General features: G+C 36.0%; 4 protein-coding genes and 1 long non-coding RNA gene across 6 annotated transcripts; 3 read left to right on the top strand and 2 right to left on the bottom strand.

Annotated features, from left to right (window-relative positions):
- The first annotated feature begins 28,812 nt into the window (after window positions 1–28,812).
- LOC122040996 (splicing factor 3B subunit 4-like) lies at window positions 28,813–42,448 on the top strand. The gene is made up of 9 exons (XM_042600512.1): window positions 28,813–29,099; window positions 29,324–29,372; window positions 29,483–29,571; window positions 29,686–29,742; window positions 31,022–31,084; window positions 31,156–31,221; window positions 34,250–34,336; window positions 34,434–34,527; window positions 41,757–42,448. The coding sequence occupies exons 1-9, from the start codon at window positions 28,995–28,997 to the stop codon at window positions 42,233–42,235; spliced, it is 1,089 nt and encodes a 362-aa protein (XP_042456446.1). The 5' UTR covers window positions 28,813–28,994; the 3' UTR covers window positions 42,236–42,448.
- A 7,901-nt stretch (window positions 42,449–50,349) lies between these two features.
- On the bottom strand, window positions 50,350–51,828 carry LOC122043615 (zinc finger MYM-type protein 1-like). Its single transcript, XM_042604226.1, has one exon. The coding sequence runs from the start codon at window positions 51,826–51,828 to the stop codon at window positions 50,350–50,352; it is 1,479 nt and encodes a 492-aa protein (XP_042460160.1).
- A 2,526-nt stretch (window positions 51,829–54,354) lies between these two features.
- LOC122039567 lies at window positions 54,355–55,665 on the top strand. Of its 2 annotated transcripts, none has more exons than XR_006128240.1 (3): window positions 54,355–55,026; window positions 55,117–55,288; window positions 55,585–55,665. It is a non-coding gene; the product is annotated as an uncharacterized LOC122039567 (long non-coding RNA). The 2 variants fall into 2 exon arrangements; XR_006128239.1 differs by having other exon boundaries at window positions 54,355–55,011; window positions 55,585–55,645.
- A 3,720-nt stretch (window positions 55,666–59,385) lies between these two features.
- Window positions 59,386–95,543, bottom strand: LOC122040995 (fumarate hydratase 1, mitochondrial). The gene is made up of 17 exons (XM_042600511.1): window positions 95,133–95,543; window positions 94,893–95,010; window positions 92,060–92,209; window positions 77,626–77,736; window positions 77,287–77,370; window positions 76,649–76,747; window positions 76,500–76,550; window positions 76,377–76,426; window positions 75,106–75,187; window positions 71,952–72,046; window positions 71,797–71,863; window positions 71,612–71,662; window positions 62,709–62,804; window positions 62,413–62,511; window positions 62,293–62,322; window positions 62,140–62,205; window positions 59,386–59,804 (listed from the first exon to the last, which is right to left on the bottom strand). The coding sequence occupies exons 1-17, from the start codon at window positions 95,291–95,293 to the stop codon at window positions 59,718–59,720; spliced, it is 1,497 nt and encodes a 498-aa protein (XP_042456445.1). The 5' UTR covers window positions 95,294–95,543; the 3' UTR covers window positions 59,386–59,717.
- A 21,680-nt stretch (window positions 95,544–117,223) lies between these two features.
- LOC122043614 (phospholipase D beta 1-like) lies at window positions 117,224–143,617 on the top strand. Its single transcript, XM_042604225.1, has 8 exons — window positions 117,224–119,071; window positions 120,295–120,411; window positions 120,873–121,067; window positions 129,947–130,192; window positions 130,274–130,342; window positions 130,436–130,583; window positions 142,883–143,031; window positions 143,582–143,617. The coding sequence occupies exons 1-8, from the start codon at window positions 117,386–117,388 to the stop codon at window positions 143,615–143,617; spliced, it is 2,646 nt and encodes an 881-aa protein (XP_042460159.1). The 5' UTR covers window positions 117,224–117,385.
- The last annotated feature ends 562 nt before the right edge of the window (window positions 143,618–144,179 follow it).

The following is a 144,179-nucleotide window of genomic DNA, read 5'->3' as shown; positions in this document are numbered from 1 at the left end:
TAATCATATTAATTTGATGTATTGACAATACAATTTAAGTTAATTTTTCCTTTATGTCTTTGATATGTCAATCGAGTTTGCAAATACATGTATCTGATGATAGTTGAGATAAATATGATGGTAAAAAGTGAATACGCTCGTCTTCAGTACCCTCGTCAATCCGTCTCAGGGTCAATACGGAAGAGGTAAATCACAGGCGACTACTAGCCTTTGGAATAGTGACTAGTACATAAGGGAGAGATTTATCTCGGTTTTGCTGAGATTCGAATCCCAGATCTCATGATGATAATACCTCATGTACTAATTGTTAGAGTGTATACTGAAAGCCTAAGCTTTTGTAAACATTTATTTTGAATAAAGAATCACATTTGGTCAAATTATCTATATTTGTTCAATTAATTTATATTTTAGATAACATAGTATGTGGTGTCACATACAGAAGATGATGCTATCAGTACCTTATAAATTATAAACAGTAGCTCACGACCAAAATGGAAAGGAACAAACCATTGGAAGGTCGTAGTGTAATTAGGAATTAGTTTATCTTAACTATATAATTACACTAGTACACTTAGAGTGTATTGAGTAGGACCATTAGAGGTCGTTTTTTTTATACTGACTTTATAAAGGAACAAAGACCTCAGTTATTATGGAAGTGTGTGCTCTTAATCCTAATATAATAACAAGCACATATATTTGATATTTATTTCTTTAATTTATCAATGGGTGAGATTTAGTTCGATAAATCAATAAGCCCGATAAGTTGGGAAATGATATCACTTATAGTGTGTGTTGTTGATTATAGAAGGAAACTGTGTCCTAGTAATCTAGGTTGATAATGTCCCCAAGAAGAGCTCATAAGGATTGTCATGTTAAACCCTGCAGGTGGATTCAGTCCGACATGACGATAAGGTTGAGTGGTACTATTCTTGGACTAAGATATTAATTAAATGAGTTGTCAGTAACTCACTTAATTAGTGGACATTCGACATCTTAAACACAGGGAGACTAACACACTCATAATAAGGAGCCCAAAAATGTAATTTGGGATTGATGCGGTAGTTCAATAATAGTTCTCTAGTGGAATGAATTATTATTGATAAAATTAAGTTGTGTGTTCGGGGCGAACACAGGATGCTTAATTTTTTCCGGAGACCAAAACCAATTCCTCCTCTCGGTCCCTATCGTAGCCTTTTATTTATAGAGTACTATACACACCTATATCCACCTTCATACCCATGGTGTAGGGCCCGGCCAAGCTAGCTTGTGGATCAAGCTAGGGCTGGCCAAACCATTGGTTCATGGGTGGTCGGCCCTAGCTTGAACCCAAGCTTAAGTGGCCGGCCCTATTTAATTAAAAAAGAATTTTAATTTTAAAATTTTCTTATGTGAAAGATATAATTTATTGGAGAGATTAAAAATTAAAACATCTCTTTTATAAGGTTCTACAAAAGATTAAAGAAAGAGATTAAATCTCTTTCTTTATTTGTAGATTGGAAAGATATTTTATTTTTCTTCTTTATAAATTATTCACATGTTGAAAAATTAAAATTATAGAAATTTCTTTTTATCAACCATGAAGAGATTTTAAAGGGAAATTTTATTTTTTAAAATTTCCGAAGACAAATAAGGAATTTTTAATTGTTGATTGAAAATTGTCTTGTTTGCTCTTCATGAGGTGGTCGGCCATGACATGAAGGATTAGGAAATTTTGTTTAATTTTTCTTAATTAATTCATGTCAAGGAAAGTTAAGGAAATTTTATTGTAATTAAATTTCCTTATTTGCCAAAGCTAAGGATTATAAAAGAGGGGGTTTTGGGAGCCTTCAAGGTGAACAACTTCTATTTATTTTCTCCCTCTTTTCTTCCTTGGTGTGGCCGGCCACTTCCCTTTCTCTTCTCTCCATCCTTTGTGGCCGAAACTTTCTTCCCTCTTGGAGATCAAGTGGTGGCCGGATTCTAGCTTAGAGAAGAAGGAGAGAAAGCTTGCATCCCTTGGAGCATTGGTGGTGTTTTCTCTTCATCCTTGGAGGTGCTCTTGTTGTGGCCGAACCTTGCAAGGAGGAGAAGAAGGTGCTTTGTTGGTTTCTCATCTCGGAAGATCGTTGCCCACACAACGTCCGTGGTTAGAAGAGGAATACAGTAGAAGACCTAGAGGTTTTTGCTTGCAAAAGGAAAAGGTATACTAGTATTTAATTTCCGCATCATACTAGTTTTACTTCTTTGTAAAAATACCAAATACAAGAGGCATGCGATTCTAGTATTTCAAATTTGTTTTCGATGTTGTGTTCTTTTGTTTTTCTTTTTCTTGTGATTTGATTGTTCTTTTCGGTTGACCTAAAGTTATTTAAGGAAATTAAATATTAGCTTTCATTAAAAGACTTTGTCTAGGCGGTGGTGGTTGTTCCCATATCCAAGAAGGCCATGTGCGCCATGCAGTCCTGGAAGCCAATTTTGGAAATTAATATTTAATGGAATTAATAACCTAGGTGATTTGGATTAAACGTGTTAAGTTCCGCAGGAGATCCAAGTCTAAACCTAAAAGAACAAATAGATTAAACCTTGGATCAAACGTATTAAGTTCCGCAGGCGATCCAAGTTTAATTTAAAAGAACACATGGTAGCTAGGAAAAGGTTCAGACCTTTGTACAAAATTTTTATACAGTGAAACTATTAGGTTTTCCGAGTAGCAACTAACACTAGTTACTAGACCCATCCGAGGAGACGATAGTTGAGATAAATATGATCTAAGGAAATGGAAGTCTAGATAACGTGGAGCATAGAAATTGATCTAAACCTTAAATTCTAAAAAGTTGGATCAAGTTTTGGGTGTGTAACTCATGGAGCTGGAATCAAGTTGGTGCACTAGAGATTAGTGAGAAGCTTAATGGATGGATAAGATGTGTCTTCGATCAAGGTGTTTCTCTAGATTGAATTGTCACATCGAATTGGATGGGAAGATCGATCGATTTGATGAAGACAGACCTAATAGGCATGAAAAACTATAAGAGATTTACAAAGTAACTATAATGTTTTAGTTTTTTTTTTACATATAATACTATCTTGAAGGATGTTGTGATGCACAGGTGGTAACACTTACTTCAGACACCTTCATTATTAGTGTTAGGTCCTTATGGAAAAGAGATAAATCACATTAGTAAGTGACTTCCTAAGTGGGAGGAACTTAGTCCATAAGGAAATGAATCCTAGGGATTCAAAATCTTGAAGGATGTTGTGATCCTATTGGTAGTGGGTGAGCCACCTAGGGTTTTGTAGTTGTAAAGCCATCGATTTTGAAGGTTTTTCCTCATGTCTCTGACTTTGCTGAATACTAGTTCATCGTGGAATTCTTTCGAGGGCTCTAATATCTTGATCTAAGTGACCAACTTCCATATAGATTCTTTACTTGAGAAGGCTCAGCTCCCCATCTATGGAAAGAGAAGTAATGACCAAGGATTGTCTAAGAATTGTCCTATAACACATACTTTCAATCATATTCACGATCAAATCTAAAATGTAATAGTTAAGCCCTATGTTCACGAGGGGTACCAATCTTTTATTTAGGCTTTCACAATATAATTAGTCAATTTCACCATTCATTGAATAGTTCATAATCTGATCTCAGATCAAGGGATGGGCTGACTCTTTGATGGATCCATGGTCGAGCTCTTTTAGGAGGTTGGATGCACATCTGGACGGTTCTTTGTGTTGGACCGTGAATTTCGATAGAAGAGGAGGGGGGGGTGAATATCAAATACAAACTTTCGTCGAAAAGAGTTAAGCGCAGCGGAAAATATAAGCGAAAAGAAACAAGACTAACACAAGTTCTTTTTACTTGATTCGGAGCCTGTGTCGACTCCTACTCCAAGACCCAACCAACGAGCTCCACATGTCGACGTTACGTCAAGAGATAAAACTTGCCTCCGGGCGCCCGGATCCCCTTTGGGCGCCCGGACCACCTTTCTTCAGAAACTCCTTCTCCTGCAAGACAAGGTTAGTCCGAGACAATGTATATCCTGCAAAACAAATTGTTAGCACAACTTATAATTTGACAAAGAGAGTATTAATTAGATTCTGTCTCTCCGAGACCGGAATCTAGTCAAGATCTTGACTTAGAGTTCTGAAATGGTTCTAAGTCGGATCGGCGCCTAAGTTCCCTTCCCGGGAACGCGTCCTCACAGTCACTCCCTTCCAGTGATTTACCTTTACTTACCTGCCAGACGTCCGGTCAGCCCTTTGACCCATCTGGACTTCGTGCCAGCTATCCGGTCAGCCCGTTGACCTAGCTGGACTTCGTGCCAAATGTCCGGTCAACCCTTCGACCCATTTGGACTTCGTGCCAACTATCCGGTCGGTCTGTCGACCTAGCTGGGCCTCGTGCCAGACATCCGGTCAGCCCGTCGACCTGTCTGGACTTCGCCTGCACACTCGATAGAGTGTTAGACAATGACAAACCTAACTTAACCTAATTTGTCATTCATCAAAACCTGAGTTAGACCGTTAGTACTAACCGCACCAATAATCTCTCTCTTTTTGATGGAATGACAACCTGGTTAAATTAGTGAAAAAATATGCAAGTAAAAACAAGCATGTATAGGGTTTTTTTAAGTTAGATTTTAAATTTGATATTTTGTTGCACTAACTTAACCACCTATCCCTCCCCCTTTGGCATTCATCAAACATGAACATAGATCAAAAGTGCAAATAAAAGAATACAGCCAATGTAAACATTGCATGAAATAAGGTCAAGTTGACTTGGGGAGTTTAAATTTTAAAACATAGTCAATTTAGATTTTATTTCTTAACTTTTGTAAAATGACTAAGTTTTGAAAGATAGCTAATTTAGCAACATAACTTAGTATTAAGTTTGCCGATTAATTTTCAAAAGATAATTTTTGCAATATAACAGTTAATTTTTCAAGTATAAGTTTAAAGTTAACCAAGTTTTAAAATTTCAAACTTTCAAAACATAAGTGTATAAGTTCCAAATTTCAAGATCAAGTTTTAAATTTTCAAAATAAGTTTCAACTTTGAGACACTTTTCAAACATAAGTTTTCAAAACCAAAATTTCAAAACTAAGTTTGAAAAATCTACTTTTCAAAACTAATTAAAGTATATTTTTCAAATCTAAGTTTGTAAAAGTTTCTATTTTCAAAACCTTAGTTTATAAAATCCAATTTAAAAGCTTAGTTTTATAAAAGCTAGTTTTTAAAAAATAGATTTTATCAAATTAGATTTCCAAAGATCAGATTTTAAATTTTTTTTTAAGAGAAGACATTACTTTTAAAGCGGAAAAAATAGTTTTGGTACTAAGTATGAAAACAAGTTGATTTAATCCTCCCCCTGAACCTGATATACAAAATCTGTCTAACCAATTAGTTACTTACTAACTATTCAGAGGATAGCAGCTTTCACTTGGTTAGTCAAGTTAAGGCTAAGTATCAGTTAGTGTTTGACTACACTGAATGACTTAATTTGATTAATATTTGTGTAATACCCTGGTTCTGAGATTCTGGTTATGTATGCCTTAAAAGGTTAGATGATACTATCCATATCACCAAGGTGCACCTTCCTTTTCGGAAGCCCAAACTTAAGAACTCCAAAGTTAAGCGTGCTTGGCTTGGAGAAATCTGAGGATGGGTGACCTCCTGGGAAGTTTTCCAGGGTGCGTGCGAGTGAGGACAAAGCACGCTGAAAGGACCTTCGGTGGTTTGTGGAGCTAGTCATCAACCCAATGGTCAATTCTAGTGGCGTTCCCGGTTCGGTGCGGGTGGGGCCCGCTCGGGCCGGGGCGTTACAGATGGTATCAGAGCGACCTTGCGACCGTGAGTGCGCCTGTGGTAGGAGCACCCAGGGCACCACCTAGCGAGGGAGATTCTGGGATTTGTTTGTGGTGTGATTTGTGGTTACACAACGAGGACGTTGTGTCTTTAAGTGGGGGTGATTGTAATACCCCGGTTCTGAGATTCTGGTTAAATATGACTTAAAAGGTTAGATGGTACTATCCATATCACCAAGGTACACCTTCCTTTTCGGAAGCCCAAACTTAAGAACTCCAAAGTTAAGCGTGCTTGGCTTAGAGAAATCTGAGGATGGGTGACCTCCTGGGAAGTTTTCCAGGGTGCGTGCGAGTGAGGACAAAGCACGCTGAAAGGACCTCCGGTGGTCTGTGGAGCTAGTCATCAAACCGATGGACAATTATGGGTAGCGTTCCCGGTTCGGTCTGGGTGGGGCCGCCCGGGCTGGGGCGTTACAGGCCATGAAGAGATTAAAAACCCTAGGAAAGCTCAACCTCAAAACTAACATGCTTATGATCTTTCTCATGATATGTTATGAATGTTTCTTGAGGTTTCATGCTTGTATGTTGTTTGGAATTAGGTAAACCTTACCTTAAGAGTTTTGGCCATGAAAGGAATAAGAACCCTAGAGAAGCTTAAAACTCAAACTAACATGCTTATGATCTTTCTCATGATATGTTATGAATGTTTCTTGAGGTTTCATGCTTGTATGTTGTTTGGAACTAGGTAAACCTTACCTTGAGAGTTTCGGCCATGGAAGGAATAAGAACCCTAGAGAAGCTTAATACTCAAACTAACATGCTTATGACCTTCCTCTTGATATGTTATGAATGTTTCCTTGATGTTGCATGTTTGTATGTTGTTTAGAACTAGGTGAACCTTACCTTAGGGTTTCGGCCATGAAAGGATTAAAAACCCTAATGAGGCTCAAACTCAAATCTAACTTGCTTATGATCTTCCTCATGATATGGTATGAAGATAACTTGATGTACTTAAGATTTCGCGTTGTTTAGAACTAGGTTTCCACCTTGAAAACTTTCGGCCAAGTTAGAATTTAAGGCTTAGACAAGCTTAAACTCAACTCTAACATGCTCATGTTTTTCCCTATGATATGATATAAAATTAACATGATATGCTCATGCTTGTATTTGGTTGAGAACCTAGCTCCACACCTTATAACATTCGGCCACTTATAGTTTGTAGACCTAGGAAGCTTGAAACCTAAACTCAATATGCTCATGTTGTTGCTTAGAATAAATGTTATGAAAATTGTTTAGGGTTCACATGTTTATATGCTATTTGTAACCTAGATCTAGGCCTTGTATGTTTCGGCCACATTGTGAAGTTTAGACCTAGGAAGCTTAGAACCAAAATTTAATATGCCTATGATGTTCCTTAGGATAAATGTTATGAAATTGATTTAGGGTTATATGCTATTATGATTGCTTGCAACCTAGGTGGACCCTTGCATGTTTCGGCCACCCTTAGTAGGTTGATGTTGAGACCCAATTATGACTCTCTATGTGCTTCACCTTGCCATGATATGAATTAGGAGATTCTAACTTATGTTCCATGCATGCTTATGTTTTCCATGATATGTTAAATGTTCATTTATGTATGCTTATGAATCATGCATGAAAATGTCTCCTATGATATGTAAAATGCTCAAGTATGTATGCTTTATGAAATGAAAAGAAAAGACCTAAGAGATGCTTCCCTATTGTTGGGACTAAGAACACTCTTTATGACAAGCTAAGTGAAAGGCCTAAGAGTTACTTCCCTATCAAGTGGGACTAAGAGCACTCTCTATGTTATGAAAAGTTATAAATGACATATACATGATATGCTATGAATGACATGAATATGATATGCTATGAATGACATGTACATGATATGCTATGAATGACATGAATATGATATGCTATGAATGACATGTACATGATATGCTATGAATGACATGAATATGATATGCTATGAATGACATGTATATGATATGTATATGACATAATATTTTACTTTGTATGGCTTGTACCAAAAGGGTGGGCTCCTTATGCGCCCCTAGGTCGATGGACTAAGAAACGGGCCTAGTAAAGGGTGGGCTCCTTACGTTCCCCTAGGTCGAGCTACGGGCCTAGTTTCCTAGTAGATTCAAGACTAGCTACCTTGGGTCTACTTAGGATGCGCGTATTTATGTATGTATGTGGTACTAAGCCGGGCCCCCTCATGTTGAGATTATTTTTAAGTACTATATGATATTGTTTTTAAGACATTTTGCACATGACATGAAGCATGTTTTGAAAAGCATCTTGCACATGACATCATCCATGATTTAAAGGACATCTTGCATATATGTTTATGATATGGAATGATATGATATGATGCTTTCTTATATGCTATGATAGGATGTTCTTTATACTATGATATGATATGTCATGATACTTATTTTTACGATATGACATGATGTGTGATGATGCTTACTCTACATTATGATATGAATGTCATTTATGCCATGATAAGTTTATGTCATGATATGATGTTTATTTTATGCTATGATATGATAAGTTCATGCCAAGATATGATGCTCACTTTATGCTATGATATGACTTTTATTTATATCATGATATGATTTCCATTTATGCCATGATATGAGTTTCATTCATGCTATGATATGTGATATGATTACTCTTATATGATATGTACGGTTTTTGTGAGTAGGAAAGGATCTTACTGAGCCTTGTGTGCTCATAGCTTACTTTCCTTGTACCACAGATAAATGTAAAGGATGGATAAACTAAGGGAGCAGCAGGAGGGGCAAAAGATGTGTGTGGTAGTGGCTTAGCTAAAGAAAATAAATGACCTGCTTATGTTTATTTTATGTTGATGACTTGCATGACTATTTTATTCTTACTTACGCTTATGTTAGGAATGGATGATTATAATTCCTTAAGTTTATAACATGCTGAGCATATTGGTATGATTAGTTATGTTTTAAATGAACAATTACTTGCGCTGTTTTGATTAGAAAAAATAAAAAAGAAAACTATTTGTATGTACGCTATGTAAAGTAGAAGAAAGTAACCCCGTCCTCACTAGGTAGGAGTGGAGGGTGGGCGTTACAAGTTGAGCTCAATGTCACCCTTAGTAACATGATCCCTGATAAAGTGGTGTTTGATTTCAATGTGTTTGGTTCTTGAATGATGCACTGGATTTTTTGTTAAATTGATTGAGCTAATATTGTCAATTAAAACTTTTACATTTGTGATTTTAAAGTTGAAATTTTTTAAGGTGTGCATCATCCATAATAATTGGGCTACACATTCTCCTATGGCTATGTATTCTGACTCAGTTGTAGATAGTGCAACACAGTGTTGCTTTCTACTAAACCAGCTAATAAGTGATGGGCCTAGTAGTTGGCATCCACCACTTGTGCTTTTGCGGTCTAATTTGCACCTAGCATAATCTGAGTCAGAATATCCTATTAATTCAAAGTTATTGGTCCTAGGATACCAAATTCCTACATTTGTTGTTCCCTTAAGATATCTAAAAATTCTTTTGACTTGAGTCAAATGGGATTCTTTAGCACAGGTTTGGTATCTAGCACACATACTAACTGCAAATAAAATATCAGGTCGGCTTGTAGTTAAGTAAAGTAGACTACCTATTGCACTTCTATAATACCTTAGATTCACTGGTTTTCCATTTGGGTCATTGTCTAAGATTGTGTTTACTGCCATAGGTGTTTTTATTTCTTTTGTATTTTCCATTCCAAATTTTTTAAGTAATTCTTTGGTGTATTTGTATTGATAAATGTAATTTCCTTCATTTGTTTGTTTGATTTGTAATCCTAGAAAATAGGTCAATTTTCCTACTAAGCTCATTTCAAATTCTTGTTCCATTAGGTTAATAAATTCTTCTAAGAAGTCTGAGTTAGTTGAACCAAATTTTATATCATCTACATATATTTGTGCTATAAATATATCGTTATTTAGTAATTTAACAAACAAAGTTGGGTCAATTTGACCTTGGTTGAATCCTTTGGATGTTAAGTAAGATGTTAGTCTTTCATACCATGCCCTGGGTGCTTGTTTAAGTTCATATAATGCTTTCTTTAACTTAAAGACATAATCAGGGTGTTCTAGATTTTCAAACCCAGGAGACTGACCTACATAAACTTCTTCTTTTATTAGTCCATTGAGAAAAGCTGACTTAACATCCATTTGATATAGTTTGAATCCCTTATGGGCTGCATAACTTAGTAACATTCTAATGGATTCTAATCTGGCTACTGGGGCATAGGTTTCATCGTAGTCAAGTCCTTCAACTTGACTAAACCCTTTGGCGACTAGCCTAGCCTTATTCCTAGTAATTTCCCCAGTTTCACTTAATTTGTTTCTAAATACCCATTTTGTTTCTATTATTTTCTTATCTTTAGGTGGTGGTACTAGATCCTAAACTTCATTACGCTCAAATTGAGCTAGTTCTTCTTGCATAGCGATGATCCAATCTAGATCAAGTAGGGATTCAGCTACAGTTTTGGGTTCAATTTTTGAAATCAGGGAAATTTGACTTAGGTTCCTAAAGGATGATCTGGTCTGAACCCTTAGGTCTGGGTCACCAATTATTTGATCAGTTGGATGGTTAGGATTGACTCTTATAGTTCTAGGGGGTTGATTTTCTTGAGTGTGTTCATCTTCTTCATAGTCTAGGGATTGATTGGTTTCTTCAAAATTATTATTTTTAATAGGTTAAAGTTGAGTTTGTCCTTGGGTTTCTTCAAATTTTACATTTGTGGTTTCCTCGATTTTTAACGTAATTTTGTTATATATTCTGTAACCCCTACTGTTTAGAGAGTATCCTACAAAAATTCCATTTTCTACTTTAGAGGTAAATTTTCCTAAGTGTTTTCTAGTATTTAAGATGAAGGCTGGACACCCAAATACTTTAAAATATTTTATGTTGGGTTGTTTGTTATAAAATATTTCAAAGAAGGTTTTATTATGTCTTTTATTTAATGTTGTTCTATTTTGCACATAGCAGGCTGTACTAACAGCTTCTGCCCAAAAATATTTAGGTAAGCTATATTCATTTAACATAGTTCTAGAGACTTCCAGTAAGGTTCTATTTTTTCTTTCTACAATTTCATTTTGTTGGGGGGTTTTAGGACACGAAAATTCGTGATGGTAGCCATTTTCAAGACAGAATTTGTTAAAATTATGATTTTTAAATTCTCCCCCGTTGTCACTCCTAATTCTTTTAATTTTAAGATCTTTTTCGTTTTCGATTTGTTTGCAGAAGTTTGTAAAGATTTCAAAAGTTTTGTCTTTATGTTTTAAGAATTTTACCCAAGTAAACCTAGAATAATCATCTATTATTACTAAACAATATAAGTTTTCATTTATGGATTTGACTCCATGGGAGTCAAAAAGGTCTAAATGAAGAAGTTCTAATATTGAGTTGGTTTGTGGCTGATTGGTTGGTTTGTGAGTGAATTTTGTTTGTTTACCTTGTTGACAAGCATTACATATGGTTGAATCTAGATTAGGTAATTTTGGTAAGCCTCTCACTAGTCCATTTAATTTGCTTATATTTCTAAAGTTGGTGTGAGACATCCTCCTATGTCATAACCAAGTTTCTTCTTTTTGTGTTAAATAGCACTTAATTGAAGAAGTGGTTAGGTTGATAGCATAGATGTTGTCTTTTCTAAAACCTTTTAGGCTTATAGTAGGATTATCTAGATGTTTGATTAAACACTCTGTGGATAGAAATTTAACCTTATACCTAGTATCACACAATTGACTTATACTCAGGAGATTGTATTTAAAATTCTCGATAAGTAGAACATTTGTAATTATGAAATCTATTTTTAATTAAATATTACCTATACCAATTACCTTGAGTTTGCCGTTGTTTCCAAAGGCAACTGTTCCTAAGCTTTTGTAAGTGAGTTGAGCGAACTTGATGTGATCTCCAGTCATGTGTTTGGAGCAACCACTGTCCAAAATCCACCTGGTTTCCTACAATGAGTAGGAATTAAGGTTAGTCTTTTAAAGTTAAATTTTTTAAATGATTTTTAAAGTTAATTTAAAACAATTTTTTTTAAAGTTAATTTAATTTTCAAAAATAATTTTTAAAGTTAATTTATTTACCAAAATAATTTTTTTAAAAGTTAATTTAATTTTCAAAAATAATTTTTAAAGTTAATTTAGTTTTTAAAATAATTTTTAAAGTTAATTTAATTTTCAAAAATAATTTTTAAAGTTAATTTAATTTTCAAAATAATTTTTTAAAGTTACTTTAGTTTTTAAAATAATTTTTTAAAGTTAATTTAGTTTTTAAAATAATTTTTAAAGTTAATTTAATTTTCAAAAATAATTTTTAAAGTTAATTTAATTTTTAAAATACTTTTTAAAATTAATTTAATTTTCAAAATAATTTTTGAAGTTAATTTAATTTTCAAAAATAATTTTTAAAGTTAATTTAATTTTCAAAAATAATTTTTAACGTTAATTTAATTTTCAAAAATAATTTTTAAAGTTAATTTAATTTTTAAAATTAATTTAATTTTCAAAGAAAAAATTTAAAGTTAATTTAATTTTCAAAAATAATTTTTAAAGTTAATTTAATTTTTAAAATAATTTTTTTTTAAAGTTAATTTAATTTTCAAAATAATTTTTAAAGTTAATTTAGTTTTTAAAATAATTTTTAAAGTTAATTTAATTTTCAAAAATAATTTTTAAAGTTAATTTAATTTTCAAAATAATTTTTAAAGTTAATTTAGTTTTTAAAATAATTTTTAAAGTTAATTTAATTTTCAAAAATAATTTTTAACGTTAATTTAATTTTTAAAGTTAATTTAATGTTTAAAAATAATTTTTAAAGTTAATTTAATTTTCAAAAATAATTTTTTAAAGTTAATTTAATTTTCAAAAATAATTTTTTAAAGTTAATTTAATTTTTAAAATACTTTTTAAAGTTAATTTAATTTTCAAAATAATTTTTAAAGTTAATTTAATTTTCAAAAATAATTTTTAACGTTAATTTAATTTTTAAAGTTAATTTAATTTTTTTAAGTTAATTTAATTTTCAAAAATAATTTTTAAAGTTAATTTAATTTTTAAAATACTTTTTAAAGTTAATTTAATTTTCAAAAATAATTTTTTAAAGTTAATTTAATTTTCAAAAATAATTTTTTAAGTTAATTTAATTTTTAAAATACTTTTTAAAGTTAATTTAATTTTTAAAAATAATTTAATTTTTAAAAATAATTTTTAAAGTTATGTTAATAAATTAATTGTAATTCAATTTAATTCTTAATTAGAAAGTTAATTTTGATTCTTAGTCATCTCACCCGATCTAAGTTTTTAATCAGGGAATCCTATAATTTTGTGAGATGAATTATATTTAATTATAGAGTTTGGTTTAACTTGTGTTAGATTCAGATTTAGCTTTGGTCTCAACAAATAGGCATTCTTCGGATAAACTTCTAAGCTTGGTGAGTCACTTGGACGTCATTAGAAGTAACCAACCTTTCGAGGTTTTCCGAATAGTCCTATCCACGGAGCTTAGTACTAAACCTTGGTCTAACTAGTTAGGATCCATTTAAAGGTAGCTTCGGTCGGTTCCACTTGGCCAAATGCACCAGATTGAAGCCATATCTTTCTAGACATACGATGTCCAAGCTTCCCCAACGTACTATCATCAAAAAACTTCACCAGTACCATGATTCAAGTTAAACTGGGTCCCTTTTTAACTAATCCTAATTACCCTGCCAGGTTAGTTTATTTGGGTTACCCTGTCGGGTAAGTTAGTTTTGGAGGTGCCAGCTATTCTGGAGCCTCCCCCTGAATTATTGGCTTTTAATTTAACTTTTTGTTTTAGGTTTGTGTCTATTTCTTTTATAGTTATAATTAACTTGGTGATAATTTGTATTTTGTTGAGTTTTAAAATGTTTAAATTTTGAATTTTTTTATTTAGGTTTGTATTTTGGTTTTTGATTTGGTTTATTCGAGTTTATATAATATATTTTTTCTTTAGGTATATAATATTGATTAAGTCCTACTTGCGTGGTCAAACACGCTTTCGGAATCCAAGCTTGATTAGTTAATTTGTATTGAGTTATTAACGATTTAAAAGTTTTATTTGAGTTTGACTTGTATCCAAGTCCGGTTTTATTATAACACGTCTTTTGATTATTCAGGATTAAGTCTAGATTTTTTGATCTAGTTGTGAATTTTTCTAGCATTTCTTTTAACTTATAAATTTCTGATTTTAATGATGAATTCTCCTCAAGTGTTAGATCTTGAGTTGGATTTGAATTTTTTATTTGTTCCTTAAGGTCTTGATTTTCCTCAAGGAGTGATTTGTTTTCATTTTCTATTTTAACCAATTTACTATTTAAGCAGGAAATAATTTTTAAAAAAAATTTGTTTAAATTGGAATATACCTCATCCGGGCCTTCGAAAACGAGTATGGACTCGTGACTTGATTTGGGTTCGGACCCGTCTTCCGATTCATCTCCCGATTCATCTTCCGTTTCAGCTTCGCGGGCCATCAGCGCGAGGTGGCTCTGGTGCTTCTGCTCTTCAACCTCCGATTCGTCCGAGGAGTCGTCCCACGTTGCTTTGAGGGCCTTCTTTTTGGTCGGCTTTGGTTTGTCAAGCTTTAGTCTTGGGCATTCGTTCTTGTAGTGCCCCTTTTTGTTGCATCCGAAGCAAGTCACGTTCTTTTGTTCCGCGGGAGAACTAAACTTTTGAATGTCCTTCTTGCTGAAGCTCGTTTTTCTCCTGGTGAACATTTTTCTTACCAAGTTCACCAGGTATTCTTCGTCTTCGGAATCTTGATCGGAATCTTCTTCAGATTCAGACTTACTCTTCTTTTCTTTGGAGGAGCCTGCAAATAAAGCAACACCTTTCTCGGCTCCAGCATTAGTTTGTTCATGCAATTCTAACTCACAAAAAAGCTCGTCTAACTTTAATTTAGATAAATTTTTTGAACTTTTGTAGGCATCTACGATCGATGCCCACAAACTATTACGTGGAAAAGCATTTAGTGCGTACCTTATTAAGTCTCTGTTTTCCATCTGGTGGCCTATCGCGTGGAGTCCATTGAGGATGTCCTTGATCCTCGCATGCAGTTGACTTGCCGTTTCCCCTTCCTGCATTTTTATATTAAATATTTTATTTAAAAGTAAGTCTCTTTTTGTTACTTTTGCGTCGCTCGTCCCTTCGTGCAACTCGATCAGTTTGTCCCATAATTCTTTAGCGTTCTGATACGGTCCGACCCGGTTCATCTCTTCTCGCGTTAGACCGCAGTGTAGCGTGTTGATTGCTTTGTTTTCTGTCGACGCCTTTTTCCTCATGTCCAGAGTCCACTGTTCCGGGTCTAGTGGATTTCCGGAGTTGTCGACCGGAGCTCGGTAGGCCTTTATGACGCTGAACCATTGATCGTAGTCCGTCTTTAGGTACACCTCCATTCTTTTCTTCCAGTACGAGAAGTCATCCCCGTTGAATAGGGGAGGACGTACTGTGTTGAAGCCTTCTAGTTGAGACATCCTGCACACAAGTAAACAATGACAAAAAAAAAATATCCCAAGACTTGGTCTTGGATTAGCAGTACGGGAAAAAATAATAGAAGTATCTAAATTGGTGTTGCACCAATTTAGATTTAATTGCAACGAAATTTTTTTTTTCCAAAACAGGTAATAATACCGGATTAGAATTAAGCGTAAAACTGAAAACCAAAAAATACAGGTTAATATTTCACCCCCTGTCTGATTGGTGGTTGCACCAAATCAGAGCGGTACCTTCTCTGATACCACTTGTTGGATCGTGAGGTGTCGATAGAGGGGGGTGAATATCGATTTGAAAAAACAATGTTGAAAAGAGTTAAGCGCAGCGGAATTTAAAGGAACAGACACAGTAATTTTACTTCGTTCGGAGCTTGTGACGACTCCTACTCGAAGGCCCGTATTCCGTGAGTACTTTCGTTGGGCAATCACTATCAATTCAAATGATGATTACAAAATAATTAAGTATAAGAATTGACAGAAATAAAATACCGACAAGAGAAGAAGAATTAAATAAGCGCTTTGTCGGAATAGCCTCGCGGCGTCGCAGGAGCGTAGAGCAGCAGAGCAAGCAGTAGATTCTCAGTTCTGAATTGATATGGAAGCTCCACCCCTGGGGCTTCTTTTATATGCTGCTCCGGGCGCCCTGGTGCGACGTGGCAAGTCTAATCAGTGAACTCCACGTGGCAACGACTCGGCTTGGATAAAACTTGCCTCGTGGCGCCCGGATCCCTTCCGGGCGCCCGGATCCCCTCCGGGTGCCCAGACTCCTCTTCTCCAGAAAGTCCTTCTCCTGCAAGAAAAGGTTAGTCCGAGGCAAATATACCCTGCAACACAAATTGTTAGCACAGTTTTATAGATAAGCAAAGTGAGTATGAATTAGCAAAAAGAGTATGACTTAGATTTCGTCTTTCCGAGATCGGAATCTAGTCATGATCTCGACTTAGATATCCGAAATAGATCTAAGCCGGATCGACGCCTAATATTCCCTTCCCGGGAACACGCCCTCGTAGTCACTCCCCTCTAGTGACTTACCTCACTTACCTGCCAGACGACTGGTCAGCCCGTCGACCTAGCTGGACTTCGTGCCTAAGCGTTCGGTCAGCCCGTCGACCCGCTTGGAGTTCGTGCCAGCTATCTGGTTAGCCCGTCGACCTAGTTGGGCTTCGTGCCAGACATCTGGTCAGCCCGTCGACCTGTCTGGACTTCTCCTGTACACTCGATCAAAGTGTTAGACAACAACAAACTAACTTAACCTGATTTGTCATTCATCAAAACCTGAGTTAGACCGTTAGTGCTACCCGCACCAACAGTTGGATCTCAACATTCTTGTAACTTGGGTAGTAATAATGTGTTGCTAGATACCGCTCATTACTTATGCTCCTAAATGGGTTTAGGGGCATTGCCAACGTTACAAGAACCTATAGGGTCACACACTAAGGACAATTAGATGGAGATTAGGTTCATATGATGAATCAAGAGGATTAGATTCATGTGATGAATCAAATTGGATTAAGAGTAATCCTAATTGGGCTAATTGAGTTGGACTCAAGTTGATTCATGTGTTCAATGAGTCTAATTTAGATTATGACTCATTGAATCAATTTAATTAAATGAATTAGATCCATTTTTGGGACAATTTTTGGGACAGCGGGCTAAGGCGCTGTAGGATCGCTTAGGGACACTCGCGATGGTTAGATCGCGGGTAGGGGCGCTGCCCCTGGCCCCGCAAGGGGATTCGTTTCACGATTGCGCCCGAAAACCGCTAAACGGGATGGCCGAGAATTTTTACTCGTAAAAATTGTAAAAAATTGGTATTAAAATTGCAGAAAATTATAGAAAATACATAATTTAGAATTATGTATAATTTTTGATAGTCATGGCCCAAAAAGACCCAATTGGATTGGTATATTTTGTGTTGTAATTCATAATACGGCCTGCGTGCCGTCATGTGATTATGTGTGCTGTATTTTTGATATGCGACCTGCGCGTCGTGCCTTTCTCTATTTATTCTTGTTGTAAATTAGTTTAGACTCGAATGTAACTCGAGTTTCAAAAATTGTAATGTACAAAATTGGAGCCGTGGAAGGTCCACTCGAGACGGAGTTACGAGGAGGCCGCGAGCAACACAAGGTGGTCAAAGGGAGGAGCTTGAGAAGCTGTGGACCCTAGGTTGACCATCCGATCTTCTCATTGGCTTGAGAAGATCATAGTAGGGCCATGACTAATCACAAATAGTATAATTAATTGCTTGTGTGTGTATTTGATGCATGCTAGTAAAGTAGTTAATTAGCACCTTAACGATTCGATTCGATTCGATCAATCGCGTATATGATACATCTCGACGATTAGATTAGATCTAAGTCGCACACATGATGCACCTCCTCTACGATTAGATTAAATCTAAATCGAGTATATGATACACATCGTCGATTAGATTAGATCTAAATCGCGTCAACTCAAATGTCTACCGTGTCGTGATACCTATCACTACCTCGATCACATGTATTGTTGAATCTGCCAAAGCAGAGCAACACATATTATCTTGGTAGGGTACGGAGGGACAATCTTGGTCCCGCTTATCAACGCATGGGTGAGTACAAACTCAATTAGATTGAGTATTCCTAGTTAACTCGGTTGGATCGAGTACAACTATAGGCATTCTTCTAACAGTTGGAAAGATATGACATAAATCACATTTATATTAATTCTTGGGTGTATTAGCCAAAGCTAACTCAAGTTTTAATATAACTGTAGATAATGATCCTATAAACAAGAGTTGCATAGAGATGTAATTGGTAAATTGTTACCTACCGATCATACTAAATCTTGGGCGTATTAGCCAAAGCTAACTCAAGGGTTAGTATGATGTGGATCTTGTCCCACATGAATTATAGAATTCAGTAGGAGCATTATTTAGTTAAAGGTCTAAGTAAATGATTTAAAAGAATATGATATTTATTTTTTTGCATTTTTCTGTTGTAGATAACCATGACGTCGAATACGAACTCCTTCTCTCTGCGTTCTGTCCTTGAGAAGGACAAGCTCAACGAAGCAAATTTCCTGGACTAGTACAGGAACTTGAGAATAGTTCTCACCCAAGAACGTAAACTGTATATTCTGGAGCAGCCCATTCCGGAGGCTCCTCCTGCCAATGCCACGTGAGCAGACAAAGATGCTTACAAGAAGCATCAAGATGACGCATTAGATGTGTCCTGTCTAATGCTCGTGACCATGAACTCTAAGCTTCAGAAGCAACACGAGTTGATGGGCGCTTACGATATGGTTGAACATCTTCGTCAACTGTATCAAGGACAAGCGAGGCATGAGAGATTTGAGATCTCAAGGGCACTATTTCAATGCAAGATGTCAGATGGGGCTCCCGTAGGCCCATATGTACTCAAAATGATTGGGTACATAGAAAACCTACAGAGGTTGGGATTCCTGCTTGGCCAAGAGCTGGCCACTGACCTGATCTTGCAATCCTTGTCGGATAGCTATAGTCAGTTCGTTCTAAACTACAATATGAACGAAATTGACAAGCCACTGCCCGAGCTGCTTAGCATGTTAAGAACTGTTGAGCTGAACCTTAAGAAGGCAAAGCCCCACTCTGTTCTGATGGTTCAGAAATAAAGGCAAGGGCAAGGGCAAGCCCAAAGGAAAAGGAAAGTCCCAAGCCCAGGGCAAAGGCAAGGCACTGAAGCCTAAAGGAGGGGTCGCCAAGGATGCTACCTGCTTCCACTGCGGTCAGACCGGTCACTGGAAGAGGAACTACAAGGTGTACCTAGAAGATCTTAAGAAGAAGCGAAGTGAGACCTCCACTTCAGGTATATATGTTATAAAAGTCAATCTATCTATTTCTTCATCATGGGTATTAGATACCGGATGTGCATCTCACATTTGTACTAATATGCAGGCGCTGAGAAATAGCAGGGCATTGGCGAAGGGCGAGGTGGACCTACGCGTAGGCAATGGAGCACGGGTTGCTGCTGTTGCTGTAGGGACTTATTTTCTATCTCTACCCTTTGGGCTTGTATTAGAGTTGGATGATTGTTGTTATGTGCCTGCATTAACTAAGAACATAATTTCAGTTTCTTGTTTGGACAAGAAAGGTTTCTCTTTTATTATAAAGGACAAATGTTGTTCTGTTTATTTAAAAGATATGTTCCATTGTAGTGCACCTCTAATGAATGGACTCTACATTCTAGACCTTGAAAGCCCTATCTATAACATAAATACCAAGAGGTTCAAGTCAAATGACCTGAACCAAACCTATCTCTGGCACTGTCGCTTAGGTTATATAAATGACAAGTGTTTATCCCAGCTCCATAAGGATGGTTTGCTGGACTCATTTGATTTTGAATCTTATGAAACGTGCGAGTCATGCCTACTAGGCAAGATGATCAAGACTCCCTTTAGTGGACACAACGAAAGAGCGACTGATTTGTTAGGACTCATACATAGTGATGTATGTGGCTCTTTCAATGTCGCTGCTAGAGGCGGTTATAGGTACTTCATCACATTTACTGATGACTTCAGTAGATATGGTTATGTGTACTTGATGACACATAAGTCAGAATCCTTTGAAAAGTTCAAAGAATTCAAGAATGAAGTACAGAACCAGCTTGGCAAGAATATTAAGATACTTCGATCAGATCGAGGTGGTGAATACCTTAGCCATGAGTTTCGTGACTATCTAGCTGAGTGTGGGATCCTATCCCAACTCACTCCTCCTGGAACACCACAGTGGAATGGTGTATCTGAAAGGAGGAATCGTACCCTATTAGATATGGTACGATCTATGATGAGTCACACAGATCTTCTGACATACCTTTGGGGCTATGCTCTAGATACGACAGCTTTTATACTCAATGAGTTCCATCCAAGGCCGTGATAAAGACACCATATAGGATATGGATTGGGAGAGATGCCCAGGTGTCTTTCATAAGGATTTGGGGTTGTGAAACTTACGTTAGATGTTAAGTCTCAGACAAATTATGACCCAAATCCGACAAGTGCTATTTCATTGGATATCCCAAGAAAACTAAGGGATATTACTTCTACATTCTCAGTCAGCACAAGGTAGTTGTGGCAAAGACTGAGTCTTTCTAGAAAAGGACTTTGTTTCTAGAAAGACTAGTGGGAGTACGTTCGATCTTAAAGAAGTTCAAGATGCGAACCATAGCACTAAAGCCTTGATGGAAATTGAACTGGAACCACAAAGTGTTGTGGATGATGTTGTTCCACAAGGAGTTGAGGAACAACAACCAGTTCAAGTAGACATACCTCTTCGCAGGTCTGATAGGGTATGTCGCCAGCCTGAGAGATACTCATTTCTCTTGTCTGACCATGATGACATTGTGTTCATAGAGGATGAGCCTACCACCTATCAGGAAGCTGTGATGAGACCAGATTCCGAGAAATGGCTTGAGGCCATGAGATCCTAGATGGAATCCATGTACACTAACCAAGTATGGACTTTGGTTGATCCACCTAAAGGGGTAAAACTCATTGGGTGTAAGTGGGTCTTTAAGAGAAAGATTGACATGGATGGACTTATCTATAAGGGTCGCTTGGTAGCTAAAGGTTTCAAGCAGATTCATGGTTTTGACTATGATGAAACCTTTTCTCCAGTAGCGATGTTTAAGTCCATTCGGATCATGCTTGCTATTGCAGCTTACCATGACTATGAGATATGGCAGATGGATGTCAAAACCGTGTTTCTGAATGGAAACCTGCTCGAGGATGAGAGGAAAGCCTTAGTGGATAATGGAAGCCAGGCAAAAGCCCAAGTGGGTTGAGAGGATCCAAGACTTGGCAGGGAAGCTCGATAGGTCTGGAGGACCGAAGATCGAGAAGAAGTCCTGGTGAGCTGATTTGATGCTAAGCAGCAAAGTCCAAACAGATATAGATGACCAATGTTTGGCAGGTAGATTGAGGTAAGCACTGGAGAGAGTGATAGTGAGGTCATATTCCATAAAAGAACAAACCCTAAGCCGCTGATCCAACTGAATAAATCAGAAAAGTTTCCAAGTTGAGATCAAGACAATTCTATTGTCAAATACTACTCATACATCTTATTATTCATACATTATACTATCCTAACTTTGTTTTACAGGAATATCTTGTTTAACACTATTTTGTAGGAACTAGCCTGATCAGTCGACTGAACCAAGTCAACGTGGCACAAATCAGATCTATCAGAAGCAAAGTTGGAAGCCAGTCTAATCGGTCTATCGAGCCCAGGGATCGATCAATCGAACATTAAATGTAATTAAAAGTTCATTATGTTAGTATTCATCCTAGTACCAATTACGAGATGATTGGCAATGACACTTTTTATATCATATTTTGCTTATTAATAAAAGGCAAAGTTAGTTATTATATTTACCTCAGTTTAGTGTCAAATGTATAAGTATAACAATGTTCTAGAGTAGAAGGTTCTAGTTTACAATTTATCAATTGGTTGAATTGATAATGGAATATTATGGATATATAGAATGCTACTCTTAACCATTCTTAGTCAAGCATTAATATACAAGGACAATATTAATGCATTGAGACTAACATGTAAGTCAACGGATGACTTAATCTCACAAGTCATGAATATGCGATATAAGGTTGACACATGAATATATATTAGAGAATATGTACTGAATTAACCCACCATGGGATGTTTCATGGATCGTTATATGAGTGTCATAAATATTCTCATAGTGACTATTAATATGAAAACTCCTTAAATTTGAAGTCACTACGGTTTCCTACATAAGAAGTTGTATACTTTAGTATCGACAAACGTCATCTGTAATAAGGTGAACTATAAAGTCGATCACTAGGTATGTAATAAGTTATGCGAAGAGATGTGAGTGATGTAGATGAGATTTATCTCTTCCATATGACAGAAGTGATATCTATGGGCCCCTTGATTAGTAGGACACAAGAATGTATGGTCATGCTCAAATGAGTCAATATACGATATTGAGCTTATTTGATTCAGTATGTCTACTTAGAGATCAAGAAACAAAAAGATTGATAAGAGAATGCCACAATTTATGCCTCATTAATCAATCTAGATATCAAGGATAGAAGGATTGAGTCATACAAGATAATAAACACGAAAAGGTTAAGTCGGATCACAACATTCTTGCCACTTGGGGAGCAATGATACCTTGCTAGATGTCACTCATTGTTTATATATCTAAAATAGTTTTAAGGGTATTACCAATGTTACGAGAACCTATTGGGTCACACACAAAGAACAAGTTATTTGGAGATAGGTTCATATGATGAATCATTCGATTAAGTCTAATTTAAATTGGACTCGTTGAGTTAGACTCACTAAAGATTGAGTCCAATTCTAATTAGACTCATTGAGTCAATTTGGATTGATAATTAATGAGTTAGAATCATTGAGTGATTTGATGAATTTGAATTTATGAAGGAAGAGGAGTGTTCAATTTAGAATTGATCATGCATTAGATGATGAGTGGTCAATTTTGAATTGCTCATGTATTGTATGCATTGAATGAAGATAAATATTAATATCAATTAAGGCAATTGACATTAAGACAATTTTATGAATGAGTACAAAAAAGGTTTTGATTCATTTTCATGAAGAGACTTTTGTGTTCTTGCTCCTTTTCTTCCTTCTTCCTTCTTCCTTCTTCCTTCTTCCTCCTTCCTCTCTTGGTCGAAACTTCCAAAGAGGTTGCTAGCACAACCTTTGGTTGTTTTTCTTCTCCACTTCGTGAGTTCATGAGACAAATAGAAGACTTGTTTGTGTGGATACCAAAAGAGGCGTGAACACTTGATCGCGCCGAGATCCAAGCTATTGGGAGTTCATGTTTACACAACAAAGATAACTCCCTTTAACAAATACTTAGTATATAGTTTCCCTTCACATAGATCTTCTAGAAAGGAACTAATTTTTCCACTGCGCTTTTTGCGTGTTTAGCGCTATAGTTCCTTACACATTAATAAAGAATCTCGACGAACAAGGAAACTACGTCGATCAATCAACTAATCAAGGGGATTAGTCGACTGAACATTAATTGCTCATAAATCCGTGAAGATCAGATATCGACGAAGAAGGAAGGTAAGGATTTTAGTCGACTGATAGAGGGTTCGGTCGACCAAACCGATAAGTCGACCGAAGGGCTTTTCGGTCGACCGAACCTGACTTATAAAAGGACCTCGAGGTTTGAGCCTACGAATAACTTTTGCTATGCAAATTCTTTATTCTACTCTGCTCGTGCTTTTGTCATTCAGCGCCTCAACTTCACGAGTAAGCTACTACGTCGAGAAGTGCCGACGAGCTTTAACATCTATTTCTATTGTCTGTATATTTTAGTCAAGCTTGCATTGTTTACTTTCTAAAAGATAGTAGTGTATTACTATCTTTTCATCTGTACAAATTGCTTCTTTCTAAAGATTTTGGGAAAAAGAATTATATTGAATTTGTCCAACGGTGTAATCAAAGATCGTGGGTCTTGGAGTAGAAGTCGACATAGGCTCTGAACCAAATAACCACCTGAGTCTTCTTTTATTTTTTGCTGCTTTACTTTGATCTATTTATTTCGATAAAATAAAAAATTTTAATGAGTGATATTCACCCCCCCCTTCTCTCCCCTCTATCGCTTCTTCTTGATCCTTCACATTATATACATGGTATAACTTTATCGTCCATCCTCTTAAAGCATGGTTCTTTCATAGGAAAATTCTATTATTCCTTGTAAATAATTCTCCCATCACTTAAGGTTCACTTTTAGATGCGCTAGGACATCTTTTGATAGTAACCTTAAAAGGTACATTTTCTTTAAGTAATATAATGTCTTTTATTGTCATTGCTTGAAGATGATTACGGAGAATTTTTTTATTTCTCTCTGATCGGAGTGGGATCCACAGTGGCCATAACCACGAATGTTGTCTTAAGATTGCTGGGAATTTTTATATGTATATGGATCTTCGGAGTTGGTCCAACAATTGGGGTTAGTCATCTCAACAATGAGTTGATAACTCAAACCGATGGAGCTCGATATAGCGATGTGGACCTTGTCCTATTTTAACTCTCGACACACCCTTTCAATTATTGAGGTATCCCTTTGGGTAATAGATATACCTCTTTTGGTATCGTCATTGCTGACTTACTCTTATCGGTCATCAAGTTATCCCTTCGGATATCGACACACCCCCTTCAGATAACTCTATCCCTATAGATAAGAGTATTAAAGTAGAGGTGAAAGCTAGACATTCTTTCCTTAAGACAATATTGTCTCGCCCAGGTGCTTACGGTTTATCGGCAATTGTGTCTCGAGATACAACAACTTGAGTCTCGAAATAAGAGGACTCTAAATTTCAAGCCCCGTCGAAATTTTCGAAGCCTTGAAACTCTTAAGAGAGAAGAGAGAAGATAACCCGAGAGAAAAATTCATAATTTGATAATTGAGTGAAAATGAATGATTTAAGTGGAAGGAATAATTATTCTTTTATACGGATGAAGAGTTACTCCCAAAAGGTGTAAGGTTTTTCCAATAGGTAAAAAGACACGGAATATGCCTTTTCACTTAAACCATAATCAATTATCATTAATTAATTCAATTTATTAATCTAATTAATTATTTACTTAATCTATTATAAATATTAATTAATCAATTAATTAATATCATAATCATGATTAATATTTTAATCAATCAATGAAATTAATTTTAATTTTACATATCTCAATGATTCCACATGGATTGACATCCATGCATACGAGTTAGCGTTTATGTAATCACACAAGTCAAAACGTCTGTCCAATCATACTAGACTAACCCTTCATTAGATATTAGTTTCTCATTCATTCGAAAAATTGATTTACGACGTTCTATTCATGAAATAACTATCTTATCCCTATTTAATTTATTGATATCAAAATTAATTTTTTAACTGATAAAACCCACCCAATTTTGTAAGAGCTGTCCAATTCTTTTAGTTTTTTTTTTTTAAATTGATGATTAAATTATTTTTTGCTTGTATTTTACAATTCTAATCTATGAACCACACAACACGACTAGCAACTTGGTTATAAGTTTTAAATAGTAAGTTGATTTATAAATGAGTTTGTTCCTTTGCAATTAAAGATTTTGATTATATTAAGCAACTAAATTCTTTAAATTTTTTATTTTATCATTAAAAAATCTAACAATATCTTGCACGCACGTTCTATGAGGAACTTTTTTTTTTAAAGAATAAAGGGTATTTAGTTTTCATCATTTTCAATTAAAAGGGGTGTTTTGACAAATTTGTTGATATAGTATGTAACATAAATTTAATAAATTTGAATTGTTTTAAAATTTTACAGAAATCAAAGGGTGTCGTTAATTTTACAGAAAGTCCTCTTTTAAAATTTATCAAAACAATATTATATTCATAATGCCTTCTGCGCTCTATCTTGGGCAACTTTAATTTACCAAAATTACATCACCTTTGAATAAGAGGATAAACGAGCCAAGTTTTATATCATTCAAGATTATTGGATAAGATTATTGAGCCAGGGATAAAGTCAGGGATGTGTGTTTATATGGAAGGGGATGACCCCCACACCTCTCATTCATCTTTCATTTCTATACTTCTATATCTCTTGCATAAAAATTATATGTGAATCAAATCAAATTACATCAAATCAAAAATAAACTAAACTGTTAATAGTTCAAATTTATCTTAATTTTTTTTATGAGTTTGAACTTGATTTATTTAAATATTACGGATCTCTTAATTCATGTTTATTTAATTGTTTAAAATGTTTATATTTTTAATTTGTGAGTTATTTTATTTATTTATTAATAAAATTTTATTAATTAAAATATTTTATAAATTCTATTTGGGAATATTATTGATTAATATTTTTCTTTTTAAATTTATTTATTTAATTTAATATAATGAGTTCATCTTATATTATCAAGTTGAGCAAACTTATTTATTAATGTTGGATTTATTTACAATTCTATCTTTAAATATTTTTAATAAAAAAATATTGTATTATCACATTAGTGGTCCCCTCACTATTATCCCATATTATTGAGAAGGAGTTCAACAGGAATCTAAATTGATAAACATATGAACAGGATCCGCAAAAGTGATGAAATTTTCTGTCAAATTTTAACCCTTGACTACTAATATACAATCATCAGAGTCGACCTTGACTTTTGAGGGCCTTAGCAAAAAGAGAAAAAAGGACCCTATAGGACTTTTTTTTTTTACTAACATACAATTTAAATAGAGATTAATAGAAAAACTTGAAAAATAATATATTTTAGTTAAAATATAATAAAATTCATACAAAGTATATTTCTCAAGATTCTCCAAAGAGTGTAACACCATATAAAATATATTTCCCAAGATTCTCCAAAAAGTGCAATACCTACAAATAAAAAAAATACAAGTATCAAAAAATCATTGAAAAAATTTAGATTAAATTTTCTAGCATTTTGAGAAGAAAAATCATTAATAAGGTTTTCAAAATCAAGTTTTTCTAACACCTCATTTTCTTTACATAAAATTATCAAGTTATTTAATCTTTCTTGAGACATAGTTGAACGTAAGTGCAATTTTATCAATTTTAGTTTAGAAAAACTTCTTTCTGCTATGCTACAGTAACTTGTATAGTTAACAAAACTCTATAAGCAATGGAAATATTAGGAAACCAATATAAGACTTTTACAAACTCAAGAATTTCAAAAGCTAACTTTGTTTCTATTGATAAATACATTTGTAGCATTTGCAATTAAAAAAATAAATCATCGGTATCAATATCAAACTTGTCATTATATTTTAGAGCAACTTGAAGATTATCACAACACTCATGCAATCTATTGTCATCAATTGAAAGTAACTTTTTAGGATTAAACAGAAAATCAAAAATATTTTTAAAAATTTTCAACGGTTCAAATCTGCTTTTTAAAGATGAAATCGTAATATCAATGACAAAAGAAAAATAATTAATCCTAAATGATTCCTCAGCAAATTGTGAAATCTCTTCACCATAATTTTCATCAAATTGTTTCTTTCCGAGTTGTACATTTTTTAGGAAAAATAGAATCAATTTCTATTTTAAATGCAATCTCTTTCACTAATGTCATAGCATATTAGAAACTTCCTCCTTATATCTTTCAAAATAAGAAATCAATCTTCTCAAAATCTTTATTGAAATGTCAATTTGCATATCTTTGATTGCAACTTTTTGCTAATTAATTCAATTTTTTTTCAAAATGTTATGTCATATAGTCATGTCCAACAAAAATTCAAAACTTTTAAATTCATGTGTTACTAAAGATTCAACCTTAATACATGATATATAAAATGCTATTGGATTTATTTCAAGAAATATCATTTGTACACCTTAATTTTTACTTTTCATATTAAAACTATTATCATAACTTTACCTCCTCACAGTATCAATATCAAATTCAAGGGTTTCTAAAATAGATTATAATTTATTAAAAAGTCTTAACCTAGATATATCATTCTCTTTCAAAAACTTTATAAAATATTTATTTACCTTTATAGAACAAACTAACATATGCACACATCGAATTATCAAAATCATTTGCTCATGGTACCCACAAGTTGAAGAAGCGTTCAGTATTCACTAGGCCTTGGGAAGGAAAAAGGATTGTTCACATTTTTTTTCTTTCCTTAGAATTTTAATAAAAAAATATATTTTTTTAATTTTTATTAAAATAATCTAATAAAATATATTTATTAACTTTTTCAGAACAATCCAAGAAAATATATTTGGTAAGTTTTTATTAAAACAATCTAATTTTATATAATATATATAATATATGTGGGTTAAATTTAGGATTCCTAACCATTAATAGCTATGAGCAATCGTCCTATTGACATATCTCATAGCCCGCCCTGACCGTCATTATCCGATCCACTTATCCATTATAAGACCTTAACCCAAGCTGTTTCGAAGTAATCAGTTTTGATCAAATTTGTTCGTTGTGACAAAAGGCGAAACACTCGTCTCCAGTACCCCCGTCATACCTGACCCAAGACTATCACGAGGGAGGTAAATCGCAGCATCCGAGCGAGCATGTGACGGACAGGATGTAATACGGGGATAGGAGATTTATTCCCCAGCTATCTCGAGGATCGACCTTATGATCTCATTATGATAACACTCGCTACATATCAACTCGAATGACCCGCATAGCCTTGATCAAATTTGTTCGTGCTCTTAGAACATATCTACATTTTGCAACACTTTTAAGTTAAAGTCGTCTCAAAATAATATTATAATATTATTTAAAGTTACTCTAAATAGAACACAAAATGATATTTTGAGTATTAAATTTTAGACGGGTAGCTAGTATTTATGGTTTTTTTTAATAATATGCATTATTATATTTTTTAAAGTAAAATGCTCAATTTGTTTATTAGCCCAGAAGACATCATCATTCATCCCCAGAAGCCCAACCCGGCCCGGTACATTTCATCCTTCAGCCGACTGCAAGCGGAAAAGGCGATCTTCACCGGAGTATCCCCGAAATCTCAGGCGCCGCCGGACCTCCGTTCTTGCCCTCGCCGTTACAACCCTGGTCTCCTTTCTCCTTCTAAGGGGCGCTAAGGTGCGGGGGAGATGACCACTAGAATCACCCCCGGAGTCGGAGCCAACCTCCTCGGCCAGCACGCCGCAGAGAGGAACCAAGAGGCTACCACATATGTTGGCAACCTTGACCCTCAGGTGCTCTACCGTTTTCTTTTCCGTCTTTTTTACCCCCTTTTTCTTTGTTTTTTGATTTCACAGCCTTGATTCCAGTACATGGGTTTTATGACTTCCTGCTTCTGGAACTAGGTTTTTTGGTTGGCTATTTTGATTCAATCACTAATAAACCTTGAGCTTTTCCTATGTATTGGCTTGGTTATCTTTGATCTGTAGTACTCTGATGGCTGCTGTCAACTTTGTAGGTTGGTGAGGAGTTACTGTGGGAATTGTTTGTCCAAGCAGGCCCTGTTGGTATGTTAAAAGCCTAAGCAGTTTTTTTTTTTCCTGTCAGTATGTGGATTCATTGGTTTGCGCAATTTTAACTCGGAAACCTTAAACTGGATTGAGATTTTGTTTTGCAGTTAATGTCTATGTTCCAAAAGATAGAGTTACAAATCTTCATCAAGGATATGGATTTATTGAGTTTCGGAGTGAAGAAGATGCAGATTATGTCAGTTCATTAAGTTTCATTCATGTTTAATTTTCCTTTTGCAATTTTTCTGTGAACCAATTTGGCGTGTGTATTGGTTATTTATTTTATTTCATTCTCTCCTTTTTTTTTCAGGCTATAAAGATTTTGAACATGATTAAACTTTACGGAAAGCCAATACGTGTGAACAAGGTGCACTCTCATTAATCTGTGTTGTATTAGAAAAATTCTGTGTTCTATTTTTGCAACATTGATCTGCATATTAGAATTAATCGATTAATTTTTCCAATACTTGTGCAATTGCATTGTGAAAAAGTTTTGCTTCGGTAGTTCCCTTAACAATGATTTCTTCTTTGCCATGAAGATTATTAAAGCAATCAGTCACTGTGACAACTGAAAGTTAGACTACAGATTGTTGAGGATGATAGTTGAAAGAGCTTACCAGTTGCATTGACTATAATTCATACATTCTAGAATTCAACCAAAGTGCTACAAGCCAAAGAACAAGATAAATATTTGAATTTTCCAATTTACCAAGCTTCCATGAATCTACTTTAGTGTTTATTAATGCAAGTAACAAGCTTGCTTAAATGAATGTCTAAAATGAAGGTGCTAGATTCTGAAGTTCAGTATTTTCTCCTTGGATCAATGAATTTATTCATTACCCACTAACTTATAACATCCATCCATTTCCTTCATTTACCTATTTTTGTGCCAAAATATGAGGTTTTGTCAGTTATGTCAATGATGCTTCTCTCGTCTCTAATACAAGTGCAGACAAATTTATTCTTTCTTTTCCCCAATTAGTAATCTAGTGATTTTATTTAGGTGTGTTATGCAAACAGTAGGATGAAGACATTTCAAAGGTAAGGCTTAATGAGGAGATTTTCTATTGAAAAAAATGTACACAATGAATTTACACAAGGCCTTGAAACAAATTCAATGTTTTCTTTGTGGACGTCTAAAAAATTAGATATCAAAGAGGCAACTTTAAAATATTGCATGTTCCATGTTGATTCTTTTCTACTTCTTTTTAATAAAAATATCAAATATGAGATTCATGTGATGCAAAGTCAACAAATTGTGTTCACTTGTAAAATGTGTAGAAGTTCCATACTCCCAAGTTTAAGGGAAGAGGCCCTTTTTTGTTCATTATTCAAAGGACTAGATTGGAGAATTTGACATAGTACTTATCTCATGCCTTTTCTACTTATTGTATCTAATATTGTGTACTTCCACAATGATATGTAACTCACTGTTCACCTTTTCATAGGTCCATGTATCATCAAAATATTAATGCACTTCTTGCATTTCATATTGTTGGGAAAATTTAGTGGTCATGCTCTATTATCAAGATACATGCTTATTTGTTATTTGTACTGCTTTATCTACTGTTCCTTCTAAAAAGTTAGTTATACTTGAAGACCGCTGATTCTATAATAGTAATCCTTCTATTAATCATCTTTGCCAGGCTTCCCAGGACAAGAAGAGTTTGGATGTAGGGGCAAACCTTTTTGTTGGTAATCTTGATCCGGTAAATTATCTTCCTATGAACACTTTTTGCCAATTGGTAGAAGAACATGTAAATTTTATGTTTTATTACAGGATGTAGATGAGAAGCTTCTCTATGATACATTTAGTGCATTTGGAGTTATTGTAACAAATCCCAAGGTAATGTTTCACATAACTCTTTTGTTTTAGATAACATCAGTCAGAAGTCTATGTTGTCCATGCCTTCAATTATTAATCTTAGGAGTATAAAATTATAAAGTTATTGTATTCTAATTTGTCTATACTATATACGAAAAGGAAATGATAAAGGAATGTGAGAGAATAGTTATTTTATTCTAATTTACAGAGTTTCTATATTTTGGAACTAGTGCTCCATAACAAGGAAAGATTGATACAAAATATTCATAAATGGAAGTTGAGTGGTGAAAATGGAGGAGCTTATATGGTCTTGTGCAATCATCCTAAGCTTCTAGGTTAGTGGTTTTATTTTGATTTGATCATGTTATGACTAATCATGCTTTATCAGTCAAAATACTATATGTTTAGGAATAATATATAGAAATTGACGTGGTGGAGATAAGTAAATTGACATGGTGGAAATAGGAAAGTTGAGTAAACCCTATGAATGTAATATGAGAAAAAAATAGATTACCTGTTTGGATAATACAACAATAAGAAAAAAATAAGATAGCATAGTGTTGACTTGTTATCTAGTTTAAAAATGGTTGATAGATTCTATAGCTAGACAAGTTTTTGATTTGGCTGGAGGTATAATATTTTTGTAGTCAACCTTAGTTAGTGTAGACTCATGGTTTCTTTATTGTTATAACAATACATAGAGTTAATTGGTAGGATATAATCCATGTCCCCAACTTCAAATGTTCAGTCATGGCTGTGTTTGTGTACTCAAAATGAAAGTTGTTGTCATGTTAAGAAGAAGCTTGTCTTATATACTCACACAATTCTTACACATAGGCTTGCTATGTGATATGAAGTTGAATGTTGACTATAAAGCGAACACGTGAGCAAAAAAACTTGGGAGTTGTAGAGATGAGGATGTTAAGGTGGATGTTCAGACATACAAAGATGGATAAGATATGAAACGAGAACATTAGAAAGAAAGTCAGGTTTGCGTCAATTGAGAGAAAACTCCGAGAGATGCATTTAAGATGATATGGATACACACTTAGTTGCCAAATAAATATTCTAATTAGGCGATATGAGATCATAACAAATATGCACATTAATAGAGGAAGGAGAAACAAAAGAAGATTTAATTAACAATGATAAAACAGATTAAAATTCATTTAAATATAGGTGATGATATATTAAGGGATGAAGTTCAATGATGTAGGAGATTCATATAGCTCCTTTAATTGTTCTTAAGGTTCTTTGCTATTTATAGCTGGTAGATTGCTCATCTTGATTTGGTTGGGTAGTACCTTAGCATTATAGGTTGGGGTTTGATGGTAAACTAGTGTAAAGTAGCTCCGATACTTTTTTTTTGTGAGTAGCTCCGATAAATGATATAAGGATAGAAAATGGGTTGAGATTGTATAAACATTCAAAATGTTTAATAAATTCTATAAAATTTAATCTATAAGTGAAAGGTGCAAGGTCTCTGGCCTGCGCTTCCTTCACCACTCTTCTGTCGCTGAAAGTTTCTATCTTTCTGCTTGCTAAGTCACCACCTCTGCATTCCTTCAAGAGCTGAGGCTTATGTCTTGATCGGTACCAGATGAGAAAAGATTGTTACAATGCGATACCAATGGTTTTCACTAGTGTCATGGATCTCTTTGTGCTAAGTTAGTGCTGGTTTTAGTTGAAGGGCAAAACAATCAAAGTTTCACCTTACCGACTGAAATGTTTCAAGCCTTGGTCGGGATAAATACAACTATGATTTAGGACTGAGATGTCGGTGAATTTCATTTATTTGAATGCTTGTATTATTGTTTAGAGTGTGGAAAAAAGCATTATGTTGATGGGTGTGTAGTTTTTAAAACTCCACTGAATATAGAAATGCAGTTTAGTAATAAGAAAATAATCCATGAAATAGCTAAGATGATGAACATTAAATTTCTATAATCAAGAGTTTTAGATATCTAAGGATCTATTATTTAACAAGAAGGGAATATTGATGAAGTTGTTTAATAGGAGAGAGAGAGTGGCTAAAATGGAGAGGAACTTATGTAATTTATGTGATAGCCATGTAAACTTTTGTAATACCGAAAGTATCTGTCTTACTTTGTGGTTCACAGAAGAGAATGCTAAGATGGATGTATGAAATTACTAGATAGAATAAAATAAAATATACTGTTATTAGGTGCTGCTCTAATAGATGATAAAATCATAAACTTGGAGAAAAAAGAATGAGGTGGTGTGGATGTTCATAGGCAACAAATGGATTTTATAGAGGACATGTTCACAAATAGTTGAATCTCTCATCGTGGACAATGCAGTGGGTAGAGGGAGATCAAAGAAGAACCTAATGAGTGCAATACAAATGATATAATTAAATATAGTATTACTAGTGATAGGGCTTTATAGAGAGTTCAATGGAAGGTGTAACGGTTAGAAGGAGAGCAAAGGAAAATTTTTTAGTTAATAAAAGTGATTTAATTAGTATACTAGTGATATAACCTTGAAGGGGAGCCTTGGCGCAAGTAAAGTTGTTGCTTTGTGACTTAAAGGTCATGGATTCGAATCCTGGAAACAACCTCTTACAAAAAATAGGATAAAGTTGCATACAATGGATCCTTCCCCGGGATCCGTATAGCGAGAGCTTCGTGCACTGGGCTGTCCCCACTAGTGATATAACCTTGAATAGACTTCAACAGGAGATGATATTCATGTGACCAATTTCATATAGTTGGGACAAACATGGGTAGTTGCTCAACTTATCTGTACTGTAAATCCAGTGGTTGTCTTGGATAAGATACTTATAATTGCTTTACAAAGAGAGGCTAACATGCAACAAGTAGTCTTTTAGCAATTTTTGAGCAGCTTGTTTTTAAGCATTTTTTGATTGATTAATTCACAGCTCATTGTAATTTTAGATTAGGTGGAAATACATTTGTGCGTTTTACCAGAATACCATTGTCAGTTTTGTATGTTCATATTAATAAATCCTATTTGTAGTTCTCTGTATATCATTTATCCTTTGGCCTTGCAAATTGTGAGTTTTCAGATAATGCGTGACCCTGAGACTGGAAACTCTCGAGGATTTGGTTTTGTTAGCTATGATTCTTTTGAGGCATCTGATGCAGCTATAGAGGTACTACTCCTGGAACATTAAAGTTGTACTTATTCTATAGAAATTTTCTTATTACTCTTCTTATGTGGTTCTTTTTTTGGATGTGTGCTGCAATCAGTCAATGAATGGTCAGTATCTTTGTAATCGTCAAATCACTGTTTCATATGCTTACAAGAAAGATACTAAAGGAGAACGACATGGCACCCCAGCAGGTATCTTTTCTTTCTCAAATAAACATGCTAACTCACTGTGCCTAGTTCCTGCTTCCTAACTTGAGTTAACATACTGTTGCATAAAAGCTTTGCAACGTTAACAAACTTCAAGGTATGCAGTCCAACTCTTTTAGGTTATTTGAGGTCCAACTATTTTGGATCTTTTCTTCTTACAAAGTTCATTAGGTGTACTGAGGAACCTTAAACTCTTTGGTTCTTTCAGTTACTATGGATCTAAATACATCTTATTTTTAAGTTGGATTAACTCAAGCCAAATGATCAGAAGCTCAGCGGTTATAGTAGATTTCCTTTCAACCTATTTTTCTCTCCAACACTGTCTTCAATTTAACTACTTTTTATACTTTGTAATGCAAGCACTTATTCTGCCTCCTTTATTGACCATATATCCATCTAATCAATGACAAATCATCATGTTTCTTGGACTGGGGTAGTAGGACAATCCAGCACAGGTGTGAACTCCTATGTCCCAACATGACTATGTTTTTTAAAAGAAATTACACGTAAGGATTGACAATAATGCTTTCGATTAATACTCATGCCTATCAACTGTTGTCTCCATAAAAAAAACCTATGTTACACAAATATTATGTTTTCTTATTTGCACAATCTAAGGGTTCACAGTAGCCATACAAAAATATTATTTTTCTCACCACCTACATGTTCAGCTTGAGCTTAGTTTGGCTGCCCCCACATGCATAATTGAGTTGGTACTCGGTGGCAGAGTTATTTCATTGGGCGAGGATCGATTCCCGCTAGGTTCATTCTCCTAAGGATTAAATGTCCTCCCACCTAGGAGACCACTTGTGCCGTAATTTACCTCTCTTCATCTTGCTGTGGGGTCGGCGATGAGGGTCACCAAGGGTGAGCAAAATCACTTTTTTTTGCTTCATTGAGCTTAGTTCGGTTAATTTCATGTTATTTATGACTGAATAAGGGGCTGAGCAAATTTTTTTTATCTTGGTTATACCTTTATCCTTTATATGTTTCTAGAGTGGCTCTTCATTAAGTTAGCAATGATTTCTAGCTACTTAATAGTTGTTGCGCAAAGAGAGGGCAACACCTCTCAACCTCTAATGCGAAAAAGAAGAGAGAGAGAAGTCATGCGGAGCAACGAAACAAAGACACACAAGAGGAGCAAACACGAGAAAAGAGAAAGAAGAAGAGTTACCGTGGTTCGACAGCGTGCCTACTCCAAAAAAAAAACGACCGAAGTTTTATTAGAATTCTCTCTACACAATAGAATTACATTCAATGATTCTTGTGATTATACAATAGGTTTACAATGATCCCTATAAATAGTGCATAAACCCTAAACTCGGTAAAATCACAATAGAATTTTGTTATAAAAAATCACAACAGAATTCTATTATAAAAAATCGTAACAGAATTTTGTTATATAAAATCACGAAAAATCTTAACAGATTTTTCTTCCATGACATCCATCGCATTGACATTCATCCAAATATAAGTCATCCGTTAACAATCTCCACCTTGGCGAATATCAACCCCTTCGAAGAACACGAGTGTCTGAACAAAACTCCACCTGGATCTCTAGGTCTGGGCTTCCTTCCTATAGCATCTAGAGATATGGATCAAGTTCAAGCAATGCTTGAACTTCTTTATGGTTATTGGCTTTGTCAGCATGTTTGCAGCATTGTCTGCAGTGTGAACCTTCTCAAGTTGAATTTTTCCGGAAGCAATCAACTCTGAAACTTCACATCAATGTGCTTGGTTCTCGCATGATACACCTAATTCTTCACAAAATAAATAGCACTCTGATTATCGTATAATAACTTGACTCTACCTTGCTGAACGCCCAGTTCTCTGACTAACCCTGTAAGCTATAAAACTTCCTTTGTTACTTCACCTGTTGTCATGTACTCCGACTCCGTAGTAGACAATGTAATAATAGATTGTATCATAGATTTCTAACAGATAGATCCTCTTGCCACAGTGAACATATATCGTGTGGTAGATCTTCTATCATCTAAATCTTTTACATAGTCTGCATTTACGTATCTAGTAATTGAAGGATCTTCTGATTGTTTATTGAATATGATGTCATAATCAGTTGTATTTCTCAAGTGTCTGAAAATCCACTTCATCACATCCCAATGTGGTCGACTAGGATTTGAGAAAAACTTGCTTACCATACTAACAACTTGCGCAAAATCTGGTTTCGTACAAACTATGACACAGACAACCAACTGCACTGAAATAAGGAACCTTTGACACCTCTTAAGTCTCGTCATCCGTCTTTGGACACTGTGTACCGGATAACTTGAAGTGATGCGCCAGGGCGTGCTCACTGACTTTGTATTCTTCATGTTGAACCTATCCGACACCTTCTCCACATATCTACGTTGAGACAATCATAATCTCTCTGCAGCTCTATTCCTGTGAATCTCCATCCCAAGAATTTTTTTAGTCTTTCCCAAATCTTTCATGTCAAATTCCTTGCTTAGTAGCCTCTTCAATTTATCGACCTCTTTCATCTTCTTTGCAACAATGAGCATGTCATCTACGTATAGTAGTAAGAAAACCAGTGATTCATCTTCAAGACTCTTCATATATATATGTAGCAATCACGCTCACATCTCCTATATTCGTTTTGAATCATGTATGAATCAAAACGTTTGTACCATTGCCTAGGAGATTGTTTCAATTCATAGAGCGATTTCTTCAACTTACAAACCAATCGCTTTTGTCCGGGCTGACTAAATCCCTCAGGTTGACATAAAAATCTACTCCTCCAAATTTCCATGGAAAAATATCGTCTTCACATTCATTTACTCCAACTGCAAATCGTGATGTGCCTCCAAAGCCAACACCACTCTAATTGATGTATGTCTTACTATTGAATAGAAAATTTCTTTATAGGCAATCAATCCTCTTTCTCTTTGAATACCCATTTGCTACCAATCGAGCCTTGAATTTCACTTCTCCCTTCTTTTTTCTTGAATATCCACTTGCACCTTATAACTTTCTTTCCTCCAGGAAGTTCCACTAGATCTCACGTTTGGTTCTTATATAACGACTCCATCTCCTCTACCGTAGCACTCGTCTACTTGTCATTCTCAGAGCTGTATATCGCGTCCTGAAAAGATATAGGGTCTCCGCTGCTAGTAATAAGTACATAAGATAATAAGTCTTCGAATACGTATCTAGTGGATGGTTTTATGACTCATCTCATTCTACCACTAGGTATAGTGCGATGTTCCGTGTGCTCTGAGCTAGAATCATCGGAGTCATGAGTCTCTAGCTCCACTTGCACAACATTTTTCTCCATGTTGCTCTGTTGTATTTCCTTTCCTTCTTCTTGAGTATGTTGTAGCATAGCCTTCTCGTCAAGTACTACATCTTTGCTAATCACCACCTGTTTTACTTAGGATCCCAAAATTTGAAGCCTTTAACTCCTTTCTGATACTTTAGAAAAATGTACTGCTTTGACTTCGCATCCAGATTTGATCTTTCCTCACTAGATATGTGCATATATGTTGTACATCCTAAAACTCGAAGATGAGAGTAATCTACTTGATTCTCTGTCCATACTTTCTCTGATACTTTGTCTTCTAGTGTTGTCCTTGGTGATCTATTATTGAGATAACATGTCATGTTAACTGCTTCCGCCTAGAAATTTTTTTGCTAGCCTTGCATTTAGCCTGAGACATCTTGCCTTCTCAATGATTGTCCTATTCAACCTTTCTACTACCCCGTTTTGTTGAGGTGTCATGCGAACCGAGAAATGTCTCATTATCCCATGTCGCTCACAAAATTCTTGAAACTTCGAATCTATGTACTCAGTTCCATTGTCTAACCTAATGCATTTAATCTTTCTTTCGGTCTGGTTTTCCACTTCAGTTTTCCACAGTTTAAACTTTACAAAAGTTTCTGACTTGTGACGCATAAAGTATACCTAGACATTTCGTGAGTAATCATTAGTAAAACTTATAAAATACAAGTGCCCTCCACGTGATGTTACACTGGCTGGTCCAGAGATCCGTATGTACGTAGTCCAGAAATCCTTCCGTCTTGTTTGTTGCCGTCTTAAATTACATTTTGCTATGTTTCCCAAGAACATAGAATTTGCAAAATTCAAGCTTACACGTCTTGACACCCTTCGATAAATCTTTCTTGGAAAGTTCTAGCATCCCACGCTCACCCATATGCCCTAACCGCATATGCCACAAGACAGAACTATCTAATTCAAACTTCACCGAGGAGACTCCACCTACAATTGTAGTCCTTATTAACTTATAGATGTTCTCTGCTAACTTTAATCCTTTCATTACCGTTAGAGCTCTCTTGCTGTCTTTTATCATCCCGTTCACTGATTGTAACTACAACCAATACCATCTAGTGTGTTTTGCGAGATCAAGTTTGTCCTTAACTCTGGTATATATCTAACATCACATAGGGTTCTGATTACACCATCAAATATCTTGATTCTGACGTTCCCTATGCTGATAACTTTGCATAACGTATCGTTTCCTATCAACACTGAACTAGAAACCATTGCGATATAGGTGTCAAATCAATGCTTGTTTGGAGTCATGTCTAAAATCCATACATCTGTCAACTGCTCCGAACTCGACATAACTGATAGTATATCTCCATTATCGATCTTTGAATTTTCCTCTTCAACTATGTTTGCAGACTTTGCCGAACTACCTTTGTTCTCTGCAATATGTTTCTTTATCTTTGGACAATCTATCTTGGTATGACCTTTGCCTTCACATTTGTAGCACGTGATTACCTTCTTCTGTCTCGACTTAGAACGAGTCTTGTTGTTGTTATCCGATCATGTCGAGATTTGCTCCTACTATGCCCTTGGTTGCTATTTACCACAAGTCCTCCTTGAGAAACTTCATTGCTTGTTTTATTTCTTTGGTGAAAATCTAGCAACGCACTTGTGATCTCCTCCAATTTGACAGTTGTTATGTCCCACATCAAAGTAGTAACTAAATTCTCGTACGTAGGAGATGAAGGTAGAGAGTTCAACAAGATCAGCGTGTTGTCTTCATTCGATCTTCACGTTAAGCCGCTTCAGTTCACTCACAATCTGGTTGAATACGTTGATGTGCTGACTCAGATCAGTTCCTTTTGTCATCTTCATCTGAATAATTTCTGCTTGAGATACAGATTGTTTGTTAATGACTTTGACATGTACCGGCTTTCCAGCTTTTGTCAAACGGCCACCGGTGACTCCTCATCCATGACATGGTACACATCACATCGTCCGTAAGACAAAGCCTGATTGTTGCTACTGTCTTCGCTTAAAGTTCTTCCCAATCTAATCTCTCCATGCTTTCCGGTTTCCTTTCTCCTAATGCCTTCACTATGCCTTGTTGCACCAACAAGTCCTTGACCATTCTTTGCCATAATCTGAAATTTTCGGTTCCATCAAACTTCATCCTATCAAACTTCGCAGAAGTTGTCCCCGACATGTTAAAGAAATCCACCAAAAACCTGTAGCTCATACTAATTGTTGCTCAAAGAAACGGCAACACCTCTTAACCTCTAATGCGGAAGAAGATGAAGAGAGAAAGAGATTGCGCGGAGCAACAAGATACAGACACACAAAAGGAGCAAACACGAGGAAGGAGAGGGAGAAGAGAAAAAAGAAGAGTTACTGTAGTTTGACAACGTGCCTACTCCACAAAAACGGCCGAAACTTTATTAAAATTCTCTCTACACAAGAGAATCATATTCAATGATTCTTGTGATTGTACAATAGGTTTACAATAATCCCTATAAATAGTAAATAAACCCCAGACCCGGTAAAATCGTAACAAAATTTTGTTATAAAAAATTACAACAGAAATTTGTTATAAAAAATCGTAATATAATTCTGTTATATAAAATCGTAATAGAATTTTATTACGAAAATTTTTCTATGACAAATATCGCATTGACCTTCATCCAAATATGAGTCACCCATCAAAAATAATTTTGATAAACCCACAAAATTGTGGCCAATAAATGAGAAAACGACCATCAAATTTGAAACGACCATCAAATAATTAATTAAAAGGACAGACCTATGGTCTGTACCACAAAGTTGGTGATAGTGTATTACAAATGGCAATCATGATAAGGGCACGATGCTTGACCTATGAGACATGCATGCCTAATATTTTGCTGTCAAAGGTGACTTTGGTCCTAACTTGTTGCGTTAGCAGCCTCATGCACTAGCAATGCTTCAGATTTCCTTATGAGATATTTGATATAAGGATTCATACCCAGGAGACGATAGCTTGAGGAAAAAAAAAATAAATTAAGTGGCATAGAAGTTTGAGCCATCAAAGACATTAAGATACATATCCCAATTCCCAAGTACATAGGGAGTGCTTGGTTGGAGGGAATGGAAGTGAGGAATGAGAATAAGATTGAAAGTTAGTGTTTGGTTTGGGGTATTGATGGTGGATCCCACGGATTCAAACCCTCAAATATGGGATTGGGCCATTACCAAGTAAAATGGGAGAAATGGGAATGGTGGATCCCACGGATTCAAAATTCCCCATTCTCATTCTTTGCTTTAATGAATCCCATTCCTATTCCCATTCCCTTCCGCAAACCAAGCGCCCCCTTAGGTTGGTATATGGAGGCCATTAAGTGCTTTGTGAGGTTATAATATTCCCGTTTTTCTTAATTGTAGTGTTTGTGAAAATATATATATATATATATATATATATATATATATTCCCTTAATAAGTCTATTACTTTTTGTCTATCAGGTATAATTTTTATCTAACTGGTTGTCTTGATAATAATGAAAATATAAATTTAACTATTTCTTCCTAGACTTTTATAAAAATATATCACATTAATTGTGAACTTTTAAATTTAAGAAATAGCCTGTGTGATGCACTGGCTATGGACTAGTAAATCTCTACAGGAATCATCAAACGGATACATTTAGCATGCTGACTTAACAGATGTCAACTGGAAATTTACAGCGTAATAGATTTATTAGAATTTTATATACATGATTCATTTGTTAATTTTGAAAGTACATTATATATTTATTAAAAGTCAAAAATTTCACATCCTTAAACTGTTAGTATACTAGTTATTGAACTATGCCTGTTCATTTCTGTAGTGTTCTAAGGTTCAAGGTTGTATCCTAATTTGACAGGATAATGATGTGGTTTGTTCACCTTTGTTCAAGCTTTCTCGTGCATAAGCCACTTTCGTTGTGCTTGCAGAGCGAGTTCTGGCAGCTAGCAACCCAGGAACTCAGAGGATCAGGCCACATACCTTGTTTGCCAGCGGGCCACCTACCCTTCCCAATGGGGCTCTGGCGAATGGACCGATTCCTGCAGCAATCCCTCCCAGGCCATTCATGAATGGCTCTATCCCAGCCATTCCAGTCCCAGCAGTACGCCCCCCACCACCACCAGTTGGCCAATTTCCTCCTCCCATGCAGTGGCCTGCGCAACCACAACCTGGTCAAGCCTTTCCTCAACATGTGATGCCGCCGCCACCATTTCAACAATTCAGACCTCCGGCCAACATGCCCCCTCCAATTACAGGTATGATGAGGCCGCTGCCACCACCATTCGGTGCCGGGGTTCCACCTGCTCTATGGAGACCTCCCCCTCCTCAGCAGATGGCTGGAGGGCCTATGCCTCCAATGCCGATGTCCATACCACCACCTCAGCTGCCAAATGGATCTGCTCAATGACACCCGCGAGCTCCTTCGTGTAAAGAGCTTGTTTTGCCTCCGGATAACAATGACCTTATTTACCGTTGATTTTGTAGGAAATCTGTAGAGAATCTTTTTTTTTTTTACTAATTTGTTAGTGTGATTCTAAATTTTGCATTTAGAATTCTCAATCTGACTCATCAACAATATGTTGTAGTAGTAGAGTTACTTTAAATGTCATCTTGATCATCATGGATATCCCTATTATTTCTTTCATTGCCATATCTTATTTATTTAATATGATAGACTAATTGAATATTATGAAGCAATATTTGATTAAAATAAAATGTAAAATGGAGGAGGTAATGAAATAAAAAATTGCTAGATTATGATATATTTGATTGTGATAAAATGATTAAAATAAGATATATATATATATATAAATATATTAAAAAAAAAGAGAGAAATGAAGTATTTTTTTTTAATGTAAAAAGTGATAATATTCACGTCAAATGTCTCTCATCAGACTGAGGGTATTTCTAATAGTTAAATTTTTAAGTAAGATTTTTTTAGCTACTAATATGTCACATCAATATCACATAAAAATAAAAAAAATTACTATTCTCTTTATAATGAAAAAAAATATTTTTATAATTTTTTTTATGAGTCCTACATTACAAATCATATAATTTTCTATTTTACAAATTAGACTACTATATCATTAATTACGAGCTCCATCTTAAAAAAAAAAAAAAAAAAAAAAAAAAAATCATATTTGAGTTTTCAATACCACTCTTAAGTACAAACCTTATCTTTATAATATTTCAAACTTTTTTATTGAGATTTTTAATTTTACAATCCTCTCACAAAATTTACATTGGAGATACTCAAAGTGTAAGTGTTAATATTAGCCGATGAATCAACTCATATATTATATATTATATGGCCACTATATAAATCTAAGGGCATCCGTAATTATAAACCTTTTAAAGAAGTTTATGCTCTGTTACATCATTGTCACATCAAAAGTTAAAAATCTTACTTCTTTTAAAAATCACTCTCTATTATCATAAAACTTCTCTCTTTTAAAAACTCCATTTCTTTTAAAATTCTCTCTCTATCCTCTTTCCACTATTTTTTTTATAAACCCGGTCCCAAGATTTTGATACAGGTTTATAAAAAAAACTATAAACCTCACCTATGTAGTGGGGGAGAGGTTTATATTGAGATATTTATAGTATAAATTACATGCTATAAACCTCTCACTGCAGATGCCCTAACACCACCTTTAACAATATTTTTTATCGTAGTATAATTTTTAAAACTTATTAAACCCAATATAACATATGTAATTATCTAGTATAATATATGTAATTCATGCTTAAAATATATTTTGTATTTGTTCAGTTGCGGTTATAAAGATGATTTTTCTATTGGATCATAACCTCGATAAGATCTATCAAAGTAGTGGATTTGATCCCTGGGGATCCTATATTGATCAAGTTCAACTTGATTAGTCAGGTTAGACTTGGGGATCCATGCTTGGACTAGGTTCTTAGTTGATCGATTCACTAAAGACAAGTAAGATTTGAATTGATGTCTAGCCTTATGCCCAAGTTCGGTTCTGTTGTATACAACTCTTTGTTTTCTAATAATCAGATCAAGGTTCTTGGAACCCAAGGTGAGTTGTTCCAACGTGTCTTTAAGTCCTTTGACTTGAGTTTTCAAATTGAAATTTTCTTCCTCAAGTTGTTGGACTTATGTTGAATTTTTACTTTGAACTGGCTCAATCAAAGGATTTGGGTTAGTCTCCTCCTTAAGGGATTCAATCTCCTTTAGGAGTATCTTGACCTGGATATTGCACTTATCTAATTTTTCTTAATAAGTATGAAATTAAATTATGAAATCTAATTAAAAAATACTTATAGTGGATTTAGAACCTTCTGAACCGGATACGAATCTGTGGCTTCGCTCGGACTCAGCTTCCAATTCTATCTCAGACTCAGATTCAATCTCGGCAACATGGACTTGTATAGGTAGAGCAAGGAAGCTTGCTTGAGTTTATTCTTCTTCATCCGACTCTTCCAATGACTCGGACCATGTTGCCTTCAATGCCTTCCTTCTTCCTTGCTTCTGGTTTAGATATTCAGGCTTATAGGGTCCCTTCCTGTTGCAGCCGTAGTAGGTAACTTCGGACTTAGCCTTCATGTTCGATTGAATCACTTTCTTGATCTCTCGTTTGGTGAAACCCTTCTTCTTCTTGTACAATTTTTGTACCAGTTTCATGAGCTCGGTTGTGATTTCATTATCATCTTCTGAGTCTAATTCATCTTTAGACTTGGATTCAATTTGGCCCTTGTTCCTAGACTCCTTTGTCTTGCTTGTACCTGCAATCAACGCAATACTTTTCTCGATTGGACATGCATTAGTCTGTTCATGAAGTTCAAATTCTAAAAATAGTTCATCTAGTCTAATTAAAGAAAGATCTTTAGATATTTTGTAAGCATCTATCATTGATGCCCACAATGTATTCCTTGGAAAAGCGTTTAGTGCGTACCTGATGATGTTGTGATTCTCCACTTTTTGTTCGATCACGTGGAGGTCGTTTAGAAGATCTTGGATATGAGTGTGTAACTGGCTCACTAACTCACCTTCCTACATTTTAATGCTATATAACTTATTTAATATTAAGTCGTGTTTACTTACCTTTGCATCAGAGGTGCCCTCGTGTAGTTCGATCAATTTCTCCCATAACTCCTTGGCGTTGTTGAAGGGACCAACTCGGTTCAACTCTTCTTTGGTTAGGCCGCATTGGAGGATACCTGTCGCTTTTGCATCCACCTTGATCTTCCTCTTTTTTTGTGCATCCCACTTGTCGTAGGGGATGAGTACTCCATCTTCTGTGGGAAATGTGAATCCGAATTGGATTATGATCCACATTTCCACTTACATCTTGAGATGGTACTCCATCCGGCTTTTTCAGTACCCAAAGTTTTCACTAGAGAAAAGAAGTGAACGAGCAATGTTGTAGCCTTCTTGGTGGGCTATTTAGAAAAATCTTGCACACAATAAAAAAAATGACAAATGTCCCAAGACTTAGTCTTGGATTAGTAATGCTGAAAAAAATAAAATAAGGGTGTTTCACTAATTTCAAGAAAAAATAATAAAATAATAATAATAAATTATGATAAATTTTGTTAAATGTGATATTTCACCAACTCTAACTAATGGTAAAAAAAATAAAAGTAATTTAAAAAAAAACGAGGAAAAAAATATAAGAATAATTTCTAATAAAAAATGATATATAATTTTTCTTTCAGAAAGGAATCCTCTGCTCGATTGGTGGCTTCACCAATTCAGAGAAGTCTCACTCTGATACCAATTATAGGATCGAGACATGCTATAAGGGGATGAAAAGCACTTGTCGCTTTCATGTTCCTTTTTCGCAAAACACAAAATGCGCAGCGGAAATAAAGAAATGGGCAATCGTAAACACACCAAAATTTACTTGGTTCGGAGCTTGCGACGACTCCTATTCCAAGACCCGTGATCATTGATCACTTTTGTTGGACAATCACTATAATATTAGAAAATCTTTACAAGTTTAGATTACAAAGATGAAGCGTACAAGTATTGCATAAAAAGAAACTGTTACCGACAACTTGGAGAAAATTGATCTTCTGGCTTGATCGTCGTCGGAGCAGCATTTAGATGTTTCCGAAGTATGCACAAGAGCTCAAGTTGTTCTGAATAATCTGTGGCCACGAAGTGCTAGTCGAGCCCTTCTTTTATAGTCGAGTTGAGCCTGATCCAGATCCACTAATCTCGAGATTAAGTTTGACTCAACATTGATCGATCGACTGATCCCCCTGATCGGTCGATTGAACCCACCTGAATCTGCCCCGCTTCCCATCCAGGTGCTGCCGCTCCAGATAAGTCTTTGTTCGGTCGACTGATATCGTCGTTTGGTCTACCAAACCCTCGACGCTCCTCGGCTTATCAGGTCTAATCAACCCGGTCTGAAGTTTTTCCACCGTTCGGTCGACTAAACCTCCCTGTTCGGTTGATCGATCCCTCGGTCTACACTTCATCGCAAGCTAAAATATGATCTTCTAGCTTCATGATTCGGTTGATCGAATAAGGCAAAATCTGAACTTGTAAAATTGTTAGTTTCCTGTAAAACAAAGTTAGAATAATAGACAAACAGTATAAAATATAACTTTGATAGTGTCCAAACTGTCCGGTCCTAACTTGAGTTTCATTGAAACTCTAGGTCGGACCGATGCCTATTGATCCATCTTCCAGGAATGTGTCCTCACCTACTCCTCTCGAGAGAGTTTATCTTTTGCAAGACCTGTCCTCCAAACCGTCTAGACTTTTACTCAACGTCCGAGATGTTAGGACTTCATGTTAAATGTCTGATCCCGACCCGTCCAGTCTACCACCTGGTGTCCGTGACCTCCATGATTTTTACCTAAAGTTTTCGACTCTAGGATTTCGCCCAACATCTTTGACCCGCCAAGACTTCACCTAGTCTCCCAGACCAAGACTTTGTTTCCTAATTGCAGCTAGGATTTTCCATTATCTAAGGTTGCCTCTCCCTAAGACCTAGGGTTATCTCCTCCTAGGGTTTTCTACCTACCTAGAATCCATTAGGATTTATGACTAAGAACACTTAGAACTTTCTTGCAAGCTCAGTCACACTTGTTAGATCACAAGGCATCTTAACTTTTATACTCTTTGGCATTATCAAAACTCAGGTTTAATCATCTGGTACTTCATGCACCAACAATTCCCTTTACCGTAGTATAATACATGTCCCATCGATAATTAATACACAGTTAATGTAAAGGAAAGAGCTATTCGACGGTAATATTATAAAAGGCATCCACACTTGTAAACAGAGGCATGCTTGCGTCTTTATTCATACTATTATTTATCTTCTCCATTATTCTCTATATTCTCTGTTGAAATTTACTTGAGCGTCAGAGTGGTAACACCGGAGCACCATTGTCTACCTTTCTAGCCCTCTTCTCTCCCTTTTTCTCCTGCTTAGGCTTAGCGTATTCTCTAGTAGATCTCTCCTCCCTAGCATTCAACGACTCTAGTCAACATCACCTCCAGCTCACTGGTAGCTCATCCTTCGAGGGTCTTAGAGCAAGAACACATGTCTTCCATGCTTGTCCAACCTTTATCACACACTCCGTTCATGTATCCATCCATCGCCCTATTTGTCACTTTAGAATCTCCGATGCCGGCAACTCCAATTCCCACGCCTTTTTCATCAACCCCTTTCATGTTCATTTATTCCGGAGAGCCATTAGATCCCTTTGAGATCATCATTAATAGGGATGAGCATTCAGTTAAAATCGAATCGACCAAATTAAATTTGTTAAAATAGAGCTAAAAATAGAGCTAATCAAAATTTTTTTTTGGCCAATCAAATCGATCGATGTTTATTATTAAAATCGAACCAATTGAATCGGGAAAAATCGATTAATTTTATGGGTAACCTCATTATCTTTATATATATATATATCTAAATTTTTATATTTTAAATTAACACTTTAGTGAAATTTTCTTTTAATAAAAAACTTAATCGGTTTAATCAATCTTTCCAATTTAAAAGTGAAATTGAACCAATTTAATTGAAATAATTAATATTTTTTAAAAATAAAATCTAAACTTTCCAATTAACCGAACTAAATTTTAAAATTAACCCAGTTGTATTAATTATTTAGATTAAATTGAAATTTTACTCACCCTCACTCCTAATCACGGAGAGATGGAAAAGTTCAATTCCCATACAAAGATTAAGCATTTGATGACATAGACCAATCTTGAAATCTACATCTTCAACCAGCAACTTGTCCAGAGAAAGTGTCATGACCTTGAAATCGTCAACACACAAATCTTATGGTAAAAGATGATTCATTCGCTCTTAGCGTCTCTATCAACTCATCCCTAAATAAATACGGAGGAGGTAAATCATGGATGGCTACTAGCCAATAGTGTAGGTGGTAAGACATATGGGAGGTATACTTGGACACGCCGAATTTTGACACCAAAATCTCATATCACAATACCCTATGTCTTAATCATCGCACCGTCCAAAAAAAACGACAACACACAAATCTTGAAGTTAGTCGAGGAGATTGATTAGCTCAAATTCGTTCAAAAAGGTAAGTTGATCATTAGATTACTGAGCTAAAAAAGAAAAGGATAACGCCATTTAGTATAAATTTTAACCAAAAGTACCACGTGAACATAAAATTATCTAAAATTTAAAGGAAATCTTTATTTTTCAAATTTGAGTACTCTTGTGAAATCATTTTATATTCTTAATTTTATTGTTTGAATTCTAAAGGATAATGTAATAGTTTTAACCAAAATTATTATATTATATTAACATAATTTCAAAGATGACTTTTCAATTATGTTTATTGGACCTTTAAAGTTGTTCTATATCCTTAGTTATGCTGTTCGAGTTCTAGGTGACAATATAGCATTTTTTTTTTTTGCAAAAAGTCGACTTAAGTTACACAAATTTAAAATTAACTTATTTGTGTGAGATTGAATATGACACTGGAAGAGAGAGTGAATAGCGCAATAAAAAAATTATAATTTAAAGTACTATGAAATAAATAAGTAATCAAATTAATAGTAGCAAAAATAGACATATGTATTGAAAAACATTAAAAGAACTCAATTTTTTTTACGTGAACTCAAACTGTGTTCCACACCTTTAAACTCATGAGCCGCCACAAACTGATTCTTGACGGGCCCATATGTTTTAGGGGAAAAAATTTTTCACCCCTTAGTCACTTTATAATTAGATATAAATTGATTTAATTTGTAATTTATCACTCTTCACATAATCTGAGAATAGACTGTGAGAAATGTCTGAAATGAGTATAATCATCTTTTTATTATATGAGTTTCCACACACGGACACAATTGGTACTTATATATAGAATGTTACTGAATTAATTATAGGGTCAATTTTCAATGTATACGAAATATATCATAGATTTTCTAACCTCTATACAACAAAACCAAGGATTATCGTCTTAGCGATCAACACTTTCCTATTAGTTAGTAACTTCATTAGCATTTAAATAGCATGCACAAAAGCAAATTAAAACAACAACAATTGAATCTTATCACATTAGGTAAGGTTGACTTTATAAATCCTCTTACGTTATTAAACTTTATCTCTTACTATATCCTTATTTCTATTTAAATATATTTTATCCTATTTTAGTATTGTTAATCAAGTTTTCTTTAATTTTTCTCTTACGCATTTGATGTTGTATTTATCATAATTTTATATTATATCCCGCGAGCACTTAAAATTTTTTTATTTTAATTTTTTTTTTAGCTTGAACACTATAACCCAACCCCTAAACTCTAAAGTTAAAATCTAAATGACTTAACTATGAAGCTAAAAGAAATAAATTTTGAATATATATATTGTTTGTTGCGGAACCAGGGGCGTAGCTAGGATTTTGAAATAGGGGGGGCTGGAAAATTAAATCTTAAACTATAAGTCACTATATCATTTTCAACATAATATAAAAATTTAAGTGCAAAACACGCATTTCTCCATAAAATTATCAAATCTAGATAAATGTTTGCCAAAAGTTCAAGCGTCAATAATAATATAAAATGCATAAACAAAAAAGTACAATTTTTGCCAAAAGAGATGTAACTTCAATAAAATACTATTTTAGTTGCAACCTTCTATTTTTCAAGAGATCAAACCTATCAATTATATACTCTATATCAATTTCATGAGCTATCTCTTTCTCAATATACAAGATCATTGCATTGTTCAAATATTCTTGCTCCATTTTGTTGCGAAGTGGTGTTTTTTGAGAAGTTTCATCCCTGAAAATGCTCATTCTGTTGTAGCCGTTGAAACTGGAAGAGTTAAGACCAGACGAATCAACTTATCAATAACGAAATAAATCCTTGACTTCTTTGTTTCAACCAACAGTCGACATAATTTAGGAAGAGAATCGACATCTTTAAACCTCGGGTCCTCAAATACATCGAGCTTGTAATGATCCAATTGAGTCTTCAAATGTTTCATGTCATCTTTGGAAAAATCACTTGGAAAAAATTTCTCAATTAAGGAATAAATTGCACTTTCAGAGAGAGAATGATTTGAAACCATCACTTGGATTCAAGGCTTCACAAAGAGTAAGAAGCTCTATTGATTCCTCAGTAAATCTTGTATTCAACTCCATCAACTGTTTATTAATAACAACATTAAATACATGAAAATGATAGAATTCCTCCACTGTAAACTGATTTTTCTGCTGACAAAAACGCTTAGTGCCTTCAATATAACGATCAGTCAAATCAGGCACTACAATATCATGAGTATCACAAAAATTATTTACACTCCATAGAAAATCATCCCATTCATCATCTCGCATTTTCTGGAAAAGCAATTTTGTAGTAGTGACTAAACTCATTGCATTCAAAATGTCTTGATTTTTTCGTTGCAATGCTTGGCACAACATATCAGATGTTTCTAAAACTCTATGCATCAACAATAACATAAACACAAAATCAAATGTCATCATCACTTTAAGCAAACCTTTAGCCTCCGCACGAATACCAAAGGTCAACTTCCCTCCTATGAGATCTTCTAGAAGTGTACAAATTGAACCAAATAATTCAATAACTCGAATAATAGAAGTGTAATGTGAACTCCAACGAGTAGATGCGGGTCGTTGCAAAGTACTAGCTTGATTGACTCCGGTACCAGTCCCAAGTTCTCTAGATTTTATCAAATCAATGATTTCATTTCCTCGAATTGATTTCAATTGAGAATGTCGCTTTGAAGAAGAACCAACAAAATTGACAATTGAACTCAATTTGGAAAAAAAAAATAGCCATACATCTGATACTTCTTTAGCTGCTGCAACTAAAGTAAGTTGTAGTCGATGAGCAAAACGATGAATATAATATGCAAACGGACAATCTTTGAGGAATAGTGCTTGTAATCCATTCCATTCTCCCCGCATATTGCTAGCACCATCATATCCTTGACCTCGTATATTTTCAATCAAAAGCTTATGTTGTGTCAAGATGTTACATATATGTGTTTTCAAAGTCAAAGCATTAGTGTCATCAACACCAACAAGTTCAAAAAATCTCTCTCTAACAAACCCATCACAATCTACATACCGCAAAACAATAGCCATTTGTGATCTATGAGATTCATCAACTGCTTCATCAACAAGAATACAAAATTTAGCATCCCCCACTTCATCACGGATTTTAATTCGCATAAGATCAGCAATAATTTTTAGTATCTCCTGTTGAATTGATGGTGATATATACTTGGCATTTTTAGCAGCTCTATCTAATATAATATCACCAATTTCTTTACACAATTCTCCTTGAAATTTGACCAATTCAATAAAATTTCCACGGTTATGAGAATCGACGGTTTCATCATGTCCTCTAAATGCACACCCTTGCAATGCTAGCCACCTCACAGCTCTAATTGATGTCTTTAGAAGCAATCTATTTTGTTTAATAATATTTTCAGATTGTATATTCATCCTTTTATCAATATGTTGAGTTACATTTTTCAAGCCCTCCCATTTTTGCATAGCAGTACTATGTAGTGAATTGCAATCCCCGTCATGTCTTTTCAATGGGCATGTTTTGCAATTCACTCTTTTCCAATTCTTGAATCCTTCAATTGTAAATTTTGTATGATGTGATGAAGGAATATCAAAAAGATAATATGAAAAACAAAATGCACTTTCCTTTACTTTAGAAAACTCGAGCCATGGAAACTTTACGAACCAAGAAGACTGGAAACTGCGCTTTTGATGCTTAAAATCAACAAGTGGATATTCATAAATTGGTTGATACGGTCCCATGCCAACATATTCTCTCCGAACCTCGTCTTGTTTATCACATGGATATTCCCAAAATTGTAATTCGTTTCCCAGGGTCTCTCTCATAATATGTATTAGTTCCTTCTAACGGATCAAGAGCAACTTCATTGTCAAGTTTGAGTTTTTTTGTTTCTAATGTTGATCTTGAACTTGACTGAGGAGGATTATCGGTAGTATTTGAATTTTTTGATAATTGCTCACTGTTTTTTTGAATGAAATAATCCGTGATACTTCTTTTTGACATTTTGATTCACCTATAAATAGACAATTCCTAACTCATCATTTATTTCACATATAAACATAATATTAATGATAAAAAATCAAAAGGATTTAATAAAAGATGCATTTATAAATTCTAAATTATGATTTTGATTTATGAAGCAATATTTACTGCTAGAACAAATTAAAGTTTCAAATCTTACAAACATAAATTGTAAAAAAGTAATATAAATTTTAATCACAAATTCACAACCAAAATATGGAATATTAATTATCAAATACCATAGTTAATAATAAAAATCAGTAAATGAGTGCATTCAAAGAATTAACTCACTGAATGACTCCAATAAATTAGTGTAGGGTTGTAGGTTGCAAAGATGAGTGAGACGATAAGATGAATCAACTCACGGTCAAGGCAGAGAGCACCAACAAATAACAGCGCAACAGCCGCACGGTGGAGTTTCAAAAGAGGAGGTGTTGGTGTATCGCCTTTGCTACTTTGCAGTCTTGCAGATCCTCTTGCTGTTCGGCAGGAGCAAGCGCTGTTGCAGAGGCAAAGCTCGGTGATGAAGGAGGAGGAGGAGGAGGAGGAGGGAGGGAGGGAGGAGGAAAATAAGAAGAAAATTAGTGAACGATTGAATTTTTTTTACCTCTTTGGTTCTTTCTGCTCTTCTCGGCTTCTCGCTTTTTGTCGTCCTTTCTTTTTTCGTTCTCTTGATTTTCTTTGGGAGAAAAGAATGACAATAGGGTTTTAGTAGTGTTGATTTATTTTCAGAGAAGGGAATTGTAATATACTAATATATATACCTATATTATATATAATAATATAAAGCAACCTATGGGTCTTGGCTGGGCTTGAGCCCAGCCAAGCCCCTACTTAAAATACGCCCCTGTGCGGAACAACCCATGAATGTGTTGTCGGGCACATGAAATTGATCCAAGCACCCCAATTGAAATATATGTGTTTTTTTATTTTATTTTTTTTTAGTTCCGAGTTTAAACTAATTAGATTTTGCCTTTAGTATTTATAGGTTAAATTATAATGTTCAAATTAAACAAAATTAGATAATATATATATGTTTAGGATATTTAAGGTTTACGGTTTATGAATTTTTTTAATTTTAAAAAATCAAAAAAAAAAAATCAAGGTGCCTTGATCAATTCCAAGTGCCTCGACCAATCAGGCACGAACGGTCGCATAGCGTTCTATCCGTAGTATATCAAGACGTTATACACACATGGATGTTAGTCTAGACGACATCCATGGGTGACACATGGAATTAGCGAAATACTAATTTTTATTGTTTATTTTTTTTTAGCTCCCACTTATGCAATAAGAGTTTATCTTCTGTGAGTGTAGCAGTTGGATTATAGTATTAAGTATAAAAAAGAAATTAAATTATAAAAAAGTTGGATGCTCAAGAGATGTGCAGTGAGGTATAGGTAGAATATCAAAATTATATTTATATTGTTTTGTTATCATGCACACTCATGTATAGGCAATTCATGATCATTTAGGCTGCATTTGGTAGGGTGTAATCTGTCTTGTAATGTAATCCAGATTATATTGCAAGGCTGATTATTTTGTTTGATTTCATTTTTAACTTATAATGTAATGTAATCTGGATTACAAAATGTAATGAAGTTTTATAATCTGGATTACAAAACAAACACATTGTAATCTGATTACATTACGAGGTCACCTTTTAACAAAAATTTGAATGTCAAATATACCGCTAGTCTGTCGCCGACCATCTTCGCCCACCGCCACTATCACCGCCCACCACCGCCCCTGTGCGGCTGACGACCGGCGTGTAAAATACCGGAAATGAGCATAACACCATAAGGGAATTTTCCGAAATTTTTGGAAATTTTTCGGGAATTTTGCGGAGCTCGTATGGACGAGTTAACGGGGATAAAAACAGGGCCGAGGGAAAGCCTGTTTAGGCTACCCAATTTAAGCGAGGAAAAGTTGAATTTATTTATTTCTTTCTTTTTCTTTTCCCTGTTTTCGCTGAAACCTTTCTCCCCCGCGCGTCCTTCTCTTCTTCCCCGCTGAACCACCTGTGCCCTAACCGCCACAAGACCGTTTCTTCCCCTCTTCTTACCACCGGCCAAGTTTCTCCCTCTCCTTCCCTTCCTCTCAGCGCGATCACCTTTCGGCTCCTCCACCGTCGACGCCGTTCCTCCTCAGCCTAGCGCCGACAGCCGGTTGTTTTTCCTGTGCCGACACTTCACCTCTTCCTGCGTCGCCATCTGATTGTTGTCGCTAGCCGACCGCCACGAGAGCACCGCTAGCTCCTCCTCTTGGCCCATTGTCGGTCGCCAGCGCCTACCGCCTACTGTCGGTGACGCAGCCGAGCACCCACATGTGTTGGGCGTGCCCTAGGTGTCAACCTCTTCTGATCTCTGTGTGCCAACGCCAAAGCCGCCGCAACCCTTTTCTTCTCCCGAACTGATCTTCTGCCCTAGCATCGGCAACGAAGCCTTATTCCTCTATTCTTCTTGCTGCCGACGCCATTGGAGCCCTAGACTTCCACCACTGCATGTGGGAGTTGCTGGAGAGATTATTCGGTTGCTGATCACCAGAGGGGACCGAGCCTCCTCCAAGTCCTAGTCTCATCCTCTGTTAAATCTCTGGCAGAGAGGAAGAGCTTGACATCATTGCAAGTAAAGCATGTTTGGGTATTAGGGATTTGATTTTATGCTATAGTTGAATCCTAAATCTGATCTGTGATCTTCACTTCTTGATTCTTTTCTTTGCTGTTGAGTTAGGTCAAGATTGGAGAGGAATTCAGAGGGAGGTTTGCTGTGGTGTTCTTGTCTAGCTGTTTACCCTAGATTCAAGCAGCCGACAGCCACCTTCCAACAACAAACAACTCTAACATTGCAACCACTCCCATCCAGCTTCCCTTGTTCCAGCATTAACAGGGGCTGTGAGATTGAGGTATGGTATAGTAAATTTTGATACATGATGTAGTAGGTCACATGATCATTTATAGGATTATGGGGTTAGTATCATGATTTGTTATGATGGATTGTTAATCAAATTGACATTCTGATTAATAGAAGAGTTATGACCGATATCAAGGATCATTGGATTGTTTATAAGATGTATAGTGTTTTGGAAAGATTAAAGGATTAAAGGGTTATTTGATTAGGGTTTTCCCTAATTAGGTTGAGTTGAGATTTAGCTAATTGTTGCATATATAACTAGCTAAATTATAATCATGTGATTTGCAGGACGTTGATTCGGGACGAGCACTTCGACATAGATGTTGATTAGCTCGATCTACATTGGAGGCGGGTACCTTGACTTATCTTTTTTATATGTCTTGTTGATATGTCTAGTAGGTTATAACTTTTAGTAATAATTATGTTCGTCCTTGTTTCGGTACGTCACTACCGGATACTCGTTACATGCTTGTTTGCTCACCTGTTATGCATTTTATGCTAGTACCCATATGATTATATATATGTTCAGTGAGGTAGTGACATACCATGCTTGTTATGTTCAGGACCTAGGTTTTTGATATCCTATCTGACCTGTGTACTTTAGTTCTTCGTATTTGACCATCGATATTACGATACTCATTTTATATACATGGATATGGTTATGCTGATCAGTTTATTGCTATGCTTAGTGTCATGCATCATGATTGCATGCTGTGCGATTGTCGGCTCCACTATGGTTGAGCACATCGCCGATTACGTATCGCACACACCACCACTCGGATAGTGGTATATCGACAGTGTGTGGCGGTTCTGTATTTAGCTCCGTTGGTCGAGGACTCGGCGTGGTAGCCGTGACGATTCCGCCTGTTTGCTCACGGCATTTAGTGTAGCGTGGTAGCCAGACGGTGGACTCTGTTGGCTCCGTTGGTCGGTGACTCGGGTAGTGGCGTGAGAGATACCTCCCGTCATCGGGAGATGAGCATTGAGCTCCCCATTTATGATTTGGGGTCGGAGGATAGGTCGACAAGATCCCGTCCACTCGATCACTCTTCAGATGTAGTGATGGTAGAGTGCACGTTGTCTACCCACTCGGTCTCACCATTATGTGTGAGATGGCTGACGTGACCGTGACGCATCATTGGCATCATACGCATTTCATCGCTTGTGTTTTGCACTTATATCGCATTTGGATGGATCGTATGTTTGACGTCATCTGATTTATGACACTTCCGGACGACATGATTATTCGATAGTGGCCTGTGAGTACAGTTCTCTTGACCATTTTCATTACATTACCTTCTTTGTTCGGAGATACTCCATAGTTATTACTATTTGTTATAGTTTACTATACGTGTCAACTAGATATCTGCTAAGTTGTTGAACTCACCCCGTGGACACTATCTTTTGGTACTAGGTTATTTATGGAGACGCTTGGAGTATCCCCGCCGGTCCCCACGTCACATCAGAAGACCTGTCTCTGCCTTTGTTTATTGTTATTTTTGGTATATGTATTTGTGTACTTAGCTTTGTGTTCCGGTTTTGTGTTCGGAGTGTTGTTTTGGTTGTGTGGTGTAAGCCTAGCCGGCTAGCAGTGTTTTATTTGGTTTTGTATGGGCTTGTATTTTATGTTTATCCGCTGTATTGGTTTTGTTTCAGCCGTGTAGGCTGATGATATATATATAACTGCGTGGTTGTGTGTATATTCCAGCCGCCTATGGCTGATGTATCTTATGCCTGTAGAACTGCTTCAGATTGTCACCCGTACAGGGGAGGTGCTGCCGAAATTTCTTTGGACAGAGACTCCTCTGGGGCGTGACAGGCACCGGCGGCCGACGAGCACCGGTAGTCGGCGACAGCTGACGACCGCCGACGGCCAGCACCGGCTGCGGCCGACGACCGACGGCTGCCATCGATGGCCGGCGATCGATGGCGGCCAGCGACCGACGACAGCGGCCACCGCAAGCTCGACAGAGATGTAACGCCCGTCGGTAGAAGTCGTATGATATTTTTATCATTTTATAATAATATGAATTACATTCCTTATAAAAATAATGGACACCAAACAAAAGAATGTAATCACTTTTGTAATCAAAGATTACATACATTTCATTACCAAACATAGTAATGTAATCAAGATTACATTATATTACAAATTTGATTACATTACAAGCTCAATTATATTACACCCAATCAAACGTACCCTTAGTGTTAATTTGAAAAAAAGTTCACTTCCTTTAACCTAAACTCTAAACTCTAAAAAAAAATTAACACTAGATGTTTACAAATTTCTCATAAATGAGCACCTAGGATAATAAAATTATCTATAAAGAGTATTATTCATTACTTCGCACAATCATCCATAAATCTTTAGTATTAACATTTTTAAAAAAAATTACTTCGTTTTTAGCCTAAATACTAGAAGTCTAAAATTTTAGCCAAAATACTAAAGTCTGAATTTTAAATTCTAAAAAAAATTAACAGATTAATATATAAATGAATTCCTGTATGTATATTTAATTTGCAAATAAAAAGGAAAATGCAACTAAGATGGAAGGCAAGGTAAACTTTCACATACAAAACAAATAAAGTAAACTAATAAATGATTTCATAGGAGATATGGGATATCAATCCTCATACCTCTCACATGCAAAACAAACGCTCTACCATCTTAACTACATCTCAATTTAAATTTTAATGTATGTTATAAATTGTCATTATAAAATTAGTTCATCTGGTAGAATGAACGGCACCTCGGACTCTGAGGCCCGTCCCGCCATTTGACAGCACTAGAAATAAAGCACGTGCACGTATGACCTGAAACACTGAAGCCCAGAAGATGAGATGGAAGGATAAGTTAGCCTTGTCGGGCATAAGTCACATCCTCGTTCGATTTAAGCAACGAACTTTTTGATTCACATATAACGAATGCACATGTGACACTATCAAACCCTCCCCTCAATGTAGTATTCTTGATGGCGTTAACAAAACCAAGGATCATCATCTTAGCCTGCAACACTTTCCTATTAGTTAGTGCCTTCATTAGCATTTAAATAGCATGCACAAGAGCACAACAGAAAATTAAAACAACAACAATTCAATCTTATCACATTAGTTAAGATTGACTATATAAATCCTCTTACATTATTAGACTTTATCTCTTATTATATTAATATTTTTATTTAAATATATTTATCTTAATCCAGTTTTCTTTAATTTTTCTTACGCATTTGATGTTGAATTTATCATAATTTTATATTATCTAACTAGAATATTTATTAGTTGTCTAAGTAAATATTTATATCATCTTAAATGTATTTCTCAAAATTTTCCCTCAACAAATACAATTCTAATTTTTTTCATTAATATTTTTATTTTTAATTTTATTCATTCTCTTATATTCATACATCCACTTAAACATACTCATCTTACACTCATATCCAATCATAACTCAACATTCGGTTTCATTTTAAAAATAATAAATCTTAACTATCATTTTGAAAAACTTCTCTCATCACAAAGACACATAATTATCATTTTGAAAAACTTCTTTCATCACAAATACACATAATATTCCACCCATTTATCCTTTTAAAACAATATCCTAAATAACTTAAAACTCTCAATTATAAATAACTCAACATCTACTATCTTAATAATTATTTTTTTTATAAGAGATAATGAATTACTTATAATTAAAATTTTTAAATTGTAAGATAGCATTTGTAAAAAAATAAAATAGTTGAGAGAAACGGAAAAAAGCATCAAATATGTTTTTGTGATCATTAATATTTTATTGGACCGTTCAACAGGGTGCAACTTATAATCGAGTGGCCTAAAACAAGCAGTCCAATTTTAATTTAGTAGTATGACAACAAAATTGAACTTTGACCGAGCATCTCAAAAGATTTTGATGTAATTTCTATATCATAGAACAACTCAAGGGAATTCAACTGTTAAGCGAGAAACTAGTCACAAAACAGCATCTCAAAGAGTGATTTGGACATGGGAATTCAACTTTTAGCCGACACTAGTCAAAAAACGAAAAAAGAAAATGTGAAAAGAAAGACGCGGCCATGCAGTGTTGCTGCGTTGATAGGAAACAGTAGTCTTTATTGAGTGTGAATCATAAAGAGTGCTGAAATTTATTTCTCTTGAGCGCTGCAAATAGAAAGAATCTCCCTCGTGTTGGCGTGACAAACCAACAGTACAAAATTATTTGTCCAGCATAAAAAAACAATTATGTAACTCGACACAATCTGACCTTTAAAAGTCAGGACACCAGTTCGCGATCAGAGAGATACAACTCGATAGAATAAAAAATTTCAATTGTTTGTTTACCATTAGTGCATCTTACCAGCAAAGCCATGTAGGAATGGTGCTCCCTACAAGATAATGGAATAGATAGCAAAGATTATAAGTAGTTAGTCAGAGGGTCCGAGCATCTTCTCCGGCACCACAAGCGCATCGAACTCTTGTTCTGTGAGTACATTAAGGCTCAAGGCAGCTTCCTGCAACAAAGGTAACGACGGTTTAAGAATAAGTAATAGAAAAGAAACTAGTTGGCAAATTAATATAAAACGCAAGATTGAAAAAACTTTTCTTTATTGACTTAAACAATAGAAGAATTCTACCTTTAAGAATAGTCCAGTAGCACTATGAAATATAAAACCTCTGCAGCTGATCAACTAGTGGATTTTCTACCCGAGTTAAGAACACCAACCAGAGGTGTGCATGAGCCGATAGGTGAAGAGGAGAAGATGAAATGGTGGGAGCATAGACACTTTAAAATATAGTAATGCTTTCAATTCCAATGTCGTATAGAATTTTAAATGCCCAAATATGTCCAATTTCCCGACAACGTTGTGAGAGATAACAACCACTGGTTCTCTAAGTTTCTAGAGGAGAAATTGCTAGCATAAGGGAATTCACTTGCAGTCTTAAAACTTATTACCTTGGTAATAACCAAATAGCTCAAAGTATATTGGTTTGATAACATGAAAGCAAGGTGATAAGCATCTTTTAGAATTTCTAAAATGATTCATCAAGGTGGCTAGACAGTTTTTATACATCAAATATGACTATCTTGATAACTGCCTTCAAGTTTGCCTTAAAAATCATCCTACTTCTCACATACTTTATATGAGAAGCTCATAAAGGAGTATGCTGACCCATTAAGAAAGTCAGATACTATACTACAGACAATGTGATGCAAGCTAAGGCTGAAGAGATGAAGCTCCAAATGGTTGAGGAGAGGAGGTTTTGACAGGAAGAGAAGCATCCAAGGCTGCCTATCTGTAATGAGAAGGCCTAAAGGAATACTTCCAAATGCCCCCACAATCTCAGGAACTTCAAAGGAAATCGATGTTCACAATCTGTTATCGTTTAAGCCACAACCAATTTGATTTGCATTCTAAAAGGGGATAAGAGAAAGTATTTCTGATATCACTAAGAACATGGCATGGCACAGACACAATTGCATTCATTAAAAGTTCCAAATTGAGGAATTAATCAGAAAAGGGCATCCCCAAAGAGGAATGATCAATTGAATAACAAACAGGGTTGCCAATTTAGAAGCATATGAACAAGATAATTAGAGGACCATGCCAAGAGGTGAAAAACAATACTAAGCCAAAGCCTATGCACTGAGAAAGCCTTCTTTAGCTTTACATGTAGATCTCGCGTACAGTTAGAATTTGTTTTTTCAGAGGACTGGAAAGAGGGGATCAATTCAGGTCAGGATGGCTTGGTGATCAGAGTCCAAATTGCAGTATCTAGTTACAAGGTGTTGGAGGGTATAGTCACTTCACCTGATGTGTTATACTATGATATATTTCAAAAATTAGATTACATTTGAAGTAATTTAGATGATGAAAGTACTCTATTACAAGGTTTACTAGGATGACACAAGGACCATGGGACATGGTATAAGTACCCTTGAGCCACACCAGAAGGAATGCGTATGGCTAGTTGGGCGTCTGAATAACAGATAAGATGCACATCACTAGAAATTAAATATATGCCTAGAAAAGTATATGAGATTTGTAAAATAAAGATGTAAATGGCGGTAGGTGGTGGCGGGACGGTCAGTGACCGCCTACCGCCTCGGCTGCCTAAGCGGTACCTAGGCGGTTGAATATTTTTTTACCTTTTTTATACATAATATTATAAATAATCATTATTCTTTATAATATTTACTTTTAATCAAATATATTAACTAAATATTAAATATTTAATCTAAATATTTAAAATTTTAAAAAATATAATTATATATATATATATATGATACTTTTATTAGGTTTTAATTAAGTCTTCTGCGACGCATTCGGATGCGTCGCAGGGCCAAACGTCACGTTCGAGCTCACATGACGCATCCGAACTCGTCGTCGGGCCAAGCCATACATGCGGGCATGTCGCGGTGGCGAAACGGTAGTAGCGGCGACTCTAGGCGCAGCAATGGCGGAAGAAGGTGAGTTACCACCTAAAGCACTGCCTCAGCCTGAGACGGTGCGGTTGATGCCCGCCTCCTGCCTAGGAGGCCACCTCGACCGTCATTTAGAATACTGATAGAGATTCTATTATAAAGATTCTATTATAGTGCTGCCAGTGTAATCAAATAAGTGTATGATAGAACAGAGTTCTTTCTAATTGCCTTGCAGTGCTCCTTGCCAGTTGTATTATTGAGCTCTATCAAGTACTAAGTAACTCAAGTACAAGTTAATGAGATCAAAGATGCTGAATTTTCAAAATCAGCCCTTTGTATAATAAAAACAAAAAACTTTCTCATAATTAGCTTGAAGAACAAGAAATGATGGACTAAATTTGGAAATTTCAAATTAGCATTACCTTCAACGTTGTCCCTTCCTTGTGAGCTTTCTTGGCAACAGCAGCGGCCTTATCGTAGCCAATTTTCTGAAATATGAAAGGTTGAAGGTAAGTGTCAAGCCAGCAAGGCAGCAACTAAGCTGCAATGTGGAGCCCAGTGTGCAGTACACTTACAGGGTTTAAAGATGTAACCAGCATCAGGGACTGAGAATCACACAGAGACAGAAAATTGTCATTTTGAAAGTAGAATAAAATGGAATTGCATAATGTGATGATTCAGTATTGAAAGATTACCTCATGCAACAGCTTTGAAATTCTCTGACGGTTAGCTTGAATTCCTCTCACACAATTCTTTTCAAAGGATGCAGAAGCATCTCCTAGTAATCTAAGAGACTATTGAAAATAAAGTATGTATTAGAGTAGAATTCTTCTTTGGAACAAAAAGAAATCATTTCTGTGATTCCAGTAGTACTTTATTTAATTCTCTCTGATAGGTGATGCTACTCAACTAAATAAAAGCTAATATGCATTTTACTGGCATCATTAATGCATATCATACAAAATTAGCGATAAGGTAAAGCTAAGCATACTCGAAGAAGACCACTAGCAATCATTGGCTTGAAAACGTTGAGCTCAAAATGGCCATTTGATCCACCAACAGTTATAGCTACATGATTTCCCATCACCTGGCAAAAGAATAGAGAAAAACTTTGGCTACTACTTGCTACAAATATCAGAAAACCTCAGCAATACCATAGACAGCCAAGGATTGAATAGTCACGACAGTGAGAAACAGTGCTATCATTGATGTTTGAAACAATGTAAACATTCTTAAATAAATTCTTTAAAAATGTTATTGCTAAATTTTTATCAAACCAACATGAAGAATTGGACTAAAACAAAGGTGCCTACTGAAAACCCAGCCAATACTTGCTCTATTGCACGAAGTTATGGGTCAGAAATGTGTTCACCTGTTTTTTTTAACAACAGATAAGAATCATCATCTACAAAAAGTTATATATGACTTATGAAATAAATCAAGTTATTATGACTAACAAAAAAGCAGATTATAACTTCTAAAGGAGTATTTTGTTTTTCTTAAAATATGTAAGCATCCATGTCCTCTCATGACACTCAACTAAACTGTTAGCGTGTTGCTAGCAGCCTTTGGTAACTGCTTTTTATGGGTCTCCCTTGAGCAGTAAAAATTTATCCTCTTCATTTATACCAATACGAGAAACTTGAAAAAACAAATTGCATGCTGCACTTCTCTCATCAATTTCTCCAAAATGTTTCAGAAACTAGTGGCATACTTAATTAGCAAGTTATTAAGACACCTCATGATTTTGTTATATATCAGCACTAATTATAATTTAAAATATAAGATCAACAGGTAAGGTTCAAGGGAATTGAATAACTGGAATCATCAATTTAAAGAGGTAAAGTTACTGGCAATAGAGTGGTGGAAGGCATAGAACAGGGAAGGAATCTAGCTTATTTTATATCTACAGTAGTTGTCAAAGGTATGATTAGATTTTGGATTAAGTAATTAATATATCATGTAATATCCCACTTTCTAAATACGCATTCAACTAATGAGATTTTTGTCTCTAGATCATCCTACATGCCTTGTTAAATGTAGTGAATTACAAAGTCATAAAATTATTTATTGAGCAAGTTGGACATGAGTGAAAACAGAATGTGTTATCAACATCCCATGAAGATAAGATGTCAGGCTAACAGTTAATTAGTTTAACTTGAATTTAACAAATTATAGATTATAGGCCAAATTTGCAGTATGTTCCAAATTTATGCACAAGAAAATTGTTATAACTAATAGTTGAGAGAGAAAAAATTGTTGCTGAGGTTATAATTGTAACAAAAAATTTATAGTGAAGGATATATTAGTTGATTAACCCTTTAATTGTTGAGAATAAGGAGAATGAAATTGTTCTATTTGATTTCCATTAATCACCTATTTTTTTGTTTTAATAGCATTATTGACACTTGTCTATTTCATGGAGTGTGAATGATCATATGGCATTCCTTTTATGATAGGATGGCATTGTTTGATAGAGATGATATTATTTTGGTCAATGAAACTTACGAAGGAGTAAATATTAAATTCAAATCTTGAAGAGAAACGCTAGAAGTAAAAGGTTTTAGGATTAGTAAAGTAAAGTCAAAATATATTGAATTTAAGTTTAGTAATATTAGACATAGCAAGATATTTATTAAAATAAGAGATGTCGAGCTACTTGAGAGCTCTAAGTTTCAAAGATCATTTTTACAAAAGGATGGAAGGATTGATCGAGATGTTTTATATAGGATACAAGTCGGATGGTTGAAATAGAAGATGGCGTCTAGTGTTCTTTGTCATTGTAAGGAACCTCTAAAGTTTAAAAGAAAATTCTACAAATGGGCAATTAAACCTACTATTTTATATGGAATTGAATGTTAGGCTATGAAGTGAACACACGAGCAAAAAATAAGAGTCGTAGAGATGAGAATGTTATGATGGATGTACAGACACATGAAAATAGACAAGATAAGAAATAAGAACATTAAAGAGAAAATTAAAATTGCATCTATTGAAAGATAACTTCACGAGATGCGTTTACAATGGATGTAGACCTACTTAAACATCCAATAAATATCCTAGTTAGACGATGTGAGAACACGACAACTACCCACATTAATAAAAAAAAGGAGGCCAACAATGACTTTATTAGCAACGATTAAATAGGATAATATTTATTTTAAAATAAATAAGAATATAATAGTAAATTAAGTCTATGACGTAATTGAATTCATATAACCAACCTTATTAATAGAATAAAAGTTTAGTTATTGTTGTTGTATCAGTCATGATAGGACACTTGAGCACATAATGTGCCCATGAACATTTAGAAGTAAACATTTCTTTTAGAGAACTTACTTCATTTAGGGTGAGCACGGTTGCTTTCTAAAAAAAATGCTTATTTAAAAAAGCACTCTTATGGTTCAACAATGGTATCTGATAAAGATATGCTCAAAGTGCTTTCCTCCAATAACATACTTTGCGAGAACATTTTTCATATGCAGCAGGTACGGTGCACTTGAAGTAACCTTTGCAAAATTATTATATAAATCAACAATTTCATTATCAAATTTTAATTTTAAACAACAACAATAATAACAACAACAACCAAGCCTTTTCCCACTAGGTGGGGTCGGCTGTATGAATCCTTTTACGTCATTGAGCCCTATCTCCTATTATATTATCATCTATATTTAAATAAATTTTATCTTGTTTTATTGTTACTAACTAAGAGGGTGTTTGGCTAAACTTATTAAAAACAGCTTATAAGCTCGTACAACTTATAAGTTGTTTTAGGAGCTTATAAGTTGTTAGGTCTTATTTTAAAAATAAGTTGTTAAAGTATTTGGGTGAACTTATTACAATCAACTTAAAGATATTGATGTGTTTGGTATTATAAGATCTTTTTATTAATAAAATTATCAAAAAGGGTATAATACTATCAATAGAGGGTTTTGAGATTTTTATTAATAGAGGGTTTTGGACGAATTTCTGCATCGGGGGAGAGTAAATTAGAAGAGGCGTTGGCGAAGAAGATGACACAACGTTGGAAAAAAAGTCAACGGAGATAAAAAGATATTAAGCTTATAAAAATTTATCGAGGATAAGATGGGGATTTATAAAATTATATAAGGATATTTTAGATAAACAAATTATTAAAATAAGATCTTTTTTAAAAAAAGTAGGGTCTTCCATACTTTTTTAAAAACAGCTTATAAGCTCCAAAACAGCTTATTTTGACAGCTTATAAGTTGTTTGAAAAAAAATTTACCAAACAAATTTGAAGAGCTTATAAGCTCCAAAACAGCTTATAAGTTGTTTTAGAGAGCTTATAAGCTTAACCAAACACCCTCTAAGTCTTTTTTTGTCGTCCTCTTCCTCGTTTGATATGCATGTTTATCATAGTTTCATATCGCCTAACTAGAGCATTTATTGATCGTCTAAGTACATGTCCGTACCATCTTAAACATGTCTCTCGGAGTTTGTCCTCAATAGATGCAACTCCGACTTTCTCTATAATGCTCTCATTCCTTATTTTGTCCATCTTCGTATGTCCACACATCCACCTTAACATCCTCATCTCTGCAACTCTCATCTTATGCTCATGTGCTCGAGTCATAGCCCAACATTCAGCTCCATATAACATAGCAGGTCTAACTACGGTTTTATAGAACTTACCTTTAAGTTTAAGAGGTACTTTACGGTCACATAAAACACCCGACGCTCCCCTCCATTTCACCCATCCTGCTTGTATTCTATGTAAGACATCTCTCTCAATCCCTCCATCATTTTGTAAAAATGATCCTAAATATTTAACTCTCTCGGTTCCGAACAACTCGTCCTCTCCTATCTTAATAATTGTTTCATTACTTCTAATATTGCTAAACTTAAATTCCATATATTCTGTCTTTAATCTACTAAGCTTAAAACCTTTCCCTTCTAGTGTTTCCCTCCAAGATTCTAGCTTAGCATTTACTCCTTCACGTGTCTCATCTACCAAAATAGTATCATCTGCAAACAACATGCACCACGGTACTGTGTCTTGAATGTGCGCAATGAGTTCGTCCATAATTAATGTAAAAAGATAGAGACTTAGGACTGATCCTTGATGTAACCCTATCTTTAATTTTAAACAATCATTTTAATGGTAAAAAATGAATCTGTCAAAAATATTTTAATGTATATTTTTTAAAAATTATTTGATTCTCTATTAAACTCCTCAAATGACAAATAATCTCAGCTATAGCCAGCTCTAAGCTCGGATAAAATAGAAGGGTTGCATTAAGTTATCAATCATCGAAAAAAATAGGGAAATATTATGCATAGATTCATCAAACTATAATACTAATACTAGATTGTTCCCTAAAAGAAATAAATTATAAGGTCCGACTACAACATAGAATATTGAGAACTTAAGTATTAAATATGCAAGAGTTCTCACACTCTAAGTTAGATAAGAACAAGCATTATATAAATATTGATTCTTTTATATTTGGAACATAGAATATAAGAATATTCACTAGCAAAACAATGGAGGTATTAACTATGATGCTTAAAAGAAGAATATTAATGATTACATAAGATAAAATGGGTAAGAGAGAAGGCAAACATAATAAAAAACTTAGATTTTAAATTATGGTACGAAGAAAAAAGTAAAACAAGAAATTCAATAGATATTATTGTACATAGTTCATTAAGGAGGAATTAGGAGTAGTTAGAAAGGGGAAAGATATTGATAGTAAAAGAAATTATTAATATAATTAGCATATATGATCTTAAGCAGAATTAGATGAAGACACTAAGGATGTGTTTGGTTGGGGATTATCCTTGATAACCTTGCTTATCCATCCAAGATTATCAACGAAAACCATGTTTGATTTAGGTAATCGATGATTCCCGAGTAATGTTCCATGTCCGACACGTCAGCAAAAGATTTTTCTTGATTCCGAGATTAACGAAATTTTTTTACCCAAAATACCCTCGAATAAGAGAAAAATATGATAAAAAAGGAAAATATAAAGAAAAAAATATAAAATATAAAAAATAAAATATAAAACTTTTTAAAAAATTAGGGAAAAAACATAAAAAAGTTAAAAAATAGAAAAATAATAAAAAATGGGGAAAAAATAAAAAAAAACATAAAAAAATAGAAAAATAGAAAAAACGTAAAAAAAATTTAAAAAATTTAAAAATATATAAAAATAGATTAAAAACATAAAAAATAAAAAAAACATAAAAATAAAAAAACATAAAAAAATTAAAAAACTTTAAAAATTTAAATAAAATAAAAAAAACGATAAAAAAAAATGAAAAGAAATAAAAAAAATAAAAAAAACACATAAAAATAAAGAAAAACGTGAAAAAGAAAAAATAAAAATAAACGTAGAGTTTAAATAATAATAATAATAATAATAATAATAATATATGGTTGGTTTTGTAACTAAGGGTAATATAGTAAAATATTAAACTAGGTTATTCGTTAAAACCCTCAAACAAACAAGTTTTTGTTGCATTACCTAGGTTGAACCAAACAACATTTGGTTATCTTTTATTCCCCATAACCTTGATTATGTGATTACTTGGGAATCACATAACCAAAGTTACACATGATAACTTGAACCAAACACACCCGATAAATTTTAGGAAGACCTAAATGAGATAGTATAAAAAAATTCTGACAAACTAGATAATTTTAATAGGAAGAGATCTAAATAAGTATATAGGAGTAAGAAATAAGGAATATAATAGAGTGCATGGGGACTATGGTTTTTGAATAAGAAATAAAATGAAAAAATTATATTAAATTTTACAATAGCATATAAACTTATAATAGCTTATACGCTTTCAAGAAAAGAAAGAAACACTTAGTTACATTCACAAGTGTGAGCAATAAGTGGAAAATTGCCTTACTTTTGGAAAAGAAAAGGCATAAAAAAATTATAAAGATTACAAGATTATCCTAGGAAAAAACTTATTTACCCAATATATGTTAATAGTGTTAGATAAACATTTAAGCTAACTGGAAAACATGTAGCACTCCTAAGATCAAGTGGTGAAATTTAAAAGATGGGACGTAAAGAATCTTTAAAGAGAGGATAGAAGCACAACTATTATGAGAAATATGATTCAAATATAATATGGGATAAGATGATATCAAATTTAAAAACGATAACCAAGAGCATACTTAGTAAATCAAGAGGGCAGATACCAACAAATAAAGAATTTTAATGATGAAATGAGAAAATACAAGAGAAAGTACGGAAGAACTAGTAACAACAAAGAAAACTTAAAAAGTAAAGTATGCAATTCTATGAAAGAGGCCAAGAAAGTAACAAGTGAAGGCGAGAATGAAATTTTTGAACGCTTGTATCAACAGGTGGATACAAAATAAGGGGAAAGAAATATCCATAGAATAACCAAAGCGAGAAAGAGCAAAACAAGAAATCTTACCCAAATAAAATGTATTGAAGATGACCAATAGGATACTAGTGATGAGATAAAAAAGATAGAAAATTAATTTTCATCAATTTTTAATAAATGTTTAAGTGGCCAACTTAACTTAAAAAATTTAAATAGGTTAAAGGAGTATATAAATTTAAATTTTTATTAGAGAATTTAAATTCTAGAACAAGCGTTAAATGAGATACAAAATTTTTAAAAAAAAAACAGTTGGAAGATATTCAAGTTTGGAAGTGTCTAAGCAAGCGAGATATTGAATGGTTTATGAAGGTATTCAACTTGATATTGAAAACAAAAACAAATATCTCATCAGTAGAGGGTAAGTACTCTAGTTTCCTGTATAAAAACAAAAGAGAAAAATTATGCAAACTATAATGGCATTAAGTTAATTAGCCATACCATGAAATTTTAGAAAAAAATCATTAAAAGACTAAACTGATCGTAAATCAATTTAAATTCGTGTCGACATAATCGATGATAAGAGTTGTACATCTACTCCGACAACTAATTGAAAAGTATGAAGAAAAAAGGCAAGACTTATCCATAATAATCGACATAGAAAAAGTTTATGATAGACTTTCGAGAGAAATTATGTGGAAAAGTCTAAAACAAAAAAACAGTCCGGTGCACAAATCTCCCGCCAATGCGGGATCCTGGAGAAACGTCTATTGTACAAATTATGGAAAAATCTAAAAAATAAAGATGTTATGCTAGGGTATACTGAATCAATTAAGGATGTATATGAAGATTTAATAGTGAAGACTTTGGGAGAATTAACCAAAATGTTTCCTATAAAAGTAGAGCTACATCGACAACAAACTTCAAATCCATATTTATTTACACTAATCATGGATAATCTCACTTGACACATCCAATACACATTACCATAGCACATGTTTACAAACGACATTGTTTTAATAAATGGGATATGTAAAAAAGTAAATGTTAAGCTCGAATCTAGGCGAGTAAAAGATTTAAAACTTATTATAGTAAGGACAAAATAAATGGAATTTAAACTTAGTAGTAATATATATAACAAGGCATTGTTAAAATAAAAAATGATGAGTTACCTGTAACTAACACCTTAAAGTATTTAGGATTATTTAAAAAAAAGGATAAAGGAATGCATAGAGGTGTTTTACATAGGATATAAACAGAATGATTAAATAGAGATGTCAAGTGTTCTTTAGGATCATAAGGTACCTTTAAAGTTAAAAATGAAGTTTTACAAAAATGAGGATTAGACATGCTATGTTATATAATGGACTATGAATCAAGCACAAAAACAGAAAATTAAAGTCGCAGAGATGAAGATACTAAGGTGGATGTGTGAACATATGAGAATGGATAGATAAGAAATGAGAATATTAGAGAAAGTCAGATTGCACTAATTGAGGAAAAATTTCCAAAGACGCATTTAAGATTGTATGGGTGTGTACATAGACGACAATAAATGGCTTAGTTAAGCAATGTGAGACCATAATAGATATACACATTAAGCGAGAAGAGAAATATCAAAAGAAACTTAGTTAACAACGATAAAACATTCATTTTAATATAGATTATGAATATAGTAGGGGATCAGACCTAATGGCATAGGAGGATTCATATAGATGATCACTTAATTAGATAAAGACTTGGTTGTTATTATTATTGTATTTAATGTTCTAGTAAAATAATATTGGATCTAATTCATTATCATGTTCATATGTTCATATATTGCATAAAAATAAAAAATAAAATAAGTTGTGGAGGTAATCAATTTAATATCACATTATATTTTAAACTAGTTACTGTCATAATTTTTTTTGTTATAGTTGGTGTGCTTTCAGTTATGCTTTTACCAATCAATATACAAATTGCCAGCTCAAGAAATATTAAGATGCAAATTACTAAAAACAGTTTTCACAAAATGCAGTTGGCTTCCAATTACATGTTCTAATTGTACTTTGAAATGCAAGTGCAATGTCAACCCCTTAATAGAACATACTACATTTACTACATTCCTATCCTTCTGCTCAGTTATTGGTGTGCATTGGCACATTGCCTGTTATCCTTTACTACTACTCTACTAGTTCTAAGAAATCAAAACATAATTAACTCATGTTTGAAAGTGGTTTGAGGTACAATTGTCAATATAAAGCTAGTTTTGTATAGTTTTAGAACCTTTATTTCTAGATTTTGGTTTATTTATCCCATGAGGAAAACATTTTCAGTCCTCATACATTAAAGGAAAAGATTTTTCTTCCATTCCGAATTGTGAACTCAAAATAGAACAAGCTTAGTAAAGGTGCTATGCAATAGGGCTATAGGATGGTTTTTGTGTAGCTGCTGCCCCATAGTTAACATCTCATGTAGCTTGAAAGGTTAAGTATATAGAACCAGACAATATAAATATCCTATTGCAGATTCCTACATTCGTATGGATCAAAGAAAAAACTTGAAATAAATTACCTGAGCACAAACCATTGTAAGAGCTTCACACTGAGTAGGATTGACTTTTCCCTGCAACAGAAAAGGTAGGGATTGAGATGTAGGTGAAACCGTGAAAGACTGACAGAATGCAACATGGTTATGAGCTTAGCAGTTACAAGCAACTGCAACAAAACTTAAAAAGTATATGAAGGAAAGAGAAATACAGGCATTATACTGCTGCCTGGTTCATTTTCAGGTAGGATCAGCTCACCAAGTCCACAACGTGGACCGCTGAAAAATGTTCAACAAAAAGTGATCATAAAGCCAAATTGCATGTTTTTAAATATAGAAAACAATACTGTAGTGCATGTCAAAATACCTTCCTAGAAGTCGTATATCATTTGCTATCTTCATAAGAGAAGCTGAAATTGTGTTTAAGGCTCCACTGGTCTCAATAAAAGCATCATGTGCAGCCTGCTTGCAGCACAAACCACAATTAAGAGGACTGATAAGGCCTCCACAATAAAAGGAAGATATAACAGGCAACAAAAGAACTTGAGAAGGTGGACTCGCTAATAATGCAGTAATTCACACATTTTCAGTTTTTTTCATATTTAATGCACCAAAAAATGGCAAATCAAATACAATAAGAGATAAAGCTAAGTTATAACATAGCCAACTAGCTGTAACTTGTAATTTATATGAACCTCTGAAGATTGCAAAAATAATATCCTCGGGAAAAAAACATGTGAACTGAAAATCCAACTGAAGATTGCATCAAAGGAGCAAAGGGTTCAAGATGGGACTAGATTTTAAGATGACTTTCATAAAAAGACCTGCTTTACAATTGGGTTCAGTTCAGATTGATCAAATTTAGCCATATAAGGTTAGAAATAGCCAACGTATATAGATAGTAGGCAGTGATGTATCAATGGCTTAAGATGTCTAGGCAGTGATGTATCAATCCCCCCTAAAAAAACGATAAAGCATACTGCTCTTTAATTTCTTATAATTGCATTAACCCCTAAAAAAAGGATAAAGCATACTGCTCTTTAATTTCTTATAATTGCATTAACAACCCACTGTTTATATATAGGAAATGAATTTTTTTTTTTTTTTGTTTACTGGCTGATTCTTACATCAAAATGTAAAAGAGAAATTTTAAAGGCATGTCAAGTGCCGGACTGACTGTGGAGCCCTATGGACCCAGCAGGTTTTCTTCAATGGAAATTGAAGGACCTAGCAGAAGCTTGACTATTGGATAAATTCACGTGTGGAGGTTCCATCATCTATAAATGGACTTTCAGATTTTGTGGTTTCCAGTGTTCCAAAAAATCACATCACAATTGGATGTAAGGATGTTGACCTTCAGATACATGGACAAAGACTACTAAAAAAGTACAAGATTTAAATCTCAAGTCATGCCACCTGGCATGGCTGAGATTTATTGTTTCTTGATGGGAACAATACAACATTGGGTGGCACGGCAAATCACTATTGTAACACCCGTGCTACCACAAAGCCTATATTTTCAAATGAGATTTTTATGCCTTGTTTGATACTAGTTAATTCTCATATTAATGGAGTGGTGCATACTGGAGCTGATAACATACACGAAGCTGCCTTGAGGAATGGAGCTACGTGGTGTCGGTTGCTCGCATTAGGTGTAGAGTGGATGAGGAATGGTGGTAGAGCTTTGGAGAGCAGACTGTTCATAGTTCATGGCTCTATTGCTTGAACCACTCATGTGATCCCTTGCTCACTGAACAACCAGCACTTGCTCCTAGGCCATCACCTCAACTCACTCCTTACCCACAGCCTCCTTTGCTCCGACGACGCCACTCTTGTTGCTCGCCTCAATCCAACCACACTATCAAGGTTTCAAGAGTCTCGAGGTAGAAACTCCCAAGTATTTACAATAATCAATTAATATAACATTCATTAAATTGATTATAATTGATTAATATAATTATTAATTGAATTAATTGATTATAGTTGATTGATTTAATTGATTATAATCAATTAAATCATTAACTGGTTTAATTGATTATAATTTGATTAAAACTATAATTAAATTAATTTGATTTAATTAGTAAAATTGCCTTTAGTTTAAATGTATGCTATTAATTATTAATTTTAACTAATGTTTATACAATTAATTGATTAAAATTGATTAGTTGATAAAAGTTAATTTAGATCATCAATCCCTTATATATATATATATATATATATATATATAATGACAATCCGGTGCACGGAGCTCTCGCCAATGTCAGGTGTCGGGAAAAGTTTATTGTACGAAACTTATCTTGCTTTGTAAGAGGCTATTTCCGAGACTCAAAATCGTGACTTTTAGGTACTTTACAGTTGTTAAGTACATAATAAGTTATACAAAATATTAATAGTCCTAAAGATCAAAAATATATTTCATAAAATATTAATATTTCTAAAGATCAAAAACAAATTTTAAAATATTGATATTTAAAATAGATATTTTAAAACTTCAAAAGAGATTGATATTCTAAAATAGACTAAAATAGGACATTAAGAATTGACATTTAAAATTTTATAAATTTGATATTTTTAGGTAATTTTGAAAAGGATTCTTTAATTAATTTTAAAAAAATTTCAATAACATACTAGCATGGTATGACTCAATATTGAAACTGTCATGTTTCAATAAACACCAAAACTCTGATTCAAACTTTGAAGTACAATCTATGTGTCGTAGGGTTTTAAATCTCATACCGTGTCGGGCAAAATGATCGAAACTATCGTTTCAGTAAATTACTGAAACTTGATACCACTCGATACCAACGTTCAAAATCTCGATTGGGGTCGTAGTTTCAATCTTTGATTGAAACTTCCAATATCATGTCGACACTATGATGCATGGTGTCGATGACGAATTGGAGGTTGCAGGAGGAAAGAAATTAAGAAAAGGAAGAAAACATTGACAGTGCCGAGTGGTATCAAGTTTCATTAATTTACCGAAATAATATGTTGCAATCATTTTGCCTCGCATGGTCAAAATTTAAAATCATACTTGACATATACAATGTATATGCCAACAACAACAACAACAACCAAGCTTTTTTCCACTAGGTGGGGTCGGCTGTATGAATCCTTTTACGCTATTGAGCTCTATCTCCTATTATTTCATCTATATTTAAATAAATTTTATCTTGTTTTATTGTTACTAACCAAATTTTTTTTTATTTTCCTCTTCCTCGTTTGATATGCATGTTTATCATAGTTTCACATCGCCTAACTAGAGCATTTATTGGTCGTACATGTTCGTACCATCTTAAACGTGTCTATCGAAACATCAACACAATACCAAAATAGTATTGTTTTGGTCAAAGACCAAAACTTCGACACTGCTCGAAATTTTGAATCTTAATGCCTAGACTGCATAGCACTATTCAACAAGAAACATGGGCTAAAAAAGGTACAGCAAGCAAAAAATATAAAGTAGGCCCAGAAACAGTTTGCACCAGACAGCTAAGAAAAAACATCTAGTGAAAACTAACCAATGCTTCAAACTTATTCTCTGCAGTGACAAATGGTAGATTAGTCTCGTCAGCTACAGCAGTTGCAATTTTCACGTCAAACCTGGAGTAATATGCAAGACAAATGATGTTTACATATCTGAAGTATTATGCACAGAAAAACTCATCATACTAGATATGGAAATTAATGTAAAAAAACATCAAAAGTACATCACTGGAACTAGCAAGAGAAGATCAAATAGACAAACCAGGATAGAACAAACTATAGACAGAAGAGTGTTTGTTAGCTTTGATATGAATTCAACAAATGGTCAAGATATGGATCCCTGCTTTCATGGTTCACAAATACCATGCATACAGTGGTAGGGCGTCCATGCAGTCTCCCAAGCACCCAAGGTTTGATTCCTAACTACGACGCATTGCAAGGCATTTTCCTCCGGTGGGATGACAAACCTAGGATGTTGGGTTGTTGGGGTCATCCATTGTGAGCACTTTCAGATTTACCCTGATAGTCGGTGGAAAACTTCCGTGAGAAGGCCAGTCATCTAGGGATTAGTCAATATGAATGGCTAGGATACCTAGTGCTAACTAAAGAAAACAAATACCATGTAGAATGCTACCTTCCACTGTAGAGCTTAACTAAAAGATTAAGACAGAGTTAATCATGATGATCTATTATATAAACAGTGAAGCACTTCCCATGTTACTCTCATCTAGGCAAACTATCTAGTTGAAAGACACATTATGAGCTTAAGGATCAAAACTCCACATTAACTAGAGCACGTTCAGTATGTGAACCGCAATTAAAAAGATAATAAAAAAGATGAAATATGATTTTGTTTCTATTTTAATCATGTGAGTTGATGATGAAGAACCTCATGTTAACAAATAGACATGGACTTAAGTAAATAATAGCCATAAATAATACACATATATATAAAGAGTTAAAAGCATGTGGCATTAGGCATGATGTTTGCAATTAAGTGATTGAACCAAGATTCAAACCGTGTTTGTTGCAATAAAACACCAATTCTACCACTAGGATGAGGGTTGGGCAGGATATTTTAAATGTGGAATGTCATCTATAGTCATGAGTTAGCATATGTTCTTTCTGAGGATGTTAGTAAATCCCAATCCAATGCTCCACAATTTATCATAATAAAGAGTTCAAATTGTTGTAGCATCTTTCATCTTTGAGATGGATAAACATCAGTCAAATATCACAAGCAAAACCCAAACTCTGATATTAAACACATAAGACAACAATGTCTGGACTGTGGAACAAAACATACCCTCTTTTGGTGTTTAACCCAGTACCTACAGCAGTACCACCTTGGGCGAGCTGCTCATGACAAAACATAATCAAGAAAATACTAAAGACAAAGTCATAGTGGAGTTACTAGTGGAGATACTACCTGATACATGCGAGGCAGAGAATCTGTTATTCGAGCAATACCATATTTCACCTACCAAATTAAGGGTGCATTATCAAAGCTGGCATAACAAGATACTCATTAAATACATAATATAAGACATAATTATTATCAAAAGAAACTAGAAATACCTGTGTGGTATAACCACTGAATTCCTGACCAAGGGTAAGAGGAGTGGCATCTTGAGTATGTGTTCGACCAATCTTAACAATATCTTTGAATTCTAGAGACTGAAAAAAAAATCACTATGAAGCTTAAAGTTAAATTAAAACTTCACGCCACTTTAGTTTCTGAATAACTCAAGAAAAAAAAGGTCCTTAGATGCCACAAGCAGATAAATTGCATCAAATTCCCTCCGAAACAAGTGCAATATCAGTATAGATTTATGTAATAAAATCATTAGTTACTAAATATAAAAGTTATTATTAACTAGAACCACATGCTTTAGAACTCTAAATCTAGAAATACTTTCTACTACAATTCTTTTGGGACCTTTTTGGTTCAATTTCTAGAAATTTTTAAATTCAATCCAAATAAGTCCAGCAGTTTTCAGTCAAAACTGTGACCTCAAACATAATATCATGAAAAGCATAAAGAAAGGAGGTTAACAACAAGAGTGATTGGCCACAACCAACAGAACTCAAGTAACTAGAAAGAACTATCAAGAAAATGTATATGAAGAAATCTGATACTTTGCAACTTATATGTATGCAAGAGAAGGGATATCAAGACTCAATAGTACATTTAAATAAGATAAAAAGATCTTGACCTTGGATTCGAGTGAGCTGTGCAATTTCTTCAAGCTTGGTATAAAGCAAGAATTAATTTCCACAGCTGCAGCAATGTGCATTACCTGAAAACCAAATCTTCCATTAGAATTAACTGCAATTGTATTCAAATAGTATACAAAAAATTTACAAGAGTAAATTTAACGGATCATGCATCAGTAATACATGAAATTGTTTATAAATCAACACAAGGGCATAATCAAAAGAAACAAAACTTTCTTTCATAATCATATCTTTTGTGAATCTAGCAGCCTCATTAAAAAAGGGGGAAAATGTCAAAAGTACATAAGAGATTTATGTTTAAAGGAAATTATGCTTACCGTTGGAAATGTATCATTTGATGATTGAGACCTATTAACATGATCATTTGGATGCACAAACTTATCACCTCTTTTATGACCAAGAATTTCAGCTGCTCTATTTGCAATAACCTGAAGATTAACAGTTAAAATGTTAAACACAACATAAGATAAGGAAATATAGAAAGACATGTTAGAAAGTTGTGTGTCAACATTTAAGGGATTATATGTCAATACTTAAGGGGTAAGAGGTTATTTGTAATATCTCATATTCATCAATAATATATAAAGACACAGAGGGTTAACCTAGGGTTTCTTGAGAAGGAGGGAATCCTAATTTTACTCTCAGCGTGGTATCAAAGTTACTGCCCTCTCCCTTACATAACCTGTCTCTGCATTGATCATCCATGCATTCATGCAAGTTCCATCCATCGACTAGGCGTCTCTTAATCTTTCTCATTGGCATTGATCATTCACATGATTGTGCAAGCATATGTCCATGCAAGTTTCATCCATTGAGAAGCCCTTTGCTTTGCATTCCTCTTCTCTTCACATTCAGCATCGCATGTTGTAAATGTTGCCTACAACAACTATTTCAACTAGTGCTGCCCTTTGTCTCCTCCAAGTGTCCTTCACACGGGGTCCTCTGTGCAAGTCTCAGAAGACACTAGGATCTGCTTTATCCATGTCATCATTTAATCCTTTGCACAAGGTACTCCACTCGAGTCCTCAGTGACATGATCAGACATCAAGAGTAGTTGGTCGATATTATTTGTAACTTCACCAAAGGTATTCTCGTGTGATTCTCTCCATCATGTGTCGTGTCCATCTGTTTGCTTAGTGCGATACACGATTTGGTTTTCTGTAAAGCCTCCCTCTTAGATGTTGAAGCACACTAGAGAGCATTCCTCTTGGTTGTCGGAACACACAGTGGCACCAATTTCAATTGTCAGGACTAGTGCAGTGTTGGCTTCCTTGTCAAAGCATCAAGCACATGACGGAACCTCCGCCATAATCTCACTGTTTATGTCCCTACATGTGTGTCATATCACACATCATCATTGCCAACTAAACCTTTTTGCATGTTTCATTAGACGTATCATTGTTGCTAGTTGTGTCTTTGTGTGTCATTCTGCGCACCATCATGGTTAGCAAAGCCCCATGCACGTGCATCATTTCACACAACATCGTTGCCAATCAAGTGAGATATCATCCACATGTATCATTTTGTGGATCTCAAGTCAGATGAGTCCTTTCTCCACATGTACCATTCCACATAGACTTTAAGTGGGATCAATTCTCTCAGTGTGCATCATTCATTAAAAACCTTAAGCCTAATTAGTAATCTCTTAGTGTGTCATTTTTGAGACCCTAAACAAGATCAATCCTCATCTCTCTGTGTCATTTTGCAAACTAAAACTAGATCACTCATCCATTTTCTACATACATCATTCTACAAACATCTCAAGCTAGATCATTCCCATCTCTCTTTGTCATTCTACAGCCAAAAAAGTTGAATATATTTATAGCAAGCCGGTCTCTACAATATATTAAAACCAACATGAGGGGAGTGTTAGGGAGCTATGTGTCAATATATAAGGGGGTAAAGGGTTACTTGTGATATTCCTTATTTTTTTCAATACTATATAAAGGTAAAGAAGATACTAAGATTGCTTGAGAAGATTTAATTTTTTCCTCAATAAGACGTGATTTTCATATTCATGACCAATCATCTACGGTGCAGCAGTTAGGCACTCTAAGAGGTTAACCAGGCATCTAAGGTTCAAATCCCAACTGCGGCACATGGATTTTCCTCCCGTGGGACATCAAACCTAAGAACATTGGTCATTTTAGGCCTCCGCGAGTACTTCCTGATTTACCGTGGTGACCGATAGGAAACTTCTGTAAGATCAGGTATGTCACCTCCAGGATTAGTCGATTGAAAAACTGGACACCTAGATTACCAAATAATAATAATAATAATTCTTCATGAGGTAGTAAATATGTATTCAAAATATAAGATCAATAAAATATTAGATCTCTAAGTATATGTCACCATCATCCTTGTCATCATCAAGTCATATTTGTCTATGGTGGTTTATTTTGAACACAAAGTATATACTATTATTAATTAACAAATTACCCAATATTAGTCAACTATACATTAATGAAGTGTAAACATATAATTCTAATTAATTTGAACTTAACCACAAATTAAACAATAATAGTAAATAATATTAAAGAATGATAATTTTAGTAAATTTCTATAACTAAATTATGAGTATACTCTTATAAGTTACAACTTATAATTAAAAATAGCTATATTATTTATAAATTTGTAGTTATATAGATAATCAATATGTATTGGTTTCGTCAACTTTGTTGATACTAAGTTCAATAACATTTTAACAAATAACCAAGGTTTTATTATATGTTTCCACATTGTAGGTAGTTGACAATCTACGTAGCACATACACAATAAGCAAAGGCATATGTCACTAATATAAAAAATTACTAAAATATAATATTGACAAACATAACAATAATATATTCAAGAAGTATATTAATCAATTCATATTTCAAAATATAAAAATGATATATAAGAATCATACAATGTATAACACAATATAACAATGTACCACACTTAAAACTTGGTTTAGCATTTTTGAATCACAAGAATTCATCTCTTATATGGGAGAAAAATCATCATCCGAAATAGATGGATAGACTAGAAAACATAGATACCCAAATCACCTAAGGAGACTACCCCAATGTGATTCCTTATCTAAACCGTTGGTGAATGTGACCTCTTGGACTAAATTTTTAAACTATTAATAATGTAGCATGATCGATTTAATAAACTAGTTAACTTATCAAATAAATACACAACTCCATAACTAAAATAGTTGTAATAAAATAACCTATCAAAGTATAGCATATAAATTAATCATACCCACCTTCCCCTTCCACCTCTCTTACATGATTACATGACTCAAAAACTCAAACATAACCCCACTTTTTCTTACAACATCATGAAGCTAATGCTTCTCTTTGTTATGCAAAGCTTTTCTCTTCTCCATTTAAATTCATTACTTGTTTTCTCCTCCTGGCTTGTTTACCAAACTTCTCCACCCCTTCATTTTTATTCAGTTATTCCCACCTACAATAAGAATTCTATCTCGGCCTCTACCAACTGAGATGAGGAGAATCTTGTCTAACGGTAGGATGATATAAAGCAACATTATGTCAACATAGGTGCACAACTAGTACTATGTCAACACAAGTGCACCACTGGAAAAGGTTGTCCATGCAATAAAAGATCCTATGAGCAGGCAGAACGGAAGTTTCACTAGTGCTATACAACATGAAAATTTAACCATTCCTATAAGTATATAATGAAAAAAGGTGTCATAGTTTCTTCCCTCCTATTAATGACGCTCCTCACAATCCCATTAGATAGCGTTTAAAGAGCCAAGGCTCACTTTTACCCACAAGAAGCTTCATTTTTATCCTTAGTAGTGTATGTCCTCGTCACTTAGTTTCTTACCTCATTGTCATCGTCACTTCTATTATCATGGCTAACACCACTTAGTAAACCCATTAACTACCTAGCTACTTCTATTGCCACGACTACTACCACTAAGTACAACAACAATAATCAAATCTTATCCCACTAAGTGGGATCGTCTATATAAATTCTTCTATGTCATTGGACTTTGTACCCTATTATATCATATATATTTAAATAAATTTTATCATATTTTACCGTTGCTAATCATGTCTTCTTTGGTCTTCCCTCCTTATTTAATGTGTGTATTTGTCATAGTTTTATATCGCCTAACTAGAGTATTCATTGGTCATCCAAGTACATGTTCGTATCATTTTGAACGTGTCTCCCGATGTTTTCTCTCAATAGGTAAAACCCCAACTTTCTCTCTATTGTTTTCATTTCTTATCCTATTCATTCACATATGTCCACCTTAATATTTTCATGTTTGCAACTCTTATCTTCTACTCATGTATTCGAGTCATAACCCAACATTCAGTTTCATATAACATAGCAGGTCTAACTGCATGTTTGTAAAATTTCGTTTTAAGTTTTAAATGTACTTTATGATCATAAAGAACACTTGACGCTCACCTTAATTTTAATCACCCTTTTCTTGACCCCTCTATATTTTTACAAAAACTTAAAATTCTCAACTATAAATACCATATCACCACCAATCTTAATAATTATCTTATTACAACTAATATTGTTAAACTTAAATTTTATATATTTCATCTTTAATCTACTAAACTACCATTGAGTAAACACATTAATTCCACTAGCACCGACATCATCATCAAGCCCTTAAGTTCTTGCCATTTAGGAGCAGCTACATAGATCTTATTCTCTATCAAACTTGAGGAAAGGCAACATGACAACCAATTCAGATCAATGATTCTAAAGGGGGGCCTAGCAGCTACCTAGGAGGCCTCAATAACCTCTACCTATTAGGCAGTCTCCTGTAGCTAGGCGTTTAATGATTTGGGTAGGCAGCATAAGCAAAGAGCTAGGTTAGATTAGGAAGTCAATTCAATGATAAGACAAAAGTCAACTCAATGGATGGATGGAAAAGCATATATATTGCAATAAGATGAAATTAATTATGAACATATTGTGTTTTCTTGCAAAAAATTTATCATTAAGAATTTTATGCTTTATTGTGATTTTTGTTCTATTAGTTGCAAGGTGAAATAGGATGTGTTTTGTTGTTGTTAAGTGTTTAGCAATTTAAGCATGTACTCAATGTTGTAAATGACGGTAGGCCATGGCAGGGCAGTAGTAACCACCTACCGCCTCGGCTAGGGGTGGTAAAAAATACCTAAATTTTGGTATACCACACATATTCTATTGAAATATACCAAACCATGTTGATTTAACAATATACGAAAGATTTCAGTAAGGTATAATACCGTATCAAAATTTCCGGTATAGGTATAACATTTATATTAAAATTTTTAGTATACCATACCAATACCGAAATTTTATACTAAACAGTATGGAATTTAACCATACCAAATTTGGTATGGTATCGGTATGATTTTTGTGTATATCGAATATTTCAGTGTGATATACAATGTACGAAAAAAATTCAGAATTTTGGTATAACACCCATAGTCTCACCTAGGTGGTTGAATTTTTTTTATTATTTTTTATACATAATGATCCGGCGATAAGGCTGGGGGCCCTCAGGGGCAAAGGGTCAACGACACGTAGGGGTCAGGAGTCAAGAGGGGTCAACCCCGTGGGCTCGCCGAGCGGGCACCCTATGCCGATCGCCCGGCCATGCCCTCCAGCTGAAGGAACTGTAACCCGGCCATGAGCCCGGGTTTCAGACGCCAAGGTAAAATGGCTATATGGCCGAGCGGGAGTCCGCTCGGTCGTGGCCCAAGGCAAGGGTACAAGGCCGAGCGGCCTGTCCGCTCGGCCAAGGCGTCAGGCAACAAGACCAGAGTGTTCGTCCGAGCAGGGGACCATGAATCTCCCCCGGACGGACCAACATCCACGACGGGTCGAAGGTAAGGAGCTGCCGAGCAGCCGGACGCTTGGCTCGAGAGGATGAAACCAAAAGACACGGGACAGTAGGGACTGTTAGGACCAAAAGTAGCTAGAGGGGGGGGTGAATAGCTCTTCGCGTGCTCGTTGCTCGGCGTTGCTTGTTTCTTCAAGGATGCGCAGCGGAAATACAAAGAAACAAATACAAACACGCTAACACTTGGATTTTACTTGGTATCCACCTCCAAGGGAGGTGACTAATCCAAGGATCCACACAACGCACGCACCCTCCACTAATGAAACTCTCCTTTATGGTAACTACCAAGGGCGGAGAAGCCCTACAAGACTCAATACAAGAAGAAGAAAGGGTAGTAAAGAAATACAAGCTTACAAGCTTACAATGAGTGCACAAACCCTAACCCTAGTTTCTTCTTCTTGCTTTGATCCGCCTCTTGACTTGAAAGAGCCTCCAAGAACCTTCAAGAACTGGCGATCTCGAGCTTGAGAAGAGTTGTGGAGGAGCTGGTGAAGATCTGAGTTGAATCGGTGAAGAGATGCTGAAGGAATCGCACGCCAACAGCTATAAACGACGCCAACGGTCGAATCCCAATCGATTGGATTGCTCCCAATTGATCGGGGAGGCTTTGGATCGATCCAGAGCGCCTCTGTGCTCTGGAAAAATGCCTGGATCGATCCACGGATCGATCCAGCGCTTATCGCGCGAAGCAGCAGCGTCCCAATCGATCCACTGATCGATTGGGACCTCTGGATCGATCCACAGATCGATCCAGAGGGGTTCTGTTCGCGGGGACTCACCGGATCGATCGGCGGATCGATCCGGATCTTCTGGATCGATCCACTGATCGATCCAGCAGGTTTGGATCGATCCACGGATCGATCCACGGATCAATCCAAACCTGCTGGATCAATCCACGGATCAATCCAAACCTTGGTTTTTGTCCAAAACCAAGTCTAAAGCCCCCTAAACCAACATCTAGTCAACCATGACTTGTTGGTACATAAGACCTAGCATCCGGTCACCCTTGACCGGCTAGGACTCTCTCACCAAGTGTCTGGTCAATTCCTTTGACTCACTTGGACTTTTCTCTTCTTGCCAAGTATCCGGTCAGTCCCTCTGACCTACTTGAACTTTTCTTTCTCGTGCCAAGTATCCGGTCAATCCCTTTGACTTACTTGGATTCTCACCAAATGTCTGGTCAACCTTGACCCATTTGGATTTCTCTTGCCTGGCTTCACTCACCGGACTTTTCCAATGCCTAGCTTCACTCACTAGGTCTTTCACCGGCTTCACTCACCGGGATTTCCTTCCGCCTAGCTTCACTCACTAGGTCTCTCACCGGCTTCACTCACCAGATTTTCCTCCGCCTAGCTTCACTCACTAGGACTTCCCAGTCAAGTATCCGGTCATCCTTGACCTACTTGACTCTTCTTCAATCAACCTTGCATTGTCAAACATCGAAACCCAAACCAAGACTCAAGCTTGGTCAACCAGGTCAACCTTGACCTGAGGGATGTTGCACCAACAATCTCCCCTTTTTGATGTTTGACAATACCAACACTATCACTTACAATACCACATGTAAGTTAGGCTAATTCCATAGCCTAAACCTTCTTCATGCCACTAGGTAATGAATACATAAGTTAAGCCCTTCATTCTCCCCCTAAGAGGGCAAACTCCCTCTAGGTAATGAAAGCCTAACTTACTCCCTTTCATTCTCCCCCTATTGGCACACATTAAACCATCTTTGAGCACACATCAACCCGTGCCTCAATTTTGGGCACTCTTCAACAAATGCCCCATTGTTGAAAACTCTCCCCCTGAAGAGTTGCTCATCGTTGTTCACAACTTCACTCGTTGTGACCAACACGATAATGAAGGTCCCATACCCTTCATTAACCTTAACCCTACATTCTCCCCCAATGTAGGCAAATGCCCATCCTTGAGCATTATCCACTTGAAGCCACTTGAACAATGAGGATATCCACTCCCCATTAAAGTTCAAACGCTCAACCTTGAGCATGTTCTTAACGGAAGGTTAACCACCTTCCCAGGTTCATGAAAAATAATTTTTATGTCTTTAAAGAGTCCCTCCCCCTAAAGACATGGTGGTAACTTCTGTCATTGCACCAACAATGACTTGGAATCCCTAAAACTTTAGGAAACCCAAATTTTAGAAGTTTTGAGGTTCAAATATTCAAAATTTGAAACAAACCTCAACCTAAACTTCAACTTAGTCTTCCTTAACCAATCCATCCTTGTTTTCAACATGAAAACACCCTCTAAAGGTATACAAACGTGTCTTGAGGGGTTAGGAATGGTTACATTGACTAAAATAGGTTTAGAGTGCTGAAATCAGACCTTCCCAGCCAAAATCAGCGTCCTGGATCGATTGGAGTTGGGTTCCAATCGATTCAACCTATTTGAATCGATCCACTGATCGATTCAGGATGTGTGGATCGATCGGCTGATCGATCCAGCGAGCTTCTGCTCGCGAGAATTGCCTTCTGAATCGATCCACTGATCGATTCAGGCACTCCAATCGATCCATGGATCGATTGGAGCTCTGATAGTTGCTGAAATTCAAAATCAGCCAACTTCAGAAATCCCTAGAAAATTCTACAAAAATCCAAAAATCATGAAATTTCGTGTAGACATTTCTTAGGGCATAATTTATCAAGGAAAAATAGTTTTCTAAGAAAATACCTCATATTTTCAAAGATTGACACAAACTTGAAAGCTTGCTAAAACTTTAGCGTTTTCTTCAAGTTTGTGTCTAACTATTCAATGGTGATTACTATCAAAAGATAGCCTTCACCAAGGTTTTCCAAAAGCATTTTGAAATAATTTTCAAAACCAATATCCCATCACATTCCTTGGGCTTAATGCACATGACTTGTACATTAGCTTTCCCAATGATGGGAAAACACATAACTATGTGTTTTGATGAACCTAAAACTCAAAAGAATGCACTAAATCAACATCTTGAGTTTTGTTCATCTTTCTAACATCTCACTTGTATCTAATGTGCACTAAAACACATACAAGTCACCTTATAGTCCTTGTGAGATGTGAGATTTTAGTTTTGCCCTATTCTAGGGATCATGCATATCTATCTAAGCATTTTTAGAGATATTAGACATCCACCTAGGATGTCACTTGTTAATAAGTGTTGTTAAATGTCATTTGTCCTTAATTACAAGGAATTAAACTTAATGCATGATTATGTTATGGCATACATCAAAAGGAGATAATGTTCAAAAGAAAGTACCCTATAGCTACATGATGCATGTGTGTCATGACATGATATTTTTTGGATTTTTCATAGTAAGAAATGAATGCAACAATAAATATGATGTCATGGCATATGATGGGCAAGCAATCATGGCAAGTTTTAACATAAATAAAAATATACCTAAATTCCCTATCTAAGTATCCTTAACCACTTAGCTACCTTAAAAGGTTAAACCTAGATTGCCCTAAATGCTTCAAGAAAATGCCAAAACCTAAATTGACATTTATATTTCTCTTGATTTGTTTATGCCAATTGAAATTAAGCTTATTTCTCAAATGTTGGCATATTTCGTTCTTCCACAAGAGTAGCATTTTAAATTAAGGCTTAGATTGACCTTAAGTTTCCTAAGAACATACCAAAATTCCAACTTGGTAGTTCTTATGATTTTCCCAATTTGTGTCACTTAAAATATCATCCAATTTATCAAATTGTGACACATTTTACTCTTCTCAAGAGTAAACATAAATCCACTTCATTTTCAAAGGTTAGTAATAACCTTGAAAATGCTCCTTGAGTGTCAATTTCTTCAAAGTTGGGTTAACTACCCTTCTTCTTAGAGTTGACACTCTCTAACCCATCTATGGGGTAGAGAAGATTCTCCTAGGAACCCAAAATCTATTGGTGCTCCTTGGATGCTCTAGGTATTCACTAGGGATAACTTCCCTAGATACCTTCCTAATGACCTTGTTTGGCTTCTTAGAAGCCTTGGTCACTTTTTCTAAGTCAACCCTAGGGATTGCTTCCCTTGTGACCTTGTTAGTGACTTTCTTAGACTTCTTAGAAGTCTTAGTCACATTTATTGCAAAAATACTCTTAGGAATAACCTTCCTAGTATTTTTGACTCGACCACTAGACCTAGGGTTGGTTCCATAACTATATGGAACCCTATGGTAAGAGGACACATCCTTCTTAGCCTTGGGTTTGTATCCCAAACCTCTATGGTCATTAGATGACCTTTGTGCTTCTAGACCTAGGCTATGCTCATGTTGCCCTTTTAGGATATTTTCCATTCTTTTTAGGGTCTTTTCCATTTTATCAAGCCTTGACCTCAAGACTTGATTTTCTATCATTAAATCCTTAGATTTTGATTTTTCATTACACCCATGAGCATTTTTGTTTTTGGGCTTGTATCTATTATCCTTAGTGTTCTTGCCCAAGTGCCCATCTACCTTCCTAACCTTAGGTTGGGTAGTTTTGGCATGTAGAGCCACATGCTTTTCCTTAAAGCCCTCATGCTTCCTATTCTTATGGTAAATCGCATTAAAATGATAAAAATTTGAACTATCATGCTTTTTATCATAATGTAAAGGAGTAGGCTCAATAAATGTTACCTTCTTCTTTACCTTGGAGGCTCCCCCTTGACTAATGCCTCCTTGAGCCTTGACCATCTTCTTCCCATTGAGGCATTGACTCCGGTAATGCCCCTTTTGATTGCAAGAGAAGCATATGATATGCTCCTTGCTCTTCTTTGTTCCGGGAATGGTCTCCTTGGGCTTCACCTTGCCCTTTTGTGCCACTTGGCCCTTCTTCTTGGCCAAGTTGGGACACTTGCTCTTGTAGTGTCCATTTTCCCTACACTCAAAACATATTATATGATTTTTATTTTTAATTGAAACATTTATACCTTTGTGTGTAGGGGTGACATCTTTTCCTTTGGATCCGGAGGTAGAAGCTTCCTCTTGATCGGACCTTGATTCTCCTCCATTTGATTTTTCTTGACTTGTAGAGGTAGTTGCTTCTTCCTCCTCTTCTTCTCTCGACCCGGATGTAGAAGCTTCTCCTTCTTCTTGATCCGGCGTCACCAAGGATTGCTCCCCCTCAATCCTAGAGGTGGAGGCTTCATCATCTTGAATATGAAACAAGGAGTATGCTCCCTCCTTGTTCCCTCCGGTGCATTCCCTTGAGGATGAAGCTTCTTGGATTTCCTCTTCTTCGGAGGTTGAGCATCTCTCAACCTCGGAGTCCTCCTCTTGGTCTTGCTCCAAAGAGTCACCCTCTCTGGATTCTTTTTGCTCTTGTACAGTGGAGGGGATCTCTTCATGAAGCTTGGCCAATTTGCTCCATAGTTCCTTTGCATCTTCAAATTCTCCAATTTTGCAAAGGATGGTGCTTGGCAATAAATTGACCAAGAGCTTGGTCACTTTGTCATTGGCCTCGCACCTTTGGACTTGCTCTTGGCTCCACTTGCTCCTCTTGAAAACTTTGCCCTTTGAATTTCTTGGAGCCTCGAAGCCTTCCATTAGAGCAAACCATTGCTCTATCTCCATCATAAGGAAATTTTCGATTCTTGATTTCCAAGAATCGAAACTCATGGAAGTGTATGGTGGAGCCACCCTTGTGTCAAATCCAAGTCCATCTTGGAATTGCATCTTGAAGTTGAGCTTGATAAAGTCTTGAACTTGAAGAATTTGCTCCAACTTCTTCACCCTCTAGCTTTTCTTGTTATACTTGACCCTTCCGGCGATGATTCCGGTGAAGAGCGGCCTCGCTCTGATACCACTTGTTAGGACCAAAAGTAGCTAGAGGGGGGGTGAATAGCTCTTCGCGTGCTCGTTGCTCGGCGTTGCTTGTTTCTTCAAGGATGCGCAGCGGAAATACAAAGAAACAAATACAAACACGCTAACACTTGGATTTTACTTGGTATCCACCTCCAAGGGAGGTGACTAATCCAAGGATCCACACAACGCACGCACCCTCCACTAATGAAACTCTCCTTTATGGTAACTACCAAGGGCGGAGAAGCCCTACAAGACTCAATACAAGAAGAAGAAAGGGTAGTAAAGAAATACAAGCTTACAAGCTTACAATGAGTGCACAAACCCTAACCCTAGTTTCTTCTTCTTGCTTTGATCCGCCTCTTGACTTGAAAGAGCCTCCAAGAACCTTCAAGAACTGGCGATCTCGAGCTTGAGAAGAGTTGTGGAGGAGCTGGTGAAGATCTGAGTTGAATCGGTGAAGAGATGCTGAAGGAATCGCACGCCAACAGCTATAAACGACGCCAACGGTCGAATCTCAATCGATTGGATTGCTCCCAATTGATCGGGGAGGCTTTGGATCGATCCAGAGCGCCTCTGTGCTCTGGAAAAATGCCTGGATCGATCCACGAATCGATCCAGCGCTTATCGCGCGAAGCAGCAGCGTCCCAATCGATCCACTGATCGATTGGGACCTCTGGATCGATCCAGAGGGGTTCTGTTCGCGGGGACTCACCGGATCGATCGGCGGATCGATCCGGATCTTCTGGATCGATCCACTGATCGATCCAGCAGGTTTGGATCGATCCACGGATCGATCCACGGATCAATCCAAACCTGCTGGATCAATCCACGGATCAATCCAAACGGATCTGATCGTCCGGACTTAGTTTTGTCCAAAACCAAGTCTAAAGCCCCTAAACCAACATCTAGTCAACCACGACTTGTTGGTACATAAGACCTAGCATCCGGTCACCCTCGACCGGCTAGGACTCTCTCACCAAGTGTCCGGTCAATTCCTTTGACTCACTTGGACTTTTCTCTTCTTGCCAAGTATCCGGTCGGTCCCTCCGACCTACTTGAACTTTCTTTCTCGTGCAGTATCCGGTGATCCCTTTGACCTACTTGATTCTCACCAAATGTCGGTCAACCTCGACCCATTTGGATTTCTCTTCTGGCCGCTCACGGGACTTTCCCCGCCTAGCTCACTCACCACCAGGTCTTTCACCGCTCACCGGACTTTCCCAATCGCTGGCTTCACCACTAGGTCTCTCACCGGCTTCACTCACGTGATTTTCCTCCCGCCTAGCTTCACTCACTAGACTTCCCATCTGCCTCGGTCATCCTCGACCTACTCACTCTTCTTCAATCAACCTTGCGTTGTCAAACATCGAAACCCAAACCAAGACTCGAGCTTGGTTAACCAGTCAACCTTGACACGAGGATGTCACACCAAACAATCGTCCTAACAATACACGCATGTTCGATGACCAGGCCATACGCAGAATCATACGATGGAAGGTTCTTCTGTCCCACTAAGGAGGTGCGCGGACTGTAGCAGCATGGCGTCAGGCACGCTTTTCTGACAAGCCCATACTGAAGTATGGTGCAGGACACATGTACGCCTCGATGTGTGTGCGCCAAGCTCACCATAGCTCTATATAAGAGCCCTCAGACTTCGCCGGAGGTATGCAATCTAGGATCTTTGGAGCCACTTCATTATTTCCCCCTTGCCTGACTTGATCGTCGGAGGGCCGTCGCAGGGAAACCCCACCCGGCTCGGTTTTGCTGCAGGATCATCGGAGCGTACGAGGAGCCAACAGAGAGCGCCACGTCCCCAGCGTCCGTTGATTCAGTGCTCGGACAGGAACACATAATATTATAAATAGTCATCATTCTTTATGTAATATATGTAATTAAATGATGTTTATGCATAAATAAACTTCATACAATACAATTTATACAAGGTACAAATAAATATATAAATGCAACTAACAAGATAATTAATAAAGATTTATCACCATATTAATACTAAAAAAGTAATATCATTACTTTTACGAAAAACCTAAGTTTAAAATTCAAAGTTTGAATCCAACATGGCAAGAGTGCGGATGACCACTTATCAATAACCCCAAGGTGCTTTGACTTCTTTTTAGAAGAATCTCCCTCCACTTGACAATCATCATTCTCTACATCAACATCCATATTTACTTGCGTCATCTCTTCTTTTAGTTCTTCCACCCTTTCTCGTTTCTTATTCTTGCTATTTTCAAAATAAGCTCTATCTCTTTTTTTTTGTCTTCGTCGGATGCTTTAAAATATGCTTTAACTTGTCCTTACAATACCTGCACTATAATACGTCATCCGATAAACTCCTCCATTAATAAACCTCTAATACAATTTACATCTGATCCAATCTCTTTTTTCTTTGCACAACCTCATCTACTGCCTTCACCGCCTCACCCACCACCTTGCTCGCCATCTCACATCATCTTTGACCGCCTAAAGCACCGCCTAAGGCAAAGGCGGTGCAGTTGATGCCCGCCTCTCGCCTAGGCGACGCCTCGGTGGCCGTCTCGACCGCCATGTAGAACACTACATGTGCTCTTGCGATTTGATATGATTTAAGAATTTATAATTATAAACTAGAGTGTATATCCTATTTTAACAATATTTTAATATAGGCCACATAGGTCCTTGCATACTACCTAGGGGATTAGGCAATTGGTTAACCTCCTACCACTTAGAACCGCTTTTCAATACCTTGTTCAAAACTCTTAAATCACTTTCTAGATTAACCAAAGTTTTTCTATCCATTAATCAACTATGAACATCTTTGGAAATTCTGGTACAATTATTTTACATTGTTGCTGGATAAATAAAAAATTTCACTATTGTCTATTTTGAATAGATAGACATGTTTTTATACTGATGGAAACACGAAGCAGAAATGTTGAAACTTCACAAATTCTAGTAAAGCAATAAATGAGATGAGAATTTTGCAGTACAAGAATAAAAAAACTATTAGCAGATGACAATGAGTAACATGAACAATAAACATTAATACATGTAGTTGCTAATTTGCTTGTGTCAAAGATTATGTAGTTAGACCTCCCTAGACTAACCTCATTCGCATTCATGTTGCTTTGTGTCCCACTTCCAGTTTGCCAAATGACTAGTGGGAAATGATCATTTAATTTACCCTCAGCAACTTCTTGAGCAGCTTGGATTATTGCTTTTCCAATAGTTGGATCAAGACCATACTCCATATTTACCTGCATAAGTGTTAGACTAAGGTGTGTAAATGAACAGACAAAGGGCCAGCATTGTTCCGTGCAGTGTAAAATTCAGAGGACGAATAACACAAACGAAAAAAATGGAACACATAAAAAGCAATTATGCATTTTGAAGAAAACTAGTATTAGAGAAAAGGAAATAACAAATAACAGAAACATGTAATATCCTGCATTGACCTACACTTTCTCTATCATCAACATATCAAAAATTGAGAACCTAGGCAACTGACATAATTACTAAGCAAATCTCAGTAACAGATCAAGGTGGCATGTCTCAAAAAGAATACTTGCATTTCAAGAGGTTTAAAAGATAGAGACACAATAAGCAAATAAGAAACAGATGCACAAAATAAATGCAAGACACCCTGTCCAAACATATAAAAGAAAGACAAGTAGTCATAAGCGCGCACAAATATATATGTGTTAGTTAACTAATATATGATTTTCCATATATGCAACCAAATTATTTTTTTTCTTCAAATGATAAATGATTCTCATGTACCTAAGCAATAACTTAATTTTTATGTCAAGTCAAAATAGGGTTGATAAGTTATATGTTATGATTGCCATTGTAGGATCATGTCCACAATATTGGCAACAAATGGAAATGCCAAGGCTTCAATATCAATACGAAGTGGAATCAACAACAATGATGGTGGTAGCAACAAGAGTAAAATATTCTTCACTGTGAAGTAAATAGCGGTTTATGGAAGCAGATGGCATAATCAGGCAAGGAGCACAAGGAGAAGGGGGGGAGGGAGATATTTATGTTGTCTAGTTAAGATGAAGAGGGCCCAAATAGAGAAGGGATGAGAAAGGAATCATTTCCCTCATCTATTTTAGTTGTTCAGAAATTAGAAAGAAAAGACATTTTGGATTTCTTTTCTCAGGTGAAAGAAGGGAGAAAGAGAGGAAAAGTGCTGAAAAGTCCTTTTTAACACTGTATGAATGACAATCAGAGTTGTAAAATTGTTATTTTCTTACATTTCTTATTACAAAGAAACACCCCCACCCCCCCTCCTTTTTCCTTTCCTTCTTCCCCTCACCTAACATTCTCCCCTTCTTTCCTCTCTTCTTCCCCTCAACAAGACAGAGACTCAAAGAGAGGAAGAGAGGTGTGGTTTGGTCTTCCTTCTAGCGATTTATTTCCCAAGTCTTTGTATTCTTCCATTAGGTCAGGTGTTCAATCACAGTCAATTTTTTCATTCTTCCGCCTCTACCTTTTCCTCCTTACATCCCTCTATCAATACCTTTTCTTCTTTCAAATTATCTAGATCCAAGTTGTCATGTCGATATAACAAACTCTCTCCATGAGTAAGCTGTTACATTCATTTATGAAGTGATTTACTTTCTTTACTAAGGCTGAGCCCACCCCTTTTTGATTGATCAGGAGGTGGATTGTGTCCATAACACTATATTTTGGTAGCAAAATAACTTGGCAACATCTTCATTAACAAGGAAATAATTACTACAATGAGTAACAAGTCAATCTTCCACCTTTTCATGTGAAAGAGAATTGTTTAACAACTTAACAAGCTAAGAATTACCTGTGGAGCTAATAAAACATCTTACATAGTTAATGTTTACAAAAGGATGCAACAATTACTTTCCGAATGGATCACGCTAGACAAACATAAAAGTTCCATTTTTCATGCTTCAACTCCACAACGGAAAGGATATTGTACCCGGGTTATTTCCCTAGCGGCCGGTCTCACTTCTTGACTGGCCAGACTCATTTCCAAATTCCTCGACATCCCCGAGCACCCGGCATCCCCGAGCACTTCGCCTTCATTCAAACGACATCCCATTTGGACTCGGGAAGGCCTCTCAAGATCTTCAATCCAAAACACTAAGCATTACTTCCAACTCACCGACCTCATTCCCCAGCACCTCTGATGTACCAATTTCCTTCCCTGAGTACCAAGCCTTTGTGGAGCAATGTCCCACTTGGGCTCAGGAAGGCTCGGGATCCATTCCCTAAACACTTGGTGGTCACTTGGTGAAGACCCATTTGGGCTCGGGAGATGCATCCCGAAGTTAGGTGTTTGGTCAAATCAGCACTCGACTTCAATTGCCAATGATCTGGAGTGCATGAGACATCCTACGTGGAGATCCCTTCAACAATTGTCCTCTAACCTCCCCTCAAATGGATAGCCAATGGGTATGTGGCATCCCATGTGGAGATTCCTTTCAACTGATGTCCCCTAACCTCCCCTCAAATGGATAGTTATTGAGTATGTGGCATCTCAAGTGGAGATTCCCTTCAACGGTTGTTGCCCTTTGGTCCCTTAACCGTCTCCCCAAGGATAGCTACGTAGAGATTCATTTCCAATGGCTATATAACAATCTAGAGAGGTAAGTTAAGGTATAGTTTTCTTCTAGCATGCAGAGGCACCTCTTCTCCACAGAACTCTCGAACACTCTAAACTCTCTCTCTCTCTCTCTCTCACTTTACGAATCTGGTTCTAACTTCGGCGTCAGAGTGGTCATGCTGGTAACATCAGTGCTCCGCATGCCATCGAACATTAGCCACCTCAGAGACTACAAAACTTAGAAACAAAACGAGTTAAGGAGAGGAGGAGCTCGAGCAAATGAAAAGGACACCATCAGATACCAAAAGGCACATCTCAGAAAATTAATAGAAATAAGCGCAATAAAACACCTTGGCAGCACACTTTTTAAGAACGCCAAATGCCCTAATGATTGGTTCTGGCATCTGCTCCCGTTCCCCGCCGATGTCAAAGTTCTGAAGCGATCTTTGTGTCTGTGCACCCCACAATCTAAAAACAAATGATCGAAACCACTTACAAACAAAAAAAAACATATATCGGGCATGAATGAACAAATCAAGCGGTAAAGAGAGTAATCCGAAAAAACAATATATCTTTGGATGGGGTTGTACTTGTCGGCTGGGACCAAGATAGGACCGAAGGTGTCCCGTTCCTCCCTGAACGAATTTGACATGGTTTGGAGCGACGCTGAACGAAGCATCAAGCTCGCCAACGGTGGAACCGCACCAGATCGACCCCCCAGCCGCCGAGCTGCCGCAATCATCATCGCCATCTCCGACCTTCCCAGCGGCAGCCTTTGGGTCTGAGAAAAAGGAGTCGCCGGCTGCTGACCTGTGCGCACGATCGGGGACGAAACCGATACAATGGAAGGAGGGGGCGACGCGTGGGTCCGAACAGCGAAGGGTTCTCTCCGGGGGAAGAGAGCTCGGGAGGAGGTCGGCTGCAGTGAGGAGGTGGGCACGGGGAAAGAAAAAGAAACTGAATGAATAAGGCGGCGGAGAGGAGGTTGGCAAGCCAGGCCACACAGGTAAGGGAAAAAAATGAGGGATTTTAATACCCTATTTTACGATGGAAATAAAAATTTTAATTTCGTAAAAAACAAATAGACTAGTCATATTTTCTATTTACCTATAATAGCCATCCAAATTAGACTGAGCTAATTTAGAGTAAATATCTATATATATTCTATTCTTAATATCAATTGATCCTGTCCAAATTAGATAAAGGTGGTTAAGTGGAGATATAATTTCTTGGTAGACTATATGAAGACTACACTCAATTTGTAATGACAAAAACGTCAATATCAGGTCAGAGAAGGGGTCTCCGACGTCAGCTCTCCGACGCTCAAATCAATCATCGGCAATAGCAAAGAGGAACACGAACAGTAGACGAGAGCTCTAAATAGTAGAATAAGTGTGTGTGTGCGTACTTCTCCGGTGGTTGGACCCCCCCCCCCCCCTTTATATAGAGTTATGGTGATGTGCGAGCATGCGTCCCAGGTGTATGGAGCCGTAGAAACGTGCGGGCACACGTCTCAAGGTGCTTGCACGTTTCCATACTTATCCTTTGAAAAAACGTGTCAGCAAAGCGTCTCTCACACCTTACCTTAATGGGGCGTGTCTATCTCTAACGTGATGGTAGAATCTTCTGTCAAACGATTCGCATGTTGACCATGCTTGATGTCAGCGACACTATATCCCAAAAGGATATTGAGGGATACTCGGTGATCTCTTTGCTTGACCGAGCGGGATAGTCGCTCGGTCAAGTACTCCCTTGCTCGGCCTGACTGGGCCGCTTTTCCATGGGGTAACACGACATGATAGCTTGTGTTTGCCCGACCGGGTTAACGCCCTAGTCGCCCTAACGTTCCTCCGCTCCATGATGAGCGTCCAATGCTCTTGGTTGCATGGGCCTTCTGTTAGGACCAGATCATGGCCGGTTGGACACATTATTCCTGATCGGCCATTGCAATAGAGACCCGCTCTGCCAGATCATTGTCGATCAGGAGCCTCATTCCTGATCGGCCATTGCAGTAGAGGCTGACTCGGGCCCCTTCAGGGCATGCTTGTCAGTTCTCTAACGTTGACCTCCTTGACTTTGACCTCCACGTTGGCCTCCATCTCTATCCTTTTAGCCGCACTTAATAGGCCCCCCTTTATCACCGCATCATAAGTATTCCCTCAAGTCTAATCGAATGAGGTTGCGAGTCCGACTGATTGGACGAGTAATGCCTTGGGTGCCCTTCTGCCTATCGGACACTCTCTATGGTCTGGTTACCTGTCAAGAACTAGTTAAAACACCTACCCTGGATCCAGCCCTGAGGACCCAACCTGTCTTTACCCAACTAGGAATTATACGAGGATAGGCGCCAGGGTCATACGTAGAGACTGAGCTGCCTAAGCTTAAATAACCTGAGTAGTATGTAACCGGCCAGGGACTAGTTAAAACACCTGCTTCAGACTCAACCCTAAGGACCCGACCTGTCTTTGCTATTTCCAAACAACGCCTGAGCGGCGCCTTACCAAGATGCTTTGGAGCATTAACCATACGGATCTCGCCAAGTCGGGGGCACGCCCGCTCGGGTGCGTTCCTTCAATACTTATCTCCTGCAGTCGTATATTTTGGCATCCGATATTTGTAACCGCCGCTCGACTGGAGATCGTCATTATTACCAGCTTAAGGTCGCTTGGGTTTCATCAACCATACCTGGGTTTATAACCTCCGCTTGGCTTAAATCGCAAGAGTTTATAGTCGCTGCTTAATTTAGACAAGAGTTTATAGTCGTCGCTCGACTTAGCTAAGAGTTTATAGTCATCGCTCGACTTGGGTAAGAGTTTATAGTCGCCGCTCGACTTTTGATTGGCGTAGACATGGGTTTATAGTCATCACTCGACTACTAATTTTCTTCGCAAGGGTTCATAGTCGTCGCTCGGTTGTTATACTCGTTGCTCCAGGATTTATAGTCACCGCTTGACTTTTATGAATCTCGCTCGGGTTTATAGCCGCCGCTCGACTAATGTTATTATTCAACATTTTAGGTTTTATAGTCATCACTCGACTATTTATGATTCTCCTGAGTTTATAGTCACCGCTCAACTTTTCTTTAACTTCCGATCTAAGATTTATAGTTGTTGCTCGACTTAATACATGGCAGATTAGCCAAATAGTCTCAAACACTCAGTTTTTTGCTTCATCATTCCCTACATAGCTAATACAAATGTATGACAAGTTACTTAATACATTCACGAACCTCTAGCCCATTTGGTACGGTAGAAGATTATTTACACTCCAGGGTCGCTCAAGGGCTCGTCCATGTTCATATTCCAGATAATATGCTCTCTATCTGAGCATCTGAACCACCTTGAATGGTTCTCCCCATGGCACCTCGAGCATAGTGATGTCCCCGACCGGCTTTACTCTTTTCCATATCAGATCGCTGACCTTGAATGACCTTGGAATTACTCGGTGATTGTAACTTTGCTTCATACGCTGTCGATACGTCATTAGCCATACGACCACTTTATCCCGAGCTTCATTTACTAAGTCCAGCTCCATCAATATTCGATCGGTGTTATCTGTTGGTTACTACTCAGAATATCGTCCTAGTTCCCCTGTACAAAAAATTATGCAAGCATAGAACTATCCTAGTTACCCATGTGCTCTACTGAAGTTAAATTTGGATTGCAAATAATGCTTAACATTATTAATCCAAATTGTCCTTCAGAAGTTAAACTTGGATTGGAAACGATATTTAACATTTTTACTCCAAGTTTAACCGATGTGATCTTCGTAAGTTAAATCATATTACAGAAGTTATTAAATATCTATTTCAAAGATCGACTTCCAAGTTAAACATGGCGAGGCACTAGGCCTTCTTGGGTATGGGATCATCCACCACTTCCTAGACAAAGCCTTTCAAAGAAATTGGATATTTAACTTCTTACAGTAAACTAGGTTTAACTATAGAAACCTCAATAGAAACACAATATCGAAACATAAAATCGAGCAATAAAATCGATAACAAAAACGATAACCTAAAACCGTTAACTTCTTGTGTTTGGTTTTCCAAGATCTATACAAAAGGATGAATTAGTCATGATGCGGAAACAAAACCTAGTTATACCTTTTGTAGTTTATAGACCTCTTGGTCTTCTATTGTATTCCTCTCCTTCTCTTGGACGTCGTGTGGGCGACGATCTACCAAGATAAAATCCACCCAAACCTTCTCTTCTTGCTTCCAAGTTTTGGCCACCAACAACCTCTAAAGGATGATGAGTTTCGACCACCAACCAATCTCCAAGGGATGCTAGAAAACAATGCCTCATTTCTCTTCTTCTTCTTCAAGCAAAATTCGGCCACCAAAGGAACTCCAAGAGATTGATGTCGCCGACCACCAAAGAAGAAGAGAAGGAGAATAGGAAGTGTCGGTCACAAGGAATAAGAGAGGAGGAATAGAAGATGTCTTCTTTCTTTTTTTTTTCATGAGGCGCACCCTCCCTCTCTTTTATAATCTTTGATCATGCCAAATAAGGAAAGTTTTAAATATAATTAAAACTTCCTTATTTCCCTTGCCAATGACTAAAAAGGAAAATTTTAAAACAAAAAATTAAAACTTCCTTTTCTTCTTGTCATGACCGGCCACCCCTATTGCTCCAAACAAGAAAAATTTTAAACATGAAATTAAAATTTTTTTATTTGTTTCCGGTAAGAAACATTTTTAAAATAAAAATTTCTCTTTTAAATCCCTTCATGGTTGGTTATAAAAGGAAAATTTTAGAAATTAAAATCTCTCTTTTAAAACATGTGGATGATTACAAAAAAGGAAAGTTTTATCAAAAATTAAAATCTCTTCATTTTAAACTACAAATAAGGAAAGATTAAAAATCTTTCTCTTAATCCTTTGTAGAAAGCTATAAAAGGAAATATTTAAAATTTTTAAAACTCTCTTTTAAAATCATGGCTCCCACAATAGGAAAGATTTCAAAATTTAAAACTCCCTCTTAATTTCAATGTGGTCGGTCACCCTTGCTTGGGCTCCAAGCTAGGTAACATACCTCCCATCTTGGTTTGGTTTGGTCGGCCCTAGCTTGGTCTCCAAGCTACGCTTGGTCGGCCACTTCAAGATGGGTAAGAAGTTGTGCTTTAGGTGGATATAAGATTTTATAAATAAGAGGCTACAATAGAGACCTAGAGGAGGATTGGTTTTGGTCTCCCAATGAACTTGAGCTTCCTATGTTCGCCCCGAACACTCAACTCGAGTTCATCAATAATAACTCATACCACTAAAAAGTTATTATTGCACTACCGCACCAATCCTATATTATAATATGTGCTCCTTCTTATCATGAGTGCATTAGTCTCCCTATGTTTAAGATATCGAATGCCCACTAATTAAATGAGTTACTGACAACTCACTTAATTAATATCTATCTCCAAGAGTAGTACCATTCAACTTTATTGTCATATCAGACTAAGTCCACCTGTAGGGTTTACATGATAATCTTTATGAGCTCCTCAAAGGGATATCATCAACCTAGATTACTAGGACACAGTTTCATTCTATAATCAACAACACACCATATAAATAATATCACTTCCCAACTTATCGGGCCTATTGATTTAACGAACTAAATCGCACCCTTTGATAAATTAAAGAAATAAATATTAAGTATACGTGCTTGTTATTATATCATGATTAAGAGTGCAAACTTCCATAATAACAGAGGTCTTGTTCTTTTTAACAGTCAGTATAAAAAGAACAACCTCAAATGGTCTTGCTCAATAAACTCAGAGTATACTAGTGTAATTTTATAGTCAAGATAAACTAATACCAAATTACACTACAACCATTTCAATGGTTTGTCTCATTCCATCTTGGTTGTGAGCAACTATTTATTTTATAAGGAACTGATTGTAACACCCACAAAAATGATATGGGTGTTAGTTGCTTTAGAACATAAAGGTAAAAAGAATCAAATGAAGAAATAAAAAGAAGAGGTGAAGGTTTGAACCTTGAACCTCTCACAAAGGATAGAAATAAAACTATGTATGATAACCACTAGGATAATGAATAATATGTGAATGGGAAATGATGGGAATTGTAGTTAAAAGTAAAAGATACAATTTAGTGAGAAAACAAGAGAAAATCAAGTAGCTTTCTTCCTTTTGTTTACCTCTTGGTTAAGAAAAGAAGTAACAAAAGACAAGTTGTCTTCTCCCTTTCCTTCTCTATTTTCGTGGGGTTTAAGGGGATAATGAAGAGAAGAGTTAAGGGGAAGGAATGAAGACATATTCTCATTAGAAAAATACATGCATGCATTAAGGAGGAAAGGAAGCAAAGTTCACCTTTGTAACTTCCACCCACTTAGCATAAAAAGGAAAGGAACTAAAGGATTTCATTTTTTTCCTTCTCCCTCACCCTTGCCGAGACTAGAAGCCTCCTTCCTCATCTCCACAAGCCAAGTTTAGGTTTCTCTCTAAGAGAAAACTAAAACTACAAGAAGGAGCCTTCAAGGTGTACCCTTCCAAGCAAGAGAAAAAATCAAGAGGAGTGCTAGAAGAAGAAGCTCCCTTCTTCCTCTTCACCAAGGGTACCAATTCTTTAAAGATCAACAAGTGAACACTAGGTAAGCTTCCCCTCACCTGTGGTACAATAGTTTATACGGTTTTTCCATGGAGATAGATCGCTTAAAAACCTAGGACTTGCTTTGAGAAAATTCGGCCAAAAACAAGAAGAAGAGTCTAAGAAAGTTGTAATTGGTTATGCTTACTATTTTTCTTGTGACATGTATTTTATGTAAGAGGTTAATCTAAGGTTTCCATGCTAGAATAAATAATGGAAAATTAGATCCATAAGCCTTAGACTCTCGGGCAAGCATGAACAAAAAGACTAGGTAAGTTAAGATTCAAACTAAGCATGTTTCCTTATTCTTTTGTTATGTACCCTATGATAATGAGGTTGTTAAATTTTTCTCTTACTTGTATGTTGTTTGAAACTCCATTTCCAAGCTTATGAATATTCGGCCATATAAGAAGTAAAGGCCTAGAAGAGTTTTAAACCTAAGACTAAGCATGCTAAGATTTTTTCTAAGACAAGATATGAAGCTAAAATGTTATGACATGATTTTATGTTAGTTATGAATCTTGTTTCATGCTTATGAAGGTTCGGTTATGATGAGATTTGAAGTTTAGGAAAGTTTAAAACCAAGGCTAGGAGGCTCATGACCTTCTTGATAAAATAATATGAAACTAGTTGATGTTTTATGGTTGCTTGTTACATAGAATTTTGGTTATATATAACTTTCGGCCACACCAAGTTTTTAAAGCTAGGATGTGTAGATTTGTAACTAAGTTACTCATGTTGTTCCTTGTTATGATGCCATGAAAATTGTGTAGGGTTTCCATGCTTTTAGGCCATATGAAAAACAAAACTAAGCTCATATGTTTCGGCCACCTTTGGATTAAAGGCCTAGGAAATTTAGAACCCAACTTATATATGTTCATGATGTTTCTTGTGGTAAGTACTATGAAAGGTAGTTGTGTTTTCTATGCTCTTATGCCACTAGAAACTTAGTTTTATGCTTGATAGGTTTCGGCCAATACTAGAGTAAAGGCCTAGAGAAATTTTGAAAACCAACTTACATATGTTCATGATGATGCTTGTGATAAGTACTATGAAATGTAGTTGTGGTTACCATGTTCTTAAGCCACTAAAAACCTAGTTCCATGAGTTATAGGTTTCGGCCACCTTGAGTTAAGGGGTTTAGGAAGTTTGAAATTTAAAACAAATATGCTTATGTTGTTCCTCATGAAAATGTATAAGATATTGGCTTAAGGTTCAACACTTCCATGCTACTTGTAACCTAGAATGAGACAAGCTAGGGTTCGGCCATGATAAGATTAGGAGCTCAAGGAACTTAGAACCCAAACTAAATATGCTTAAGTAGTTCCCTATGAAATATGATATGATATGAGTTTAGGGTTTACATGTTGCATGTTGCTTAGAACTTGTTTGCTCTTCATGAAAGGTTTCGGCCATGAAAGAATTTGAAACCTAGGAGGGCTTAAAATTTAGGTTAACATGCTTATGACCTTTCTTATATTAGTATGTGAAGATATCATGAGATTTTTATGTTTGTATGTTGTCTAGAGATCATGCCTCTACTCATGACTTTCGGCCATATGGGTTTAGTGACCTAGATATACCTCACATACTATGAATGAATCAAGAGATGATATTTAATGATTTCATGAATGGTTATGTCTTTTTATGTTATGTGATATGTTCTTTCATGTATGCTTATGACCCATGTATGTGCTATGTGCTCATATATGCTTACTCTACGATATAAGAAAACGATACGTTCATTATGCAAGCCTATGATTCATGCATGTGCTGTGTGCCCAAATATGCATACTTTATGATAAGTGATATGTTCATGATATATGTTATGATTCATGCATGTGCTGTGTGCCCAAATATGCATGTTTTATGATATGTTAAGAAATATGATATATATGAAATGATAAGAACTATGATATGTATGTCATGCTACTTTACTTTATGTATGGCTTGTACCAAGGGTGGGCTCCATAAGCGCCCCGGGGTCGATGGACTAAGAAACGGGCCTCGTTAGGGATGGACTCCTAAGTGCCCCTAGGTCGATGGACTAAGAAACGAGCCTAGTATGTATGCCTTCTAGGGTTCAAGACTTGCTACCTTGGACCTACATAGGACGCGCGCATTTATGTATGTGGTATAAGCCGGGGCCCCAATCATGTTGAGATTATGTTTAAGTATGTATTGTATAAGTTTTCAAAAGACATGTTGCATATGTTGCATGATATATGTTTAGGAATTTACCATGCTTATACTTTATGATTATGCCATGCTAGTTATGATGATGTTATGCTATGACAGGATACGTTTGGTGGTCATGTTATGTTATGCCATGATACTTTACGTTATGTTACGATATGTCATGATATGCTCTTGACATGATACATTTGTCTTTATGTCTTATGACTTGTGATTTTAATATGCTTGACGGTTTTTGTGAGTAGGAAAGGAACTTACTGAGCCATGAGTGCTCACAGCTTACTTTCTTGTACCGCAGATAAAGGCAAGGAATGGATGTACTAGGGGAGCAGCAGGAGGGGCTAGAAGGATGTGTGCGGTAGTGGACTGGCTAAAAGAAATGACTTGCTTTTGTTTAATAAGAAATTTGCCATGTTGATGTTTTTACTTTATGACTCCATGACCTTAAGTATGTGTTTGGGTATTAAGACCCAAAATTTATGATAAGTATGCTATGTGGATCTTTTATGTCTATTGTGATTTTTAAGTAAGAAAAGGTTTTTACAATCTCTAAGCAAGACTTCATCTGTGTTAAGTATGTATGTGTCGCAAGTAACCCCCATCGCCTTAGCAGGAGGGGCGGGGTATTACACTGATAACATGATCTTCTGTGTGACACCACACACCATGTTATCTTCAATATAAATTAAATGAACAACTACACTTAGCATATAAATGTAGACATTTGACCAATGTGATTCTTATTTCAAAATAAATGTTTATATAAAAAGCTAGATTTTTAGTATACACTCTAATAATCTCCTATTTATATTAAATGACTATGCTATCATAAACATTATCATACATCTGATTTTCATCTCCTCAACATGCCGATCGAAAGTTTTCACCGGAAGGGCCTTAGTGAAAGGATCTGCCAGGTTATCTGCTGATGCAATCTTGGCGACAACAACTTCTCCTCGCTTTACGATGTCTCGTATCAGATGGTACTTGCGCTCAATGTGTTTACTCGCCTTATGGGCTCGTGGTTCCTTCAAGTTTGCTACTGTATCGCTATTATCACAATAAATTGTGATGATTTTGGGCAAACCAAGAATCATATCTAAGTTCATCAAAAAGTTCCTGAGCCATACAGCTTCTTTGGCTGTCTCAGAGGTTGCCACATACTCAGCTTTCATAGTTGAGTCTAAAACGTATTTCTGCTTAACACTCCTTCATGCTATGGCTCCACCTCCTAAAGTAAACACATAGCTTGATGTAGACTTACTATTGTCCCTATCTAATTGGAAATCAGAATCCGTGTAACCCACAAGGAGCAAATCATCTGCTTGGTAAACCAGCATATAATCTCTAGTCCTTCTCAGGTACTTTAATATATGCTTTACAGCAGTCCAATGCCCCTGTCCTGAATTACTTTGATATCTGCTAACCATTCCGACGACAAAACAGATATCCGGTCTCGTGCATAACATAGCATATATTAGGCTTCCTACAGCTGAAGCATAAGAAACTGCCTTCATTTCTTCTATCTCTTTTGATGTCTTCGGAGACATCTCTTTAAATAAAAATACTCCATGCCGAAAAGGTAGAAAACCTTTCTTGGAGTCTTGCATGCTAAAACGAGCTAAGATAGTATTGATATATAAAGCTTGGGATAAACACAACATTCTTTTCTTCCGATCCCTTATCACTTTGATCTCGAGAATATGTGTGTATTCTCCCAAGTCCTTCATATCGAATTGCTTGGACAACCATACTCTTACTTCTGACAACATTTTGATATTGTTGTCAACTGACAAAATGTCATCTACGTATAGTATAAGAAATACCACCACGTTTCCATCACACTTCTTATATACACAAGACTCATCGGGACACTGAATAAATCCATGAGTCTGGATTACTTCATTAAACCGGATGTTCCAAGATCTTGAAGCTTGCTTCAGTCTATAAATAGACCGATTGAGCTTACATACAAGATGCTCTTTGCCCTTTACAATAAATCCCTCTGGTTGTTTCATATGGATATTTTCTTCAAGACTTCCATTAAGAAAAGCTGTCTTGACATCCATTTGCCAAACTTCATAATCCATATGAGCAATAATAGATAAAAGTATCCAGATAGACTTAAGCATAGCTACTGGCGAAAAGGTTTCCTCATAATCGATTCCCTCTTTCTGAGTATACCCCTTCGCAACAAGCCTTGCTTTGAAGGTTTCCACCTTCCCGTCTGTCCCTCTTTTCCTTTTGTAGATCCATTTATATCCAATAGTTTTTATACTATTTGATGGTTCTACTAGCTTCCAAACTTTGTTAGAATACATAGATTCTATTTCTGAATTCATTGCTCTTTGCCAAGATACCACATTTTTATCTTGGAGTACTTCATCATATGTTCTGGGATCAGGTTCATGTTTTCCTGGGATCAAGCCTGAAGACTTTCCCAAAAACATTAATCTTTCAGGTTGCCTCATAATCCTCCCACTGCGACAAGGCACTGTCCGTAGTTGTGTATCATTTGTGATACGTGTTGCAGTTTCTTATGATATTTCATCTTGCACTCTTGGTACTAAAGTAGACATGTCCTCTCTCATTTCTTCTAGAACAATTTCACTCATGGGCTTGTGGTTTATTACATAGTCCTCTTCTAAAAATTGGGCATTCGTGCTAACAATGACATTCTGATCTTTAGGACTATAAAACAAACCACTTTTTGATCATTTAGGATAACCTATAAACAGGCGAACTTTTATATGAGATTCCAACTTATTAGCATCTCCCTTCAGCACATGTGTTGGACTACCCCAAATCCGAACATGACTCAGGCTAGGCTTACGTCCGTTCCACAATTCTATGAGAGTAGAGGGTACTGATTTAGAAGGCACTAAGTTCAGAATGTACACTGTCGTTTCTAAAGCATATCCCCAGAACGAATTTGGTAATTCTGAATAACTCATCATCGATCTAACCATTTTCATAAGAGTCATATTCTTTCGTTCTGCCACACCATTTTGTTGGAGTGTACCAGGTGCAGATAATTGGGATTTAATCTCAACCTCTGATAAGTAATTCCTAAACTCTCCTGAGAGGTACTCGCCACCACGATCAGACTGTAATGTCTTGATATTTTTACCATGACGTTTCTCCATATCAGCCTTGTACTCTTTAAACTTATCAAAACACTCAGACTTGTGGCGCATCAAGTAAATGTATTCATATCTCGAATAATCATCTATAAAAGAGACAAAATATTCGAAACCACCTCTCGCCTGGATAATCATAGGTCCACATAAATCAGAATAAACCAATTCCAACACATCTTTTGCTCTATACCCCTTGGCATTAAAAGGTCTCTTGGTCATTTTTCCTTCCAAGCAAGATTCACAGGTTGGAAAGTTTTCTAACACTAATGAACCCAAGAGTCCATCGGCTATTAGCCTTTGAATCCTACTTAAGTTAATATGATCAAGTCTTAGATGCCAAAAATATGTTTGGTTCATTTTCGAAGGTTCCTTTCTCTTATTAGAATTAGAAGATGTGTTATTAATTTTCATTTGTTGCTTTGTGGGAGTTATTGGATTTAGAGTATACAAATTGTCAACTAATGTACCAGAACAGATAACTACCCTATTTTTTTTAATAACCATTTTGTCATCAAAAGAAACAGCATATCCATCCAAAAAAGTTTAGAAACTGAAATTAAATTTTTTCTAAAACTTGGTACATAAAGACAATTTCTCGAAATCAAAATTCTATTTCTATCAAATGATAAGTAGACATCTCCCACTGCAACAACCGCCACTTTTGTAGCATTGCCCATGTAGACGGTTATCTCTCTCTCATATAGTCGTCGGGTTTCCTAGAACCCCTGCAATGAATTGCAGACATGATCAGTGGCTCAAAATTCTATTTCTATCAAATGATAAGTAGACATCTCCCACTGCAACAACCGCCACTTTTGTAGCATTGCCCATGTAGACGGTTATCTCTCTCTCATATAGTCGTCGGGTTTCCTAGAACCCCTGCAATGAATTACAGACATGATCAGTGGCTCTTGTAGATACACACTAGGTATTGGTAGATAACACCGCTAAACATGTTTCAACTACTAGAGAATAAGACATACCTTTATTATTCTCTTTCCTACGAGGGCAGTCTGCCTTCCAATGTCCAGACTGCTTGCAAATAAAGCACCTGCCCTTCGACTTCTTTATTCCTGCTTTTAATCCAGTACCTAGAGATCGATTCACTTTCTTTGCCGAGCCAGCTTGTTTCTTTTTCTTCTTCTTCTTCTTCTTTTTCTTGCCTTTCGACTTAGAAGTAGAAATATTTTCAACAAAGTGAATTTGAGAATTATGATGAAATAGCCCTTCTACTGTCTGAAGTTCTGTCAGTAGTTCCGTCAATGAATAAATCCTTTTATTCATATTGTAGTTCAGGCGGAATTGCTCAAAACTTTTGTGTAGCATTTGAAGAATAATATCGGCCTGAGTTTCCCCATCGATTTCAGCTTCAAGGATTTGTATCTCATTCAAATAAGCCATCATTTTGAGGATATGATCCCTTACGGGTGTCTCCTCTGACATGGTGGCCGTCATTAAGTTTCTCATAGTCTCTTGCCTAGCAGTCCGATTCTGGTGTCCGAAGAATTCCTTGATATTATACATTATATTATAGGCAGTAGGCATGGACTGATGCTGATGTTGCAGCACATTTGACATAGAAGTCAAAATGTAACACTATGTCATCTCATCTGCCTTGACATATTTCTTATGATACTTAATCTCCTCTTCACTATAATCACTATTAGGCACTTCAGGGCAGACCTCTAACAGTACAAACTTATAACCTTTAGCAGTTAGGACAATGTCCAGGTTTCTTTTCCAATCTATGTAATTGGGACCAGTAAGTTTGTTCTCTTTTAGAATAATAGCCAGTGAGTTGAAAGTCATCCTAAGAATCACAAAATAAGTTTTGATCAAAACTTTAGAATTTAGAATAATATTGATTCCTCAAACAATATCATTTAAATTTATCAGCACCTCAAAACACCGGGAATTTTGTATGTCACGATAGTGTAGACGTATACAAATTCAAACATTTGTAAGAGAAGATTTTATCCATTAATTTTATTCTTGTCAACCTAACTTTATGACAAATAAAATTAATAGTTGGTATTCCTTCGGTCACACAAATAATAGTAGTGAATCCGATGGGGAGGATACTATTAAATGCGCCTAAGTGTATACCATTGCTTGATACTTAGTCCATTAAATAGGATTGTGCCCCTTCAGATGGAGAAGATTACACGCTCCTAAATAATTCCCTATAATCATCTATAAATGAAGTTTCATCTAGTGATCCACAAACAAACTCATCCGATGTGGAGGAAGGCACTCAGAGCCAATGCGCAAGTTTGTTTGCATCACTTACAAACTAGTAATGGAGACCGTGGAATTTATTTATAAATCCCTCTCCCACTTAGTTATTTAAGATGAGGATTTTAACATGCACACACACACACATCACAGCAAATAAAATCAATAAATATGCAAAATAATTTTTCAACTATTATGGTCTCTTCCATCACTGTCCTCCATGTGCTGCCAGCCCTAGCAGTCGTCAAAACTAGCCGCCAACCCTAGGGCTCATGTTGTCGCATCCATCGAGCTTCCTTTTCTGCTGCACCTCTGGTCCTCAAATATCACCACGCCTTACAAGGATACGATCCGCGATAAAAATAAAATTTTACATATATCAATCCTATATTCCACAAAGGAATGTACATAAAGTCTAGATCGAACAAAATGTAAAATTCTAAAACTAATATAGCACCTACTGTATTTAATAAATACAATCATGCACACACATAAAATGCCCTCGACATGTCCGAGGGTCCAATTACACACAATCACAATAGGCCATAATAGTAAGAGTCTGCAACCACAGAGTTAATCTATTTGCACATCCTACTATTATCCTGCCTAAAATATGTATGACATGTGCATAATTAAACTAAAACCAAACACAGAGGTTAAACCTAGCTCTGATACCAATTGTTGGTTGCTACTCAGAATACCGTCCTAGTTTCCCTATATAAAAATGTGTACAAGCATAGAACTATCCTAGCTACTCATGTGCTCTACTGAAGTTAAATTTGGATTGCAAATGATGCTTAACATTATTAATCTAAATTGTCCTTCAGAAGTTAAACTTGGATTGGAAACGATACTTAACATTTTTACTCCAAGTTTAACCGATGTGATCTTCCTAAGTTAAACCATATTATAGAAGTTATCAAATATATATTTCAAAGATCGGCTTCCAGGTTAAACATGACGAGGCACTAGACCTTCTTGGGTATGGGATCATCCACCACTTCCTAGGCAAAGTCTTTCAAAAAAATTGGATATTTAACTTCTTACAGTAAACTAGGTTTAACTATAGAAACCTCAATAGAAACACAATATCGAAACATAAAATCGAACAATAAAATCGATAACAAAAACGATAACCTAAAACCGTTAACCTCTTGTGTTTGGTTTTCCAAGATCTATACAAAAGGATGAACTAGTCATGATGCGGAAACAAAACCTAGTTATACCTTTTGTAGCTTATAGACCTCTTGATCTTCTATTGTATTCCTCTCATTCTCTTGGACGTCATTTGGGCGACGATCTACCAAGATGAAATTCACCCAAGCCTTCTCTTCTTGCTTCCAAGTTTTGGCCACCAACAACCTCCAAAGGATGATGCGTTTCGACCACCAACCAATCTCCAAGGGATGCTAGGAAACAATGCCTCCTTTCTCCTCTTCTTCTTCAAGCAAAATTCGACCACCAAAGGAACTCCAAGAGATTGATGTCGTCGGCCACAAGGAATAAGAGAGGAGGAATAGAAGATGTCTTCTTTCTTTTTTTCATGAGGCACACCCTCCCTTTCTTTTATAATTCTTGATCTTGCCAAATAAGAAAAGTTTTAAACATAATTAAAACTTCCTTATTTTCCTTGCTAATGACTAAAAAGGAAAATTTTAAAACAAAAAAAAAAATTAAAACTTCCTTTTCTTCTTGTCATGGCCGGCCATCCCTATTGCTCCAAACAAGGAAAGTTTTAAACATGAAATTAAAACTTTCTTATTTGTTTCCAGTAAGAAAAAATTTTAAAATAAAAAATTTGAAATTAGTTATTAAAATAAAAATTAGTTTAAATTTTGAAATTTTAAAATAAAAATTTTGAAATTTTGTAGCTATTTAGAAAGTCAGGTTTAGGGGGAGGATTAATTATTTCCATTTTTCCTTTACTAAAAATATTTTGAAATTAGTTTTTGAAAAATGCTTTCTTAAATTTTTTTTTTAAAATAATAAATCTAATCTTTGGAAATCTAGCTTGATAAATCTATTTTTGAAAATTAGGTTTTACAAAACTAAACTTCTAAATTGGATTTTATAAACTAAGTATTTGAAAATTAAATCTTTTACAAACTTAGTTTTGAAAAATAAATTTTAATTAGCTTTGAAAAGTAGATTTTTCATACTTAATTTTGAAATTTTGATTTTAAAAACTCATGTTTGTAAAGTGTTTCAAAGTTAAAATTTATTTTGAAAATTTTAAATTTTTTTTTTGAAATTTGGAACTTAAACACTTATGTTTGAAAATTAGACTATCTAAACTTAGCTTTCCTAAACTTATACTCGAAAATCAACTTTTAAATTTTTTTTTAGAAAATTCTCTTTGAGTTTGCAAATTCATTTAATTTTGTAAAAATTATCTTTAAAAATTACTCAAAATGTACTAAGTTATGTTGCTAAACTAGCTATTTTTCAAAACTTAGTTATTTTACAAAAGTTAAGAAATAAAAGCTAAATTACTATTTAAACTTCCCCAAGTCGACTTGACATCATTTTTTGTACATTTCATTTTTTTTGTAATATTGACTAATGTCCTTATTTGATGAATGCCAAAGGGGGAGGGATAGGTGGTTAAGCTAGAGCAATTAAATGTCAAATTTTAAAAACTAAACCTTAAAAACCACCGTGCTTGTTTTTTTTTTTACTTGCATATCTTTTCACTAACTTAACCAGGTTGTCATTCCATCAAAAAGGGGGAGATTGTTGGTGCGGTTAGCACTAACGATCTAACTCAGGTTTTGATGAATGACAAATCAGATTAAGTTAGGTTTGTCGCTATCTAACACTCTGATCGAGTGTACAGGCTAAGTCCAGATAGGTCGACGGGCTGACCGGATGTCTGGCACGAAGTCCAAGCGGGTCGACGGGCTGACCGGACGCTTGGCACGAAGTCCAAATGGGTCGACGGGCTGACCAGACATTTGGCACGAAGTCCAAATGGGTCGAAGGGTTGACCAGACATTTGACACGAAATCCAGCTAGGTCGACGGGCTGACCAGATAGCTGGCGAGAAGTCCAGATGGGTCGAAGGGCTGACCAGACGTCTGGCAGGTGAGTAAAGGTAATTCACTGAAAGGGAGTGACTGTGAGGACGCATTCCCGGGAAGGGAACATTAGGCGTCGATCCGGCTTAGATCCATTTCGGATATCTAAGTCGAGATCGTGACTAGATTCCGATCTCGGAAAGACGGAATCTAAGTCATACTCTTGATATTGAATTTATAAACTGTGCTAACACTTTATTTTGCAGGATACATATTATATATTTGCCTCAGATTAATCTTGTCTTGTAGGAGAATGAATTTCTGGAGAAAAGTGGTCCGGGCGCCCGGAAGGCAATTTCTATCCTGATCGCGTCATCACCACGTGGAGCACGCTGGTTGGACCTGCTGTTGGTTGCTACTCGGAAAACCTAATGGTTCCACTATACAAAAATTTTGTACAAAGGTCTGAACCTTTTCCTAGCTACCAGGTGTTCTTTTAAATTAACTCGGATCGCCTGCGGAACTTAACATGTTTGATCCTAAGTTTAATTTATTTGTTCTTTTAGGTTTAGACTTGGACCTCCTGCGGAACTTAACACGTTCGATCCAAATCACTAGGTTATTAATTCCATTAAATATTAATTTCCAAAATTGGCTTCCAGGACTGCATGGCGAGGTACATGGCCTTCTTGGATATGGGAACAACCACCACCGCCTAGACAAAGCCTTTTAAGGAAAGCTAATATTTAATTTCCTTAAATAACTTTAGGTCAACCAAAAGGAACAATCAAATCACAAGGAAAAGAAAAACAAAAGAACATAACATCGAAAACTAATTCGAAATACTAGAATCACATGCCTCTTGTATTTGGTATTTTTACAAAGAAATAAAACTAGTATGATGCAGAAATTAAATACTAGTATACCTTTTCTTTTGCAAACAAAAATCTCTAGGTCTTCTACCGTATTCCTCTTCTAACCTCGGACGTTGTGTGGGTAACGATCTTCCGAGATGAGGAACCACCAAAGCACCTTCCTTTCCTCCTTGCAAGGTTCGGCCACAACTAGAGCACCTCCAAGGATGAAGAGAAACCACCACCAATGCTCCAAGGGATGCAAGCTTTCTCTCCTTCTTCTCCAAGCTAGAATCCGGCCACACCTTGATCTCCAAGAGAGAAGAGAGTTTCGACCACAAGGATGGAGAGAAGAGAAAGGGAAGAGGCCTGCCACACCAAGGAAAAAAAAGGGAGAAAATAATAGAAGTTGTTCACCTTGAAGGCACCCAAAACCCCCTCTTTTATAATCTTTTAGCCTTGGTAAATAAGGAAAATTTAATAAAAACTTCCTTAACTTTATTGCCATTGAAAAGGAAAATTTTAATTAATTAAAATTAAAATCCTTTTCTTAGTGTATATGGCCAACCACCTCATGGAGAGCAAACAAGGCAATTTTCAATCAACAATTAAAATTCCTTATTTGTCTTCGAAAATTTAAAAAAATAAAATTTCCCTTTAAAATCCATTCATGGTTGATAAAAAGAAATTTCTATAATTTTAATTTTTCAACATGTGAATAATTTACAAAGAAGAAAAATAAAATATCCTTCCAATCTACAAATAAGAAAAGAGATTTAATCTCTTTCTTTAATCTTTTGTAGAAACTTATAAAAGAGATATTTTAATTTTTAATCTCTCCAATAAATTATATCTTCCACATAAGAAAAATTTAAAATTAAAATTCTTTTCTAATTTAATAGGGCCGGCCACCTAAGCTTGGGTTCAAGCTAGGGCCGGCCACCCATGGACTAAGGTTTGGCCGGCCCTAGCTTGGTTCTCAAGCTAGCTTGGCCGGCCCCTACACTATGAGTATGAAGGTGGGTATAGGTGGGTATAGTACTCTATAACTAAGAGGCTACGATAGGGACCGAGAGGAGGAATTGGTTTTGGTCTCCCGATAAAATTAAGCATCCCGTGTTTGCCCCAAACACACAACTTAATTTTATCAATAATAATTCATTCCACTAGAGAATTATTATTGAACTACCGCACCAATCCCAAATTACATTTTTAGGCTCCTTCTTATTATGAGTGTGTTAGTCTCCCTGTGTTTAAGATATCGAATGTCCATTAATTAAGTGAGTTACTGACAACTCATTTAATTAATATCTTAGTCCAAGAATAGTACCACTCAACCTTATCATCATGTCGGACTAAATCCACCTGCAGGGTTTAACATGACAATCCTTATGAGCTCTTCTTGGGGACATTATCAACCTAGATCACTAGGACACAGTTTCCTTCTATAATCAACAACATACACTATAAGTGATATCATTTCCCAACTTATCGGGCTTATTGATTTATCAAACTAAATCTCACCCATTGATAAATTAAAGAAATAAATATCAAATATATGTGTTTGTTATTATATTAGGATTAAGAGCACACACTTCCATAATAACTGAGGTCTTTGTTCCTTTATAAAGTCAGTATAAAAGAAATGACCTCTGATGATCCTATTCAATACACTCTAAGTGTACTAGTGTAATTATATAGTTAAGATAAACTAATACCTAATTACACTACGACCTTCCAATGGTTTGTTCCTTTCTATTTTGGTTGTGAGCTACTGTTTATAATTTATAATGTACTGATAACATTATCTTCTGTATGTGACACTACATACTATGTTATCTACAATATAAATTAATTGAACAACTACAAACAAATGTAGATAATTTGACCAAATGTGATTCTTTATTCAAAATAAATGTTTACAAAAGCTTAGGCTTTTAGTATACACTCTAACACCTGCTACGTCACACCAGGGGGCCCGGAAGGGATTCGGGGCTCCCCGACCGTCCTATAAAAGGAGGGTTAGAGGTGGAGCCTAAGAACAACTGACAAGAAGATCTTCTACTGCTTGCTCTGCGCTCCTGCGATGCTAACGAAGCTTCGACAACGCACTTTTTCCTTTTTGATTTATTCCTTTGTCGGTATTGCTTTTTATTTTCATCAGCATTTCAACACTTAGTTTGTAATAATTTTCGAATTGCTAGTGATTGCCCACTGAAAGCACTCAACGAGTGCGGGCCTTAGAGTAGGAGTCGATACAGGCTCTGAACCAAGTAAAATTGGTCTGTGTTAGTATTGCTTACTTTTTTCGCTGCGCTTAACTATTTTCGAAAAAAATTTCGTAATCGATATTCACCCCCCCCCAATCGAAACATCACGATCCAACACCGGTATCCTCATCGGATGGTGAACTATTGATCGATATCGGTCTTCAGGTACACCTCCATTCACCTTTTCTAATACAGGAAATCGTCCCTGTTGAAGAGGGGAGGACGGACAATGTTGTATCCCTCATTTTAGGCCATTTAAGGAGCCTTGCACACAAAGAGACAGAAAAAGATGTCCCAAGACTAGGTCTTGGATTAATAGTGTGAGAGAAAAAAAATAAAGATATTAAAACTTGATTAGTGTTATACTAATTCAGAGTAGTTTGCAATGAAAAGAATTTATCCAAAGAGGTAATTATATCAATTTGGATTATATCGAAAAAGTCTAAAATCTGAAAAAGAAATAAAAAACTTTAAAAGTCACCCCTTACCTAATTGGTGATTGCACCAATTCAGAGCAGTACCTGCTCTGATACTACTTATAGGATCAGAAATACTAATTTAGATTATATCGAAAAAGTCTAAAATATGAAAAAGAAATAAAAAACTTTAAAAGTCACCCCTTGCCTGATTGGTGATTGCACCAATTCAGAGTAGTACCCGCTCTGATACCACTTGTAGGATCAGAAAGAAGCTAGAGGGGGGGTGAATAACGATCGTCGAAGAATTGCGAGCAAATTAAATCAAAGTACGCAGCAGAAGAATAAAAAAACAATGCTAACAAACCAAGTTTTACTTGGTTCGGAGCCTTTAACGACTCCTATTCCAAGGCCCACACTCGTTGAATGCTTTCGTTGGGCAATTCACTAATAGCTTGAATAATTACACACTTAACAAGAACTAAAAGCAGTATTATCGACAACAAAGAAAATAAGAATGTCTTGATCGTCGATTGTCGGAGGAGCTTCACAGCGTCGTAGGAGCTTTTTCAGAGTACCACGCAAGAGTTAAAGTCATAGTAGTTGATATCTTGAAGCTCCTGGTCAAAAGCCTTTATATAGACCCATTCCGGGCGCTTGGAACCGCTCCGAGCACCTAGACCACGTGTCACGGTCAGTTAATGCGCTCCACCTCAGCTTGTGGATGAATTTTCAGGTCAGGGCGCTCGGATTGCCCGGGTGCCCGCGGTACCCGCCAGGGCGAGGTGATTAGGGTGCCCGAATTAGCTCCGGGCGCCCGGACTCCCCTTTTCTTCAACAATCTCTTCCTTGCAAAAAGGGTTAGTCTAAGCAATAGAAAATATATTTACCTTGTAAAATATAGTTAACACAAGATAATAAAATATGAGTAGTAATTAGATCCTGTCTCCTTGAGATCAGGATCTAGTCAAAGTCTCAGCTTAGGTTTTCCAAATGGACCTAAGTTAGACCGACACCTATAGTTTCTTCAATGGGGAACGCGTTCTCACTGAATTTCTTCTCTAGTTGCTTACCTTCACTTACCACTTACAGTTGCTTGACTTGCCTTTAACTCACTAGGTTTTCCTGCCAGTTGTCAGGTCCACAAACTCAACTGGAGTTCGACCGATTGTCAGGTCCCGTGGACCTATCTGGACTTCCCACCAGTTATCGGGTCTCGTGGACCTACCTCGATTTCAGCTTAGTGTCAGGTCTTTCAGATCAGTCAAAAAAGGGAGAAATCCTAGGTCGCTGGTCCAATTGAAGAAATCGGGAGGTTTCTTAGGTGAGATCAAGATAAATTTTATTGTCTTTTCTTACTTATGTAGTATTATACTATTGTGCTAACTTTGTGTTATAGATATATTTTTTATACTATAGAATTAACTTTGTTTTGCAGAAGTCAAAGGGATCGATCGATTGAACAGGAGATTCAGTCGATCGAACCAAGATGATGTGATAAGATTCATATCGAGAAGACCAAAGGTTTAAAAGTCGGATGAATTGGTCGATCGATCTTAAGGATAATTGATCGAACATTTAAAGACATTAACGATGATGAATGAGTATGCGAAAAAAGACGAGGGGCATAACAAGACAAGGATACGTGATTTTGAAATTTCCAACGTTAGATACGTGATTTTAGAATTATGAATGGTTTCAACGTGATTTAGTAAGATTCCGTATAAATTTTATATAATTGTAATAGAAAAGATATTTTGAGAAAGAAGTGTTTTCTTCGATAAATATGGAAAATATGATACATCCTTTTGGAAATTCATAAATTTAAGTGGGCTCTCTGGAAAATGCCATGAGATATCAAAACTCTAGAGGACATATTTAAAAAATAAAATAAATTCCGGAGTAAAATGAAAATATTACCAAGTATATGATAATGAGAAGGGAGGAAAAAAAAAAAAAAACTCACGAACGTAAACGCATGCTCCTCTCCCTCCATTTCACGTTTCCTCTTGTTCACCGGCTTCCGTTGGATATGGATCTCCTCTCTCTTCTCTCCAACAACAGAGCATCCTAAATTACAGATATCGGAAGAAGAAGAAGAAGCAGCAGCATCCATGGCCAACCCATATGAATATCCCCCTCCTACTCTTCCTCCTCCTCCTCCTCCACCGCCGGCGCCGGCGCCACCGCCAGTCTACACCTACCCCATTCCCTATCCTCTGCCTTCCAATATCCCCTCTCCCTATCAACCCGTCTTCCCGTCTCCTCCCCAACTCTACCCTCCCTTTCCACAGCCGGCCTTCCAATTCAATCTCTCCGCACAACCGGTGGCGTTCTATCCGCCGCCGCCGCCGAACTACCATTACGGTACCTTCTTATTACCTCAGCCCCAGCCCCAGACCTACGCCTATCTCCGTCCTTTTCCCTATGATCCTTTTTCCGCTACTGATCCGGTCCACTCTGTTGGAAATGAAGGGCTCCTTCCAGCACAAACCTCCTCCTCCACCTCCTCGTTGTCGATCCAGCCGGTTAACCATCTCCTTCACAACATTCGCTTCTCTGATCCTCCCTCGCTCGCGCCATCTCCCCCATCCCATCGCCGGAACAATAGTTACGACTACCACTACCAGCCTTCCTCGGATAAGCCGGCCGGTTCCCCTCCGCCAGAGAACCCCTCCGGCGAGGAAGCGATCGTGCCGTTCGCTGGGTCCGGGGCCATCGTGCCGTTCGCTGGGCCCGGGGCCATCGTGCCGTTCGCTGGGCCCGGGGCCATCGTGCCGTTCGCTGGGGCCGGGGCCATCGTGCCGTTCGCTGGGCCCGGGGCAATCGTGCCGTTCGCTGGACCGGAGGCGATCGTGCCCTTCTCTGCGTCGGGCAGCGAGCCGGAGAGCGGAGCGATCGTACCGTATGAAGGAAAGCCGAAGGGCAAGACGTCGCTTAAGGTGCTACTGCTCCACGGGAGCCTCGACATATGGGTGCACGAGGCCATGAACCTCCCCAACATGGACTTATTCCACAAGACGTTGGGGGACATGCTTGGGGCGAGGATTACCAATAGCATAACTGGTAAGGTGGATCAGGCGCCCATAACCAGCGACCCTTATGTGTCAATAATGTTGTGCGATGCAGCGATTGGCCGAACCTATGTGGTGAGCAATAGCGAGAACCCTGCCTGGATGCAACATTTCAACGTTCCAGTGGCTCACCACGCCGCGGAGATCGAGTTCGTCGTCAAAGACAGCGACGTTGTCGGAGCGCAGCTTATAGGCTCTGTTTACGTCCCAACAGAGCAAATTTACTCCGGCGAGAAGGTGGAGGGGGCTTTCCCTATTCTTGGTACCAACGGGAAGCAATGCAAACCTGGCGCTTTTCTGAGACTGTCAATCCAGTACATTCCGATGAATAGACTTAGCATTTATCATCATGGAGGGGGTACTGACCCCGAGTACAGGGGGGTGCCGAATACCTACTTCCCTCTCAGAAAAGGGGGAAACGTCACACTTTATCAAGATGCTCATGTTCCTGATGGTTGCCTCCCGGACCTTCGGATGGGAAATGGGATGCAGTACCAGCATGGGAAGTGTTGGTATGACATTTTTGATGCAATAAGCAATGCTCGCCGTTTGATTTACATTGGCGGTTGGTCAGTTTACCATACTGTTCGTCTAGTAAGAGATTCTGGCAATTCACCGTCTCCTATATTGGGGGATTTATTGAAGTTAAAATCACAGGAAGGGGTAAGAGTTCTGCTTCTCGTATGGGACGATCCAACATCCAGAAGCATCTTGGGTTATCGAACGGTAAATTTCTCCTTTGGTTTTCCCCTTTGCTGCTTATACAAAGTCGTATGCTTTTGATACTTCTGCTTGATAAAGCCTGTTGAATTTTCTGCATATTCTATTGCAATGGAACTTAACTGTAACAAATCCAATACAAATGTGTAGTTTGTCAAACTTATTCAGTTAATTCTCTTATTTCAGTGTATATACATACGTACGTACAGACATACATGTGTATGCATATAGCTATTCTGTTTGCATTTTCCTTGAGAAATTTTTCCACAAATTGGATGATTTTGGTATCAAATGCCATTGCATGCACTTAGATGCTTCTGAAGGATTTGATTCTGGAGAGTTTAGGCTCCTTGATGCATCGACCGACCAAAAATATCACATAAGTCAGGATTATTGACGAATTGTTAAACACTAACCCAATGAAGCACTATTGTTAGCGAGTTACTATCTTATAATACAAATTAAAAGAGTATCCTATTATTTATAAGGAAAATTATATTCTGTAGGCTTGTCCTATGTTTCTTACTCTAAAATGTTTAGGAAACTCATGCATTTTGATAACTTTCCCATATGTGCAAACCTACTTTTTCGTTGACTTTATGGAATCAAAAAATGCAATATGCTTCCAGCCCCCACTTCCCACATTCATGGAAGATTATGCTTATTCTTATGTGTCAGGTTATCAAACATGTTATTATTACTTATCTAAGTTGGCATGCCTGCAAAACTTCTTTCAAAATAGAATATTCTGTTATAAATAGTTGACCTGTGTGCCATCCAAGATTTAGAATACCATACAATGAGTTTTTCAGTACATTTTTATTCCTATATGAGCAGAAAAGTTTTCTGACATGCACTTGTAAGAATTAAAAATATATATTGTGAATAAAATTTTCATGCTACTGCGAGGCCAAAGTGTTATGCACTGGGGATAAGATTTTGCATCTTGTTTCAAAATAAGCTATGAGGAATCCCAACCTTTTGTCTCTCTTTCAATTGGAGATACCCACTTCACTTAGTAATTGTTCTTGATGCAAAACACAATACTCAAGAAGTGCTAATGATATAGGTATATTAGAAACATTTTCAATTCCTACTTGTTTGTTGGTTGACATTTTGAAACATATAATCTCTCTCAGCATGCAAACCAGCATGGTGAAGCTTCTGTCCTTTCTACAAGCATTTGATCATTTCAATTAATACATTTATGAATCGATATGTAAATGCAGGATGGGGTAATGGGAACTCGTGACGAAGAGACTCGCCGCTTTTTCAAGCACTCTACGGTGCAAGTTTTGCTTTGTCCTCGTTCAGCTGGAAAAAAACACAGCTTTGTGAAACAACATGTTAGTACTGTTCATGGACATATTGTGTTTGTCATTGCATGAATTACTCATCATCAGGTCTACTCTCCTCAAATTCTGCATATGTTATTTCAGCATCTCAATGTTGACTTATAGTCACAACAGTTAAATATGTTAAGCATTGAAATTCTTATTTTAGTCAAGGGATAATCAGTTTTTTATGGATAATCCATTTTAGCATGACATGTCCAACAGTCTTTGCTAGTTTGTTTTCCTTATGATTCTCAACATGAGCCAAAGTTTGGTTTGCTCATTTAGCACAGTATGACAGGACAAGGCAATATCTAACATGACTCAGTTATATCTGCTACAAATATTTGGATTTTGGATACAGTTCAGACTAAAAAATATTTGAATACAGTTCAGTATGAATTGTGTGAAGAATATCATTCTAGGTAGTGGTCTCTATGCAGTATATTATTGTTTTACTTTTCTGGTATCAGGAAACAGGAACTATCTATACCCATCATCAAAAACAAGTTGTTGTAGATGCTGATGCTGGTAATAACAGAAGAAAAATAGTAGCTTTTATTGGAGGCCTTGACTTATGTGGTGGCCGTTATGACACACCTGAGCATCCCATCTTTAGGACGCTGCAAACACTGCATAAGGATGACTATCACAATCCTAATTTTGTGGTAAATATTTAATGTACCTAATTTTGATAGTCTCAATCATTTTTCTGCTGAGATTCTGTTCTTGTTGCCTTATGTTTCATTCTTTTTGTATTATTTTTCTCCTATTGAGTATATATACATCTCAAGATGTGACATATAATGATGTGACAAAAATAGTATGCTTATTTTTACTAAGGTTTGGGAACATAGGAACATATAAAAGATGTGGTTAATTGATTGGTTGATATTTGGAAAGCCAGAACTGAAATGATTAATTGATATTGATAATTCATTTCACAAGTGGTTGAATAGAAATATAATGATTTTTGGATTTCTCACACCTCAAGGTTTCCTAGCAAAATATTCAAGACAGATCAACCAATCTTATGTATGTTTCTTGGCCTTGTATTAATTTAAATCTGTTAGATTGTTGTGTGTTTATTGTCCATTCAAAGCCAGTAAAGAAGAACCAACAATCTTCATAATTAAGTTTTTCCTTGAATTTTTATGAGTTTTCAATTTTGATAAATCTGAAGCAAATGTGCTAGCTTGATCTTTAAGCATTATTTTGCGATAATATAGATAACCTTTGTTCTGGTTGTATGGTAACTTGAAACTGCCACACATTATACTAATGGCAAATGGTCTCTCTGATTACATTTTGATGAAGAATAACCTTCTTATATAAATAATTAATCTATTGTTTTTCTTGCTTAGAAAGTTTCACAAAGGTATCTGTTAAACACTATCAGATAGTTATGATAAACAATTATTATTGACATACAGAATTAATGGTTTGTTGGATTACCATTAGAAATTTTGAAATTACTAAAGCATCCTAATCTTAATTTTGTATTCTAAAACTCCCCCATCTTTGTTAACTATAGTTGATTGACCAAATCCAACACATTGAAGGTGATATTTCTGTTACTGAAAGATTAAGGTCAAATCCCCAAGGTAGTCCACTCTACCTATGTATATTATTGACCATCATAAATATTATTAGTAGGTCCCTACAATTAGTAGCATTTACATTTGGATCTATAACACTCCCTCAAGAAGGATCAAATATATTGTGGAAAACCAATGCGCTATAGATATATTCAATTATGAGATTCTTAAGGATTTAATAAATCTATTGGCTGATAATTGGAGATGACAAATGGGTACTGATTTTATTTAATTGCACTTTTTCACTAATGAAGTGACAATCAATCTCTATGTAGTGATTTATTTTCAAACATAAGATTAGAGTCTATGTGAATGATAGCTTGATTGTTGCAATAAAGCTTTGTTGGTGCTACATGAGCATGTCTCAATTTGGTTATCAACTGGTTGGTTGACTCAGATTCAAAAAAAGCCCTTTGCATATTGCTTTAATTGATACAATGATTTCTTCATCTTGTATACTAGGTTAATCTTCCCCTTGTAACAAATGTTGGAGGTTGCTTTGTATAAACCTTCTCATCAAGATACCTTGGAGAAAGTTATTTTTGTTGTCAAGCTAATGAAGGGGCCAACAAAGCATAGATATTAGGGGAACAAGGACAAATAAGTGATCTTAGTAATGATAGTGCAATTGTTAGTCACCAAGTGAGCTTTTAGTTGGCCTATAGTGCCATTAGGTGGGCATTTCATAGTGAAAAACCACTTGCATCCCACTAAAGAAAGTATCAAGCTAGTTGCTCTATAAATTTAAATGTAACCTTAGCTACCAAGTGAACTTTTTAAAGGTGGCGTTTGGTTAAATGATGGGAATGACTATGAGTATAGGTTTGATAGTAAGGTGGAATGAGAATGAGAATGAGAATGGAAATGAAACTCATCTAGTTATATGAGTTTTATTGATTCCCATAAATCTAGAAATCATTCCCAAATTGTTATTCCCAAACCCACAATCCAAACACTATCTTTTACTATCATTCCATTCCCTCATTCCCAAACCCATCAACCAAACACCCCCTAACTATCTTATGGTGTCATCAGAAGAGCATTTCATACTGAAAATCCACTTACATACCATTAAAGTCTTCCTTATAAGGTGAAGAACAGACTCAAAGCATAGTTATAGTGGTGAATTTTCATCTCATCATTTGTAGTTTGCCGTCACAAGCTGAGCCTTGGTGTAACAGTAAAATTATTGTCGTGTGACCTTGTGGTTATGGTTCAAGTCTCAAAAATAGCCTCTTGCAAAGCAGGGTAAGGTTGCGTACAATAGACCCTTCCCTAGGACCATGCATTGACAGTAGTTTCGTGCACCACGTTGCCCTTTCTTATTTAGCTTGTCGTCAATTGAGATTTAAAAGTCTCTTAGATATTTCTTTGAAGAAGATAAAAATGAAAAATATTCAAGTTATAGAGGAGCATAGGATAAATAAACGAGAAGAACAATGGGATTCCAAACAGAGGTAGAATCCAAAAGATGGTATTGATAGGCGATGTAGAGACAAAGTGTGCCTAAAATGTGTCAAAGCTTGCTCATATCTCTATCTTTAATTATACATTTGATTGTCTCAAATGGAGAGGGTGAAGAGTTGATGAATGAACTCAATTTAACGAGCACGATGTGTCTCGAGAGAGTACTATGGTAGCTCTTCCAAAGATGAGAGTAGCCAAGAAAGACACCCTTGTTAATTGCATGGATTACTTATTTCATCCAAGAGGCTAGAAGGAAAAATAAACATGTATATCCAAAAGTAGAATATAAGCAGTCACAACTGGTGTTTGTAATGGCAACCCATGTAAGTTGGCATGAACAAAATTTATCATTCCTTCGCTAATTGGCATATAGAAGCTCAACATTGGCATCAAAAGTGAAAGTTGGGAAGGAAAGATAGGAGAGGGGAAAAAGAAGTAAAGAAGAAAGATCAAAGGAGACGAGGAGAAGTGGTGAGAAAAAATACCGAAGAGAGAGAGGTCACGATTGCCAAGTGTTGCTATTGCAGGTGGTGGGTGCAAAAAGGGATTTGGGCCGTGGGCAATTGTGGTGGCTGTGGGTGGTTGTGGACTGTGGGAAAAGTGGGTGGCTATGGGACAAATCAAGTTGCAGGGGATTGGATGACGCTAGGCTACTAGGTGAATTGAGAGGAAGAAAGAAAAATAACTAATTACATAACTAAATAATTTCTAACCTTATTAAAAATCTTTTTTTAAAATTTTGACCCATGCCGTAGTTTTTTTTTGTTTTTTTTGTTTTTGTTTTTGACTAGAATGATATGATTTTAGTACCCTATCATGCAAATATGGTTTCGATTTTTTTTAAATATAAAAAATTCAAATGTTTTTAAAAATAAAATATTAACTTAAATATTTAAAAATAAAAATACAAAATATAAAATAAAATATATTTTTTTAAAAAGAATGAAAACACGAGCCGTGGGATTGCGGCGCCCCTTCGACCTCGCGGAAGTCACCGCGATCGCTGGGTGCCCTTGCAACCCGCAGGGATTGCAGCACCCCTGCGACGCGCAGGATCATAGCGGCCCCGCGACCCTACGGAGGTTGTTGTGATCCCGTGGTGACCTCCACAACCCCGTAGAGGTCGTTTGATATTGTCGTGCCCCTACGATCATGTGGAGGTTGTTGCAGGATTGCGTCGCTTCCATGATCGCCTTTGGATCGCAGTGCCTCCATGACCGTTACGGGATCACAGAGTGGTGCTGGTGTCAAGTGGCGAGCGTGTCGTCCATTATGATACGAGATTTTAAACCTCAATAAAAATACAATTATCCTAATTAAATATCTATTCTACATATAAAGTTGGTTTAGTTTTAAATAGATCAGAATAAATCCAAATTGAGTCTGGTTTGAGCCTATTCAATCTTAATCGCTATATCTAATTGATAAGTTTTATTTCGCCCTAAACTAACTTTCATTCGATTATAAAATTAAAAATATTAATTTCATTTAGTTTAATTATTATCTAAAACATTAAAGATAATAAAATTAATTATATTATTATTAATTTAATTGATTAAGTTCAAATGATATGGTACTAAAACTATATTATGTTCAAAAATTGTAACTCTAGCACCCGTCGATATTTTAAACCTTAGGCTCAACTAAACATTGATTCTTCCTTTCTACTATACCATATGTTGATGAGAGTGTGGAGATGATAAGAAGGTTGGTAGAGCATACTAACATAAGAAAGAAATGATTAAAAGGTATAGCAGAAGTACACTAGTATTATCTCTAAATAAAATTTAATAGGCATATCGAATTAGGTTTTGATTTCATCATAGAGAAAAAAGTTGAGAAAAATTCAGAATATTTTCATTAAGAAAAACCATCATTTAAGTATATATTACAAAATATTTGAGCTCAAGAGTAGAATTGGCACGAGATGGACACCAAACATTTAAATGAACCTATGTAGATGTGAACAGGTACACTTATGACAATATTAGAGAATGACAACCAACTATATTTCCCTAATTAATATGACACACATAAGTGATTAAAGACTAAATAAACTAGAAATCATTTATTTTAGATATTAAAGACTAGGATGACCTAGATAAATGTGTATTTAAGGGGGTCATAGAGTTGCCAAAAGAATACAAGATGATGAAGGTACATCTAATTGGTATAGTATAGTATGTGAGACTCATGTTGCAAATTAATCAGCTTGTTTGTCTTCAAAACAAGAGTGAAAATAAAGGCAATATTAAATGTCATAAAATAGCTTAGAGATTTAGTAAACTTATTAATAGAATAACAAATTCAATAAAAATTCAAGATATAAGATACAAAAGATGAAACCAACAAAGATACATTTCCATTGCCCTTAACCTATGAATGAAACTGATTGGCTGTTGTGACATTGAATGGACATGGTGGTGGTGTTAGAGCTGAGAGTCATGGGATCTGTCAGAAATGTGCGTTAGAGGCTTCCAAATCTAGAATCTAGGATAATCCAAATATAGGGGATAAACAATAGAACATATACCTCCATGGCTAGAGAGGTGATTGAATGAGAAAGGACACTAACTAGAACCTATAAATAGAGTATGTGCAAATACTTTTTGGTAGGAACTACGATAGTGGAAATAAACCAAGTTGATGGACCCTCTTGAAAAGTTGTATTTGACTAGGCCACACAAGTTGCTCGAAAAGGGTGGTTAGGTCGATAGCTATGGAAGAGAAGCATATCCCTAACATCATAGTTATTTCAGGTGTGAGGCGCCCAAAAACGCATAGGGGCCGAGGAGCTAGGCGCAAGGTGAGGCGTACAACACTTTGGGTATACATTTTTACAATTCAAATATATATAGGAAATTTTTGCTAAAATATTTTACTAACAAAATTCAAATATTTCACAAATTATTAAACAATAATGTAAATATAAAATTCACTAACATTTAAATATTGAAATAGTTTATCTTCATAATCAAAATCAAACTTCAAATTAAAGAAAAATCAAAATGAATGAAAATTCTAAACTAATTTATAATTTGAATTTGTGAGGAACGAGAAAATAGAATCATTAGAATGTAAATTCTAAACTAATTTATAATTTGATTATGTAAGAGAAAAAACATAACCGATAAGAAAACATATGAACTTAAAGCCGTGAGGAAAAAAAACTTACCGTTATGAGTAAGCAAAAGGAGAAAAATAAGAAAGCGTAGTCAAAGCTAAAAGACCGATGTTGATGTTGTAGGCGAGAGAAGAGTTACCTTTGAGAAGGGAGTGGAGGGGAGGGGAGGTTGGTGTTGATTTTTTAGGGGAGACGAAGAGTCATGCAAGAAAAATCAGTGAAATAATTTTGCAAGGGACTAAGGGAGGTTGATGTTCATTTTCTAGGGGAGAGGAAGAGTCAAACAAGAAAAATATGGCGCATGCATGTAAAGTTAATGCAACCTAATTAATTTAAAAGGTATTTAAAGGTATGAGTTGTACTTTTAAAAAAAATTAAAACTTCAATAAACAGAGAAAAATCATACCTTAAGCGTGCCTTAACCTCTGAAAAGGTGCGCACTGAATTGTGCTTCATTCATGTACTACGCTTGAGTCACTATCGAAGCGCAAATGGCGCGCCTGGCTGCGCCTAGGTGCAACCAGGAGCACGCTTTTAACAACTATGCCTAACATGCCAAAGTTTTACACAATCAAAAAATGACTTTCCTTACCCACTAGCACAATTGCCACAACCTTGTTGTTAGCGGCCTAAATTACCATGTTAACATCTAAATAATGGTTGACATAAATCAATTGACCGTAGGATTAAATGATGGTGGGATGGTCGTAGAAGTTCATAAAATTTGCATGTACATGTCCAATAGATGTGAAATTGAAGAGTATGCCAAAATATGAGTCTTCATCATATCTAACTTAGAATGGACGATGTAAAAGAACATAAAGATGGATAGCTTATTCTAGTGATCCTACATAACTTTGACATCTAAAGCAATCTTGATGATATTTTTAAAGTTAGCCGCAAAAGCTTAAAATTGATAGATGCAAGTGGTCATCTCAATGTTTTATGGGCACAATTGGAAGAGATTATGAATAATATCATTTCCTTGTATACAAGTCTTCATCTTGTGTCCAAGGCCCATAGCAGGAAAAAAAACATTTGAAAATGCTTAGTAGGCTACAACCAATGAACTATTAAATAAGGGCAAGTATTTAGGTATTAATTCACTCTTATATAGCTCTAGTGGACTCTGGAATCTCAGTAGCTAAAATGGTGAGATTTCCTAGTTGACTGTGACCCACTAACCAAACTCTAATCATTGCCCTTAAAGCATATCCATTCCAATTTAGTTTTTTAGCTATAATAATCAATTAACTAAAACTACTAAAAACCTAGATGGTAGAGGTATTTCATGTCGGGCTAGATAGTAATTATTCTGCGGGCTAAAGAGGAGGAGGATTTGTGGAGAGAACAAGAAGAGAAATAGTAAAAAATAAAGAGAAACCCCACCGTTCTCTAGGTTTTTTTAAAAAAAGAAACTTTATTCAATCATAGAGGATGATCCCTCAAATAGCTAGACAGAACATACAAACCCTAACTCATAATAGGCAAAACTGCCAAAAATACCGTAAATACAAAAAAAATAGAAATTACCAAAAATAGTAAAATAGATATTTGGAGGCTTTGAAAAGGCTCTAAATGTTGTTTTTTAATCCGAAATTTGGGGGTTATGGGTTCCGCCAGTAACAAATCTAGGTCTCTGAACAAGCTTCGTTTCAAGCCAAACTATGCCTTGTTTTGATACCCGAGTCAAAAGTTATGACCCTTTAAAGTTTGGGAGGTCTTCGGGAGGCCTTCTTGGGTCAATCCTACATCAATATTGGGGATATAGTTGAGGAATCAAATGTAATAAATACAACATTGAATATTTTTTTAATTTCTTCTACAATAACACTCTACTTCTAAAGTAATTGAAGATCATATGAATAGCTTACGTCACATAGCGTAGTGAAACACTCCTATTGTCTTGGAGATTTTCTTCTTGACCTTAGTCGCTTTGCCAAAGAGCTAAAGTTAAGCCAAATAAGAGAAAGATGAAGGAGAAATGAGCTCTTATGAAGTAGGAACTCAGAATTGAGCTTGCTATTTTGGCATTCTTGCTAAAGGACAACAGTTATGGTTTCTTTAGTATTGAAGTAGGTGCGATCAATGAGATTATCATAGCCTAGCTAAAAGATCATGGATTTTTGATCCTATTTGTACTTGAGTTTGATGTTCTTAGTAGGCAAGCTGGGTGGCATGATTAACAAAAGTCAATGGTAGTTTTCAATTAAAAAAGAAAGGAGAGGAGAGAAGAGCAAGTTGATGTTGTGCACTTTGTAATAGAAGGGAGAGGAGCAGGTGCAATTTTGTCGAGCTGTGTCATTGTCAATGTTTTAATTGGCCATTTCTTATAAGATGCAGTTTGGAGGTAATCGGAGTTAGATGATGTGAAGATGCTATGCAGTGAGGTCTTGTTGATGCTCAACCTTAGGCAAGATCTCGTGAGGAATTAGGCATAGTACTGATTCCATTGGATTTTGTTGACAACTTAGCTCTTATACCCTTTTATGGGAAGATTAGGGTTAATTACTCTAGTTAATCCTAACCTTAGTCCTCACTACCTATGTATATTATTAATCAACATATGAGTTACAATAATTGCCTACTACTTAGAGTGTTTACATTTGCATAACATAACAATTTCTAATTACTGTCACATGATGCAAGCACACACTAGTTCATCATTATCCACAATAAACTCTTAAGAAGCAATTTGATTGACATTTTTGTATACATAATATAGCATTAAAAAAGGAAGAAAACCGAATATGTATGACATACATGATTCTTTATGATGAGGCATGAGAGGGCTATTGCACATGAATTGGTATGAACCTTTGTCACCGGTGGTGGAGCCCGGAATCATAATCTAGGAGTTGCGTACAAAAAAAAGTTCCCCGGCTGATTGCAGAATTTGATTTGGGATTTAGGATTGATCGGATGAACAATTGCATATATATAATAAAAAAATAAAAAGGTCCCGTTGCTAAAGCCTGGGCTAACACCCCCTTCCGCCACTGTTTGTCACCAAGGTGAAAAGATGTCTTTTTGCCAAAGCTTGCCTCCTCGTTAGCAGGCAAATCATATCATGAACTATGACATTTATTATGGATTTTGATGAACCTTGTATGTCCTTGTTTTCATTATATATGATTTCTCCATATGATATTATTTGTCCTTGTCCTTCTTTTTATAAATACTGAAAAATTATACTTCCATTTTTTCCTGTGTTTAACTCATCACATTTTTTTCTTCAAAAAATGAATCTGACAAATTGTACCAAGCAAACTAGTTTCCCTATCCTTTTAACTGGAGTCTAGCTTGTTTGCATAATTATTTGAAAATAAGCTTCTGTTCTAACAAAAATTATTTGTAGAACTATGATGAGAGTGGTCCTAGAGAACCATGGCATGATATGCACTGTAGAATTGATGGTCCAGCAGCTTTTGATGTTCTGCAAAATTTTGAAGAGCGTTGGTTAAAAGCTGCAAAGCATCATGGGATCAAAAAGTTAAAGAAATCAGATGACTCATTGCTCAGTATTGACAGAATTCCAGATATTATAGGGATTGATGATACAATGTACAGGAATGATAATGATCCTGAGACTTGGCATGTTCAGGTAGAATTATCTTTAGAACTTTTAATTCTTGACATATTGATGTGTCATAACTTTTAGAGCTACATTGCTAAAAAATTCCAGATTTTCCGGTCAATTGATTCAAATTCAGCAAAAGGTTTCCCAAAAGATCCAAGCGATGCTTCCAATAAGGTATACATCCACATATGTCTTATTATTGCAATTTTAATAGTTAAAAAAGTTCTTATTGTAAGTTAAAGTAAACCTGAAAACTTCCATTTTCAGAACCTTGTTTGTGGGAAAAATGTATTAATTGATATGAGTATACATCAAGCTTATATTCATGCCATCCGAGCTGCACAACACTTCATTTACATTGAGAATCAGTATTTTCTGGGTTCTTCATTTGGCTGGGATTCAAATAAGAACTTAGGTGAGCATGAACCTTTTTTTATTATAGTATAGTTATTGGAAATTTGCCCTTGACATTTGTTGTATTAAGGGAAATTTGCTTCTCTGTTGAGATGCTTATGGGTATTGTTTATTTTTTTTTTCCTATTATCATAATTATCTTCATGCAAGAATTGTTGTTACATTGAGGTTCTTCAAGGTATCAGCTTTACCTCAACAATCTACTAATTAGTTACAAATTTCCGAGATATGAAATGATGGGAAAATTTTTTACTACACCAATTATTTGTTCCCTAGCTTTCTAGTGATAATTTTTTCCTTAAATTGTTTAGTCCTCTTCAGTCTTCCCAATGAATTCTATATATCTTCGATTCTGGTATAACAAGTTCTTCAACTACTTTGTCGTTCTTCTATTCTAGAACTTTGAATGTTTTGAACTCCATAATCTTAACCTAGACAAATTATACGAAGAGAATTATACCTTTGGCTGGTGTTGTTATAGTTCATGTGTCAAGGTCCATTTGAACACATAATCCTAGGAGCATGCTCCTAAATAAACTAAACTCTTCATTTTTTTTTAATTAGAAAAATTAAGGGAAAAAGATAACAAATTTGAGTAAATGGTTGAATGCCTTCCTCTTGAGGATCCTTTCCATTAATAGAAATTGTTGTACAAACTATTTTGAGTAAGAAAATATATACAACTAATATATTAATTACAGATAATCTATTTTAGGTAATAATATATACACAACTAATAGTATAATTATGGTAAAATAAATTCCACAATCTCTGCCATTGATATCCCCCTCAAATTGTTGTTGGGTGATCAACAAGCATCAATTTGTCAACAAGAAGAGAGTAGTAAACACATTAGCAGTCTGGAGTTTAGTGGTGATATATAGAAGAGTGATGATGTGGGCATCATATGCTTCACGAATAGAGTGAAAATCCACTTCAATGTGCTTGGTGTTGTAGGATCGATGTCGTGAGGAGGGGGTGAATCACGTATATTTAAAAACTTTTCTTTTTCAGTTTTGGAAACAGTGAGTATTTACGGAAAAGACAGAAAAATGAACACATAAGTATTTACTTGGTTTGGAGTCTTTGACGACTCTTACTCCAAGACCTAGGCCCTTTGGACCTTTCCTGATGGGTAATCCACTAAAATTCTCTACCGGTAAACTTTCGGTAGAGCAATCGAGTACAAAAAAGAAAGGAAGTGTAATAAACCTACACTTCCTCATGCAATTATTAACTTAACTTAAAAGTGTTACCTAACATGAAGACGGAGAAATGATTGAGCTCAAGTGTTGGTATTGGTCTGTCTACAGTAGTTGGGCGTAGCAGCATCGTAGGACAGCAGTAGCACGAAGGCGGAGCAGCAGGATGATTGAGGAAGCGCGTAGTTTAAGGTGTTGGCTGAAACTACCTTATATAGGTCATTGGAGGTGCCTTTAATGCCATGAGGCGCCTCCAATGCTGCTGATCCGATTCGAAATCTTCGGCCTCTATCCACTTGAAGGCGCCTTCATCAGCTTCAACATGCCTCCATTCAGCGAAACTTCAGCCTCGAATTCTATCTGCACGAGCCTGCCTCCAATCTGCTCTGGGCGTCTCCATCACCGTAGCTGAGGCGCCTATAAGCACTTGAGGCGTCTCAAGCATTGTTCATTCGAGGATGATTTTTTTCACTTAACTCTTGTAAAAACATATCAGTCCAATAACAAAAAATAACCTACAAAATAGAGTTAGCACATAACAAGATAAGATTTATGAATTATATACTATCTTACGAAGACCAGCATCTAGTCTTGGTCTCAACTTGGACTTCCAAAATAGATCTAAGTTGGACCAACACCTACAGCCCCACTGGGCTTGTCCTCACTAGATCTCTCTCGTTCGGTGCTTACCTCACTTACCATTTGCAGACTTACTTGACTCTGATCTTATTGACCCATCAGGTGTTTCTGCCAGATGTCTCATCTGGACTTCAGCCGATTGTCAGATCCTGCAGATGCAAGCTATCAACCTATCTGAACTTCCTACTAATTATCAGGTCTTCTAAACCTAATTGGACTTCAACCAATGTCAAGTCCCATCAAGTCTTTTAGTCTTGCACACTTAATAAACAACTTGGAACACACAACATCTAACTTTAACCTTTTGTCATACATTAAAACCTGAGTTTGATTATCAGTACTGATTGCACCAACAGGTGCACTAGTGAAATACTGGATTAGCAGCAATTTAAATAGCACTAGTATTATCCGCATGGAGCGGAGTAGGCTCAATTTGGGGAAATCCAAGCTCACCCAGCCATCCCTGAAGCTAAACTATTTCATAATAGGCAGAGGACATAACGCGATACTTTGACTCTGTGGAAGACTTAGACACTCGATCTTGGTTCTTACTTTTCCAAGCAATGAGAGCGACGTAGTGGATAACTATCGAATTTGTTGATTTGCACATAAATACCGGAAACGACTATCGATTTCGTTGATTTGCGCACGAATACTGAAAGCGACCTACTAAACCTATTGATTCAAAAGAATACCAGGAAATAGGCATCCAAAAACTACTCAAAGATTTGGGGAAAAGAACGGTATGGCCAAATTAGTATTTATCAAAAACTATCTTTAACATCAACTAAACATACCTTTATCTAGACCCAAAAGTCTAAGACATAAAGAAAAGAAAGAGATCTTGACCAAAAAGAAAAATTCTAACCATACTAAAAATCTAAAAATAGAAATTAACAAAAATACCTTAAATACCAAACTTAAAAATTAACAAAAATATCTTAAATACCTAACTCAATAAAAATAATAAAATTGCTTTCTCGATTTGCTCTTATGTCCGCATCATTCTCCCCATGGTGGAGAAAATTCGCCTTCGAATTTAGAATAGTATCAGGTGGTAGCCCAGGAGCAAGATCATTTGGTATCAACTCGGTAAAATCTAAATTGTTGGATTTTGAAAATCCTTGTCGATCTGTCGATGAGCATGACATCGTGGACGTTGCTCTTGTCCTCGAATTCATCCTCTGCCAATTGGTTGTTTGAGCCCCAATTCGCACGGGGTGATGAAGTTCGAGTGATTTCGTCGATGAGCTTCTGTTGATATCCTTCTAATCCAAATAAATCTAGGTCGAAATCCATGTCTCTGGTACTCAGGGAAGACTTCAGCCTTGCTCGAATGGCTCAAATTGACTCCCTTGCAATGTGCACATCAACATTCACACAATTCAGTCACAATCTCTTAAGTGTTGCTCTCATTTGCAATGACAGCCAACATCTCAAGTTTAAGTTTTTTAATATATGATGAACCACTAAATTGGCAATAAACATGTTTGTAGTCAAAAGAGAAGAGCATAGGAGAACGCATCACCAACCGATGCAAGTGACTCAGATTTCTCAAAACTTCCTGACCCACTAAAGTGAGCAAAGGAGCTTTAAGGCGCTCATAGACCTGCTGATAAACATTGGTTATTGACATTGTCAGATGCAAAAACACTTTTATTATAGCTAAGATAACAACTCCATTTGCATGCTGAAGTTGGTGCTCAAGTAGATTCATTATGCCAAATACATCATTTCTATCAGAAGGTACATACTTATAGATTATTTTAAGGATAGGGCATTGTGCCCATTCATTGAATTATTTAATCTGATTCAAAAGGTAGTATATGGTCTGCTTGTTGAGAAGAGTCTCTCTTCCCCTATTGTCTTCCTCTAAATTATTGGCCTCCAAGTTCCATATCTCTTGCAATACAAATACGCAATTTGCAACCACCTGGGCATCCGAATTGGTGAGCATAAGGTTCTTGAGCGAAGCTGGAAAATTAGAGCCGAAACATGTAGTAGCGGAGATGTGATATAGCTTGAGGACACCAAGGACCGCAACCACCGAACATAGGGGTTGTCTTCCTCGAGCCCATTAGTGAGGGGGGAAACAAGGTACTCAACGAGGTTGTGAACTCGGAGGAAGTAGAGGCTACGGAGGGCGAGGCCACGGATCATAGAGTCCACATTATGACAATCCTTCTACAGGAAGTTAATAGTGAGGGCATGGTCCGGGTGGCAACGTGCATAGTTTCTGATATAGAGATTGCACATCTTCTTGAGGACGATGTCGGAAGTTGCAAAACACATGACCATCTCGCTGAAGGTGGCGGAGATGTCTATCCCCACCGTCATGTAGGAGATCACGCGCTTGAAGAGATCTTGCTTGGAGTCATCAGCACCAGGCGTATGGCTACAATTTAGCAGGGGACTTAAGATCAGAGACCTCGCTCTTCTCGGAAGGCTGAGACGGAGAGGACTTCAATAGGGGGCGAAGCCCTGGATGGATCCTGTCGCAGATGCTGAAAGATGGATGCGACTGCTATCGTGCTTCTGAAAGAAAAAGGCAAAAGGATGAAAACAACTTCTTCTATTGATGTTTCTTGGACAACGCTACCCAACACAGATAGTGCTCCTCGAGCTTTTGTTATATATAGCAGAGCACAAATTTCAATAATTGATTCCTTTTTTTTTTCAAAGTCCGTATCCTTATCAACTTCGTCATTTTATAAACGGGCTTGCTAGTTAACTCGATCCTATCTTCATCGTAAATTGGATCTCCAATTATTTTGATTTTGTCGTTCATATCTTTCTTATACACAAAAACTCCTTCCTCCTATGAACATCTTCATAAACATCCATCTCTCGAAATTACTGCTCCATATCACGATCAAAAGCATAGCCAACTCGTTGCTATCTTCTCAGCGACATGCTTCCACAAGAATGAATTGACTTCGATTCCAAATTGACGCAGCGGATAACTATCGAATCCGTTGATTTGCGCACAAATATCAGAAACGACTATCGATTTCATTGATTCATGTACGAATACCGGAAGCGACCTACTAAAGCTATTGATTCAAAAGAATACCAGGAAATAGGTATCCAAAAACTACTCGAAGCTTTGGGGAAAAGAACGGCGTGGCGAATTAGTATTGAACAAAAACTATCTTTAACATCAACTAAACATACCTATATAGACTCAAAACCCTAAGACACAAAGAAAGGAAAGAGAGCACGATAGAAAGAAAATATTCTAAACATACTAAAAATTCAAAAATATAAAAATTAAAATTAACAAATACTCTAAATACCAATTTTAGAAGTTAACAAAAATATCCTAAATACCAAACTTGATAAAAATAATAAAAATATTAAAATTGCTTTCTCGATTTTCTCTTTTGTCCGCATCAGAGAGGTATAAGAAATATGCACCAACCTATAATTGAACGTCGAGTATCAGAGCAATCAGTCCAATTAGCATCATTATATGCAATCAAACGAATAGGAGAACCACAAAAAAGAAGAGACCCAGACAAAAGTTTATAAATTAACTAATTTATTGAACAACAAAGGAAATATCAGGCCAAGTGATAGTCAGATAGTTCAAGCTCTCCACTAGTTGTCTATATGAAGAGGGATCAGAGAAAAAATCACCTTCATCATGGCGATATTTAACATTTACTTCTAAAGGGGTATTAACAGAATCACCATCTTGCAGACCAACTAAAGCGACTATCTCTTGGAGGTATTTATATTAGTGTAAGAAAATTCCAACTGAGGTAGAATGCACCTCAAGGACTAAAAAATAGTATAGATGAACCCAGAAGAGGCTCTTAAAGTTGAGTAATCAAGGCAGAGTCAGTCCTGTAATAACAATATCATCAACATATACAAGAAGCAAGACAATTTCGTTAGTAGGTTTGCAAAGAAACAAAGAGGAATTATATTAACTTTGGACAAAGGAGAAGTTAATAAGTGTAGAGTGGAACTTATCATACCAAGCACATGGAGCCTGCTTCAAACCATAGAGTGAACATTTCATCTTGCAAACATCAAAAAAGAGTGTAGAAAATAACCAAGCGGAGTCATATAAATCTCTTCCTGAAGATCTCCGTGCAAAAAGGCATTTTTTATATCCATTTGTTGTAATAATCAACCCTTGAATCAACCATAGCTAGAACAAGTCTCATTGTCATCATCTTGGCTACTGGAACAAATGTCTCCTCATAATCTACTCTATACTCCTATCGATTGCCGAGTGCCACCAACCTTTGTTTATATCTGTCACGTGAGTCATCAAACCGCAGCTCAATGGAATATACCCATTAACAACCAATGAGCTTAACACCAGTAAGACAAGGAACAATATCCCAAGTGTGATGCTCCTGAAGAGCTTGAAGTTTTTCTTGTATAGCTTTTACCCAACATGCATGTTTAGTTGTCTGAGAATAAGAGGTAGCTTTTACCCGTTAAAGTGGCAAAGAAACCATATCTATCAAGAGGATAACGAATGCGAGAGGATTTCCAAAGAGCCACCGGTAATTGGATTAGGTCGGAAGGATTTTGTGACGATAGGAGTTGTCATCGTTGATAGACAATTATAGGTTTAAATTGCTCAATTGGTGGAGAGATATCATCAAAGCTAGGAAGAACATTGTTGGAAGGAGAAACATGTTACGGAAAATAGTACTCATGTTCAAAGACAATCACATTTATGGAAATATAGCAACAACATCATACACAAAAACCCCTTTTAAGCATTATTGTAACCTACAAAAGCACATCTTACGGACTGAGTTGTAAGCTTGTGACACTCATGAGAAGGCAAGTGAACAAAGCAAAAACATCCAAATATGTGTAGCATGTGATAATTAGGATGCATGCTGATAGTAAGGAGAATCAAAGTTCAATTGTTGAGAAGGCAATGATTAATCAAATAAACAACAGTGGACAAAACTTCCACCCAAAATTTTGGCGGAACTGAAGATTCCAAGAGTAATGTGCGAAACATATCCAACAAGCGACAGTGTTTACGTTCAACCACCTTATTTTGCTAGGGAGTATAAGGACATGATCGTTGAGATATAATACCTTTCTGATGCAAAAGGGCTTGAAAGTCATGTGCTTGATATTCGCCACCATTATCAAACTGTAAAACCTTAATACAAGTGAAGAATTGTGTCTCAATATAAGCTAATTTCTTTTTAAAAATAGTGACCACCCTCGGCTTTACTACGTTGAAAATATATTCATATGAAACGACTATAGTTGTAAACGAATGTTATAAAATATTTATACTGCGCATGGGAAATGATAGGAGCAAGGGCCCAAACATCACTATCTGTTATCTCAAAGCATGTGTTAGCACGACCATCATAAGTATGAAAAGGTAAAACTTTACTTTTCCCCAGTTTACAAGTAGAGTAAGCAAGAGGCTATCGATGATTAGAAGACTGATGATTGTTACCAAGAAAACCATACTTCATTAAATTAGACAACATCACATTATTTGGATGACCCAATCGTTTATGCCAAACATCAGCATTATTTACAACAATAATAGAAGAGAGGAAAAATTTCTAGATCAGTAAATTGCAACGGAAATAATCTTCCCACTTTAGGCCCCCTTACGATCACCTTCCTCTATACCTGATCCTGTACAATACAACCACCACGAGAGAAATGTACATCACAGTTGTTATCCACAATTTGACCAATGAAAATTAAACTTGTAGACAACCTATGAGAGACAAATATATGATGAAAAGACGATCCTAGATCACCAATGATTGTAATTAGAAGATTACTGCCATTAGCAATTTGAATATTTTGTGTACCAATATATTGCCGTAGATTATGCAACAAATCAGGTGACCCAGTCATGCTCTAGAGTCAACAAACCATGGAGAATAAGTAGTCTTACCTTAGCCCTGAAGCGTACGAGTGGAAAAAGATGCGAGAATCATCTGTTGGACCATTTTTGGAGTAAGAATTGACTGATTGGTGCTAGTGACTATAGAAATAAGACCAATAATATTAAGGTAACAGCTTGAAAAGCTTAGGCTACTGATTTTTTGGACATGTAGAACACTCCTAGATAATGTGTCCATGCACTTACAGTAATTGCAGACTTTCTTACCATAATTGCAAGCAATATGCCTAAACTCTTTGCAGCTGTAGCACTGCATTTGACCCTTTCCACGGTTCCTCCTTGAGCAACATAAGAAACATTGATAATATTTCTCCTATATACACCTATAATAGCTTGTGTAGCCAGTTTGTTCGTCACACAACAATTCCCTAAGATATACATCCAAAGAAGGAACCGAATTTCTATTCAGCAATCCAACTGAGCAACTTAAAAATCTGGTCTCACTGTCATCAAAAACTGATCACGCCTACTATCTTCATGAACGCTTGAATACTGGCTAAGGCCTCTTTTGGTACCTTTGAATAGATAATACCAAAATATTCGCTCCAAAGATTAAGAAATCTAGAATAATATTGCTCAATAGAAAGATCATCTTGACTGAAGTTACTAATCTCAAGATCTAGTTGAAATCGTCTTGCAGTGTTATCTTGATGGTAGATTCGCTTCAGATAATCCCACATCTCCTTAGCTGTACCAAAGGGGCTTAAATTGTTCACCATATAAGATTCAATAGATCTTAAAAGCCAAGAGATAATTCGAGTATCCTTTGTCTCCCATTGGCTAAGTTCCTTAGCATCTTCAGGAGCCATAGAAGACCCATCAATGTGACTCCAAAACTTTCCCTTTTAGAAATATTTTGAATTGAAATTCCCATGTTGCATAATTCTTTCCAGTAAATTTGATAGCCAAGGTCTCTATAGGTATTCTTCCCAAAAAAATTCTCAATAGCCATTTGAAAAAAATCTGAATCAGAACTCTCAATGCAATACTCTCAATCACAAGTTGATTGACTAAAAAAATCCAGAAAGAAGTTGTTGATAAGAAATTAATCAACCTAAAAAAATAACAAGACACACCATAAAACTTTGAAGGATAGAAGCAAAATTGACAAAATCCAAAGATTCATATACGAATTTGAGAGGTAGGCTCTAATACCATAGTCTAAAGTGCCGTGTCGAGACGGGCGAAATGGGCGAAACATCTCGTTCTGCTCGGCGATTGACACCGACACAACCCGGCACCAGACCCGCGATAGGTGCGACGTGTTACGCGACCCCGTGGTCACGGCGGAGGGGTCGCTTGACCCTGCAACAATAGTGGAGGGGTCGCATAACCCTTCCTCTACTGCAACAGAGGCATCGTGCGACCCTGCGGTCGCTGTAGAGGGGTCACATGACCAACGCGGTCGTGCCGAAGGAGTCAGGTAATCCCCGTGGCCATGGCTTGGCGCGCAACCCCGTGATAGCACTGAAGTCGTGCGGACTCGTGAGTGGTGTCGGATTTCATTTTTTTTAATTAAACTTAGGTTAATTATTTTAATCAACTCCTAGTTATGATGAAGATAATCTAAAGAGACTTTATTAAATCCTAATAAAATTATCTAATTAATTTTATATTTTATTTATTTTAATTTAAAAATTATAATAAATTTTTTATTTATTTATTTGTCTATTTTCATATATTTTCCTTTTTTTAAAGATTATTTTTTATATTGTTTATTTTTTTTAAATATTTATGTTAAATATTTTAGTTTTTAATTAATATATTTTTCATTTAAAAAATATCGAAACTATATTGGTACGGCACGATACGATCCCGAAACCGTATCGTTCCAGTCCAAGACCGAAACCTCGGCACGGGTCGAAATTTTAAACCTTGTCTAATACCATGACAAAACTCATTGATGGACATAGGGAATTTGGATTTTTGAAAAGTTGACATGTAATGAAAGATAGTATACTGAAAGTATTTATGGTGTTCATGTCTTATTCTGGCATCCTTACGATAAGTTATGTGTATGTACCAATTGCCTTAAAGTCATAAACTTTGAAAATCTTCTGATCACTGTTAATGACTTCAAGTTGATATCTTTGAGCACCTATAGACTCTAGAGCACTTCAAAAACCTATATCACTTGGAATGAGTTCGATCAAAGCTCTCTAAGTCCATGAGTTTTGATCGAAACTCATTGATGGACCTGAAAAGGCTTTAAATGATATTTTTTGGGCTCAAAATTGGATTTTTGTGGGTTTTATCCGGTAGCAAATGTAGATCTCTAAATGAACTTCAATTTGGCGCGTAGAATGTCTCACTTTGATAACCGAGTATTATGGCCTTTGGAAGTAGACAATTGACACATACACATAACTTATCGTAGAAATGTCAAAACCAGGCAGTACCTTCACTGCACTACCCTCTTCCATTACATGTCAACTTTTGAAAAATCCAAATATCCTCCATCAATGGGTTTCAGTTAAAACGGAGCTAGAGAACTTCGATTGGACCCATTCCAACTCCTATAGATTTTTGTAGTGCTTTAGAGTCCAAATATGCCCTTTATTATTTTTAAAAAATTAACATCACAACAGTGTTAGCGTTTAAGTTGTATTGGTTTTAAAACATAAGCACCACAACGATGCTAGTCTGTTAAGTGTCGTATTGGTTATTTTTTATTCTTTTATAATTAGATATTAACAAATAAAATATTTTTATTATTTTATTAATCATTTTTTATATTTATTAATTTTTTATTTAAGTTTTAAAATAAAAAATAAATAAATTTAGTGATTATTTATTAAATTTTAATTTAATTTAATTTAATTTAATAGGAAAGAGAAGAGAGGAAAAATGTTACATACAAAGGAGAGAGAAAAGTGGAGAAAAAGTCAACTTTAGCAGATGGGTAAAACGAAAAAGAGTTATGCCTTTTGGACATTCTAAAATCTCGATGTGCCTTTTGGGCAATCCCAAACCTAGGGTGCACCCTTCGGGAAATTATCGTATTCTTTTAAGAAAGGTGCGATTGAACCTTAGACCCCTACTTTATTACCACACTAAAGTTGATTGGCTAACTAATTCCAAATGCTCAAGCAAGCTATCAAGAGAGACAACAATTTATGGTTGTATAATGGACCACTACACTTGTCCATATGAGACTTGGAGCTTTTTAGATTCAACAAAAAGAAACCAAGAAGTGTCAATAAAATAACAAATTATTTTTAGAACATTTGGCACTAAATGCTAGGCACTCAATTCGTTATTATTTATTTATTTATTCTTGCCATGGGTTTAGGTGTGTAAATTTATATAATATTAATAAATAAGATTGCTACTCTACTTAATAAGTGTTTATTAATGTTCATTCAATATTAAAAATATATAATACAATAAACAAACTTGATTGCTAGTGAGCTTTGCTTGTGAACATCACGAGTAATACTCATGATATTACATGAACAACGTTGTCTGCAAAATTATCTAAGAATCAATTATGCCCTTATTTGTTTAGTTTTTAGTTCGAACATGTAAAGATTAAACTTGATTGCTAGTGAGCTATGCTTTTCAAGATTCATGAACAATACTCATGAATAGTACATTAACAATGCTGTGTACCAAGTCATCTAAGAATCAATTATGACCATATTTGTTTAGTTTTAGAACATATAAAGATTAAAGTGTAAGTACACATGCATATTTATAGTATTACTTCTCTATTATTTTGATATCATTCAAATTTTAGAGTTTGAAAGTATCTATTTTATATTAAAAATGAATAACAAGATAAATTTTATTTACTAGATCAATCAACTATTTGACTATATTACAAGGACAACTACGAAATTAGTTGAGCTCTATAAAACTTGAACTTGGCTCAAACTTGAAAAGTTTTCTGATAGGCAAGCTTGATAAGATAAACAAACAAGCTTCATCATCAAGCTTGGCTTAGCTGGCTCATTTGCAGCACCTTACAACTCAGAAGGTAGTACAAGGATTTGATTCATCTCTTTAACTATGAGTAGATGACCTTAGAATTTCTCTATATGTTCTAAGGCTCATTTACATATAGAGTTTTCTATTCATTTGTCTTGATTTCTCTATGAACAAATATCATAATTTTGAGATTTGATGTTTTTATTTAATGTCTCCGGCTCTAGTATCCTTAGATACTTGCAACATTACATTTTCCAAACTGATTTAATAACATGATTATACATAAGTTGAGTTTTACCAATCCATTTACAAGACCATTTCATTCTCTTGAATTCGGTATGCCATAGGTATGCCATAGTTTCTATTTAATTTTTGAAAAAAAATAATTTAATTTGTATGCTTTGTCTTGTGCTAAATCTTAGAAGAATTAGTTTTTATCATGACTTGTCTACTTATTCTAATAATAGAAATAGTGCAATAGCATGTTCTTTTTTTTTCTTGTAATGACATTAGTTGATTAGTTGAATATTCTTAAACAGATTGACCCTATTTGCATTATCTTTTTGATTTGTTTGTCTTACAATTTTAAAAATGGTTATTTTCTTCTTGTAGGTGCCAATAATCTTATACCCATTGAAATTGCTTTTAAAATTGCTAGTAAAATAAGAGCAAACGAGAGGTTTACTGCATACATTGTTATTCCCATGTGGCCAGAGGGTAATCCAACTGGTGCTCCTACACAAAGGATTCTATTCTGGCAGGTTATCTCCTTTTATACCAAGTGATAATTACATAGTTTCCTTCTCTGTGTTCTTGGATTATATGAACCTTAACTTTTTTGTTTATAGAGCAAGATTCAATTAATTATTCAAGTGTATTCTGGTATCCACTTGTTTCGCTTGTAGGATATTTGATTGAGGCATACAATCATTTGTGAAATTACTAAGGCCTAAATTATTTTGTATAGTGTGAAGTGGTATAAGAGAAGAAATTTGTTCTTTTGCATACTGGTCCTATTTAGTCTTTATCCATCAACTTCCTCCCTTGTTTAAACCCCATCTTGTCCTTGTCACTCTAATCTCACCAACTTTCCCTTGGTAAGCCAACTATCATGTTTAACTTATTTGTTGTTAGATCCTAACCATCATAGATTTGTATTGCAATCCTCTTTTGAGAAGAAAAACTGAAGGAACCCATTACGCCAAATTGTCAAAGAGAGAAGATACTGGATTAGAGTTTCATGTAAAATTACACAAATTGATCGAAATCCATAATTTATATGCTCAACTTCAACATAAAATTTGCTCACAGATTGCAACTCCAGTGTTGCACATGTCAAATGATTAATGCCACCAAGCAAAGTGTTAGTCTTCACACACCACCATCTCATTCCTATGAACACTATGAAATTTAATACTTTTCTTTAAAATTGTATAGGATTTGTCAAGGTCATGATTTCCATTTTGATGGCGGCAAACATGCTCACCAAAATGACACTGGTTTTAAAAAAAGTAAAACGAAAGATGTATCATTCATTATCAATTTGTTTTTAAGAAAATTATTAGGTTGCATGCATTACCATAGTCCATCATGTCAAACAAGGATAAATTTTAAATTATTGTAGTAAAAAGTGATTACGCTCACCCTAGGTGCCCCTTAGAGCTCGCCCCCAGTTTATGTGAAGGGAGGTAAATCAATGAGTCAACTTATAGCCGACCACAAAGTGGCTAGGCGGCGGGAAGAGTTTTTTCCCCGAGGGCATGTGTCTGCTAAGAAATGATCCCTGCCCCATTGTAGCAAATCTACCCTCCTCTAGCCAACTAGGCACCCCGTGGGGACGGTAATTTTTAAATTATGTTTCACATAGAAAATGTTTGACAACTAAATTAATTTCCCATTTGCATTTCAC

The sequence above is a fragment of the Zingiber officinale genome, chromosome 2A (genome assembly GCF_018446385.1).
Source record: "Zingiber officinale cultivar Zhangliang chromosome 2A, Zo_v1.1, whole genome shotgun sequence".
Classification (NCBI taxonomy): domain Eukaryota; kingdom Viridiplantae; phylum Streptophyta; class Magnoliopsida; order Zingiberales; family Zingiberaceae; genus Zingiber; species Zingiber officinale.
The sequence above is the reverse complement of the archived record's forward strand: the minus strand, read 5'-3'. Positions and strand labels throughout refer to the sequence as shown.

Excerpts from the sequence above, each read along its gene's own strand:
- LOC122040996 (XM_042600512.1), top strand. The coding sequence starts at position 28,995 with ATGACCACTAGAATCACCCCCGGAGTCGGAGCCAACCTCCTCGGCCAG. Across the intron at positions 29,572-29,685 it reads GTGAAGAAGATGCAGATTAT|GCTATAAAGATTTTGAACAT; the intron begins GTCAGTTCATTA and ends TTTTTTTTTCAG. Across the intron at positions 34,528-41,756 it reads ACGACATGGCACCCCAGCAG|AGCGAGTTCTGGCAGCTAGC; the intron begins GTATCTTTTCTT and ends TTGTGCTTGCAG.
- LOC122043615 (XM_042604226.1), bottom strand. The coding sequence starts at position 51,828 with ATGCAAAAATGGGAGGGCTTGAAAAATGTAACTCAACATATTGATAAA.
- LOC122040995 (XM_042600511.1), bottom strand. The coding sequence starts at position 95,293 with ATGGCGATGATGATTGCGGCAGCTCGGCGGCTGGGGGGTCGATCTGGT. Across the intron at positions 92,210-94,892 it reads TTAAAAAGTGTGCTGCCAAG|GTAAATATGGAGTATGGTCT; the intron begins GTGTTTTATTGC and ends ACACTTATGCAG. Across the intron at positions 62,323-62,412 it reads TTTCAAAGCTGTTGCATGAG|TCCCTGATGCTGGTTACATC; the intron begins GTAATCTTTCAA and ends TGTGATTCTCAG.
- LOC122043614 (XM_042604225.1), top strand. The coding sequence starts at position 117,386 with ATGGCCAACCCATATGAATATCCCCCTCCTACTCTTCCTCCTCCTCCT. Across the intron at positions 119,072-120,294 it reads GCATCTTGGGTTATCGAACG|GATGGGGTAATGGGAACTCG; the intron begins GTAAATTTCTCC and ends ATGTAAATGCAG. Across the intron at positions 130,193-130,273 it reads CTGAGACTTGGCATGTTCAG|ATTTTCCGGTCAATTGATTC; the intron begins GTAGAATTATCT and ends AAAAAATTCCAG.